This window comes from Quercus robur, chromosome 8, assembly GCF_932294415.1.
Source record: "Quercus robur chromosome 8, dhQueRobu3.1, whole genome shotgun sequence".
Taxonomy (NCBI): domain Eukaryota; kingdom Viridiplantae; phylum Streptophyta; class Magnoliopsida; order Fagales; family Fagaceae; genus Quercus; species Quercus robur.
This window is the reverse complement of record NC_065541.1, coordinates 50,319,933-50,464,111: the sequence shown is the minus strand read 5'-3', so window position 1 is coordinate 50,464,111 and position 144,179 is coordinate 50,319,933. Positions and strand designations below refer to the sequence as shown.

Sequence of the window (144,179 nt, the reverse complement as noted above, 5' to 3'; positions counted from 1 at the left end):
AGGAAGTAAAGGAAGAACAGTGGGTCAACAAGAAAGGAAATCGAGTGTGAAAATCTCAAGTTCCATTGCCAGCACATAGATCTCGAGTCTTTTAGGTTTGAGTTGTTATAGTGAACTCGAGTTTAAAAGACTCGAGATGTTAGTTTCCTAAATAGTTTAAAAACGTTGCTAACTAAAGAAATTGTTTGGAGATTGGTGTTAGTTTGCAATTTTTTTCGTAACGAGGCACTGCAAAAATTTACTAAGAAAAGATATTAGGTTGCACATTTATGCAACATTATTCTTCTTAGATCTTTAAACACAAATCCAACTTACACATTTAAACACTTCAATCATCTACATAAATCAAGCTACAACACACATCACAACATCCTGCACTCATCAACACGCACAACTCCCTCCACTAATCGAGTGAAAGATTTGTGGATTGAGAGATTCAACACATCAAAGAGACATATCTATTTAAAAATCCACTGTCAAGCCATTTGAAGGAGGTAGTGCATGAAGGTATAAAAAACTCCACGAATTTAATTAATAAAATAAACTATTATATGAGATGAACATTCCTATGTTTCCGAATTGCTTAATGGTTATTCCCTTATAGCGATAGATACTCATAAATAGGTTATAGTCTCTAGCATTTTTCAAAGGATAAAATTTAGCTACAAAAATTGGTTGCAGTCTAAGGCTACAACCTTATTCAATAAAATAAATATTACTACATATTTTAAAAATTTAATCGTTGAATTGTATATTTTTTACGCTTTTAATACACATGTCAAATTTTGTGTCAATCAAATATTATTTACTATATAATCTATAAGTATATATTTTATACATAATTTTAAACTAAAAAAACTTCCAATTTAAACAATTTATTGATGACATAATTATTGATCTTTAATTTTCTAGAATTTTGCAAGTATGAAGGATATAAGAAGAAGATATAATCTTATGGTAAATTTGTTAAAATTCACCTCTAATAAAAAGATATTGAGTAAGGTTGTAGCCAAAGGCTATAACTAATTTTATAACTAAACTTTATCCTTTAAGAAAATCTATTTTCAGACACTTTTTATGCATTAATCATAGTTTATCATCTCAACAATTTTTATAATGTTATTTTCATCAAAATTTTAATGGTGTCAGTTTAGTCTTTATTATTCTTTCTCACTCATAGAAATAATTGATGTATTTGGAAATATGTTCATGTGGTCCATAATAATAATAAAAAATTAAAGTTATTACCAAATGTTACTATAAGAAGTTTAAAAACTAGCATAAGAGTTAATATTTAACAGTGTAATAAATATTTTTTTAACTATTTTTTAATTCAAAAGTTGGCATAAATTAATTTTTATTGTAATTAAATGACATGTAAGCATTTCACTAGTCATACCATTAGTTTGAACCTTTTTTTTTTTTTTTTTTTTTTTTTTGTTTGGTTAAGAAAAAACATTAGTTTGAACTAGGAGTGTGAAAATGAATAAAATAATATTAGGATTGGGCAAGTGTCGGGTCAGGTCGGTTTAGAGCCCATCTGCAACCCAACTCGACAATTTAGTTCTGTAACCTGCACCTGTCAGAAAATTCAGATTCCGTTATTGGATTGGGTCCTTGGGTCTCAATTGGATCCGTGTGTTTTTTTCCCAAGTTGTTTTGGACTTTTTATTTCCTTTTGATTTTTGGGTTTTTTTTAAATATTTTTTTTTAATTCATACAAGATAAAAATTCTACTCTAAGTGTATATGTGTGTGAAACTTCCTCCTGGAGAATTGAACCTCGCCCTTGTCCCCCCCACATTCCACAAGCACTTATACTTGTGGAGTGACCATAGTGCTAAGGGTGCGCAGTGGTGGGTTCTTTTCTTTGATATTGACATTCATGATCTCTTTCCAATTTGAGAGCTTGACCAAATCTTAACACTTAAGACTCAATATATATATATATATATATATATATTATTACTTCTCAATTGTCAAGTTTCATTTAAATTCAAATTAAAGTTTCAAGAGAAAATCAGCATTAATGACCTAACTCATTTAGAAAACACAATCTGAATTTATTACCCCTCTTGATTTATTTTCTTCCAAAGAAAAGTTTACATTTAACTCATTTAGCCAAATTCATAATCTATCATGCACGTCCAAATTCAAAATAGGATATAAATTTGGAATTAAGCTTAAATTGAGGAAGAATAGTTATGGAAACTTCAATTTTTTAGACTAGATTTAATTTTCAAAAAGAAACTTTAATTTTCAAACTTTCAATACATTAGATTTAAGAGTAATGCTACAAACACAAACTATTTTACAACATTTTTACAAACTGCTGATGTGGCTTAGTAATTTTCAAATAATTATTAGTAAACATAAATGTGATATTAGTAGTGGACCCATATTAGAACTAATAAGAACTTGCCACATCAATAGTTTGTAAAAATGTTGTAAAATAGTTTGTAGTTATAATATTACTCCAGATTTAATTTGCTACGGTCATAATTTAAATGGAAAGTAATTCAGACCTTTTTTGTTTATTTATTTATAAAAAAAGTGATGATGTTTAGATGGAATATAAGGGGTTGTTTGGAATTTCAGTTTTCATTACTCATAACTCTGTTTCCATCACCCATAACTCAAAATTGGTGGGTCCCATGGCTGAGTAGTGTGTTTGGATGTGTTTCCAGTTTTTGTTTCCATCACTCAATTTTCTGATTTTTGAGTGATGAGTTATGGAAACTGAAAACACATTTTGAGTGTTTTCAAGTTATGGAAACAGAGTTATGTGGCCTTTTTGTAATTTTGCTCAACTGGATGGGACCTACCTTATGCCTTGTCTCATCAATCTGACTTCATGCACCCATGCTCTCCCCCCCTCTCTCTCTCATCTTTTTTTTTCCTCTTCAAACACACATGAATCAAACCCAATTTCTTTAAAGAATCCACTATTTATCAAAACCAAACCTGTAAGGTTGAATTTATTCAACCATCTAATTGGCTTTATTCCGTGCCAAATTTGCTTGTAATTCAGCATTTAGTAACCCTGTATTTAGGTGGGATTGTTGTAAGGGTAGTGAGTGAGATAGTGTGAAGATTGCTCAAGAGTGTGCAAGAAAACAGAGTGTCGCGGCTGGGACTCGCGGGTGGACTCGCGGCTTCAACCCGCCAGAAGATGCACACGTGCCAAGCATGCTGGAAGATGAACAGTCATGCTAGCTGGAGCACTACAGGACAAAACAGGACAACTGGCCATACGGTTAACTCGCGACTGGAACTCGCGACTTAGTCAAGCAGCGAGGTCAAGCCGCGAGCCACCCCTGTTTTGGAAAAACCTGACGTTTCGCATTCCTCTTCACTCCAGTATAAATACCCTTTTAACCCACGATTGAAAGAGAGCTTCCAGAGAGAATTTTGAGAGAGAAACTCTAAAAAAAAACCAGATTGTTTCACCCACAATCTCTACCTTAGAGTCTCATCAAAATCCCTCACTCTCTTCCTCTCCATTGTCAAAACCTTGAGAGGCATTATACCAAACCTGGTTCTCACCATTATCATCTCTGTGAGACAGTCGTTTAGAGTTCTGGGAAGCAGTTAGGAAGGAGCCAATCTTCATTGGTTGATGCTACGGTGTAGTAGCGGAATCCGGAAAGCTAGAAAAGAAAAAGGTTCGGCGCAACCTCGTTGGAGCAAGAAGCTTGGAGGGCTTAGGTGCACTGGGTAGATTAGGCTTGGAGGGTCTATTGCTGTCCTTGTATCCCAACTGTATTTTCTAGTGGATTGATTACCGCTTGGAGGGCGGCGGAGAGGTTTTTCGCCGAGGTCTTCGGTTTCCTCTTCGATAACACATCGGGTGTTATCTTTGTGTTTGCATCTTCCTTCCTCTCTATCTCTGCCTTTACATTATCTGCTGTGGTTTATTTTGTTATGGCTTAGATAGTTGTTTAACCAATTTCATATTATAGCATATGTTAAGTTTCCGCACACTTGTTGTTTGACATATTGCTTGTGTTGGTTAAGTTGGTTTTTGGGGGTCTAAACGTTCAAAAGTGTTTTTGTACACGTTTTTGAACTTTCAAAACCTATTCAAGAGCTAATTACAGTAATCTAAAGCAAAATCCAACTCGAAAACACAAATTTGGTCCCATTAACAGCTTAATTAAGCTCCAAATTTTGGAAAATTTGTAAAAAAAAAAAAAAAAGGAAAAAGATTGTTAATCCTAGAGAGAGATCAGAGCCTTCTCAGATATAAGAATCAGAAGAATGAAGATTCAAACATCGAAGTCACTGACTTCGATCTCAGATTAAACCAAACCAAAACCCAAAAAAGAAAGAAAGCAAATGGGATCTCGGCACGGCACAACAGTGGAATGAGGAATATTGCTGTCAGCCATGTCCAGCTTGGCATGGAAAGAAAAACGATGGAGAGTACATTGTCATCAGCCATGTCCATGATCATAGATCTGCGCTGCTGTGGCACGACAGAGGAGATCTTGCGGCGTTGGGTGATGATGCCCATGAGGTAGGTGATGCTAGGTGACAGTGGAGATTGGCGTCGTAGGTCTAGACCTTGATTTTTGTTGTTGGGTTCGTGGAGGGGCAGAGAAAGATGAGAGTTAGGGAAAAAAGGAAAAAAAGGAGAGAGAAAAGTCTTTTGACATTAGGTCAATGTGTGGGTCCCAGTTTTTTTTAGTTTTTTGGTTGAAAACATAACTGAGTAATGGGTACCAAACGTGTGGGGTTTAGGGAATTGGGGCATTTTAAGTCATGAGTGATGAGTGACAAAAATTGAGTGAGGAGTGATGAGTGATGGTTTTTTAAAAAACAAACAGCCCCTAAGTCATTATTTATTTTTAAGCTATGAACCTAAAGACACGCAAGTAATTTCTTAAGCGGTGAGACAAACTGGACACAATTTAACCCACTTGATTTCCATTTTAACTTAGCTTTCTTTTGGGGGTTGAGTTGTATAGATTATAGAGGACTCAGTTCTTGTTAGTTTTCATCCACTTATAAAGGCTTTCGGGTTTTTTTGGGTAAGTTGTTTGAAAAGTGCGTTTTTAAAAATGGAATTTTTAAAATGTACATTTGGAAAACACAATTTTGAAAGTCACAAAAAAATGTTTGGTAAAACTTGTGTATAGTATTAGTTTAAAAATGTGTTTTGGTGCAAGTTACCAAAAAGGACTTAAAGACTTAATTTTTATATTGATGTTATTCTATCATTTTTGAAGTAGCTCATGATGATGATGATGATCATAACAACAACAACAACAACAACAATAATAAAAAACTAGCCTTTCTTAAAAAAAGGTAATATTATTAAAAGTAAAAACTAAATAAAAATAACCCCCAATTACTTTCCCTTCCCCAATGCTAATATCAACCTCAAAGAGAGAGAGAGAGAGAGAGAGAGAGAGAGAGAGAGAGAGAGAGAGAGAGAGAGAGAGAGAGAGAGAGAGAGATTTCATTCACACGGACATGCAAGTTGTTCCTACGAGTAGTTCCTTCTTATTTCCATTTATGATAGTGATACGGCTGAGCGAGTTCTTGTTGTGACAATATTCTCGACCGCTACTGCAAATTCCACCTGAGAACTTGAGCAGTGATGTTGTTGGAAAGTCAGGGAGGTGATCCATTGCAGTGATGTTGTTGGCTGATGATTTTGTCATTAAGCAAATGCTTGAGGGTGTTTTAGGTATTCAAACCTTAAAAAGTATTCCAAATTTTAAGTAGCGTTTTTCAAAAAGTTGGTTGATATTTCAGTTTCAAAACATGATGTATGGCGTTTGAAAGAACGCAGTTTCTAGTAAAATCGTAGTACCAAACACACACATGGAGAGGGTGTGGATGCGTTGCTATTCGCGTCTGCGTTTTCTTGGGTGGGTCCCGTGCACTGTTCATGGAACCCATAAGTGCCTTTTTCAGCAAATATAACTTCTAACCTGAGTCCCACGGCTCTATTTACACATTTAAAAATTATTTTGCTATAGTATTTTCAGTTTTCAGCAATAAGCGGTATCCAAACAGACCCAGATTTGTGTTTTTGATAAAAATGCGCGTTAAGAGTTCTAGAACAGCCTATCCAAATGGGCATATTATTTACTTGGTTGACTCAGCCATTTTAAGTCCTTCAGTTCTAGACATCTATCCCAAGTTTCTATGTTTAAGAATTTAAAAAAAAAAAAAAAATTAAGACATCCAATCAATAGAACAAAGAAATGTAAAGATAGAGTGGTGTGTAAGGAAATCAAATTGGCAGTTGCATATTTCCTAATTCAAGTTTAATGCACTAAATTCTCTCTCCCCCCCCCCCCCCCCCAAAAAAAAGTTTATTGCACTAAAATCTAATATGTTAACTCAATTGGGTCATTAATGCCAATAAATTTCCTTTTAAAGTTTCATTCAAATTTGAATTAGATTAAAATTTTGAAAGTATAAAAGATGTTTGGGTTTTAAATGAGGAGATTTGGTCAAGGTTTTAAATTGAAAAAGGAAATAAGAGGGAAAATGCGAATTTCTTTTATATTTATAATCAGAAATAAAAATTTTCAAAAGATAATTTTTTTTTAGAGAGTTTCAACCTATGACATCTGCTCCTAATAATAGCTCTTTATCATCAAATCAAGACACCAATCAGTTTTTGGTGTAGACGGAGATTGAACCCCAGATCTTTTATACAATAGGAAAGAAGCCAAAGGTGAGAAACTCAAGAGAGGATTTATTTATTTATTTATTTTTATTTTAATTTTTTAGGAATGAACGGATTGGGTTAAACTTGAGACCAACCTAAAAATTTCTGAGCGCTAGACCCAAACCCGAACCGAACGTTTATTGACCTGCCTAAAACCCTTCGGGTCAGGTTGTTCCTTGCTCACCCCATTTATATATATATATATATATATACACACACACTAGTGTGTAGTCCCGTGCATATGCATGAATACAATTAAAAATATTCACAATTATACGATTTAAATTATGCATCTTTAGACTCTTCGATGTTTGCACCCAATAATTCATTTGTCACAAAAATTAAAAACTTCGATGGACATGTGGCAAAAAACTGGACTCCATTTGAAATCCAATTTAGAATCTAATTGGATTTAGACTCTTCGATTTTTACGCTCATAATTCACTTGGCACAAAATTAAAAATTAAATGATACACGTGGCGCAAAATTGAGAATTCAATTAAAATCTAATTGGATTCTCAATTTTGCACTACGTGTCCCACTTAATTTTTAATTTTGTACAAAATAAATTATTGAGTATAAAAAATAAAAATCAAAGAATCCAAATCCAATTAGATTCTAAGAGTGCGTTTGGATTCGGCTGAAAGTTCCCTGCGTTTGCGTTTTGTCTGTTTTTTTTTTTTTTTTTTTTTCACGCGTTTTGGAGCGTTTTGGGTGTTGCGGCTACTGTTCATGCACTGTTCAATGAACAGTAGCCGCAAACTTTGACTTTTCAAATTTTTTTGGACCAATCACAGCACATCGTGTACTATTCACGGACCCACAAATTTCACTTTTCAGCAACTTTTTCATTAAAAATGGGTCCCACGATACTATTCACACATTTAAAAATTATTTCGCTACAGTGTTTTTCAGTTTTCAGTTTCAGTTTTCAGTTTTCAGCTGTATCCAAACGGACCCTAAATTGGATTTCAATTGGAGTCCAATTTTCTGTCACATGTCCATCTAAGTTTTTAATTTGTGGCAAGTGAATTATTGGATGCAAAAACCCAAGAGTCTAAAACTAATTAAACTCTAAATCATATATATATATATATATATATATATATATATATATATATATAATGAGAAACCATTACATATTTTAGAAATGTATGATTTTAAAAAAAGTGTAAACTAATACCATGTATAATTTAAACATCTTCTAAAAAAAATGTATAATTTGAACCATATAATTGTGATTGTTTTTAATTGTACCTGTGCATATGCAGGGGATTACACACTAGTTTATTAAAGATAAAGGTGAACATAAATTGAAATAATTGAACTTGACTAAACGCAACCTAAATTGAAATTGAAATAGTTTATCCCGAACGCAATCTAAATTGAAATAATTGAACTTGACTAAAATGAAATCGTACCATATTTAAAAGTCTTAAAAGTGATTTTTGGCCAAAATTTTGGTAGCTTGGCTTTAAGGGTGTGTTTGTTTGGAGGTGAAATAAGGAGGATGGAAAACTTTGGAGAGAAAATAGGAAGGAAAATTTTTTTAGAATGTGTTTGGTTAGGTGGTGGAGCCCAGGTGTTTTCTCTCCTGGCCCATCAAAAAATTTTCTCTCCAAAATGGAGAGAAAACTGTGAGGAAGAAACTTATGAAATGAACTTCCAAAAATACCTATAAAATTCAACTTCAAGTCTCCAATGTGTTGGCTTTTTATTTTTTCCTTTCATTTTTTCTTCCTTTCTTACTGACGTGTTGACTTCTTTTTCCTTGATTATTTTTCTTTATTATTGACGTGATGGTTTTCATTTTTTGTTATTATTTTCTTCTTTTCTTTTGTCTGAACGTAGCTTCTTTTCTTTTCTTCTTTTATTTTCTTTGACTTTTTCTGGATGTGTAGCTTTCTTCTTCTTCTTCTTCTTCTTCTCTCTTTTTTTTTTTTTTTTTTTTTTCAAAAATTTTGTTATGCTTTTTTTTTAATACTTTAATTAGTGTCTATCTATACATAATTTTTTTTTTTTTTAAAAGTATAATGTGTTACCTTTTATTTTATTTAATAGGGACATGATGGTCAATTTTTACAAACTTTATTTTCAACAAAACAAAAAAGTTTTCCATTCATCTGCTTTTCCACCCTCCCAACCAAACATAAACGAGGGAAACTAAAATCTTTTCTATCCTCCCACTTTTCCATCATCCCAACCAAATGGATCCTAAGTCTTGGAAACGAGGGGGAGAAAGAATACACACTTTCATTGACGTGTTGGAGATCAGATATATTTCCTACAAATAATATTTTATGCAACTTTAGTGTAACATCATGCTCCTCATGTTAAGCGATCACATTTTGGATGCGAAAGTTGTTACAAAAGTTAGAATTACTTTTTTTTTTTGGTAATAATAAATGGGGGTTAGCTAAACTATGCTAACCCTCGGTCAGGGCGCTCAAGTTAAGACTTGCGGGCCACCCCTTATGGATGCCCATTAACGAAAGACTACTGGCAGCGAGACTTGAACCTAGGTGGGTTAGACGAAGTGTTTGAGCCTTATCAACTAAACCATCCCTTGTTGGCAAAGTTAGAACTACTTAATTCAAGCGGATCATATGCAAAGTTGTTGCAAAAGTTAGAAGTACTTAATTCATGACAATGATTATCGAACACACCAATTATTGCATGCTTATTGTGCATACATTAATTGTCGTGCTGAATTGAAATTATATTTTTTATTTCAGTTAAGAGAATATTATATCCACAACATTTTTACAACAAATCTTATTTGACAGCCTGACCAGTTGTTCTAGGTTGTTATTGGTAGGGTAGAAAAGTAATTTTAGTGGTAGGTTCAAATTAGAACCAATAACAACTAATCACCTATGATTTATTGTAAAAATATTGTGAAAATGTTATGGATGTAACATTGTGGAATCATTTTTTTATGAGATGTGAAATCATATTTTAAAAACACATTCCGATTGTTTATGGAGTGTGTAATAAAAAGTGTGCAAAATTTAGTTTTCTTTCTATATTCTAACAATTACATTGGTAACATTTTCACAACAAATTTTAAGTGTAAGGTTATAATTAGTTCTAATATGAACTCTTCATTTATCGTGAGAATGTCCAAAGTAATATTTCTATTATTATTATTTTTCCACATATGATGTGTGATTCACATGAGCAATAAAACAGGAGAAATTATTTCATGTGAGGGGGAGGAGTACGCGTTCATGGTACTCGAGAATACCTAATAATTTTCCATAAAACAGGAGGTCTTGGTATAACAATAATTGTCCCGACCAGTACTCGAATTAGTCACCATAGGTCCACAGCTTATCGTGGAAAATAAAATATAAGTTGGTAGCTAGTTGTTGTCTACTAGTACCTTGTCTACTGGTAGCACTATAATTCAGTCTCTATAAATCCACTAAGCAAAACTTCCAGTTTGTGAACACAAAAGAGGTTTCAACTTAAAACTTTCTGCAATGGCCTCTCCCATACAATCCCACCAAAGCATTCTTGATGGAAATTTAAAACAAGAAGAAGAAGAGAGCTTCCCCTATGCTATGCAGCTAGTGAACTCTTGTGCACTTTCCATGGCACTGCAATCAACCATTGAGCTAGGCGTTTTTGACATCCTAGCCAAAGCGGGTCCAGGAGCCAAGCTCTCTCCCTCACAGATTGTAGCTCAGATGCCCACCAAGAACCCTGAGGCAACCGTGATGCTGGACCGCATTCTCAGAATGCTCGCCAGTCATTCTGTGCTTGGTTGCTCTGTGGTTGCTGATGAATTTGGTTCTTACCAGAGACTCTACAGTCTTTCTCCTGTGTCTAAGCACTTTGTGCGTAATGAAGATGGTGTGTCATTGGGCCCATTAATGGCCCTGCATCAAGATAAGGTCTTCTTGGGTAGCTGGTACGTTGTCGTCTTTTTTTACTTTTTTATTTACCTTGCTATTATTGCTCAGTTTTTTTTTTTTTTTTTTTTTTTTTTTTTGAGAAGGCATTATTGCTCAGTTGATTATGATTATCAAAGTTATTGAAAAAATTGGACCCTCATGATTGAACTTTTGACGTTTTTATTTTTGGGGCCCATTAGGAATAGTGGAATACAACTACACAAGTACTTTATACCATGTTCCACCAACGTTGGAGCAATTACATTAGTAATGGCAAAAATGTGCAAAATACAAAAATGCTTAATTTTATACATTTTAATTTAAAAAACACCCATATCAATACTTATAAAAATGTGTAAATATACACAACTGCTTTGCAAATGAACAGTAACCGTGTATATATGCATGGTTACTGTTCATGTGCAAATGATTTTTTTTTTCTCTCTTTCTCTCTCCTCTATCAAACTACTTCTCTTCCTCTACATCTACAACAACCAGCAGTTTTCCCAACGTCTAGAACAACCCAGCACGGCAGCAAAAGAAGAAGAAGAAATTAACCACCCAACCACCAAACACCGCAACTTAGCACAAAAAATTAACCCAAAATCAATGGAAAAGCAATTAGAAAACGCAACTAAAAATCAAGCCAAACCCACTAGAAAACCCAACTCAAAATCAATCAAAAATCACTGGGAGACCCAACCCAAAAATAGTTCAAACCCACTAGAAAACCCAGCCCAAACCATACTTAACGGAAAACTCACATGAAAAACCCAACGGACCTGGATTTGCCGCCTGACCTGCTGCCACTACTGCTGCCCAATCTGCAGCCATCGGGTCTTCCATTGTTGCCACTAGATCTTCCATTGCTATCGTCGGTTGGGGGTGGGAGGTGAAGGGTCGTTGGTTGGGGGTGGGAGGCGAAGGGTCAGCGGTCGAGGAGAGAGGGAAGGGCGATGGAGAGAGAGAGGCCGAATTGGCAGAGGGTTGAGGAGGCGGCGGCGAGCTAGATCGGCGGTGATAGTGGGTTGGGTGAGGCGGTTGTGAGGGAGAGAGTGAGGGAAAGAGAGAATCGGGTGAGAGAGCTGAAAAAAAGAGTGGGATGTGAAAATAATAATAATAATAATAATAGATAGGTATTAATAAATAATATTATTTAAGTAGAATAGATTTGAAAAATAGAAAAACTGATGTAGGTATTTTGGAAATGTGGTAGTGTAAAATAGAAAAAGTAGGTTTTTAGTATAAAATAGATGGAAAAATTTGGCCGGACTTATGTGAATGCTCTTATATGTAGGGGGGGGCCATGCCCTCAAAAATCCCAACTTTTCACCTGAAAACAAAAGAGGTAATCTTGTAAATAAGAAAGTGTGTGATGGCATTTATAAGACAGACAACTCTTAAGAAACTTTCTTTTTGTCAAAGTCTTCCTTCCCACGTGCCACTTTATATTGCCTATGTGGTTCGACTTTAAGGGGTGAGTACATGTGTTCTCCTGCCCAAAACTCAAAACATGTGTTTGGTAAATTTTTTCAAAAGTGCGTTTTCCATCTTAAAGGATTTCCGCGTTTTGGTGCCGGCAGCTTTAAATTGCAGTTGCAAAACGCAACAAATGTGTTTTCTCAAAATAAAAATATTACCATTGGTGGGTTTCTCTTTTTCCTAAATTGCCCATAGTTTTTTCTGCTCCTCTATGCTACTATGCTATAGCATCTTGTCTTCTTCTTCTTCTTCTTCTTCTGTGCTGCTACTTCTTCTCTTCTCTATTTTTTTTTTTTTTGATTTACATCTTACATATCTAATCTCAAAAAAACTTTTTGAATTCAGTTGATAAATGGAAAATATGGAGCAGAGAGAGGGAGCGAGAGAGACCTATGTGTGTTTGGGGGGGGGGGGGGGGGGGGTTTTGTGTTGAGGAAAGTAAAAGAAAAGGAAAATAAATATGAAGATGAAACCTGTGTGTGGTTGTATGTGGAGGAAAGTAAAAGAAAAGGAAAAATAAGAAGATGAGGAAGAAGTGAATGAGTGGATGAGAAAAAAGAGAAAGAAAAAAAGAAGAAGAGTCTTTGGGTTTGGGTAAAGCAACGTTGGAAGAAAATATAGGAAGTAAGAATACAAATTATTTCAGAATTTCTTTTTCACAATTGTGATGTTGAAGAGTACGTGGTAGTGGAGAAAAAATTGTGGGTATATGTATAAGTGAAAAACAACTGCTCAAAGACGTGGGTATAGTCTGTCACGTGAAAGACGTGGTAAAGAAGTTGTGAAATAGTTTGTAATCCTAGAACAACTCATTTAAAAGATAAGTGTTAATAAAATTTTATTTTACAGAGATCAATTCTACCAAAATTATTGGGTTTCAACTTTTAAGATAATAATTTTGTATTTTTCGTGAAAAAGAGAAATGTTATTTCCATAACATTTTCACAACAAATTCTAAGTGACAGGTTGTTATTAATAAGTAAAAAAGTAATTTAAGTGATAGGTTCAAATTAGAACTAATAACAGTTTACCACATAAGATTTATTGTGAAAGTATTGTAAAAATGTTGTGGACGTAAAACTTCTTGAAAAGAGAATGCTAAAGCTAAATACTTTTATACAAAATCTTTTATTAAGAGAGTCGTTCATTATTAACATAAAGTAATTATTATTATTATTATTAAGAAGTTAATACTAAGTATGAAATAAACTTTCTTATATATACATTTTGTTATTTTTGGAAATTTATAACTCAAATTACCACTTTTGTAATTGCTAGTCAAATATTCAGTTTTTTGAAAAAAAAACTTCTTAACAACTTTTACCAAACACTCTGCTTTTCAAAAAAGCTCAATTTCATACCACACTTTTCGAAACCGCCACTTTTTCAAAAAGCACAGTATTAAAAAGTTGAACCAAACTCATCCATAGTTCTGCTATATATTGTACACTTTTTACAAATATGTACTACATTTACTATATTTTATATGTTTACAATGTAAGTTTACGTTGCAAGTACAATGCAAACCAATAAAAGTATTTTTTTTTTCTTTTTCCTTTCCCATTCTCAATCTCATACCATTCCTTCTCTTCTACAATGCATTCTATGTTACAAAATTCTTCTTCTTCTTTATCTTCTTTTGTGCTATTTAAGTATAATTTCTATTTATTTTATTATTTTCTTTTTTAGTTCAATTTCTACTGAGAGCTATGAAACTGATTTTTAATTTATTTACTATAGTTGTCTAATCTGGCTGAACTTAAATTCAATTTATTTTATGGTTCTTATAGTGATTTTAATATATTTAATTTCTATGAATATCATTTCTTGTAATTGTAAATGTAGTCTAGTTTTGTTATATATTGATATTTAATTTCTATGAATGTTGTGGACTTATGGTTTTTCATAAAAATAAGAAAAACGCAAGATAAAAAATGACATTTAGATGCTCAATCGGGTGTTTAGCTTGTTAATATATGAGTTATGACTAATACTTTAGATTTAAGATTTAAAAAAAAAAAATAGTGCATGTATGTATGTATATAATATGTCATGGTTTACGTTTTTCTTGAATCACAAATCAATAGGATAGTTTTACCTTGGCCCCCCAAACAAAAATTCCTGACTTCACCCCTAGCACCAATTACAACTTACATTGTGTTCCACGTTATGGAGTATAAGTTATTATTTTTGTTATCGTAGGTTCAATACCATGTTTTACACCTTTTTAATTTTTTTTTTCTTTAGTTAAATAATTAATGATCTAAAATAACATTAAAGGGGGCGTTTGGTTCGCTTGATGATGTTACATTATACCGTAATGTTATATTATTATAATGTTACATTAATGTAATCTCAATACAAGACATGGAAAACCACATAGTTCTCTTTGTGTTTGTTGAGGAATCCGACGTTGATAGAGTCCTCATGGGGGAGTCGTGGAGTTTTGACAAATATCTGATTTCTCTTCAAAAGATGGACAAGAACGTGCCGATTAAAGACCTTGCTTTTACCAAAACCCTCTTTTGGGTTCAGATTCATGATTTGCCACTAGGAGATATGAATCCAAGTGCTACTTGTGCAATTGGTAGCAATATCGGCGCAGTTCAAGAGGGTCTCAAGGAATGGGGTACTCAGGATGGAAGCAGTTTCATGCATATTAAGGTCTTGGTGGATACGTCGAAACCTCTATGTTGGGGGTAGTAAAATCTGCGGTGATGATGGTAACGTGGGTTGGATTAGATTCAAGTACGAATGACTGCCTAATCTTTGCTACTGGTGTGGACTCTTATCACACAGTGACAAGGATTGTGATTTATGGGTGCAAAGCAGAGGCACGCACACTGAATAAGATCAGCAATTTGGTGGTTGGTTGAGAGCACCTCCTATCACTGCAAAGATGTGAAGGAGCAACAGGTCGAGAGGAATGAAGAGGAACCAGTGGATATGTCCAAGGTGTAGGTCTGTGGAAATTCAGGGGTACCACGAGTTGATGAAGAGCAACCTTGGGTTGACAATGGTGACTTTGGCATCTCGGTTCAGGGTAGTAAGGATGTTAGGGAACCATTCTATACTAGCCCTGGGAATTTTGTGGGGTAAGATGTTTCTTCCAATGATCAATTCCAGGAAAAACTTAAGGAAATAGAAGCAAAATTGGCTAAGTTTGACTCCCCTAGGTTAGGTGTCCCTTCTTCGTTTCTCTCTAAAGAACAAAATATGTTTCCAGAGCGGGTGGATCCACATCAAGTGTAGGAAATTGAGGAAGAGAGTGAGGCTCCTAGAAGTATCACACGAGGATGGAAATTGTTGCTTAGGATTAGGGAAGCTAGTCAGGCAGAACCCTTTCTTGGTCAGCCAAAACGTAGAATGTAGGAGATTTTGGGGGATGATGATGATTTGGTTCCCTTGAAAAAACGTTATGCTAATGCTAAAAGCAATGAAACGGCATGATCAGCCCCGTCAAGAGCAATGAGTTGCCTAGCTTGGAATTGTCGTGGGCTTGGGAACCAGCGTGTAAGGATAAAGCTTGACGAGTTGATTCAAGCAAAAGTTCCCCTAATTGTGTTCTTGTCGGAGACTTGGTCAGATAAGGATCAGTTAGAAAAATTCAGTGCAACATTAAATATGCAGGCCTTTTTGTTGTTCCGAAGCATTTCAATGAGATTTTATTCACGGATGAGAAGAGAGGAGGTAGGGTTCGGCCCCATAATCTAATGCAAGCTTTCAGGGACACCTTGGATGTTTGTGGTTTAGGCTACACAAGTTCGGAATTCACTTGGTATGGTAATAGGCATGGGCACATCATTTGAGAAAGGTTGGATAGAGGGGTGGCGACTCATGATTGGTTGGAAAAATACCCAGCAGCTTCAATTCAGCACCTGCACTGTGTAGAATCGGATCATAGGCCTATTTTGTTGATTTTGGATCCAAATGGTGAATCTCTTCGACGGAAATGGAAGCCGTTCAGGTTTGAGGAGATGTGGTTGGCGGATAGAGGCTGCAGTGACACGGTTCTTAGGGCTTGGGAGTCTTGGCCTAGGGGTCATCCTGTGTTCAAGGTTTCTTCCAAACTTAAGAAGTGTAAGAAGATGCCGAGTGCTTGGAGCAAGGACCATTTTGGTAGTGTTAAGAAGTAGATTGCGCAAAAAAAAAAAAAAAAAAAAAAAAAAAAAAAGCTTCTTTGGAAAGCTTTGGAAGCTTCAGTCAAGGGTGGTGGTTCTCATGAGGAAGTGCTTCATTTGAGGCTTGAATTGATTGTATTATTGGACAAGGAGAATCGTATGTGGGCACAAAGATCCCGTATTCAATGGTTAACCAATGGGGATAGAAACACAGGTTATTTCCATGGAATTGCTACTTAAAGGAAACACAAGAACTTCATCAAGGGAATTCGTAATTCTTCTTGTGAGTGGGTAACGGATGAGAATGTTGTGTCTGATATTTTTGTTGATTTCTATTCCAAGTTGTTTACCTCTTTAAGGCCGCATGACATTGATAGAGTTTTGGAGGGGGTGCAATCGGTGGTGAACTCCTCCATGAATGCCGAGCTGACTAAGCCTTACACTAGGGAGGAAGTGGACATGGCTATCAAAAACATGGCCCCGATGACTGCCCTTGGCCCCGATGGGATGCCTCCTATCTTCTACCAGACTTTTTGGCCAGATATTGGTTTGGAGGTTTCAGATGCTGTCCTTTTGTGCCTCAATTCGGGTACTTTGTTAAATCAATTAATCACACTTTCATTACTCTCATCCCCAAGGTAAATAATCCTGAATCCGTGACAGAATTCCAACCTATTAGTCTTTGCAATGTCATATATAAAATTCTTAGCAAAGTAATAGCAAATAGGTTGAAGCCCATTCTTAATTCTATTATCTCTGAAGCCCAAAGTGCTTTCATTGTGGATCGATTGATTACAGATAATATTTTAATTGCATTTGAGTCGTTGCACCACATGAAGACCTAATGCTTAGGGAAGGAAGGGTATATGGCTTTAAAGCTCGACATGAGCAAAGCCTATGATAGGGTGGAGTGGCTTTTCTTGGAAAAAATTCTATTGAAGATGGGATTTCAGGAGTCTTGGGTGAGAATGATCATGGAATGCATCACCATGGTCTCGTACTCTATTCTGATTAATGGAGAGCTTCAGGGTCTCGAGGTCTTCGCCAAAGGGATTCTTTATCTCCTTTTGTCTTTCTTTTTTTGTGCCGAGGGGCATCATGCTTTACTATCCAAAGCAGCCAATGATGGGGAGATTCGAGGGTACTCTTTGTGTAGAGCTAGACCAAAAATTACTCACCTTTATTTTGCGGATGACTGTCTGCTATTTTGCAGGGCCAATTCTTTGGAGTGTGGCAAAATTCTTCAACTCCTTTCATGGTATGAAGTGGCTTCTAGGAAAAAAGTGAATACTGAGAAAACCATAACCTTTTTTAGTCGAAACACCTCGGAGGAGACAAAGGAGGCATTGAGAGTGATGTTGGGTGTTCCAGTCATCAAAGACTACGAGAAATATTTGGGGCATCCTTCGTTTGTAGGTTGTCAGAAAAAAGCTTACTTTAATAAAGTCAAGGAGCGCATTTGGGCTAAAATGCAAGGGTGGAAGGAAAAGTTGCTATCTCAAGTCGGAAAAGAGGTGACGATCAAAGTCGTGGTCCAATCGATCCCTACATATTCCATGAGTGTGTTTCGCTTACCTGTTGGACTTCTAAAAGATATTGAGGCAATGATCCGAAAATTTTGGTGGGGATGTGCTGAGAATTCTTGGAAAATTCATTGGGTATGATGGGAGAAGCTGTGTTCTTCCAAGTCATTAGGTGGTATGGGGTTCCGAGATCTTCGTCAATTTAATGATGCGTTGCTTGGGAAATAGGTGTGGCGTCTATTCCAAGAAAAGGAGGCTCTATTGTACAAGGTGTTTAGTGCTAAATACTTTCCTTTTGGTGACATTTTTGGGGCTGTTCTTAATCCGAGATGCTCCTTTGCTTGGAAGAGTATCATGCAGGTGAGGGAAGTGATCTCTAATGGTGCCAGGTGGAGGATCGGGGATGGAAAGGATATTTGGATTTGGCAGCATCGTTGGATTCCATCTTCAGGGGGTGGGAAGGTTTTGTCTCCTTGATTGGATCATTCTTTGGAAGTAGTTCAGGATTTTTTTATCCCAGGCACAAAAAATTGGGATTCCAAGCTTATTGATAGACATTTTCTTCAGTGGGAGGCAGATTGTATTAAAAGCATTCCTCTTAGTGCTTATATCCATTCTGACTTACTGATCTGGCCTCACACTTCCGATGGATGTTATTCGGTTCGATCGGCGTATCATCTTTTGGCAATGGCTCAGTCTCAAGACCTGCCTAGTTCTTCTAATGCTGATGTAAGCAAGAGGTTGTGGAAGGGAGTTTGGAGTATGGAGGTGCCTAACAAAGTGCGTCACTTCATTGGAGGGCTGTTGGTAAGTCTCTGCCCACAAAGAAGAACTTGTTAAAGAGGTGTGTCGTTTCAGATGGTCTTTGTGGTCTGTGCAAGGTCGGGGTGAAGGATAGCATTCATGCCTTATGGCTTTGTGATAGTGTGAAGCCGATTTGGATGTCAACACCTTCCTTTGCGTTTCTTTGTGCTCAGAAGCTGCCCACTTTTGAAGAATTGGCTTTCTACATGCTGCAGAATGCTCCTCCCAGTAAGGTTGCTCTCTTTTCCATGATAGCTTGGGCTATTTAGGAACAGCGGAATAGATTAAGGGTGCATCAGTCTGTATGGGATGTTGGGGATGTGGTGGATAGAGCTTCAACTCTCTTGCGGGAATTTCATGGCGTGCAGAAGCTGCATCCGAGGAGGAATGTGCCTAGGGAGGTTGTTAAATGGTCTCCGCCAACTGAGGGTTTGTATAAAGTTAATTTTGACGGGACTATCTTTGAAGACCAAGCTTTTGTAGGGTTAGGGGTGGTGATTAGGGACTATGCGGGTTTAATTATTGGTGCGCTTAGTAAGAGGATTAGGCTCCCAAGCTCGGTGGTGTTGGTGGAGGCTCTAGCTGCTCGTAGGGCTGTCTCATTTGCTAGGGAGATCTGTATTCTTCGGGTTGTGGTGGAGGGTGATTCTCTACAGGTTATCAAGGCCATCAACACTTCTAAATCCTCTAAGGCTCCCTATGGGCATATTATTGATGAGATTAAATTGTTGTCTCCTTCTATGTCTTGCTATAATTTTATTCATGTTATGCGCGGGGGTAATAAGTTAGCTCATACCCTCGAGGGATTCTAGCATTTTACCCTTATTTAAAAAAAAAATTAGTAATATGCCCCTGTTTTGAAACTATATAGGTAAATGCCCCTATTTCGATACTCGATTACTTTAAAATCGAGTTTCAATGAAATATGATTTGTACAAAATCGAGTATCAAAATCGAGTTATGCCCGATCAAACTAAAAAAAAAAAAAAAAATTGTATGGAACTGGAGTTCATGGAACTCGAGTTCCCATACCCTCGCGTCGAGCAGTTTTATTTGCATATAGTGATGTGTGGTTGTAAGACCTACCATGTGATTTGGATGATGTTTTTTAGTTTGATTTACCTTAATAAAATTTCCTTACCGGTTTCTCAAAAAAAGAAAAAAATGGTGGTGAGATTAAAATGATTTAATATATTTTGTAATCTTAGATTATGGTAATGTTAGAAAAAATAAAATGAATCAAACATTTTAATATCACACCACTGTAATGTGCATTGCATCAAGTATACATCACAGTGAACCAAACGCCAATAAATCTCATCATTTATGCGTTTCGGTAAGCAATGTAGATGTCATGACTCATGAAAACTTTGGCACTGGAAGCTCCTTTAGATGGGTCACTACTCTGTAGAAGAGCTAACTACTAGGCATGCCCGCTGTCTCTCTCAAACATATTCACTCATATATAATACTCCCATAGTCCCACATCATGCATTAAGGCTTTGTTAACAAGTGTCATGAAGGCACAAATACTTAAACTGTGCTTACTCTACTAAATAGTTAAAAAATAGCGCGCGCACACAAAAGCATCTTTTATCATAAAACATCTTTAAAATAAAATTTCAGCGTCTTTGTTCTTTTATACAACCTTTAAAAAAAAAAAAAAAAAAAAGAAGTCTAAAGAAAATTAAGGGCAAACAGAAAAAATAAGAGACTAAGGGTTTTCTCAATTAAGATTACTCTTTCATTTCTAATCTAATTTAGTATTTTGCTTTTATATGTGTATGTGCGCATATATATATTCTTGAAAATGTTGATGGGGAAGTACATCTAAAGTACCCATATGTTTTTATTATTATTATTATTATTTATATTTATAATCATTTGTTTTGAATTAGGCCAAATGGTTGATGAGGATTAAAAAATCAACAACCTATCAACTTTTTTTTTTTTTTTTTTTTTGAGAAGGAAACTGAATTTCATTAAAAGAAAAACTCAGCCATAATTGGCTAAAAGAACAGATACAATGGGTGGGGGAACTTCCTCCCTCCAAACAACTAAACCGCTAACATGTTTCGCATGTCTAGCAAGGCTGTGAGCAACAGAGTTCCCTTTTCGCTTAACATAAGAAAAATTACAATTAAGAAAAGAGTCTGCATGAAATTTTATTTCCTCAATAAGGTTACCAAAAGTAGCAAAGGACTGCTCTGCGTCTTGAAGGGCACGGTTAATGATCTCCGAATCACCTTCTAGAGTAATGGAGCTAAGATTCAGCTCCTTTGCAAGGAGAATGGCCAGTCGAGCTGCTGCTGCTTCCACTTTTGCCACTGTCGAGGAAGGGTAACCCTTTCAACATTGGATGCCACCACTCGGCTTGCACTGTTCTTGATAACAACACCTAGTCCGGCCTCACTAGTTTCATGAAAAACTGCTCCATTGTAGTTTACTTTCAATGTGGTACCAGAGGGAGGGGTCCACCGAGTATTTGAGTGAGGAGTAGTCTGTGGTGGGGCTAATTTCACTGGCTGGGCTCAGTAATAGTCCTACAATTGCTGTTGAACTCGAGCTAAGGTCTACCTGAGTGGAAGAACAGCCTTACCAACTCTAACTTGATTCCGTCTATGCCACAAGAACCACACCACCATGGAAAACACTTCTAGGTCCAACGTGAAGTATGAGTTGCTGGAAATTTAAGAAAGTCCTTGTGTTCCTGAAACTCCAAACTCGATCAGACATCCACACCTCATCAAGGCAAGAACACTACCACAGAGCATGTAAAACATTCTCGGGTTGCATTTTGCACTGATCACAAGTCCCCTCTGTCAATACCTTCCTTTGAACTAAGTTGGTCTTGACTGGTATAGCATTCTTTACTGCCTTCCACAAGAAATTCCGGACCTTACTTGGGATTGACATGCTCCAAATAAATTTCCAAAGCTTCTTTGGAGGGATAGGAGTATAAGATCCACCATCCAACAAATCTTGGTCTTGGGAAAGGAAGTAATAGCTTGACTTTACTGTGTATAGATTGAGTATGAGGCCAAATCACCTTATCTTTGGCCGAGGCACTTCCAAGTGGGATGCTGCTGATCAGCTACGCCTCCTCTGGTCTAAATAAAGCCTTCAGCAAATCCACATCCCAGCTTCGTGTATGTGAATTGATCAAAGTGCTGACTTTGATTTCTGGGAAATCAATTCCCATGGGATTATTAACTTTTGGGTCAGAGGTGGATGGAAGCCAGGTAGTACCACAAATGCCAATATCCTCTCCATTACCCACTCGCCACCTTGCTCCATTCTTCAGCACTTCTCTTCCATGCAAAATACTTTGCTAAGCATAAGACCCCTTGGCAGAGTCCGAGGCTTCCAAGATTGAGCAATGCGGAAAAAAATTTGCTTAAAAAACTCGGTAAAATAGTGACCAGTCATTATGCAACAGCCGCCAAGCTTGTTTCGCCAAGAGTGCATCATTAAACAAAGCTAAATCTTTAAAGCCCATACCTCCTTCCCCCTTTGGTTTACACATGGTACTCCACTTCACCCAATGTATCTTTCTTCGATCACCCCTTTGTCCCCACCAGAATTTTCTGATAAGACTTTCAAGCTCATTGCAAATCCCTACCGGTAATTTAAAACAACTCATCGTATAGGTAGGAATGGCTTGAACGACAGCTTTAATGAGAATTCCCCCCCCAGCTTGTGAAAGCAATTTCTCCTGCCACCCTTGTAATTTCCTCCATACTCTTTCCTTTATATAGTCGAAACTTGCTCTCTTCCTTCAACCAATTAGAGATGGCAGCCCTAAATATTTCTCATAACTTCTAATTTCAAGAACATCAAGAGCCTCCTTAATATGTTGCTTCCTCTTTGAAGTGGTAGACTTGCTAAAGAAGATTGTGGTTTTAGTCTTATTTATATGTTGCCCCGAGCATTTGCTGTAAGTATCCAAGATCTCCAAAACTTTCTCACATTCCTGAGGAGTGGATCTACAAAACAACAAGCTATCATCTGCAAAGAACAAATGGGTTAGTTTGGGGTCGTTTTTGCAAAGGGAATAACCAGTTAAATCTCCTTGTCTTGTTGCTTGGGAGATAAGACCATGCAACCCTTCGGTACACAACAAAAATAAGAAAGGAGATAGAGGATCTCCTTGTTTGATTCCTCGGGAGGGTTTGATCAGGCCTTAGGTTCCCCATTCACCAAAATAGAGTAAGATACCGATGTTACTCCTACCATCATCAATTGTATCCACCTTTCTGTAAAACCCATTCTTCACACGATAGCCTCTAGAAAGGACCACTCCACTCAGTCATAAGCTTTGCTCATATCTAACTTTTCTGCCATATAGCCTTCTTTACCGGATTTATGATCCTGCATGCTATGAAGACTTTCAAAAGCAACTAAAATATTATCTGAAATAAGGCGACTCTTTGTAAAAGCACTCTGATGTTCAGTGATAAGTGTAGGTAAAATTTTCTTCAACCTATTAGCCAATACTTTAGAGAAAATTTTATATAATACGTTGCATAGGCTAATAGGCCGAAATTCTGATACCAACTCCGGATTTTGAACTTTAGGGATTAGGGAGATAAAAGTATGATTCAAGTGGGGTGGGAAGGTGGCTGTGTTGAGTAGATGTAGGACAAAGTCAGTTACCTCATTGCCAATCAAAGGCCAAAATTTCTGAAAAAAGACTGGAGGCATTCCATCCGAGCCAGGCGCCTTCAGAGGAGCCATCTGCTTTACTGCCGCATGAACTTCCCATGCTTTAAACTCCGCTGACAACTTTTCATTCATTTGGGCACTGACCAAAGTGTGAATAGAGAGCAACGCTTCTTGGGGATCAATAGGTGCTGCCGAAGTATACAGCTCAGTATAGTATTTAACAAGGATATCAGCCACCTCTTCGTTGGAAGAACTCCATTGTCCATCCGGCCTCCTCAATCTGTGAATATAGTTTTTATGGTATCGTTTTGTGGCTCTAGAGTGAAAATAGCGTGAGTTTCGATCCCCTTGAGCGGCCCAATGCGTTTTAGACCGCTGTAGCCACATCCTATTCTCCTTGTCCATCAACGTGTCTATCTCTAGCTTCAGTTGTCTAACACATTCATTACGTCCAGATTGCATGGCTTCTATCTCAGCTTTGGCTAGCATATTACGTTTCAGCTGCAACTCCTTTTTCACACTCCCAAAGTGCTCACGGCTCCACTTCAGTAATTCTACTCCACACTTTTCTATTCTGGCCATAACCCGAAAATTTGAGTGATCAAAATTCTGAGACAGCCACACTGATTCTACCGTTTCAGCACAGCCCTTATCGGAGAGCCACACCTATCAACTTATTTATAGGGTGATTTTACTTGTATTTACCCTTCCTATTTCTAGTACAACTACAAGATTAACATTTTCAATCATGAATATAATATCATTAAAACTAGGTTTTGCAACAAAAATAAATATAATTTTTTAAAACTATTGACTTTGTAAATTGAATAAAAAACTTTCTACTAGCTAGTATATATAGTGCATAATCAATTATAGATTATTTTTAGGATTTAGAACACTAAATTTCATTTTTATAAATGATTGATTTAAAATGTATAAAGAAACAAATTATGTGTGCCTTTAATTTTGTTAACATTTAATGGATACTAATTTTTCATAGCATATCTAGTATGTTTTCATTGAATTCTATTTTTTTTTTTTTTTTTTAGTTTATGCTTTGCTCATACCCCCACCTCCCCTAAAGCTAGAATCTTGGCCCTGTCCTTGCTACTCTCTTTTCCTTTCAAGTTTCTATTTAATTATCAAAAAAAAGAAAAAGAAAAAAAAAAGGACAACTTTGGCACTGCCTGGAAGTGAAATTTGTTATGAAACGCTATTAATGCATGAGTGGAAATCCTATGTAAAGAAATTTTTATTTAAAGAAAAAAACTGAAGAATTAATATAATATAATTAGACCTAAATTTATTAAGCTAATACTCCAACAAACTAATTCACATGCTACTAAAGTTTTTAATAAATGATATGTGGTATCTAACCTGAACTTGTTCATAGGCCCCAATTGAAAGACGCTATTCTTGAGGGAGGAATTCCATTCAACAGGGTCTATGGCATGAATGCCTTTGAGTATCCCTCCGTGGACCCCAGGTTCAATCAAGTTTTTAACACAGCGATGCTCAACCACACTACTATTGTTATTAAACAAACCCTTGAGTCTTACAAAGGTTTTGAGCAACTCAGACAACTGATTGATGTTGGTGGTGGGCTAGGAGTTACTCTTAACTTAATCACTTCCAGATACCCCCACATCAAAGGCATTAATTTTGACTTGCCTCATGTTATACAACATGCTCCACCTTATCCTGGTATTATTTTAATTCATAGTCTCCTTTTTCATAATGGCATTTTCTTATTTCACTAGCTTAAAATGTGATCAACATGTGGTTTTTGTGGAATAATAATGTGTATATGATAATTTTAAAAGCCTAGATAGCCTATGGTGTATAAATAGTTAAATACACAATATATGTAGATAAAGAGAGGTGTTAACTTATGTTGCAGGTGTGGAACATTTAGGAGGAAATATGTTTGAAAGCATTCCTAAAGGGGACAACATTTTTATGAAGGTTAGTTCCATATTTAATTTGTAGGCATCCTATTTCGATTGACCTATTGCCATGATATAAATCCAAACTTGTAATTCTTTTATTCCCATTGGATTGTCTCAAACTCTCAATTAGACCTTATCAAAAAGTGGAAAAAAAAAAAATTAATAGTTCCTAAGGCCTCATGAGATTCACGAGGTCCTAACTTTGAAACCTCTCTAGCAAGCCTTTCAAAGGATTTCTCCCTGTAATTATGTAGTGTGTGTGGGAAGAGGGACTATACACACTTGGTAAAACAATCAAGTGCTCAAAAAACTTTGTACACCCTCGACAATAGTAAATAAATAAATAAATTAGATCTCTTCCAATTGATATGGAAATGGAGTCAAATTACAAGAACTCGATAGCCACATCAATTGGGATAGGGATTAAGTTATGACATATAATCTCACTTTATTAGCATTATGGACAATTTTATTTATATATAAAAAAAAAAAAGTATGGACAATTTCTTTGATTTTGATTTTTTTTTACAGTAATGCACTTTAGTATTAAATGTTTCGTGCAAAAAATAAAGAATCATGCTAACAGATGCCTTTAGAGCAATGACTAACAATTCATTTTATGAATGCTTTGACACTATTTTTATGAGAAGTGGAAAAAACTGTCAAAATATTAATATATTTTTTTTCTTTTATAGGAAATAGAAAAAATTGTCAAAACATTAACTACTTGCCTTTTTTTTTTTTCTATAAAAATTTTCTTTAAATGGATTATTAATAATTCCCCTAAGAGCATCTGTTAGCATTTTTCAAAAAAATAATAAGAATTCAAAAAAAAAAAAATGATGCCATAATTGGTTAATTTTGTAGTGGATACTTCATGATTGGAATGATGAACATTGCTTGAAACTGTTGAAAAACTGCTACAACGCTATTCCACATGATGGAAAGGTAATAGTCATGGAAGCAGTTCTTCCAATTACACCAGATATTAGCAGTTCTACAAAGTTCACCTCTCAAATAGATGTGCTTATGATGACTCAAAACCCAGGAGGGAAGGAAAGGACTCGACAAGAATTTACTGCCTTGGCAACCAAAGCTGGATTTAGCGGCATCAAATATGAATGTTTTGTCTGTAATTTTTGGGTTATGGAGTTCTTTAAGTAAGATTTGCTTGTAATATTTAGGAATGCATCCTTCATTTCTCTGAACCTTAAAATAAAGATGCTCACAACAGAAAAATTTGATCCAAAATTTCTAAGTTCAAGTTGTTAGTTGTTCATGTTCAGTCGTAAAATGAAATCCTAGCATCTAGAAATGCCTAAATTTTGCACCTGCTGAAGGCATGAAAAATCAATGTTGTACTTCTGGAAACATATTTCTGTGATACAATCTACAAAAATCGTGGGACCAAAACTAACATTATCAGACCCCAAAGCCAATTTGTGAAGAGCTCAAACAGCTAGTGAGTGAGCAGCTCTTTTAGCACTTCTACTGACCCATCTAAAGGAGCAACCAGTGCCAAAGTTGTCATGACAGCTACATTCCTTACTCAAAGACGTAAATTATGAGACTTTGTTTTTATTTAGATCTTAAATTATTTAACCAAAATTATATTGTTTGACGTAATTTATAAATTTACTAATAAAAAGCAAATAGATGTGTTTAAACAATCCCATGCCAGAACATTAGGTACATGCATTTGTTGCCAAACTATGACAAGCTCACTAAACACATAGGCATTGTATCTTTCAAACATGAGACCAAAAGCTGAACATGAAATCTCATTTAACTCTAGGCTTGGGTCGTTTCTTCATATATCACTGGTAACTGATGCTGAAGTCTGCCATGAACCAAAGAGGATTTTATGGATGACGAGGGGAAGTGGAACAGGGAGTGAGAGAGTGGTGGGTTTGGGTTTAGCCACAAATTTTGGACTTTGTTATTGTGCTTTTGATTTTTTTTTTTTTTAGCCACGATTCGAAGCCCTAGACTTCGTTAAGTGTAATTGGTTTTTCCATATTTTCATAGCTAAATCATGTCATTAGGGTATGTTTGGTAACTGTTTTTTCCTCTTATTTTTTGTTTCCAATTTTTTTTTTTTCCATTTTTGAGATATAAAACATATTTGGCAACCCAAAATGGATAGAAAACAAAAACTTTTCTCAAAATTCAATTTGCGAAGGAAATTGAAAATAAGTAAAAAGACTAGCTTTTCTCAACTCCCTTCGGAAATTTGAGATTTGAAAACCCTTTTTTTTTTTTTTTTTTTTGAGTTACCAAACAAGTTTTTTCATCTAGAAAATACCAAATAGTTTTTGAAAATAGAAAATTAGAAGAAAAAAAAAAAAGTTACCAAACATACGATTTGTCTTTATACCAAAAAACTTTACCTTTTCAACTTAAAATTATGAGCCAATATGAGGTGATTTCTTTTAGTAAAATTTTTTTGAGGTGATTGATTTATAAAACATCATTCGGCACAGTAATGAATAATGCATGGTCTACAATTTCAGATATTAGTGGTGGGACATGCGAGAGCGTGGCAGATTCTATATCCCCCCCACCCAATAGAAAAAAAAAAAAAAAACAATATCCCTTACTTTGTTGTTTGTTTCTATATCCCATACCTTTTAATAGTGCCTTTGGATGTACGCTAGGGAAATGGAGATGGCCATTATTTCTAAGAGCATTCGCATCTGGAATGCTAAATGCCATATGTCGCCTTTATTTAGCATTTGTCCCTCAAAAACCTATCACATCTAGAATTGTAAAAGTGAGGAATGGTATAATTTTATCCAATACTGCTACAGTGCCATTCTACTAGTAGAATGGCACTGTAGCAACTTGTATCCAATTTTTATTATATTTTATTTGCCTTCTCGATCCCTCTGTGAAGCGCTCTCTCTACGAAGGTAAGATTGCAAAAGCCTCATTTTTCACTCTCTTTCTTTGAACAATCATGAATGCTTGCTTCCTTTTTGATTCATTTTCCTCTGAAAAAAGTTTTCTGAATTTCCTGCGATTTCGATATGATCTCTTCTTCCATGATTTGAAATTTTTTCCTGTGAATTTTTTCCATCCGGTTTTGTTTTGGATTTTCGCTTCATTTCTAGGGTTCAATTTGAAAGTTTTTTTTTTTTTTTTTTTTTTTTTTTTTTTGATCTGAAGGTTTTGTTGTGAAATTCATTTGGATTTGTTGTATTTTAGTTCTGCATCTTTGAAAACGGAATCGATTTCGCTAATGGTGCTTGATTTGGTGATCGATGGCAACGACGTGGGGTGGCCTCGATGGTAGTGGTGTGGGTTTGGGTCGGTGGGCCTCGATGTTGTCACACCGATGGTGGCAACAGTTATTTATAATCTACTCAGAAACATGAATGGTGGGTTTCGGGTGATATGGGATCGGTGGGTTTGGGGTGATTTGTGATGGTGGGTTAATCTGATGAGTTTGTGTCTAATGGGTTTGTATTTGATGGTCGGTTTGTATTTGATGGGATTTTTCATGGTGGTGGTGTGGGGATTCTTGTGGCAGAGGTGGTGGTGATGGGTGGCTGAAAGAAAGAGACAATGAGAAAGAGATAAACACTGATGGAGAAGAAGGGTGGGAGAGAGATTGGATTAGTATTATTTTATTGTGTAGATATATTATTTTAATGAGTAGAATAGAAAAATAAAAGTTGGGATGCTGAATATATTGTAAAATGGTATTGTATAATTGATAAAGTGGTCTTTTGAGATGGTAAAATAGGATAGAGTAGAATTTCTTGATGCGAATGCTCTTATTTTGATATTTAGAGAGAATCAGTTTTTTCAACTACCACTATAGCATGCAACTAGGATGCAAGGATTTCAAACACCAAGGCAGTATCTTCGTGTTGGGAGCATTTATGGTTAGATGATTATCCTATATTTCTCCCATTGTTAGTCCATAGGACTAGGTTGACAAACTATAATATAAGAGTTTGGGTAAATTCCATTAACCTCCCCTGAGGTTTGAACAAATACCACTCAGGTCCAAGATATTTTAAAATTAACCAATTAGGTCCTTAAAAGACTATTTAATCCCTAATACCCCTAATTTCGTAACCCCTTCCGTTACTCATTTTTCTTACTCGGTCTCTTCTCTCTCTAGTCTCTTCTCTCTCGTTCCTTTCCTTCAGACCACTTTTCACTTATCTTTGTCTCTAACCTTAAATCTGCTCCAATTTTACCCATACCCAATCCCAGCCAAACCCACAACAATAAAAACCCAAATCTTACAACAAAACTCAAATCCAAAAAATTCAAAAAAATCCCAGCCAAACCCACAACAAAACCCAAATCTTACAACAAAACTCAAATCCAAAAAAAAAAAAAAAACTCATGACAAACCAACCACCACATCAGATTTGGGTAGTGCTTCTTCAAAAGACAATGAAGTAGATTTGGTTGTGAGGTCTGTGGCACTAGGGCCTCTATGTCTTCCTTGTCCAGCTTTAAGGATTTGAAAGAAATTGATGTTAATGATAAGGGTTTGGATTATGGGGTGGGGTTAGTTTTCTTGCCCCTACAGCATTGCAACAAGAGGAAGGTGTGGGACCCAGTTGTGGTTGATGAAGATTCTGCTGAATTTGGTGGGTTTAAAGGGATCAAGGCTTCCAATAAGGCCAAGGCTATGCTAGGTGAGTTTTGATAATCTTTGGTTTGAGAAAGTTTGGATTTATTTTTATATTTATTTATTTATTTATTTATTATTATTATTATTATTATTTTGGTTTGTGGGTTTAATTGGGTTTGCTTGGTTTTGTGTTTTCATGGTACAAATGTGGGTTTTTGAACTAGGTGGAGTCCAATATGGCTGTGACTATGTAGTGTGGCTTTTGTGCATCGGTGTGGGTATGAACTGCAGCGATGTGGGGTGAAAGAGAGAAATAGATGAGGCAAGAGAGAGAAGAGAGATCTTAGAGAGAATGTGTGGAACAAGAGAGAAGAGATAAGACTGAATGAGGGAAAGAAAAATAGTAACGGAGGGGGTTTAAGGTGTTAGGGGTGTTAGGGATTGAGTTGTCTTTTGGGGACCTAATTGGTTAATTTTAAAATATCTTGGACCTGAGTGGTATTTGTCCAAACCTCAAGGGAGGTTAATGGAATTTACCCTAAGAGTTTTAATGTGTTACAACCAATTTAGATAGAATTTCGACATGTCTAGAATCGTGGCAGAATTTAGTTTTCAAGCCTAGCCTGCAACCCAAACTTCTAGGGTTTTGTGCTATTAAAGCCTAGGTATATAAGAAACCTTATAGGACGTGATTACAAACTTTGGAGAGATGTGCCTTTGCATCTAGAATTTGTTTGTATAGAGTTCTTTCAAAGAATCAATCAAAGATCCAAGTTCATAATTCTGAAAATCTAGTGATCAAGATTGAGTTTCTACAGTTTAATTACAACAATGTTTCTAGATATCAAATCTTCAAGTGGGTATTTGAAATCATGAGCAGTATATTCATATTTAACAGAATTCACTAATAGAAGAGTTCATAGATTTGGAGTTGCGTGTGGTCATATTAATAAGTACTAAAGAAAGTAGCAAATTAAAATAATATTGTAGTAGTGACCAAAAAAAAAAAAAATGAGCCATTAATTTTTCAGATAAAGTAGTACATATTACGGGCATTTTAGACTATCAACCAAAGCGGACACCAAGACTCTCTAATTTATATAAATTTTAAACAGTGAAATAAAATTTAGAATTTTAAATATTGTTACTTTCATTATTTAACCCATTATTTGAAGATTTCCAAGGTATTATATAATTATAAACAAAGTGGATACAATTAAAAGAGCAATGGAATAATGTGATTTGAAAACAATGATGTTGCAATATGTCAAAAATTATATATATACATACTGATGGTGAACAAGTGTGATTAGAGAATATTCCTCCGATTTTGCTATCCAATGTCACATTAGCAATAGCACAATAATTGTCACCATAGATCCATAGGCACGGCGAATCATGAAAAACAAAAACAGAAAAATTGGTAGCATTAGTTTTCGTGGTTGGGACACACCAAGGATGAGCTAATCTGAAAGGAAAACAAAAAAGGCATTTTCTCGGTTAGAATGACTTACCAAGTCGCGGTTCGTCAGCAACAACAGGAACAAGGGGAGCATTCATTAGCTCAGAGTGATAGGAAATTCTGGAACCGTATATGGCAATTGTACATACCTCCCAAGGTTCGAAACTTTGCTTAGAGGGCATGCTCTAATATACTCCCTACCCGCGTAAACCTCTGTCAAAGAAAGGTGCTAGTGGACCCAGCTTATGGAATATGCCAGCAACATAAGGAAACGGTGGCCCATGCACTTTGGAGTTGTCCTATGGCTAGGAACGTGTGGGCACTAGTGGCAGGCAAACTACAAAAACGTAGCTCAGAGGCGGAGGACTTTTATTTACTGGTGCGAGAATTATTGGCTATGCTCTCGACCAAAGAACTAGAGGTTTGGGCTATGGTATCATGGTCCATTTGGAATGTAAGAAACAAGTGGCTCTTTGACAAAAAACAAACTCAACTTAGTGACATCTTGAGAGGAGTGATGAACCTATTGCAAGATTACTAGAGACACTGCTAGTGACTGGATCGAACAAAGTTTTCGTGGTTGGGAAAAATTATATATGTTAACGTACATAGTGTTGTGGGTTTTAGGCCTAACTAGATTACTTGTATAGCACACATTCTTGTACTACACTCTTGTTTGTACTACACACATATGCCTCCTATATAAAGGCACTCGTGTATATTCTATTATGGTGTGAAATACAATACAATCATTTAGTATTTCTAACATGGTATCAGAGTCATTGCTCTAACTTTCTTGTGTCTTGCAGTCTTGTCTTTGTTGGTATTTTCTGTTGCCTCGACTTCTTCGGTCAGTAAACCTTTTCCGTGCCCTCTTTTGACTACTCTACTGCCGTTAAAGGTGCCCAAGGTTGAATCTTCACCGCTAGAAGCTCGATCACCGCCACCAAGATCACTTCCTCCGTCGGATCTTCCATATAGGACCTCAAATTAGGACATAAGACATATCACCTTGTAGATTTTCAACCGATCTACACAACGCCACCGAAATCATCATCATTTGACCCTCTACGCACCGGTCAAAGATTCGGCAGTTTGTTCCACACATTTCACCTGCCTTCAGTATTGCTCTGATCATCTCACTGCTGCTGTTATCTAAATTGTCTTTCTTCGATCTACATCATCGGAAAAGAATCGGCCTCGTCGGACTGTCCATACGCTCTCACGTATTGTTGAAGATTTCTGACACGTTGTGTATGTGCCTCACGCGTTACACGCACTGCCATCCCTATTGTTGTTGACGTCACTTTGCCATATTAGCCCTAGCTGACGTCATCTTCCAGGTTGCTACTAACGTCATCGCCCAATTAGCTTGCTGACGTCATCCGTTGACCGTTGACTTTGACCAGGTTTGACCGTTGACTTTTTGGCAGAGTTGACTTTTTGCAGTTTAGGTGCTCCTTATCCAGTTTTTTGCATAGATTTCATTTTTGTAGTCCATTTTTGCATATTTTTCTTCTAAATGAAGAATAAAGATATGTCTTCTTCTTGTTGCAATAATCGTCGCCGACAATCCAGCAAACGTTTTGGCCACAATATTGAGACTTGCTATCATCGCAACAAATCAGCTGTTTTAGTTTCTGCTGCTACTATTGCTAACATTGAGAGTGTCCAACCAATGGCTCCCGTCTCTGCACAGTCTAAGTTTTTAGGCCGCATTTTCACCATGTCCACAGATGACCTTAAAAACATCATCGCCAATGTCATTCGTATGGTTGGTAATGCATCTTATTCCTCTTCTCTCTCAACTTTATCTGGTATGTCTCCTTCCTCTTGGCTTATGGATTCTGCTTGTTGCAATCACATGACACCTCACTCAGCCTTATTTTCTGAAATCAAACCTACACCACCTCCTCTTAATATTCGTATAGCAAATGGTTCCACAATGTCTAGTCATAATATAGGTTCTGTTTCGACCTCTAACCTCTCGGTTCCTAGGGTCTTTAATGTTCCTGACCTTTCTTACAATTTGTTTTCTATGGGACAATTAGCTGAGTTGGGTTATCGCATTATATTTGATTATTTTGGGTGTATTGTGCAGGATTTGAGGACGGGACAGGAGCTTGGGACTGGTCCTAGAGTTAGGCGTATGTTTCCCGTGGACAACCTTTGTCTTCCACTTGTTGCTCCTGTTTTTGTTGCTGCAGCTACTACAGTTTCTTCAATTCCTTCCCTTGCACTTTGGCATGCTTGACTTGGTCACGCATCTTCCTCTTGGGTACAACAATTGGCTTCTAGAGGTTTGCTAGGTGCAGTGTCTATAGAAAATTTTGATTGTGTTTCATGTCAGTTAGGAAAACAACTAGCTTTGCCTTTCAATACTAGTGAATCAATATCCATTGATATCTTTGACCTTATTCATTCTGATGTTTGTAGGCCTTTTTCTATCTTTAGTATTGGTGGGTCTCGATATTTTGTTATCTTTGTTGATGATTACTCTCACTATAGTTGGATTTTTAATATGAAACATCAATCATGAATTATTGCAAGTATATTCTAATTTTACAAAAATGGTTGAAACTCAGTTTTCCAAACACATCAAAATTTTTTGATTTGATAATGCTCTTGAATACACTCAATATGCTTTCCAAGCTGTTTTGCATTTCTATGACACTATTCATCAACTAACCTGTCCAGGTACCTCTTAGCAAAATGGTAGAGCCAAATGAAAACTTCGTCATATTCTTGACACTGTTCTTGCTCTCCTTTTCTCTACCAAAGTTCCTACTCCTTTTTAGGGCAAAGCTGCTCTTTATGCTATTAATCGCATTCCAAGTCCTATTATCCAAAATCAAAACTCCATATGAGCGCCTTTTTGGGTTAGCTTAAGACTATCACCACCTTCGTTCTTTCGGTTCTGCTTGTTTTGTTCTTCTTTAGCATTATGAGCATAACAGACTTAAGTCTCGGTCAAGGTTTTGTTATTTTCTTGGCTATGGTGAAACTTAAAAGGGGTATTGGTGTTATGATCCTGTCTCTCATTGTCTTTGTATCTCCCGCAATGTTGTCTTTTGGGAACGTTGCTCCTTTGTCGAGCTTTCTCACTTCCATGCCTCCCTATCTTTCTCCTCTGTCTTAGATCTTTTTCCAGATGAGGCACATGTTCCTTCTGTAGCTACTCCTGATCTTCTTGTAGTTGCTTCTGATTCTCATGTAGACTTCTCTGTCCAATCACCAGATATCCTTGATCCCTTTTCTAGTTCACCCTTTAATGAACAAGTGGAAGATGAATTGGTTGAAGACGAGTTACCCAACCCTGAGCTTGGATCCCCTGCTCCTGCTTCGCCTGAAGATCTTGTACAAGACATTCCACCTTATCACACAACTCGGGTAAGACCATTCCTGCACATTTACTTAACTATCATTGTTACACTACCCTTGCCTGCATGAGCCTCACACCTATTGTGAGGCTTCTACTGACCCTTTATGGCAGATTGTAATGAAAGAGGAACTTGTTGTATTATCTAAAAACCATACTTGGGATTTGGTGACTCTCCCCCCCAGGAAATCTATGGTTGGTTGTAAGTGGATCTACAAGATTAAGACTCACTCTGATGGGTCCATTGAGCGCTACAAAGCTTATCTTGTTGTAAAAGGTTTTACACAAGAGTATGAGATTGATTATGAAGAGATCTTTGCTCTGGTTGCTTGTATCTTATTTGTTCGTGCCCTCTTAGTTGTTGCTGCTACCAGTAAATGGGACATTTTTCAGATGGATGTCAAAAATGCATTCCTTAATAGGGATTTAAGTGAAGAAGTTTATATGCAACCTCCTCCTGGTCTTTCTGTTGAATCAAACAAGGTTTGTCACATTTGACGTGCACTTTATGGCCTTAAACAAGCTCCACAAGCTTGGTTTGTCAAATTCAGCTCTACCATCTCTTGCTTGGGTTACATGGCCAGTCATTATAATTCTGCCTTATTTCTTTGTTGCACTGACAAAGACACTATTTTACTTATCTTGTATGTGGATGATATAATCATAACTGGTGATGACCTCAGTGGCATTCAAGAACTCAAGGGATTTTCTTGGTCAGCAGTTCGAGATGAAAGATCTTGGATATCTTAGCTACTTCTTGGGTCTTGAAATCACTCATTCTATAAATAGACTTTATATTACTCAAGCCAAGTATGCCTCTAAACTCTTGTCTTAAGCTGGACTTACTGATATCAAGACTGTTGACACTCCAGTTGAGCTTAATGTGCATCTAACTCCCTCAGGAGGGAAACTATTGTCTAATCCCTCTCTTTACAGATGCTTGGTTGGTAGCCTAGTTTATCTCACTGTCACTCGTCCAGACATTTCCTATGCTGTGCACCAAGTGAGCCAATATCTGTTTGCTTCATGATCGACTCACTATGCTGCTGTTTTGTGCATTCTTCGATACCTAAAAGGCACTCTCTTCCATGGTCTTTTCTACTCTGCTCAGTCTTCTCTTATTTTTCGTGCATTTTCTGATGCTGATTGGGCTGGAGACCCCATTGATCGCATGTCCACAATTGGTTATTACTTTCTTCTTGGTTCTTCTCTGATTTCTTAGTGAAGTAAGAAACAAACTCATGTGGCCTGTTCTAGTACTGAAGCAGAATATCATGCCCTTGCTGATACCACATTTGAGCTCCTTTGACTATGATTGCTTCTCAAAGACTTAAGTGTGTCCATATCTTCTTCTACTCCTCTTTATTGTGACAGCCAAAGTACCATTCATATTGCTCATAATGATGTCTTCCACGAACGAACTAAACATATTGAGATCGATTGTCATTTATCTGTTATCATCGTGTCCATGGTGCTCTCAAGCTGATCTTAGTCTTCTCTAAAGATCAACTTGTAGATATCTTCACCAAGTCACATTCTAAGAGACACCTTTGTGATTTGGTTGACAACTTCAAGCTGGTTTCACATCCATCTTGAGTTTGAAGGGGGTTATTAACATATATAGTGTTGTGGGCTTTAGGCCTAACTAGATTACTTGTATAGCACATATTCTTGTACTACATTCTTGCTTGTACTACACACATATGCCTCCTATATAAAGGCACTTGTGTATGTTCTATTATGGTGTGAAATACAATACAATCATTCAGTATTTCTAACACTATATAAGTGGGAATAAGTTTCGGCAAGTACAGTGGAAGCACAACCACACAAGAACACAATAATTTATATGAAAAATCATTTCTCTTTGAAGGGAAAAATTACAGGACAAACTCTAAATAATTTCACTATATTAAATAAAGATTACAACATTTAGATATATAACTTGAGCAAAGAAAAACTCTATTTTTCTTTTCACTCATGGCTCTTTTCTTTACTGTTTATCTTTTACAATTTTCTCTTGTTGTATGTGTTTTTCTCCTCTTTTGCTTGCTCTCACTCACGCAGTTTTTCAAGACTGCACTATCCTCACACTTTGGGACTCTCTCTGCACCGAATGGTTGAATGACATTTATTTTTATTTCTTCATCTTTATCTTCTTTTCTTCCTTTCACACGCTTGTCATCAATTCACAATAAATGCAAGCCAACTTGCTTTGACTTTTGTACGTAATATTAGAGAAAAAGATAACTTCAATTCTTCCTTTTGGCAAGCTTCTTTAGGAAGCTCCTTTAAGCTGACTTCTTAGTAGCTTGTCCAACAAGCTCATTTAATGAGTTAAGGCAAAGTGTAGGCTGGACCCATGTGGTGCAATGCACCCAACATTTGTATCCCTAAATCATTCAATCTCTATAAATCCAATAAACAAAATTTCCAGTTTACGAACAAAAGAGGTTCAAATCAATTCAAAGTTTATTTAATGGCCTCTCCCAAAGAATCCCATTGAAGCATTCTTGATGGTGATGAAAAAACAGAAGAAGAAGAGAGTTTCTCCTATGCCATGCAGTTGGTGACATCCATTGTGCTGCCCATGGCCTTGCACTCGGCCATTGAGCTTGGGGTTTTTGATATCTTAGCCAAAGTAGGTCCTAGAGCCATGCTTTCTCCTTCACAGATTGTAGCTTAGATGCCCACCAAGATCCCGACGCAACAATATTGCATTCTCAAGTTGCTAGTCAGCGACTCTGTGCTTGGTTGCGCTATGGTTGCTGACGTTGGGAACTATGGTTCTTTCCAGAGGCTCTACAGTCTTACTCCTGTTTCTAAACACTTTGTGCCTAATGAAGATGGCGTTTCATCGGGCCCCTTCATGGCCTTGCTTCAAGACAAGGTCTTCCTTGGCTAGTTGGTGTGTCATGTCTTTTTTCCTGTTTTTATTCATGATCTGCTTCGTATACATTACCTTGCTCTGAATTGCTCAGTGTTAGGATCGTATTTTATGTAATTGATTAATCTTTTGACAAAATGCACTTTATTTATAATTGGGTAGATTTAAATTGGGTTTAATACATCAAGAATATGTTATTCAAGTATATCATGTGTTCGTATTAAAGACATGTAGATTGATCCAAGAAACAAGTGAAGAAAAGCTGTTTCATTAAGTCTCGATAGATACTACTATCAAGACTAAATGAGAAGCTCGACAAATGCCTCGATAGAAGCTCGATCTATCGAGAATTACGATTTTCAGATCTGAAATTTGGCCTAAGCTTATGTATTTGTTTAGGGTTTCTTTTCTCACAACCCTAGACATATATAAGGCTTATTTTAAGAGTCGTCACATACGAATACAGAAACCAAGAAGCTACTGCGTTTGTACATCATAGGATTTTGTAACCAAGTGCTTCTTGATCTTCATTGTTGATGAAGTGAAGAACTTTGCAACCAACAACATCCATTCAAGTTGCTAGAGTTAGTCACGTACTGGAATCTGTGTAAAAGGGTTAGTCATAGATTGAAGATTTTGCATTAAGCAAAAGAAGGCTACCAGAAGATTAAGTCCAATTAGGTATTAGAGTAAGGGTTCAATTGTGGGTTGATATTTTGGGATAGGCCAGGGTAGTGGTAAGATTACTTATACTTGTAACCGCTTAATTGTTAATTAGTGAATTCTTGGGAGTGGTGACCTTAAAATCACTCAGTGGGGGTTTTTGCCTTGTGAGAGGTTTTCCCTATTTGTCAACAAATCATTGTGTCTAATTTATTTTCCATTGCATTTAGTTTAATTGGTGATTTGTTAGTGCCTCCATGATTTGCATATAATTTGACCTAATTAATTTATTTAGGTAATTGAATTAATTAATTGGGGTCAAGCTATCTTAACCCAACACTCAGCAATGGATGGAGCAAGGTAATACAAAGTCTCGTTGTTTATATCTTTGAGGAAGCAATGTAGATGTCATGTTTCACGACAACTTTGGCACTCCTTGGAAGTGGGTTTGTTATGAAACCCTAGTCTAGTACTCCTACTCTAGTGGTCCATCACGTTTGGTATACAATTATATATACATGCTTGAGTGGATCCCACGTACAATTATTATTATTTAATTGAGAAATTAATATGACAAAATTAGAACCAAATATATTAAGCTAAAACTCCAACAAACTAATTCACATGCTGCTAAAATTTGTAATAAAGAAGATATGGTATCTAACCTAAATTTGTTGTAGGTCCCAATTGAAAGATACAATTCTTGAGGGAGGAATTCTGTTCAACGTCTATGGCATGCATATGTTTGAGTATCCTTCCTTGGACCCTAGGTTCAATCGGGTTTTTAACACAACAATGCTCAACCACACTATTATCGTTACGAGTTGAAGGTATGTATATGGTAAAACTTTCAATGCTCTCGTAAATGCTCCCCAAGCTGCCCACCATTCCTTGCTTTTTGAGAAGCGGAATGAAAGTTCCAACCGGCAGGGCTAGAATGTGAATGAGGAAGTCAATGAAATCCTTGCCAGCTTCAGCAAAAAGCACTCTATGGCTTTCTGTGTCTATAAGAAGTATCAAATTCACATTGGTTTCTTCCATGGACTCTGTCTAACCTTATTTTTAACGTAGATTTTTGGACAAACGATATGGCACCACTATGATGCAATGGACAGCTTATGTACATGTTGCTTGGCGGACCATACTTGGAACTTAAGAAATCCTGAATAGTCCTATTGGTGAACCACCGTTCAATGTCGGCCACGAAATGAGGACTTATGAAAAGTTCATTGTAATTATCTCCTAGCTTTTCTTTTTCCTTTTTTTACCTTTAAAACTTGGGTTCGTTTGCTAAAGCAATTATGTACTACATAAATTTCATATTCTGACACCTCAGTTCTTTCTTTTGTATCAGCACGTACCAATTTGAAACCTTTCTTTAGTAATTACTCAATTTTAGTGGGAAAAGCACCCCCCCCCCCCCCCCCCCCCCCCTTTTTTTTTTTTTCAAAAGGCAAATAAAGCAATGTTTCATATGAAAAGCAACTCAGGCAATTAGTTGATGTTGGCGATGGTCTAGGAGTTACTCTTAACTTTATCACTTCCAGATATCCCCACATCAAAGGCATTAATTTCGACTTGCCTCATGTTATACAACATGCCCCACTGTATTCCAGTATTATTTTAACTCAGTCTCCTTTTTTTTTTTTTTTTTTTTTTAAACAATATTGTTAAGGACTTTTTCGAATCTTATCAATTTAAAGTTGGATTAACCATAGTTTTAAAACCGGCATTGTCAATGAATCATTTTTGCTCTTGATTCCCATTTTTTTCCTGTTTTTAATTGGTTCCAGCTGATTTTAGGGTTTTAATCGGACTGGGTTGGTGACCTATTCCCAGTTGAACTGATTTGCCCAATCGATTCGATTTTTAAAACGATGGGATCAACATATGAATTTTATGGAATAATAATGCTAATCTCATAATTTTAAAAGCCTAGATAGGTTGTATAAATACACAAGTTATGTAGATAAAGAGGTGCGTTAACTTATGTTGCAAGCATGGAACATTTAGGAGGAGATAATTCGAAAGTATTCTTGAAGGGGACAACATTTTCATGAAGAACCCAATGGGGTTGGCTGAGTGGTTGGGTACTCAGTCCCAAAGTAGTTGTCTTCAATGGAGGTGAAAGAGCCTGAATTCAAGCCCCAGCAATTTGGAAAAACTTCCTGGGCCAAGGATTTACCTCTGCCCACTTGTCGCGGCAATGATTATTCCTTTGGTTGAAAACTTTGGGGATACACTAGTGAATGTTCAAAATGTGTATAAAACACTATGAACGTTTAGACCCCCAATTTCCAAATTATCAATTCAAGCTTATTATCAAACAATTAATTTGCGGAATATGAACATAAGCATATAACAAAATTGATAAACAATCTCAACCAAATAAAATCACATCTACAATAGAAATTAAATGACAAAAATTAAGGGAAGAGAGATGCAAACACAAGGACAACACAACAATGTGTTATTGAAGAGGAAACCGAAGCCCTTGGCGTAAAACCTCTTCGCTGCCCTCCAAGCGGTAAATAATCCACTAAAGAATGTAGTTGGGATACATGAACAGCAGAAGACCCTCCAAGCCTAATCTACATAGTGTACCTAAGCCCTCCAAGCTCCTACTCTAACGAGGTTACGCCGAACCTATTTCTTCTTTAGCTTACCAGATTCCGCTATAGCCCATAGTATCAACTAATATGAAATTGGTCCCTTCCTAACTGATTCACAAGCACTAAATGGCATTTTCACAGATGTGGGTATAGTGAGAAAATGTTTTGGTAATGTATCTTTCAAGGATGTAAGAATGGAAAGGTTGAGAGTAGAGGAATTTGAAGAGTCTCTATGTGAAGACTGGGGATGAGTCAATCTTTTTTTTCTCTAGGGTTTCTCTCTCAATATTCTCTCTGGAAGCTCTCCACAATTCGTGGGTATAAGGGGTATTTATACTTGTATGTGTTTGGAATGCGAAGAGTCAGTTTTTCCAAAACAGAGCTGACTGGTGGCTTGGCCTCGCGACTTGACTGAGTCGCGAGTTCCAGCCGCGAGGTAACTGAACGACTAGACTGGACTTTTTGTCCTGTAGTGCTACAACTAGCATGACGGTTTAGCTTCTCTGCATGCTTGGCACGTGTGCAACTTCTGGCGGTTTGCAAGCCACTAGCTATCCGCGAGATCTAGTCGCGAGTCCCTGATTCTTTGCACAATCTTGAGCATTTCTTCACACTCTCTTACACACTACCCTTATATGATTCCCACCTAAATACAGGGTTACTAATTGCTAAATACAAACAAATTTGGCACAGAATAAAGCCAACAAGATGGTTGATAAAATTCAACCTTACAACTAGGTCTAAGATATAAAAAAAAAAAAAAAAAAAAAAAAAATTTTCATGAAGGTAAATTTCAATTTTAATTTGTAGCCATTTTTTTTCTTGATTGACCAGTAACCATGATTTAAATCCAAATACATTGTGTAGCACATGAATCCCTTTAGATTGCTTCAAACTCTTGATTCAACCCCTTAAAAAACTCCAAGGAATTGGTTTTGTAGTTGCTAAGGAACTCATAAGATTCATGAGGTCTTAAATTTGAAGAATCTAACTAGCATCTTGGAGTTATCCCAAAGGATTCCTCCTTTTAATTATATATAGGTGTGTTAGAATGAAAACTAGACACTCAAATGAACAATCAAATGCTTAAAAAGTCCTGTACACCCTCAAAGATGAATTATCATGTTATGACGAAAGTCATATTCGATTCGTATTTGTATAGCAATTCTCATGTTATGACAAAATCATACAAAAATTCAAAGATGAATCCCTAATCACCCAAAAATAAAATGAAAAGAAAATTTTCCAATAAAAAAAAATTGCCAACACCAACACCCCAACAAACATGCCAACACCATTGATCGGAACTCATAAACCCAAAACCAACAATCGCGCCACAACTCATCCCGATCGGAACCCTAAACCAAAACCTAACAAACGCTATTCATTCCCACGGAGAAGAGGAGACCCATACCCACTTGTTCTCATCTCAATGGCGAATCAGGTCTGTCTCCGCTTTCTCTCTTTTTCTTCGATTCTGCCTTTTTTTTTTTTTAATTTTTTTTTAAATTCCAAGAGCCACTCCGATGCTGGTGCTGAGATCTTGAGTTGGAGAAGAAGAAGGAAGTAGAGAGTGGGGTCTTTAGTTTTTTAGAGCAAGAACTCGAGATTTACAAACTCGAGTTTTTAAGACACGATTTGCTAGCGAAATCAACTCTAATAAACTCGAGATGCCCACAACCAACTGGGACACACCAGCCATGATTAACCGCATTTGTAGCCTACTGGTGCACCATGGCGTGCTTGGTGTCTCTTTGGATGATGATATTTTTCACAGGCAATACTGTCTCACTTCAGTGACCAAGTACTTTGCGCGTGGTAACCAACAAGATGGGGTTTCCTTGGCACCCTTGATGGATTTGGTTCTTGACAAGGTTTACTTGGATGGTTGGTCAGTGACTCAGTCATCACTTTTTGAATTTTTTATTTCTTTTCTCTAATCATAAAGAAATCCCTTTATTTCTTTATTCGTTTTAATTAGTTCTGTTTTGCAATCTTCATGTCATGCTTTGTGATTTGTTTCCTTATGGGCCATAAAGAATGTTCCTTGGATAATTTGCTTAAATCCACAGCACTATTTGACATACATAACTCGTTGATTAGTCAATTTGTTATGTTACTTTTGCTCCCACTTGGGGCTGATCATTTTTGTTAAGTTTTTGGACTTTCAATTAACTTTTATGGTAATATTTGTATAGTAGAATGATAAACGACAATGACAAACTTGCATAAGGACAAAGTGTTGTTAATTCAATACTAAGATTTATTATTATTGTTGTTATTTATATATATATATTTTTTGATTTTTGGGGTGGTGGGTCGAACCCCATCATGGGAGACGGGAGTACTGGTAGGTGCCATCTGGCTACAAGACATTTGGGTACTTGGATTTATGGTCATTGTTGTTATTATAATCATTGTTACCTATTAGGAATTGTAGTTGTGGCTGATTTTTGGCATAGTAAAGTAGTTTAATAATGTGGTCTAACACTCATCTCAAAGGGATTACCTGTGTGCCTTATGCTAGTTGTTCCCAGACTTAATCAAAAATTTGCTAATGGTGGCTAACTTTGTTGTTGCATTGAATGAATGTTAGGTCTCAACTGAAGAATGCCATTCTTGAAGGCGGACTTCCATTTAACAGGGTCCATGGAATGCATGCCTATGAGTATGCTGGCAGGGACGGCAGGTTAAGTCAAGTTTTCAACACAGCAATGTTCAGCCGCACTGCCATAATTGTTAAGAAGATCCTTGAGTCGTTCAAAGGTTTTGAGAACCTCAAGCAGGTGGTTGATGTTGGTGGTGGCATTGGAGTGGCACTCAACTTAATCACTTCCAAATACCCCAATATAAAGGGCATTAATTTTGACTTGCCTCGCGTCATAAAACATGCCCCACCCTTTCCTGTTATGATGTCTCTTCGATCTATAATATTTGAAATAATATTGTGGAGTTTTTGTGTCATTTCTCCAAAGCTAACTTTCAATTTGACGAGCTCTCTTATTGGCATTTGAAATTGAAATGACCAATAAACTGGTTGGTGATATATTGCGTTTTATATTTCATCACTTGAGTTGATTTAAGTGCAGCTCCACCAAGTCTCTTCTGTTGTACTGTCTATTGTACTCTTTACAACCTTCATATTATCAATCTCTTTGTACTACATCGCTCCAGAACTGCATTCTAAATTGAGAGAGACAGAGAGAGTAACTCCTAATGTTTGCTTAATTTGGTGAAATTCTTGTTGGTATGGATGTGTTCAACTTCCCAACACTTTGACCTTCATTGTGAATCTCTTTAGATATCTTAACATATGGGGCCTAGTGTGGACTTGGGCCTTATCTAGATCACACACAAGCACTCCACTCCACTCCATCTCACGAGAAATTATAAGATCCACATGGTGGACAAGCTATGTGATCCCCTATTCCGCATAAAAACTTTCACTTGTTTAAAATTGTTAGTTAGAAAATTGTTTTAAACAAAAATTAATTACTGACTCAATAATTTTAAACAAGTGGAAGTTTCTTATAGGAATGGTGGACAAGTGACATGGTCCACCAGAGGACTCTATAATTTCTCCCACCCCACCCCATCTCGTCTTGCTTGTGTAAGTCCGGGTTAGTCTTACTTCAGGCTTTTATTTTTATCTCATTTCCATATATTTTGTGCTTTTAAGAGCTGTTTGTGACTGTTGATGGCAGTCTGGGAAGGAACTTATACAGCCTCTACAATTGTTGAAAAAGTTGTTTCTCATTATGACCAAGTACATACAAGTAGTGCTTTCACATAGAGAGGCTCTTAACAAATTTATATGCCAAATGCATAGGGTGTATGTATGCATGTAGATACGCATAACACTCGTATGTAAGTGTTAGTGTATAGCTTAGACTAGTTTAGCCCATTGGACTTAGCCCAGTATACTGTACTTGTAATTTACTCATTTTACTTGTTTTGCACACATATCTAGCCTATATAAGGCTCTCTATTGTACATTATTATACTTACATCAATATACAGACTATTTAGTCTTTCTCACACTTTATATTCTTAACATGGTATTAGAGCAATTCCTCTGACTTTCTAGTTCCTGTGGACATCTCTGGCATTCTTCCGCTGCCCTTGCCTTCATCCAGTAGCCACTGTTAGAAGCGAGTCACCGCCGTCACACCCACAATCCCAGCAACTCTCAGATCTCATTGTTCTGCTCATCCAACTGTCAAAGCAAAGGCATTGAGTGACAGAACAGACAATCCCGAGCAAAACCCAACCAAGAATGGCCAGAAACCACTTCACACGCGCCTCCACGCGCCGCCTGAAGTTTCTGCCTCACAAGCACGCGCTCCACGCGCAGTCACGCGCCGCCACACGCCGTCACTCTCACTCACGTGCCATACGCGCTAGACCAGACGTCCTCCACGTGCCCCACGTGCTCACACGTGCCCCACGCGCCAACTTCGTTTCACGGACTGCCACGTCAGCCCTAGTGTGACGTCACACTACCACGTCAGCACACGTCATCCGTTGACTTGACAGACCTGATCGTTGACCGTTGACTTTGATTTGATCGTTGACCGTTGACTAAGTCAAAATTTTTCAACAGGACTTGTCTTGCTCAGTTTTTCGCGTAGATTCTGATTTTGGGCTCCGTTTTTGCATTTGAGGTATCTAAATCTCACTTTTTGGTCATTTTCTTCATTATGGCTCAACAAAGTGAACGAGATATCATACGTCCTATCACCATCATGTTGGATGGCCCTACTAGTTATCATGCATGGTCTCAGAATATGACCGTCTTTCTCAAGGGTCGTAAACTGTGGAGATATGTGACTGGTTCAATTCCTAAGCTAGTACCAGATCCTAAGTCCAAAGCCACAGCTGCTGAAGAGTCTTCCAAGACTGCTGTTACAACAGATGATTATGAAGAACGTCTAGAGGAATGGGAGAGTATTCAGAGTAAGATCCTATCTTGGTTTATCAATACCTCTATTCCCTCCATTCATAATCTTCTTCCTCGTCTTGAAACTGCTGAGGCTGCTTGGAAATTTTTGGCCGATCGTTATAACTGCACTAATGATTCAAGCTTGGAGTTTCACATTGAATCAAAACTTTATCAAATGCACCAAGAGACAGGTCAGTCTATTTCTGATTTTTATTCTCAGACTTCTACTATGTGGGAACAACTCTATACTGCAAATCCTCCACTAGTGTGTTCTAAGGACATTGAGCTATTTGTCAAATATCGGGATCGCCGTAGATTTATGCACTTCATGATGGGTTTACGTGAGGATTTTGAGCTTACTAGGGCTTCTCTACTTAGCCAGTCTCCTACTCCTTCTCTTGATGCTGCAGTAAAGGAGCTCATTTCTAAGGAGAATCGTCGGCCTACTTATCACATGACATCATCTGATCATGTATTGGCTACACCCTCACCACAGCCTCCTATTGTTGCATTCACTGCTCCTCCGCGAATAAACTCCGGGCGTCCCACCTCTCAGTCTTCCAAAGGTACTCATTGCAAGTTTTGCCGTGCCAAAGGCTATGGCATCTCTGTTTGTCGTAAGCTACAGAAATTTGTGCAAGAGCAGAATAAAGCTTCTCTTCCTCAGGCAGCTGCTGTATGTCCTTCAGATCCATCGGTTCCTACAGGTCCATCTCTGGCTTCCTCACTTACTACGGCTGATATTGAGGCAATTTTTCAACAGGTTTTATCCCGCACTTCCACTGCCTTTTCTGTCACCTCAGGTAAACAACCTTGGTTTTTTGATACTGCATGTTGTAACCATATGACTCCTGATGAATCCCAATTTTCTGATAAGGCACCCTTAGAACATCCAATCACCATTTACACTGCTGATGGAACTCCTATGCCTGTTAGTCATAAAGGAACAATCTCTTCTCCTTGTTTATCCCTTAGTGACACTTTTCATATTCCAAAGTTATCCCTTAATTTGCTTTCTATTGGCCAACTTTGCGAATTAGGCGTAGATCTTCTATTTACTAATCATGGTGTGGATGTGCAGGATCCTCAGATGGGTCAAGTGCTTGGGACAGGCCGTAAGGTTGGTCGCATGTTTGAGGTTCATGACTTGAAGATTCCTTCACAAGTTGTTTCTGTAGCTGCTACCACTGCAACCTCCTCACCTGATCTATGGCATGCTCGTCTTGGTCATCCATCCTTATCTCGTCTTCAATTATTAGCTTCTCAAGGTCATTTAGGTTCAGTTTAGTTTCAAAATTTTGATTGTACTTCCTGTCATTTTGGCAAACAAACAAAATTGCCCTTTAATAAAAGTGACTCCTTTTCTTCTGCCCCTTTTGATCTTATATATTCTGATATTTGGGGTCCTGCACCTGTTTCCACTGAGGGGGGATCTAAATATTTTGTCATATTTGTGGATGATTTTTCTTGGTATACTTGGATTTATCTGCTTCACCACAGGTCTGAACTTGTGTCTATTTACCAAACATTTCATAAAATGATTGAAACACAGTTCAATTGCACCGTTAAAGTCTTTCGATCAGATAATGCTCAAGAATATAATGATAAATCTTTCCTATCCTTTTTAGACAGACATGGTACTCTCCCTCAGCGGTCTTGTCCTTACACCTCTCAACAAAATGGTCGTGCAGAACGAAAACATCGTCACATTCTTGATGTTGTTCGCACCTTTCTCATTTCTGCCTCTCTTCCTGAGCGCTTTTGGGGTGAGGCCACACTCACTGCTGTGCACACTATTAATCGTATTTCTTCACCAACTACACACAACAAATCACCATTTGAGCTTCTTTATGGTCAAACTCCTGACTACTCCTCTCTTCGGGTTTTTGGTTGTGCTTGCTTTGTCTCTCTTCTTCCTCATGAACGAACAAAGCTCCAACCTCGTACTCGTCTATGTTGTTTCCTTGGTTATGGTGTGTCTCAAAAAGGGTTTCGCTGCTATGATCCCAATTCTCATCGCCTTCGTGTCTCCCGTCATGTTGAGTTTTGGGAACATCGTCCTTTCACGAGTTTTCAGCAGTTTCCTACATTTTCTTCCTCAGAGTCTCCCATTTTTACTGATCTTTTCCTCCCTCTCTATCCTGAACTTGTGGAGGATTCTTCAACATCGACTGCCTCTCCAGACGACTCATCTCCGGTCCTGTCTCCGGCATATGACCCGCCTGTCTTGGATCCTGTGGCACCACCCTCTCCTGAGTCTCCTATTGGTCCTGAACTTCGTCGTTCCACTCGGGTAAGCATTCCTCCCCCTTATCTCACTGATTATCATTGCTCTTTTGCTCTTGCCACTCTCTATGAACCTTACACCTATCGTGAGGCTCATACTGACCCTCTTTGGCAGCAAGCTATGAATGAAGAACTAGATGCCCTTCATAAGAATCACACTTGGGATATGGTTGATTTGCCTCATGGTCAGTCTGTAGTAGGTTGTAGGTGGGTTTACAAGATCAAGACCAAGGCTGATGGATCTGTTGAACGATACAAGGCTCGCCTAGTTGCCAAGGGCTTTACTCAGGAGTATGGTATTGACTATGAGGAAACATTTGCTCTTGTTGCTCGTCTTACATCTGTTAGATGTCTCATTGCTGTGGCTGCTGTTCGCCGTTGGCCTCTTTAACAAATGGATGTGAAGAATGCTTTCCTCAATGGAGACCTCCATGAAGAAGTGTACATGCAACCACCCCCTGGCTATCCACACTCAAGCAATCAAGTTTGCCGCCTTCGCCGTGCTCTTTATGGCCTCAAGTAGGCTCCTCGATCTTGGTTTGAAAAGTTTAGCTCAGTTGTTGCTCAGCAGGGTTTCACTTCGAGTCCTCATGACACTGCTCTCTTTGTTCGAAGATCTTCTACTGGTATCACTCTTATTCTTCTTTATGTTGATGATATGATTATTACTGGAGATGATTCTGCAGGTATCCGTTCTCTTCAGAACTTCCTTAGTCAGCATTTTGAGATGAAAGATTTGGGCACTCTTAGCTATTTTCTTGGGCTTGAGGTTACCTCATCCTCTAATGGATACTATCTTTCCCAGGCTAAATATGCTTTTGATCTTTTCTCCAAAGCCGGTGTCACTGATAACAAGACTGTTTCCACTCCTTTGGAATACAATGCAAAGCTCACACCCTTGGACGGTGAACCTATATCCGATGCTACTCACTATCGTTAGTTGGTTGGCAGTTTGATCTATCTTACTATTACTCGTTCGGATATTTCACATGCCGTGGGTATGGTTAGTAAGTTCATGGATGCACCTCGTTCTGTCCACTATGCTGCTGTTCTTCGGATTCTCCGATATGTCAAAGGCATACTTTATCATGGTCTGCATTACTCCTCTCGATCTTCTCTCGAGCTTCATGTTTATTCAGATGCTGACTGGGTAGGTGATTCGACTGATCGATGCTTTATCACAGGTTTCTGTTTCTTGTTAGGTACTTCTCTGGTCTCGTGGCGCAGCAAGAAGCAGGATGTGGTTTCCCGTTCCAGTACTGAGGCTGAGTATCGTGCCCTTGTCGACACCACTTGTGAGCTTGTTTGGCTTTGCTGGCTCTTGGCTGACATGGATGCTCCACAGCCCACTTCCACTCCTCTTTATTGTGACAATCGTAGTGCTATCTACATTGCTCATAATGATGTCTTCCATGAACGCACTAAGCATATTGAGATTGACTGCCACATCACTCGCCAGCATCTTAAGAAAGGAAATCTCAGGTTATTCTCCATCTCCTCTGCTGACCAGCCTGCTGATATCTTTACCAAGACTTACCTGCCTGGTCGTCTTCGAGATCTTATATCCAAACTCCAGTTGGCTTCCTCCTTGCCACCTCGAGTTTGAGGGGGGATGTTAGTGTATAGCTTAGACTAGTTTAGCCCATTGGGCTTAGCCCAGTATACTGTACTTGTAATTTACTCATTTTACTTGTACTGCACACATATCTAGCCTATATAAGGCTCTCTATTGTACATTATTATACTTACATCAATATACAGATTATTTAGTCTTTCTCACACTTTATATTCTTAATAGTAAGAACAACAAAAAAATTTGTCCCCTCTCAAACACCATTCTATCATATAGTTAAATGCGAAGAAAACTAGTAATACACAATGATGGAGCTATATGAAATATAATAAGAGAATAAAAATTATCGACAGTGTTTCAAGAGAGAACTAATGAACCATAACTGTAAACAAGAGTAAAGATATTGTTTGCAATTGAAAAAATACATCTCATACAAGCATAAGGTGAGAAGGTAGCAATTGACCTTTGAAAAGAATTTCTGTGCATGACTTCTGATCTGCACAGCAGTCTTTGTTCCTATATGTTCTGCGCATCACCAAGTAAAACACAAAAAGGAGAAAAAAGCAACGGATCTCCAATTAAGAGAAAAGTACATAAAAATAGAATTTCATATCATTTCCTAACAGGAGACAGCATATATATTTATATATATATATATATATATATATATATATATATATATCTCCAAGGGATTCAGCTTAAGATATCTCTTAAAATCCAATCATCCTATATTTGTATAATAGATTGCACAAAGTTCAATTTGCGCCCCTACCTGAATAACCAATTAACTATATGAAAAGAAATTAACAGAGAAAACAAATATATATTAAAGGTACAAGAGAGTAACCTTCTATCCGCTGCCATGCTCGTCCATAAAGCTTCAAGGCTTCTAGAAACTTATTATGCTCGTCCTCCGTCCATCTCTCCCGTTGCTTAGTTATTGTATATGGTTTTCTTGCCTACCATTAACAGAAATTCATAGTTCACATATTTAGCTTCTTCAGTATGACATTTAACTTTCAACAAGCAAGCAATCAAAGCTCAAAATAACAAAATTTAAACCATAATCCCCCCTCTCTATTCATCTACTATTATCACCTTAATAACCAGTTCTTCCCCAGAGGAGTATGTGTCCATTACCGGACGCAGAGCAGCCTGCAGGGCTGCTTCAAATCCTCTCTACCGTGCAAAAATTGATGCGAAAACACGCCTTCTTTTCTTGTGAAGACGTCAAATACTATAAATTCTAAAGCCACCGTTGTCAAAAACAAAAGCTGATATGCCGATACTAAAAAAAAAAAAAAAACCAAAGGGGACAACAAATCGGTAGTGATCCGTCTCTGTATTTAACGGCACGTTTTTTTAGCACATTCCAAATTCACTAGCAACTTTTTCTTTCTTTTCTTTTGTACCATTATACTACAAAAAAATAAAAAATAAAAATTCAAATTCAAATCCATTCACAAATAAATTTTTTATTTTTTTTTTATTTTTTATTTTTTTTTATTTTTATAGAGAATCCACCGCAACAGAGAGAAACGCTTCTCCGAATGAACTAAAAGTAAATTTCCTTATTTAGTGATGATGCCGAAAATCGTCAGTAAGTCACACAGTCCTCACGTGCTCAAGACAATACTTGCACAACACAGAACAAGAAGACCTTAGGAGAGTATCGGTGTGGTACAGGTCAAAGACCCTCCAAAGGTTAAGTTAGAGAACTTCTCATAACTCTAGAGTGCCAGAACTAGGGGGAAATTATGCGTACCTTGGTTTGTGAGTGCTTTGGGGTTTTTATAGTAGTGTAGAACTGACTTTTTCTTTCTTAGGGAAGAGGAACTTTTCCTTATAAGGAAGATCATCATAAAAGCACGTATTTTACAAAATTCTTTCTATATAACAATTTTTTTTATTAGGGTTAATTGTGAGATGCAAGATATTTGCTTTTGAGGTTTCTTGAGGACTACTTAAATCATGTGGATGCCACGTGACTTTGCCCCCATCACTTTGTATCTATCCATTTTCTCATCTATCCTTCATGGAGGATCCGTCTTCTTATGTACACACACTTTGTCTTCATCCCTCATCTTGATCATGAGCTAAAAGCACCATCGCTTATGATTGATTCCATAGAATGAGACCGTCTACATCCATTTTACCCTCTTCAGTTGCCCCCTCATTCTATGGATTCGTCATACAATGTTAGGACGGGTTCGTGGAGTGATGGTCTACCTTTAACTTTGGGAGATGCGTTCTGATTGACAACCTAGCCTAGGGTCATAAATGTTGTAGGTACACGTGGCACATTTTTAATGGTTAATTGCTTGAACTGAAGTGTCCTTCGTCTTCTGTGCCGTTACCTTTGTATATACGTGCTCCTTTACCTTTCATTTTCACTTTCTGCAATGAATCTACAATAAGAGCACTACCGTCCTCTTTACCAAACCGACATACTATCTTTTTGGTGTTACCGTCTTCTTGGCATTACCGTTCACTTGGTGCTACGTCAGCTGTACCTTTTTCTGTTGCCTTCTTCGCTTTGCTCAATTGGTAAGTATTCTTTACCTTAGTTGAATTTCCTTTGTCATTTATTTAAATTTTACCAACTCGTCGTCTATGTAGACTGTCAGAGTCTTAGGGTTTGTCCATCATGTGTAGGTGAAAGATGTCTAGTGCGTTGAGTGAACAGTCTTGTGTCCACGAGGGAGCGGGCTGCGATGAGGTGTATCTGTTAGGTCAGGACAACCCCGGCACCTCTTCAGATGAAAGGGTCCCATTTGCCAACTCACCTTCCTCGGAAGATGATGATTTGGATGTAGAAGGATCAGAAAGTGATTCAAATGAAGGCATATGAAATGATGAGCCCCCCATCTAGTTTGTCATTGCGCCCTGATGAATTCAAGGAGTTCATTATGCTCCCGTTGTGGACGATAAATGATTTCTACTCGTCTGTCAAATAACAACACTTCAACACACTTAGGGAGAAGTACCAGATACCCATCAACATTTCGATGCATTTATGCCTCAAATGTGAAAAATGTTACTATAAGGGTGTAGAAGACATTTGTGTATATAAGCAGATGCTGAAAGTGGGACTTAGGTTCCTTCTAAGTGCTCTTCACCGTTGTCTTTTCCAATATCTTAGATTGGCCGTCACCCAAATCTCTCCGAATGCTTGGACAGTATTTCTGGGCACGAAGTGCTGTATGGGGTGATAATCGACAGGGCACGTAGGATGACGGTGGAAGAGTTTGTCCATTGTTACAATCCATCTGAAATTACTCAGTTAGGATGCATGTATAGTTTCTTTGCCAAGAAGCCCATTGCTTAGACTAGTATTCGACACCCCTGACTCCATTAGGAACTGGAAGAGTTGCTATTTTTTCATCCAAGGTGACGAATGGATGTGTCATCCTAGTGACCAAGAGTATATGCCTATGGACAAAACCTGGGGCATTATGCCCCTGTCCGGTATGTATCCGTCTGTATTAGGATTTTACCTGTTTTTGCTATATTTGATATTCTAACCATCTCCTATTGCACCTCGGGACCATCCAGAAGTCACACTTGAAGAGTGGAGCTTCTTGGAAAAGATTTTCACAACTACTAAGCTGTCCAAGAGATCGTGGACTAAGTTCATCACCTTGGACACTCTACATTGGTATTGTGACGGTCATAAACCAACTAAGGCAACCCATCGCTACGACAAACAAGTTCACAAGCGTAAGTTCGTCGCCCAATATCTTGATTTCTTTCTTTTCTTTTAAGTCTTCTAACCCTTTTATTCATCCACCTTATGGAAGAAAGCAGGAGAAGAGCTTATATCAAGCAACAAGTTGCTAAGAAAAAGTAGGAAGGGAGCTTACCTCCTAAGGCGACGGGCCAGGCCAATTCGTCTACCAAAAGGAAGCCATTCGAGAAGGTGGACCGTCCACCTAAGAAGCCCAAAGTGGTTGTGGAGCCAACCGTTGGTAAGACTGCTGCCATCGGCAAGCTGCCCCATAAGCCTGGATAGGGGAAGGGGAAGGGACTGATGACGAGTGCTGACCCTGTAACTGAGAAGCACCCCATCCTCCTTCGTGAGGACTCAGGGTATGCGCTTAAGTAGTTGTCATCCATCATCCAAGACGACGACTATGAAGACTTGGGCAATCATGCCACTAGGGCCATGAGGGAGACGAGCCTATTCAGTTTGGTTCAGGTATGTTTTTCCGTCCTCTTTACTTCGTTACTTCTCATTGTTGTCTTGTTTTAACATTAGTCTTTGACTCATGTAGGGGGTCGTCATGATGAAAGGTCTCATGGACCGATGTATGTCCCACGAGACGGTGATCACCCGTCAGAGGAAGAAGGTGGAGGCGAAGGACTCAAAGCTGAGGGAGTTGACGGCCTGGAAGGATGTCTAGATTACCGAGCTTGATTATACAAAGCAGCTTTTGAAGGAGTTGGAGGCATAAGTTGAGGCGTTGAAGAAGATTCTTAAGGATAAGGAGGCAGAGATCTCGGAGGTAAAGCGTCACCTTCGTCAGGCCAAGGAGGATGCGGTACGAGAGTACCGTGACTCCAACGCCCTCTTGAAGGAGCTTGGTGGCTTCTTTGCTGATGGTTTTGACGACTGCTTCCGTCAAGTCAAAGCTTCTTCTCTAACCTAGATCGTTCTCATGTTTTCATTGATGCCCAGGCTCAAACTCCTACCTAGCCCATCTACTTCGAAGGAGCCGACGAGCTCTTCGCCGATGAGACCAACCCCAACCCTCAAGGTGACGGTGATGGTGTTAATGTTAACAAAGAAAAATCTATGAAGGATGTTGCTCGTCACCTTGAAGGGGATCAAACCGTGGAGGAGAAGGCCAAAGATACCCTTGCCGTCCAGTCGTAGATTTTTTCTTTTTTACTTGTAAATTTCTAGCTTTTAACTTTTTTGAGAGAACTGTGCTTATTTTCGTCCATCAATCCAAACATTTGCCTTTTTATGGGCTTTTATTAATTATCTCTATTTATTCGTCGCTTATGCTTGTTCATTCATATATTGCTTTCTATTTCCAAATTCTTGCTAGTTTGACTATTTATTGGAGAATTTAATATACTCGTCCATCTATTTACTTGTGGACTTTACAATATTTATGCTATCCTCAGGGGTGGGTCAGTCTTATCATGACTTTTTGATAATCCCTTTGGACAAACCCGTCCATTTATAATTTTGACTCGTCCCTTGAGATGAACCCGTCCACTTAAAGTGAACCATATCCAGTTATGGACTTTATATTATCTTTGATTACCGCTTAGGATGAACCCATCCACTTATGGACTTTCAATTCATTCTTTGACGAACCCGTCCACTTTTGGATTAATTTTTAGCTCACCCTTTGGTGAATCCATCCACTTAGGGACTTGATATAATCTTGATCACCCCTTAAGATGGACCTGTCCACTTATGGACTAATTTCAGCTCACTCTTTGGTGAACCCGTTCACTTATGGACTAATTTTTAGTTCACTCTTTGGTAAACCCGTCCACTTATGGACTTTATATAATCTTGATCACCCCTTAGGATGAACTCGTCCACTTATGGACTAATTTCATCTCATTCTTTGGTGAACCCGTCCACTTGTGGACTAATTTTTAGTTCACTTTTTGGTGAACCTGTCCACTTATGGACTTGATATAATTTTGATCACCCCTTAGGATGAACCCATCCACTATAGACTAATTTCATCTCACTCTTTGGTGAACCCGTCCACTTATGGACTTGATATAATCTTAATCACCCCTTAGGATGAATCTGTCCATTGTGGACTTAATAATGATAATGTCGAAATGTAGATAGCATGCACAAGGTATTTCTGAATAATTCCTCTTATTATGTGATAAATATGCATAGAAATTGTTCTTTTAAAAAAGAAAAAGTAGGAAACTGCCGTTTGGGCTTAAAAGTACTGTAAATAATAAAAATTAACTAAAAGGAAGTAAACTGGAAATGATGAATGTTGTTTTTCGCGTCACTATCTATTGGTAGTACTTCTTTAGGTGCTTCGTGTTCCATGGGTGATGCAACATTTGCCCTTCAATGTCTCCAAGTGGTATGTTCCCTTCCTTTGCCATAATGCAATTCTGTACGGCCATTCCCAGTTAGGTCCTAGCTTTCCCTGGGAGGCATCCTTTGTGGTGCCTGTTACCTTTCTCAAGACAAGATCTTCAACGTGGAAGTCCCTGTGTCTGACTTTGGAGTTGTAGTGCTTGGCCATGAGGTTCTAGTATTGTGTTAACCTTTGCTCTGCCATTGTTCTGACTTTATCCACTAGATCAAGTTGTAGGCGCATTACTTCATCATTTTTTCTCTCATCATGATTCCCTACTCTGTAGCTTGTAAGTCCTACTTTAGTCGGGATGACCGCCTTGATTTCATGTGCTAGTTGAAATGGTGTCTCCCTTGTAGGCATCCTTGTCATCGTCTTGTATGCCCACAAACCCATAAAACACTTGGTAGTTCATCTGGCCATATACCTTTTGCCCCCTCAAGCCGAGTCTTGATAATTTTGAGCAAGGATCAGTTCGTGACCTTAACTTGTCCATTAGCCTAAGGGTGGGCAGGCGATGAGTAGTGGTTCTTAATTCCTAGCTGCGAGCAAATGTCTTTGAATGCATCGTTGTCAAACTGCTTCCCGTTGTCCGAGACCAACACTATAGGAATACCGTACTTGTAAATGATGTTCTTCCATACAAAGCTTCGGACATTCTTCTTCTTCATGGTGGCCAAGGCTTCAGCTTCGACCCACTTAGTGAAGTAGTCTATACCGACTACTAGGAACTTCAATTGTCTAACCGCTATTGGGAAGGGGCCCATGATATCTAACCCCCATTGAGTGGACAGCCATGGGGCCGTCATTGGGGTGAGCTCTTCTGTCGATTGCCTGATGAGGTTGCCAAATCTCTGACACTTGTTGCAAGCTTTGACGTACGCATAGGCATCCTTCTGTATGGTTGGCTAGTAGTATCCCACCTGGATTAGTTTGTGCACTAACAACCGTGATCCAAAATGGTTTCTGCGGACTCCTTCGTGGACTTCTCGCATGACATAGTTTACCTCCTTAGGGATGAGGCACCTCAGGTACGCTTGAGAGAAGTCCCTTTTATATAGAACGTCTTTAATCAAAATGAAACGAGCTGCTTGAACCTTCAACTTCCTTGTAACCTCCTTTCCATCAGGCAACACGCCGTCCTTTAGGTAGGAGATTATTGGTGTTGTCCAATAGTCCCTAGGACCTATTTCTTGTACACTGATGCCGTCTATTAATGGTGATATTTAAATGAAGGATAGTACCTAACTGGAGATGAGCATGTACTTTGCCAACACAACTTTAGCAAGATGGTTGACATTCTCATTTTCCTCCCTTGGTATCTAAACAAATTTTACTTGGAGGTCACCTACCCGATTCTTCACTTGCTCTAGGTATTTCTTCATCCGTTCGTTCTTGCAGTCATAGTCATCGTTAACTTGACTGGTCACTACCTGGGAATCGCAACACAGGACCATATTTACAGCCCCTGTCGCCTTGGCGAGATCCAACCATGCTATCAAAGTTTCGTACTCTGCCTCGTTATTAGTTGTAGGGAAATCAAGACGGACCATGCACTCGACCTTATCCCGTTTTGGGCTGTGGAGTACCACACTAGCTCGCTTGCTTGTTGGAAGATCTGTCTATGTGGATACTTCATTGTGGGCTCGATTTTGCCCCCTGGCCTTCTACGGGGGTGAACTCTGCGATGAAGTCAACGATTACTTGCCCTTTTATAGCTGTGCGTGGTCGATATTGTATGTCAAACTCGCTCAATTCAACCGCCCATAATGCCATTCGTCCAGCAGCTTCAGGGCCGCTCATTGCTCTTCGTAGGGGCTTGTCTGTTAGGATGACTACAATGTGTGCTTGGAAATACAGCTTGAGCTTTCGTGCCATAGTTACTAATGTGAAAGCGAGCTTTTCCATCGGGGGGTATTTATCTTTCGCTCCTCAAAGTGCTTGGCTTGTGAAGTACACAGGCTTCTGTTCCTCGTCCTCTTCCTTAATTAAAGTTGCGCTGACAGCGATCGTGGAGACGGCTAGGTATAGGAACAGTTCTTCCCCGAGTTTAGACAAGCTTAGCAATGGCAGGGAAGAAAGATATGACTTCAGGTCTTCAAATGCTTGTTGACACTTGGTCATCCATTCAAATGACTTCTTTAATGTGCAGAAGAAAGGTAGGCACTTACCCGTTGCTCTGAAGATGAACCTGTTTAATGCAACTACCTTGTTGTTCAGGCTCTGTACCTCCTTAATTGTCTTTGGCGGTGTTAACTCCATTATGGCCTGTATCTTTTCCGGGTTGACCTCAATAGCCCTTTGGGATACCGTGAATCCTAGGAATTTTTCTGTCGTCACCCTGAACGCAAACTTGCTTGGATTCAATTTCATTTTGTAAGATCGAAGGGTGTCGAAGGTCTCTTAGAGGTCGTTGAAGTGGTTGTCCTCTTGAATGCTTTTTACCAACATTTTGTCCACGTAAACTTGCACATTCCTTCCAATATGATGAACGAACATTCTGTTCATCAGCCTTTGATATGTAGCGTTCGTGTTCTTGAGTTTGAATAGCTTCACTTTGTAGCAAAAGAGACCCTAGCTGGTGACAAATGAAGTCTTCTCTTAATCGGGCTCATTCAGCTTGATTTGGTTGTATCCAGAGAAAGCGTCAATGAAACTTAGCAGCTAGTATCTTGCTGTTGAGTCCACCAAGATGTCAATCCACGGGAGAGGATAGCTGTCCTTGGGGCAGGCCTTGTTTAGGTCCGTGAAGTCCATGCACATCCTCCACTTTCCATTGGCTTACTTGACCATCACTACGTTGGCTAGCCAGTCGGGGTAGTACACCTCTCGGATGAAGTTTGCTTCTTGTAATTTGCGAACCTCTTTTGCTATGGCCTTGTCGTGCTCTTGAGCGAACACCCGCTTTTTCTGAAGGATGGGGGAGAAGGAGGGTGACACATTTAACCTATGGACTATGATGGATGGATCAATTCTGGGCATGTCTTTATGACTCTAGGCGAATACGTCTCGATTTTCCTCAAAAATGTCATCAATGCTTAACGGACTAGCAGGCTAGCCAGAGTGCCGATCTTGGTCATTCGTTTAGGCCTAGAGTCATCAAGGAGTACTTCTTCCAATCCTTCCACTGGTTCTACCATTGTCCACTGTTCTTCTATATACATAGTTTGCAAATGATCATCCATTTCCAGCATAGTAATGTAGCATTCACGCGTCGCTACTTGATCTCCTCATATCTCTCCTATTTCGCACTCTGTGGGGAACTTAATCATCAAATGGTAAGTTGAAGTTATAGACTTCCACGAATTCAAAGTGGGATGACCTAATATGGCATTATAAGCGGGCGAATAGTCAATAACCAGGAACATGTCATCCCTGATTATCTACTGTGGGTAATCTCTGACTGTTACGAACAAAGTGATTGCTCCCAAGGGGTGTACCCTTGTTCCTTCGAATCCAACAAGTAGTTCGTTAACTGGAATCAGCTGTTCCCTATCAATCCTCATCTGTTGGAATGCTGGGTAGTAGAGAATGTCGACGAAACTCCCATTATCCACAAGAACTTGGTGGGTGTTGTAGTATCCCACTCGAATGCTAACCATAAGTGCATCCTCATGAAGGTGGTGGAGATGCTTGGCACCTTCCTCTATAAACCTAATGACAGGGTTGTTGATTCGTGCCATCTTTGGGATGAATCCTGTCAATTGGACGTTTTGAACCATCTGTAAGTAGGTTTTACATGCCTTCTTGGACGAGCTAGATGCTGTGGTTCCTCCTACGATCATCCTTTTGTCTTTTGATAAGAGCTTTTATCTGCTGCTTTAAGTCATAGGAATTTGATGTGTCAAGACTGTAGTCACGGTGGAACCAATAGTATTTGTCTCTGGACCTCTTGCTAGGGTCTCCCTTCAGCTTGTTAGGGAATGCCAGGGCTCCTTCGTCCTTGATCTGCATTAGAACTTGATCAATCGGGGCGCTCAGTGGGGTGAAGCTTACAAATCTTTCGGTGGGAGGTTTGTAGCATCTGTCTTCCCTTCTATCTCTTGTCCTTGATATCTTTCACCCCCGGTCCTGTCATGATTCCTTTTGTCTTTCTCTCTTCTTGGGCTTCTCTTCGCGAGCCAGCAGTGCATCTTCCGCGTTTATGTACTTAGTAGCCCTATAGAGTACATCCAGCATAGTCTTTGGGTCGTCTTTGTATAAGGAAAACAGAAACTTACCCTTCCGTAGCCCATTGGCGAATGGAGCCACAAGTATCTTGTCATTAGCTTCATCGATTAAGAGGGCCTCTTTGTTAAAGCGGGTTATGTACGACCTCCCGTTGCTTAATGTTTATCAAGCATGCAGTGGACTTCTTGTACCAGTGCCCCCCTATAAAGTGTGAGGCAAACTGGGCGCTCAACTCCTTAAATGTACTAATGGAGTTGGGCGTCAACCTGCTGAACTAAATCCTTGTAGGGCCCTTTAACGTAGTAGGGAAGGCCTTGCACATGATCTTGTTCGCCACTCTTTGCAGGTGCATTAGGGTCTTAAAAGACTCTAGGTGATCCAAGGGATCCTTTGACTCGTTATAGGCCTCTACTTGGGGCATGTGGAATTTTGGTGGAAGGGGGAATGAGGTGACCATTACAGTAAAAGGCAAGTCTGTTCGATGGACTAGCTCGTCAAGGTCGCATGACACTTGTCCTCTGAGGGCATTCATCATAAAGTCCATCCATTCCTTCATCATTTGCATCTCTGCGATTATGCATGGTGGAGCAATATCCATGACAGATGGACGGCTTGTATCCTATCGCTCTTGTCTGTTTGGGGCAATACTACCTTCCGGCCCCTCTTGGTTCCTTCTCTTAGCCCTGGTACTTCCTAGTCCTCCTCTTGGGTGTTAAATGCTGCGTTCCTTTGGCGCAACTATTCCTCTAGGTCATGATTTTGCTTGGTGAGGCGTTCCACTGCTGCCGCGAGAGTTTGAACCTGTCTCTCTAAGGTAGTGGTGCGTGGTTCATCACCCTGATGGTTAGTGGTGATTGCCATCAAACGAGTAAGTACCAAGCAATTTTTTGTCTGGGAAGCGATAAGTATGGCTTACTTCCTATCACTCTTTCCTACAAACAGTGCCAATTGATGATGCTGAAAATTGTCAGTAAGTCACACAGTCCTCATGTGCTCAAAACAACACCTGCACAACACAAAACAAAAAGACTTTAGGAGAGTACCGGCGTGGTACTGGCCAAAAACTCTCCGAAGGTTAAGTTAGAGAGCTTCTCATAACTCTAGAGTGCCAAAGATAGGGGAAATTATGCCTACCTTGGTTTCTGAGTTCTTTGGAGTTTTTATAGTAGTGTAGAATCGACTTTTTCTTTCTTAAGGAAGAGGAGTTTTTCCTTATAAGGAAGAGCCTCATAAAAGCACGTATTTTATAGGATTTTTTCTATATAACAATTTTGTTGATTAGATGAAACTAAACCTATTCTTTCCAATTTGAGAAGTTTATTCCATGTAGCATGGGAATAGATGAAGCATGCGAATGTAGTGAAACAAGGACTGGTACTGAAAACAAAGTAATAATATATGCTTATTACATTAGTGCTAAGAGTTATCAATTAAGGAACAATAAACCAAAATGAAACCCATATTTACACAATGATAAATAGTATTGCCGTGATGACCTTTGGGTTATTCTTGTAGTAAACTATTAAATAATTATTGTGATTCCCTTTCACCTAATAGGACTAATTAATAAAATATTCATAATTAAGTTGGTCCGTTACCTTTGGGTATCCATTCCAATATCAACCATAAATATCCATCAACTATCCTATTCCAATTTATTAATCACTTGAAAGTGGTGCACCTTTGGGCCAACCTAACACTAGGGAATATGTGTTAAATTTCAGTTATTTTGACTTGTTATCCATACGTCTTTCCGATTGGGCTACTTTGTTGACTACCAATACATATCAAAATACAGACTCCAAATCAAAATTATGCCTTTGCATATATTAACATTAAAATAATGGTATACATTATAGCAATATAGATGTAAACATGTGCTATACATGTTTACATCGAAAAAAATAAGTCCCTTCTTTCATAAAATATATCAATGAAATACTTGATAGAACAGTAAGTTATAGTCTTGATAATATTAGTAGTTTATTACAACATTAAATAAACTAAATTCAGCAATTCAACATTCATTGCATTTAAAAGAGTGAACATAAGGCGGAAAAATTAATAAAGAACAATAACTGACAATCTCAAAGTATAAAAGAGTTTATACCATAACTATTCATGAATGTCAGATGATATTATATTCTCAATTTAAGATTTAAGTTTTTAACATTAAACAATAAAGTTGTTAATCTTTAAATAAACAATTAAATAGATTAGAACTAAATATCTTAGAAATTTGTAATGCCCCAATGTTATTAACTAATGGAAAAACAAATTTCATATTATCCAAACTTGAACATGATCATATAGAAGACGTTATTTGCTTTCACAAATCCAAAATCACAATAATTATAATGGAAACTATAATTGTTTATAAATCTTTTAATGTAAAAACATGATAATTCTAAAATACAAGCTCTGATACCGCATGTAAATGTTTTCTTTATGTTGTTAGATTCTGAACAACATAATAATATAAATTCTAGGATCTTGAATTATCATGATTTCACAACTACACAAATTAATTATATAACTTACCTGGATCCATTGCTAAACTTTTCTAAAGATCAAGTCTTAGTATAAAAGATACTTAATTCTTATATAATTGGTTTCTCTCTCTTGACTCTTTTTTCTCTTTAACTATTCAGTGTATGTGATGAGGTGGCTGAATGTCTATTTTATAGGTAGAGAGAGGACCAAATTCCTTGTACCCATAACCTCCACTTGCGCATCAAAGTTGGAATTACTTAGCAAACTTACTTCTCCATTAACCAATATTTTAAGGACATGTAACATCTTATTAAACAATAACATATATGAAGTTATCAAATTGATACGTTATCAAATGAGACAATTTTTTCTTACACACAAATCCCAATCAATGGCTAATTACACATCAACTTGATTGTTATTGTTGATGCAAAGTTCTTCAATCCATGCCTGTAGATTTGAAAGCTACTTAGTACATAACCCTACGATGCACAAGAAGTCGCAGCAACTCCACAAAAGCATGTATCTCAATATTTTTTTTGCTCTGGGTGTATAATGACAACTATAAAATATTGCTTTTATATAGTCTGGAAACCTAGATCACAAAACCCTAAAAAAGCCTTGTCATATGGGCTAAAAACATATCTAAAAAATCAAAATATGCATACCTCGATAGCTCAAGAGGTATCGAGGTAGGTATAGTGATTCATTAATGCTCGATAGATCGAAGATGTTGAGCTAGGTATTGAGACAAACTATTTCAACTTTTCTTGTATTGTTTCTCGAGTAATATTTATGTCTTCAATAATACCACTTGTTATACTTCTTCAATGTAGTTCATGATATTCTTGAAACCACTTAGAACCATTCAATTACAAGTAAAGTGCATCTTGTTATAGGATATTTTCTTGTACTTTTTCTTGAGTAATATTTATGTCTTCAATAATACCACTTGTTATACTTCTTCAAAGTATTTCATGATATTCTTGAAAGCACTTAGAACTATCCAATTACAAGTAAAGTGCATCTTGTTATAGGATATGCCAATTACATAAAAGTATGACTCTATCAAGCTTATGTTCATTTATGTACAACTTTAGGTTTCTTCATTAACTAAGCTTATAAATAGCACAATTACATGATCTCTTTTCACCACTCAAAAAAATAAGCTTCTTCCTAAGCTCCTTCCATAGCCACCCACTCTCCTACTTCCTTCCATTCATCAAATCAATAAAAATAAAATCCTTTTTATTTATGGGTAATAGGAGGAGGTTAACATTTGTGGAGCTTCTACCTTATAATTTTGTGCAAATTTGTAAGGTGTACAATGGTTGGCTGAGCTTATTATATCTTGGGGATGACATGCCAAATAACTTTTGTGCACCAATAACACTACCGATAGGACGCGAATTGCCTTAAGGGAGCGACTTAGTTTGCACCTCAATCTCTATCACCCAAATCTTTTTGGAACTTATTATATACCATTTTTGTGGTATAGCTTATCCTATTCTCCAACAATTTGAGAAGAATCAATTGTGGAGAATATTGATACTTTGTCCCACACATCTGCATCTAGCACTTAAAGTGGTGACCTCAACCTTCCCTTTCATTTTCATGGTGAAAATTACAAAAGGTAGGTGACAGGGATTGAGGCGTGGACCATGCCACTTTTTTGAGACAATTCGTACCCTCTTGGTAGTATTACCGGTGCAAAGACGTTATTTGGCACATTGTTCTCAAGATACAACAAACTCAGCCACCTGCTATAAGGTAGAAGCTTCATAAATGTTAACACTTCCTATATCCATATATAGCAGGCCCAGTGAATAGGGTGCCACTATGATTACTCTTAGGTGGAAGATGCCCACTTAGGCCACCCCCTACCCATTTTTGTTCATTAAAAAAAAAAAATATATATATATATATATATATATATATATATATATATATTTATCATGCGCAAACCCAATGAAAAACCCATCGGGGTTGTCATTGGTATGACCTCGGAGCTGCCACCGCTGTCGCCAGAGTTGCCAATATGACCTCACCGCATATATGTGGGGGGTTTGGGATGAGAGAGAGGCAAAGAGTTAGTGGAGGGGAGAAATGTGTGTGAGTAAAGAGAGGACCTATTGAAATTGAGATGAGAGATATTAATAAAAGAGAGATGTATTAATAAAATAAAAATAAAAAGGTTATTAAAAACATTATTTGCCATGCACACAATTCAACCACCACCATCAGTACAGAATGTTTAATAAGCATAGATAAAATGTAGTAATTCCCAACTTGGGTTTGTGAGGTTGAAGTGATATTGTGATAGCCAAATAGTAATGATATTTTCCTTTTAATTCTACACTTATAAAATGCAGTAATTTCTTAGAGTATTAGTATTTGGAGATATAAAAAAGTGGCCATTATACATCTTCAAAATCTACTTTATTTATTTTACCATTTCATTTTATAACTCACCCAACATCCCTATTTCTATTTTTACATACTGCTCATTAAAATAATATTAAACTATACCAACAAATAATATAAACAAATCAATTCTCTCTCTACTGATCAACAACGTCATAAAAAAAAAAAAACACAAAAATGTATGATACTTATGTTGAATTGGATCATATAGCGCACCACATTGCGCAATGTGTAATACTCAACTTTTATTTCAAAGTTCATAAAAAAAAAAAGAATTAAGAGAATAAATTAAGGTATATAGATCATTAAAATAATTTTAAACAAGTAGAAAGATTTCCTTTTACATTTATAGAAAATTTTGATAATAGAATTTTAATTAAACTGTTTTTTAAACCTTTTAAAATATTGGCAATAGATTTTCACTTAGAAAAAACTACATTAATAATTTTAATATACTATTGTTTAATGTATAAAATTAAATAAATCATTTTTTTAGAGAGTTTTAACTTATGGTGTCTGCTTATGATGATAACTCTTTATTATTAAATAAATACACTAGTTGGTTTTTGGTGTAGGTAGGAATTGAACCTCAGATATCTTATTCAACTATTATGAAACTTTACTAGTTGAGTTAACTGGAACCTACTATTAAATAAATCACATGATATATCATACAAGCACGACTATAGACCAAAAATTTTGTATATATGATATTATATTTGTGGGACTTGTTAACTACCTTAAGAACATATATAAAAGTTTTCAATAAAAAATATATATTAAATATTAATAAATGTTAATTATAAGTAATGATACACAAATTTTAAAGAATAAAATATACTTATTAATAATTCATTGGGTTATTCCAAATTTATTATGGTTGTGTGTGCAATTTGACTTTATTGTTTGAAAAATGTGTACAAATATTACTTAATAATAAAGTATCAAATGCATTTTAAGAGGTATCATCAAGAGTGAACACTATAGGTTAAAACTCTCTCAAAAAAAGAAAAGACAAGTGCACTTTAACAACTACAGTTAATGTATTCTTTAACAAAGGCCTATATTTATTGGGTCTTGACCGATTCTTTAATGGAATAGAATATGGAAGATAAAAAGTTCAATTATGAACAATAGCGCATGCTAATGAAAGTCAAAATAATATAAAGATGTCAAGAGTCTTATCAAGGTTTTCAATATTGTGATCCTACGTAGGATTGTAGGAGGTAGGTGGGATCGTAGATTGTAGAATCGGATCGCGGATCGTAAAATTCTACATTATTTGAGAAAAAAAAAATACACATTGATATGTTAAATAATTACATAAATTATTCATTAATTGATATAATTACCATACATTACTACATCCAATTGTAAGCATCATTTAAAGAGGCCAAAAATCTCAAAACATGACACTCTATTAGGATATTTTTTATTTGGGTCCAACTGACATTCTTTCTACATTAAAGTGGAAAAACTTGGTCTATTGGGATTTTATTTTTCATTTGGGTTCCACTGAGTCTTCTGTCAGAATTGTATGATCCTATCAATTCTAAATGATTGCAAAGATCCTTGAAAGATTCGGATCGTTTTAGGCAGGTGGGATCGTAGGATCCAGATTGAGATTTTGACAACCATGAGTCTTATACATCAATTGGTCGACACCTCTTAGTATTTTCAAGATATTTAGGATTTGAATCCCCCCCCCCCTCCCCTGTTATATATAAATACTAATATATATAAATATGTGATATCTAGACAAAGTTTAGTTACAAAATTGATTGTAACCTTAGGCTACCACCTTACTTAATATTTTTTTATTAGAGGTGAATTTTGACAAATCCTCAATTGGATTATATCTTCTTTTTATATCTTTCATGCTTGCAAAATTTTTAGAAAATTAAAGATCAATAGCTATATCATCAACAAATTGTTTAAATTGCAAGTTTTTGTAATTTAAAATTATGAATAAAATATAAGCTTATAAATCATATAATAAATAATATCCGATTAATACAAAATTTGATATGTGTATTAAGAGTGTAAAGAACTTGCAATTCAACAGTTAGATTTTCAAAATATGTAATAAGGTTTATTTTATTGAGTAAGGTTATAGCCTTAGGTTACAACTAATTTTGTAGCTAAACTTTGTCATTTTCTTCATATTTACAACCTATACAAAAAATCAATTGATGTGTTAGTCTAATAATAAATAATCATCATTTTTTTAGTAGAAAAAGAGTAATCACTGTGAAATGAACATTATAGGATAAAATTTTATTTTATTAAGAAAAAAAAAATTTCAACCATGCACCCTTGGTATGATGATCGCTCCACAAGTACTAAGTTCTTAAGGGGTGATGGGGACAAGGGTTGAGATTCAAGTTTTCAGAAGGAAGTTTCACACACATATTCACTTAGTATTTAGTTGAAAGTGGAGGAAGGAGAGAAAAATGGTTGGGCCCAAGTGTTTTCCACCCAAGCCACCAAAAATAAATCTACCTAAATCACGGGGAGAAAACAAAGCAGAAAATTGTGCTTTCTTGTTCACACTTCAAAAAGTATTTTTTGCCTTTTAGTTCACTCTCATAGTAAAAGTAACGCGTTACTCTTTAACATCAATTTTCTTTTCTTTTTTCTTTTTTTTTTTGTTATCTTAAGTCTTAACAACTACCAACTTACCAGAATTAATTTTAATAAAAAAAATTGCCAAAATCAACGCCTTTTTTTTTTCCTTATAAAGGTTCAGTATTAGACCCACCCAAAAATAAGCACCAACTCCGGGTATTACTATGTGGGATTTTAATAATAATTTGAATAAGAAAAAAAATGTTTTTTTTAAGGAAGAAACCACAGAAAATATTAATTAAAAGAAGCTGGTTAAATCAACCTGAAGTATAGAAAACCCAAGTGGTGGAACATCCTTCATCTACACAAAAAAGTTTGAAATATGCAAATCATATCCTATAAGACTATGAGCAATTTTATTACCTTCTCTCTTAACATGAGAGTAATGTAATTGATTAAAAAACCTAGAACAGAGATGAACATCTTCGATTGACAAACCATCTGAAGTCAGAATGACCTTCTCTTGTTGCAAAGCGGACATAAGAACCTAAGAGTCTCCTTCGAGCACGACATTCTCAAATCCTAACTCTGTTGCAAACTGGAGACCTCTATGGGCAGCTAATGCTTCGATCTCACCCAGGCTGTATGCATGATGTAGCTGTTGAGACTGGGATGCCAACACCAATCCTTCTCTGTTTTGAATAACAACACCAACACCAGACCTATTCTCCTTGGAAAACAGCACCATCAACATTTACTTTGACAAAACCATGTGGAGGAGGTTGCCAACACACCCGAGGAAGGATTAGTGGGATCTTCAGGGGAGGTTGCATCACAATAAACTAGTGAGACGGTCTTTTGAAGCCTAAGCTAGAAGGTGAGCCGGACCTAATTTTGCTGGTTTCAAATTGACCATATGGTCATTGCGAAAATTTCTTTGCTCTTGTTTTTCTGCAATATCTAGGCTACAAGATTTTTACAATCAATGAAATGCATACCTGACCGAAAACTCCATAGCTTCACATCTGACCAACTATATCGACCTCTCGGCATGACCACAAACCGTGAAGCACAGATTCTGGGCTATCTTGGTAGCGATCACAAATGGGAGAATCAATGATCATATGCGAAACCAAATTCATCTTTGTAGGAAAAGAATTCCGGCAAGCCCTCCATACCATATTCTTAACCTTATTCGAAATTTACAGTGACCAAATGCCCTTCCACAAACCATTTTCCTGATTGGCTTCAACACCCCTAACCCCTAATATTACTCATTAACATGTTTATATTATAACTTATAGTGTTTGAGTGATATAATATAAAAAAATTATGATGTTTTATGTAAGGGCATAAGAGTAAATTTTTACAAATCACATTTTCTATTCTCCCATTTTCTTCTTAACCAAACAAAAAGGTTTTCCATTCTTTCACTTTTCCACCCTTCCAACTAAACAAAAATAAAAGAAATTAAAATATTTTTTATCCTCTCACTTTTCCACCACCTCTCATTTTCTATTTTTTCACTTTTCCATCTCCCCAACCAAATGGACCCTTAGATTATTCTAAAATAAAGTTTTCATCTTGTAAAAAGAAAAATAGATTACTATTGCCAAAGTTTGAAAACCACATAAAGTTTCTCTGTAGCTAAGAAAGTCTTCCAAACTTCTCTTAGGCAGTAGAATAGCCGTACCTTCTACGAAGGTTGTTCTGTTCTCCACGATCTAACAGTGTTAGTTCGTTGGCTAGTTGGGTTTTTCTTCAAGGGAATTGGGAAACACATTGTCTTTCTTTAACTTTCTTATCACTGCCTGGAGAAATATTTGACATGGAAGAACTATCACAAAGTTGGACAAAATTATTGCTATTGGAGAGAGAGGGACCCGGTTGCTATTTGGAAGATGAATTCAGTTCCAAAGAACACATCATAGCAGCAAAGTTCCTTACGAAACGGGCTCTTAATATTGAGGCAATTGCAAAAACGTTTACCCCATTGTGGCGTTCAAGAAGTGGATTCAAGATCAAAAACCTGGGCGATCATGTGCTCCTTTTCATTTTTGAAAATGAATATGAAGTAGAGAAGGTAATTAACGCTGAGCCATGGAGTTTTGATAAGCACTTGGTGATTATGCAGAAATATGACAAGAGTATGGCAATGGAAGAACTGAAATTTGAGAAGACTCGTTTTTGGGTGCAAGTTCATGGACTCCCCTACAAATTTATGAATGTTAAGGCGGCTGAGAAAATCTGTGAGGTTGTTGGGAAAATTGTACACTCTACCGATCCAGCCGAAACGGAGGGGGGCAACTTTATGAGGATTCGTGTAGAGATGGATGTTTCTTTACCCCTTTGCCATGGTCGAGTAGTGTCTATGGAGAAAGGAAAAAAATCTTGGGTCACTTTCAAATACGAACGTTTACCAAATATTTGTTATTGGTGCGGCAAAATGGATCACTCGGATCGCGATTGTGAGATTTGGTTAGAGAGTGAAGGAAGTCTAGCAGAAACACAAAAGCAATTTGGACCTTCACTACGTGCACCACCATTTTTTCCGTCCAAACGAAGTGTGGTGGCGGTTCTAGGTTTTTACACCCAAAAACGCTCAACCACAAAGCCTTACATAACTGAAACCGGACCTGAAGGAGGAGAGACCAGTGAAGGATTACAGGCCGTGGAGGAGATCACGGTGGCGCAGAAGCTGGGTTCATCGGACAACACATTCAATGCTCATTCAGGGGGAGAAAACTGATACAATTAATGAGCCTATTTACTCAGGAAACGGTTACGTTGAAAATCAAATTCAAGAACCTAATATCTCTCCCCATAATCCGGACAGATTTAATGAAGAGAATTCAGGGAGCAATAATCACGGAAAGAGTGGTGCTAGCTGTCCATCATGTCCAACGGATTCAATTGGAATTATTCCAATTAATAGCCCAATTAATTGCTCCAAATATGCTGAATTACTGGAGGCGGCTCACCCTTACCCTAATGCTCATACGTCCATCCCTAATTCCATGTCACTTGAGAACCATGATGTTACTAGGGCAACAAAAAAAATTGGCACGTGGACAAGGCTGGACAGAGGCAAGATTACGCAGCTGGTTGTTCAGGCAGATCCCATAGGTTCATGTAAATGAAAATTCTCTACAATTGATGATCATTCTGAATTACCTTGCAACAAGAAACAGGTTTTGAAGGATGATGATGATTTCTCTTCTGAAATGGTGGAGGCTGTTGATCAGCCCCGCCAGGAGCCATGAATCTCTTAGTATGGAACTGTCGTGGGCTTGGGAACCTACGTACAGAGAAGGAGCTTGGAAACATTATCCGGGCAAAAGATCCCTCTGTCATGTTTTTAGCCGAAACATGGGCAGACGAAGCTAGGCTAGAACGAGTTCTTCGCAATATAAACTTTGATCAAAAGTGGGAGGTATGCAGTGGGAGGAGAGGTGGAGGATTGGTGCTATTCTGGAAAAATGATGTTCATGTAACTATTGAGGATTCACATAGGTATTTTATTGATGTAACCCTAGATAAATATAAGGAAACAGAATGGAGATTTACTGGTTTCTATGGAGAGCCTGAAACTCACCGAAGAATGGAGGCTTGGAATAAGTTGAGGGGCTTGAATAACAGACTAGAAATTCCATGGCTTTGTGCGGGGGATTTCAATGAAATTAGTAAACAAGAAGAAAAATTGGGGGGAGCAATGAGAAGTCACAACCAAATGCAACAATTCCGAGATGTTATTGACGAATGTGGTTTCATTGATTTGGGGTTTAAGGGATCAAAATTTACTTGGAGCAAACACTTTACTGATGGTCATTCAATTTGGGAACGGTTGGATAGAGGATTGGGGAATAGTGAGTTCCTCATAAGATTCTCGGGCTCAAGGGTGTCCCATCTAAGATGTATGTCATCAGATCATATTCCACTCCTTATTAATCTTTCGGGATTGGAAGCGCCACCCAGGAAAAAATTGTTTCGGTTTGAGGAAATGTGGTTATCTGACACAAGATGTGGAGAAATTGTGGAGGCGGTTTGGAGGAATGGGGAAGAAGGTGATATCATGAAAAAAATTGAAAAATGTAGTAAGGATTTAGAATGGTGGGAAAAAAATGTATTTGGTAATGTTAGGCGAGAATTGGAGGAAAAAAAGAAGATGCTTGCTAGGATTGAGGCCGAGACAATGAGGAGGGGAGATAATTCTAGACTTAGAGAGTTGAAGGTTGAAATTCATGTTCTCATGGACAAGGAAACACAGATGTGGAGCCAAAGATCAAGGGTGTTATGGTTGAAACATGGTGACAACAATTCCAAATTTTTCCACAACAAAGCAACTCAAAGATTCAGGAAGAATTCCATTCTTGGAATTGAAGATAAAAGGGGTAACTGGCAAGAGCAACCAGAAGCGATTGGAGACACCATTGTGGAGTATTTTGCAGAATTATTCACTTCAAGGAATTCGGTCATTGAAGAAGGTTATCTATCCTTTGTTCCTAGATTAGTCACAGATGAGATTAATGAACAGCTAATGGGGGAGTTCATGGAGGAGGAAATTCAGGAAGCACTAGACCAAATGGCGCCCCTAAAAGCTCCAGGTCCTGATGGGATGCCACCCCTATTCTATCAACACTTTTGGGGGATTATGAACAGAGAGGTGACCTCCACAATACTAGCTTAGCTGAATTCAGGTAAACTACCTTACCTAATAAATCATACTTTTGTCACTTTAATTCCAAAAGTGAAGAATCCTGTTTCAGTTTCTCAATATCGCCCTATCAGTTTATGTAATGTATTGTACAAAATATTCTCCAAAGTCCTTGCAAACAGATTAAAAAAATTCATGCCAGATCTTATAACTGAGCATCAATCTGCTTTTGCAAGGAATAGGCTTATTTCAGATAATGTTTTAGTAGCTTTTGAAACCTTGCATTGTATGAAAAATCATAATTCAGGACAAACAGGTTTTATGGCTCTAAAACTAGACATGAGCAAGGCGTATGACAGGGTGGAATGGAATTATCCCCAGAAATTGATGGAGAAAATGGGTTTCTACACAAGGTGGATCGGTTTGATCATGGAATGTGTTCGTACAGTCTCATACTCAATTTTGGTGAACGGTGATCCAAAGGGGTTAATCAATCAAACACGAGGCATCAGACAAGGGGACCCACTCTCTCCATTCCTTTTTTTATTATGCACGGAAGGACTACATGGCTTAATCAAAAAAGCTGCAAGAGCAAAGGACATTAACGGCTTCTCAATATGCAAAAGAGGCCCCAAACTAACCCACCTATTTTTTGTAGGGCAAATCGTCAAGAATGTGGAAATGTGCTCAAAATTTTGGCGGAATATGAAGAGGTGTTGGGGCAAAAAATAAATAAAGAAAAAACATCTCTTTTCTTCAGCAAGTCCACAAAAGAAGATGTTAAAGAGGAGATTAAGAATGTGTTGGCGGTGAATGAAATAAGGTCTTATGAGAGATATTTAGGGCTACCCTCATTGGTGGGACGGGGTAAAAAAGCAAGCTTTAATTATATCAAGGAGAGGGTATGGAGGAAATTACAAGGGTGGGAGGGGAAGCTCCTTTCTCAAGCCGGTAGAGAAGTCCTTATCAAAGCTATTGCTCAAGCCATTCCTACTTATGCCATGGGTTGTTTCAAATTACCCTTGAGCCTTTGTCATGAAATTGAAGCAATGGTAAAAAAATTCTTTTGGGGGCAACGAGGTGACAAAAGGAAAATACATTGGGTCAAATGGTCGGAGTTGACAAAATCAAAATTACAAGGAGGATTGGGATTTAGAGATCTTGCTCTCTACAATGACTCTCTCCTTGCCAAGCAAGCATGGCGGCTCTTACATGATGAAGGTACTCTCTTCTACAGAATTTTTAAGGCGAGATTTTTTCCCCGTTGTTCGTTCATGGAAGCAAAAGAATCGGCAACCGGTTCCTATGCTTGGAAAAGCATTTTGAAGGGGAGAGAGGTGATCCAAATGGGAGGTAGATTTCGGGTGGGTAATGGAAAAAATATCAAAATATGGCAGCACCATTGGCTGCCCATAAAGCACCCTCCTGTAGTTTCATCCCCAATCATAGAATCAATGGAAGATGCCACGGTGGACTGCCTCATTGACAGCAACACGGGTAAATGGGATGCTGAAATGCTTAAGGGTGTACTCATTCCAGCTGAAGCGGAACTTGTTCAAAGGATACCACTGCCTCGATGCCAAACTGAGGATACTTTGTATTGGCCATTCACTGCTGATGGGCAGTACAATAGCAAGTCTGGGTATAAATTCCTCAAGGATTTGGAGGAAAATGCAGAGGATGGCACTCACCCAGAGGCGGACAAGAAGTTATGGAAAAGCATTTGGTCCCTACACGTCCCAAACAAATACAAGAACTTGCTGTGGCGTGCTTGTAGAGAATCTCTTCCAACGAAGCAAAATCTGGTCCGGAGAACGATTTTACAAAATCCCAGCTGTGGCCATTGCTCCTTACAAGCAGAGAATACCTTGCATGCTTGCACGTGCTTGAATGAGGTGTGGGAAGGTGACAGGTGGAACTTCCGTTCAAGGGTTCATTTTGAAGATTTCAAAGGGTTGTGCAGCTGGATTTATGAAAATGGGAAGCCTTTGGACCTTTTCGCTATTCAGGTGTGGAGCATTTGGAACCAAAGGAACAAACTCAGGCTGAATCACACGTGCTGCCTTACCAAAGATTTAGAAAAAATGGTAGAGGAGAACTGGAATGAAATTAGAAGAAGCAACCTCAGGTCTAGCCGAATTAACTTAAGCTCAACGTCTCAGACTACGTGGACAGCACCTGCACCAGACAGCTATAAGATCAACTTTGATGGAGCACTTTCAAATGCAGACAACAAATTTGGGATTGGTGTTGTTGTACGGGACTGTCAGGGGGAGGTTATTGCTTCACTGGTACAACAGTTGGACCAGGCTTACTAGCCAATGGAAGTCGAGGCATTAGCAGCGTGTAGAGCTGTGGAATTTGGTAGCGAGTTAGGACTTCATAGAGCCACTGTTGAGGGTGATTCGGAAGTGGTTGTCAAGGCCCTCAGATGCAAAGAATATGGGTTAGCCCCTTACGCCCATTTAATAAAAGACGTGTCGTTATTCTCCGGCTCATATTCAGAATTGTCATACTCTCATGTAAAGAGAGATGGTAATAAAGTTGCTCATAGTTTAGTTAGGCTAGCTTTGTCAACACAAAATTGTACTGTGTGGATGGAGGATGTTCCATATCACACTTTACCTTTCGTTCAGGCTGATTTGGCCGCTCTTTAGTTTTTTTCAATAAAAGTCTTCCTTCTCAAAAAAAGAAAAAAAGAAAAGAAAAATAGATTGACTGTTTTTAAAGTTTGTTCTTTTAATATAATATTAAATAGCCTGTGCCTCGCAAAAGCCGGATTTATTTAATTGGGGGAACAAAATGTTGCACATAACTAGCAAGTCATTTATGTATCTTAAATTATTAATGCCCATGTTTTCAAGGTAATAATTACTCTTATTTTATCCCAAAAAAAATTACTCTTATCTTTCATTTATTTTCTTCTTCTTTTTTTCCTCTCTGAGAATCTTATTGGAACTTTTATTTTTATTTTTTATGGGAATCTTATTGGAACTTAGTTGGACTGGACCTACAAAGTACAAAAACATAGGGCCAACGCATTTTTATTTATGATAGAAGTTAACATTGGTTTAAAAATTATTTTTAAAAATGTTTTATGGAAAAAGAAAAAATAAATTGATTTTTTTGACAACAAATGTGACTCGCCACCACCGCTAACCACAAATGTGACTCGCCACCACCACTAACCACTTTTATATATCTTCAAGAAATATATTGAAAATGTGTTTAACATAATAACAAAATAAAACTAATAAACACACCAAACTCTTTATTATATAAGCAAATTAAGTACAATAAAAATACTTATATTGTCTTTGTTAAATACAAACACACCAAACTGGAAAATAAAACTAAAAAGTAAAATAAAACACACTTACATAAACACACTTATCAAAAAAAAAAAAAAAAAAAAAAAACACACTTACATATAAGCACATTATTTAAAAGGAAATAATGAAACTATTACATATAACGACGCTTATAGTCATTCATGTGTCCTTTCCAATATGCACTTCTTGGGTTTTGCTACGGATATCTTCTAAATGATTCTACGTGCCTTCTCTTGTATTGTGGGGATCTCAAATTGCGTCTTTGTCTTGCAGACCTGGATGACTCTCCTCTTTCAAATTTGCTAAAATTTCTTTTCCTTTTGTAATGAGGATTGGGAATACCTTTGACTTGTTTACCCTTTGATTTGTTGTCAATTTGTGCTTGAAACTGTGAATGAACTTTGTAATAACTAGTCGCTAACCCGTGCGATGCACGGGATAGTTAAACAAAATTTATACACATTCACTTTTATTAGTACAATCATTTGAAAATAATTATAACTAATACCCAAATGTAAGAGACACATTGACTTACTATTTAAAGTAGCCTTCTGAAGAATTTACACATATTGTGCAACTGAGCCTTAATTTCTCATCAACAATAAAAACATGGAAATTCAAAATATGGAAAGAAAATAAAAATTACAACAATTAATTCCATTATCTTTCATGCTATACTTTGTAATTGTACGGAATTAAGTCAACTCAATTTAAGTAGTTGTAATAAAATTGGCTTCTACTATTCTTTATTCTATAGAGATATGAACATATTGGATTTCTCAAACAATTACCGGTATTGCAATAAAATGATTTATTATTGAAAATAAGAAACAAAGAAATCTGTCTATAGCTTAAGAAACACAATATACTAAAATTAAAGAGATAAAATTTTCGGAGGACAAAATATTATAGATAATTTTAGAAACAGATTATACACTTAAAAGGGTTAGTAATTTATAGCACTTACCCCCCACTATTAGTATACACACACTAAGTGCGGTCGTCGTAACCCTTTGAAAGAACCTTCCCCAATTGGACCCTATCCAAAAAAAAAAAACACCCAATTAACAAAATTGATCCAAAAGGGTCTAAAAAGCACACAAAATCAATTCAAAAAACAAAAATATGAGACAAAGTAATTACTTTCCGCTGCCAATGAAATCGTCTTTTGTATTGCTATTCCAAACTACAACACTTATCTCTCTAAGGCTTTCAATTAACGAAAACACAAACTTCTCTTGGAATACCGGAGTATTATGACCATCTATACACACACACACACAAAACAAAATCAGCATAACTCATTATAACTCTATAGAAGTCTCAAAAATATAAAGAGAAATTAAATGGGTTGAATTTGATATTTACGTTTGGAGAGAGAGGGTTTGCAGAAACTGTGACTTTATATTTTTTAACTTGAGAGAGGGGTAAGGTTGCTAGGGTTTTGAGGTGTTATAATGTTTTTATTTTTATTTTTTATTTTTTAAATATTGTGCTGACGTGGAAAATTGTGGTGCCAGCAGAGGCTTCGATTTTATATATATATATATATATATATATAGATTATTGTTGCTGTAACTATTTTCAAAGTCAAGAGAATCCAATTTTTTATTCAAGTTTAAAGACTCAAGATAACCACGAATTGGACTCCGAGTGGGCCTTGATTTTGGGCTTGATTCAAGACTTGAATCACTCCAAGTCTTAATAGCTTTGCAAAGTGGGCTTGGTAGAGGAGTTGGAGGCCTTATAGTCTTCTTGGCTATTGCTCTAATACGTGGACATGTTTTGGGTTGAATAAAAGGTTCAATAGGATTAGGATTGAATTGCTTTATCTCTTGAACTTTGGGATAATCTTGATAGATATTTGAAGAGTCTTGTTTTACTTAGCAAGCTTGATAGATATTTGGAGAGTCTTTATTGTCGGCAAAGGGACTCTGAGATGTAGATTGAATGAAGACAAAATCCTTTGAAGATTTGTTGAGATCTGAAGCACGAGAATATAAAACAGTGTCTCCTTAGGTAGTTACTTTTTGAACCGGTGCTTGCTGAGTTTGATCTTCTTCACTTCTCTGGTCCCCTAACACAGATTCTTTAGCATCAACTTCTCCAAATATTTCAGTTTTCTCAACCAAATCTAAAATTTTAGATGGATCACTTTCAAATGGGGTTACTACAATATTGAAATAAAGTCGATTTGGATTCTCCGGATCAATCAAAAAATGGGTATTATCTTCTTTTTCAATTTCCAAATCGTTGATCTCAGTTTCCAGTTGATTCAATGTTTCTTCTTGTATCTTTTCTTGTTCAGTATAAGAATCCCAATATTTTTCTTGAAGAACAAAATCTTCATGTACGTGATGAATATCACCGGTGAACGGTAAACCACCAATTCTCACCCAAAACGGTGGTTCATCTGGATAGGCAATATTTTGATGATAATTATAATACGACACTGATGTCACTAAGCCTAATACCTGTCTATGAATTGTTTGAAAAATTAATTTCAACAATTCAATAGAGTAATTATAGGTTGTGGGTGAGGGTGGTGGTGTGTTTTTTCCCTCTGGAACCATTGGCCGGTGGTGGTGGAGTGTTTTTTCCCTCTGGAACCATTGGCTCTGATACCACTGTTAGGTCCTTATTATGTATGGTGATGTCGTTAGACTGAGAATCACCAACACAGACAGAACGTAACCATGAATGAGGAATCCTAGTATTTATAGACTCCTCATGTCCCTTGGAAAAAGATATGTCTATTTACCAAGGTATTCATCTTATCTAAAAGACACACAACTTCTGTAAATAACTAACTTGAATACTTAATTAATTCTCTGCTGTTGGTTGGAGAAGCAACACCATTCAACAAGTGGGCGTTATTATATAGATGAGGGTGCACCATATTATGGTGTGATCACCTATCATTATTATTTGCTAAAAAAATTGGGTTCCGTTTCCTTCGTTTTTTTATTTATTTGAATTCTGGTATGAGTATGTGATGATGATGGTTGTGGTTATGGTGGTGGTGATAGATTCTTGGTGGGTGTGGTCACTGTGGTGGCTACTATGTTATTTTTATTGGCTATGGGGTTTGATATGTGGGTGAAGAGAGAGAAGAGAGAGACACTGCTATGAAGTGAGAGTGGCAATGAGAAAGAGAGTGAAATGAATAAAAAATGAATATCGTTTAGTGTGATGTGAAAAATAAAAAATCGGATGTTGGATAAATTATAAAATGGTGTTTTAAAGTAGATAAAGTAACTTTTTGGTATTAAAATAGGGGTTTTTTTTTTGTTGCAAATCTAGCTGTTAATGCTCTAAGACAAAAAGGTGAAAAGCTAAAAACTAAGAGTCTATTAGGTTTGTATTCATTTTCTATTTTCATTTTTTGTACTCATTTTTGCACTCAAATCTTGTACTCATTTTTTTTGTTTCCAACTCATATTTTTGTTTGGCATTAATTTTCTACTCTTGTTTTCCCTAATTTTTTTTTTCTAACAATCCCCAACGGATACAAACACAGAGGAAGCCTTTGGCAGTTATCATACCCGCTAGAAACCATTTACCTCCTACAAACTAGTAATAATTAGAGTAGATATGCCTGAAAACATACAACACACAACCATGGATCTACCATTAGATTTCAACAAACTCACCCCCTAAACATCTTAGATTCACCATCAGATATGCCTTAAAACAAATAACCACCATAACCATTTCAACAAACCAATCCACAAAAAAACCACCACACTCAAAAGGAGTCCACTACTAGTGAGCATTGCCATGGATCACTCATCAATTGACCAACATCACCATTGAGACAGAGAGAAAGATATTTTGATAGGACAACTTACTATTAGTGGGACCCATGAAATTGGATTTTTTACAAAAATGACCCGATATTCACTTTCAAGAAAATGAAAACTCCCAAAAATTGTATGCTGTTTTTTGAATACTGAAAATGAAAACTGAGTACAAAAAAAACAACCAAACTAGTGTTTTTTTTGTGGTGGGTCCCACAAAAAGCTGAAAATAAATACCGAAAACACCACATTTTTTCTCAAACCAAGCACCCTTTAATATATTTCCCAAATAGACTCTAAATCTTGTGTATGACTTTTTCAACTTTTAATTTTGGTTACTTTAGTGGCAGAGCCACATTGAGATTAAAAAGGGGCCTTGGCCCCCTAAAATTTTTGCGAAAAAAAAAAGGAAATATATATATTTTTGGAGAGAGAGAGAGAGAGCTTTTGATAGGACAACTCACTATTAGTGGGACCCACAGAATTGGTTTTCTTTTTTTACGAAAATGCCATGATATTCATTTTCAAGAAAATGAAAACGCCCAAAAATTGTATGTAGCTTTTTTAATACTGAAAATGAAAACTAGGTACAAAAAACACAACCAAACCAGTGTTTTTTGTTGTGGGTCCCACAAAAATTGAAAATAAATACTGAAAACGCCATTTTTTTTTTAAACCAAACACCCTCTAATATTTTTACCAAATAGACTCTAAATCTTGTGTCTGACTTTTTCAACTTTTAATTTTGGTTACTTTTAGACCGAATTTTTGGAAAAAAAAAGAAAGAAATATATATATTTTTAGAATTATCCTAATTAATTTGAAACTTTTTCAAGAACCTTTATTATTTTGGTTACCCATACTCGATAATATGCATATATAGATTTAAGAAAGTCTAAAAATAAATATAACTTTCATTTAAATAGAATACAATCCAATTAGTGATAAATATATATGTCAAAAAAATGCAATAATTAGACATTTAGCATCTATAAAATGAACACAGAAGTATTTTAACAATTACCTCAACAAATAAAAGGGATTTTTTTTTTTTTTTTTTTTTTTTGCAAATATAGATTTAAGAAAGTCTAAAAATAAATATAACTTTTATTTAAATAGAATACAATCCAATTAGTGATAAATATGTGTCAAAAAATTGCAATAATTAGACATTTAGCATCTATAAAATGAACACAGAAGTATTTTAACTTACACCATAGTAGTATAAAATTGGAAGGTCAAAGGCTTTGTTGATCTACCACACCACCAAGTCCACCACACAATTGCAGAACATTTTGATCAATGCTCACACAGGTGACTTTCTCTCTCTCTGTCTTCGTTTGCCTTTCTTCTTCTTTTTTCTCTCCAGTTCTTCTCTCCTTTAGGCTACATTGCTGTAGTTCTGTGATTTACAATGTAAAAAATAACAAAACTTCCAAGTGAATGTGTAAATAATAATGACAGACTAGACTAGACAAGACAGACAAAGTTCCCCAAGCTTTCGTGTAGGCCCCTGTGTAGTTGTGCCCCTGACCCCCTCTGTTACCCACTTTCCCAATTACCAGGTAATGCACTTTTCTTTTCATTTTTTTTCTTTTAATTTTCCTTATAATATATTATTTGTTATTATAATTATATATATATATATATATATATATATATATATATATATATATATATATATATATATCATATGGCATTATAAATGTACTTGATTAAAATATACATATAACATTTAATTTATTGATGAAATAATATAACATGTATTTAGTTGTTTTTTATTGGAATCAATTTATGGGTCGAAATTTGATTGATTGTTTGTCTTTTATTTAGCAATCTTTAAATTATTAGTATTTTTTTAATCTCAATCATTTTATTTAATGGGTGATAATTTATTTTGATAAATCTAGGTTCATTAGTAAGTTTAGGACTATTGACACATTCTTGAAATGTATATTACTATTCTAGATTTCATACACACACAAAAAATTAGTTGTCTAGTTTTATGTATGACCCCCCCAAAGATAAATTCCTAGCTCCACCATTGGGTTACTTTATAAAGGAAAAGATTAAAATGGATATGTGACAAGGTTTAGGTGATAAAAAAAATAAAGTAAAACACTTAGTGTTTCCATTTTATGCTTTATCAAGTATTGTATGTCATACATTTATCCTTTTTTTTTTTTTTTTTTTTTTAAAGTAAAAAAATGGGTAACACATTTTGAGTGACAAAACATAAAGTAAAATAACAAAGTTTGGCTTTAAATAGGTTTGAAATTATCTTTCCAACTATTATGTGGTTATATGACTATTATCTATACATGTGTATTATTTAAACAAGTCACATGACTCATTACAAAGGTTATGTGACTAAAACTACATATATGTATGGTCTTTTCAATTGTCATATAGTGAGTTAAAAGAAGATAACTATAAATTGGTATGAAACCAATTTTTTTATAAAATAAAGTACTTAGAGTTGGACCGATAATTCTCGTATAACAATCTATCATGATGTTTATATCGAGAGTTCTCACTATTGTTTCTTTTTTCCATTTTACTCTGCTGTAATTATTGCCACTTCTACATTAATTATCCCTTCGTTTAAAACTCTAAACATTTACTGCCTGAAATTGTTGGAAAGATTGATTAATTTTTTATATTAAATCATTTGCAGGCTACCAAGACACAAAGCAATTATGGCATACACATACACTACTCCATGGCTCTTGGTAGTAGCTGAGCATCTAATACTAGTCTCTATAACCGAAAGCAAAGTTCCAGCCATCATAGTTTTTGGGGACTCAACCGTGGATGCAGGAAACAACAAGGCCTTATGGACGTGATTTTGCTGGTGGTCGCCCCACAGGACGGTTCTCTAATGGTCGCATTCCTTTAGACTTCATTTCTGAGGCTTTTGGGCTCAAACCAACAGTACCCGCTTACTTAGATCCTGCGTATAATATATCAGATTTTGCCACTGGAGTTTGCTTTGCTTCTGCTGGGACAGGCTATGACAATGCAACTTCTGATGTATTAGTAAGTATCAAACCAAACCATATCTATCAACCTATGCATAAAATAAATAAATAACCATGCGAAGAGCTTTTTAGCTCAATTGGCAACTCTTATAGTCTGTTTGGATTGAGAAGAAGTGAGGGGGAGTAGAGTAAAGTAGAGTCGAATTGGCCCAAAATTAGTCTATTTTCAGCTACTCCTATTCTATTCCTCTCCCTCCCCATCCAAACGGACCCTTGGAGTTTCTAAAGGAATCCCCTCTCCATTGTAACTATCAAGTTATCCACTTTGTGACATTCTCTGTTGGTCCCTCCTCTATTATTAATTAATGCTTTTTTTTTTTTTAATTCTACAAATTTAGGTTCTAACTAGTTGAGAATTATCTTCTCCAATTCATTAGGTTGCAATTTATATGGCAAACCATGTGTATTATTTAAATGAGTTACATAATTCATTTAAAATTTTTGCGACTAAAACTACATATTAATGGTTTCTTCAATCGTTATATAATGTGTTGAAAGAAGATAGCTCAAACTGATTTGGAGCTAAACTTTTTCCAATTTTTTGTTTTTTTGTTTTTATTACCTTATTGACAGTTTTTAGACCCCTTAAACACTTGATTAAACCTAGGTAATTAGCCAAGTTGTTACTTAGTCCAATTAAACAAGTCTAGGTTATCACAATTATAAAGATCAAATCATGCAAAGCAGCGGAAAATAAATAACACACGATATGATCACCCAGGAAACCAAACCGGTAAAAACCTGGGGAGGATTTGACCTAGCTATCCTCAAGGTAAACTTGAATCCACTATCTTGAAAAAATCAAAGTTCATACAAAAGGACTTACAAGCACCCCCGCTTGACTTTCTAGTGCTACCAACCAGTAGAACTTACTAACACGACCACGTGCAAGCTCCGAATCCACGGACTCCTTCTTTCTTGGATTCCCACCAGCTACAAGCACCCTCGCTTGTGTATTCTTTAAGCTTTAATGGCAACAACTGTTTTGATCATCAAGGTGTAGAGAATATCTCCTCCTTGAAAACCCTAAGTTTGTGTAAAGGAAAACTCATCTAGATCTCACAAGAGATTTACACAAACCGCAATATGAGCAACACTAAAACGTGGCTAGGGTTTGCCTTTTATACTTAGGACAAATAAGAAACCCTAAAAACGTTTTAAAACAACTAGGGCTGAGTTGGAAAATTCTGCAGAAAAGCGATCTGCCCGAGCTTCGATTGGTCGAGCCTAAGCTTCTATCGATCAAGCCAGGCTGAAAGCCATAGTGCTTTCTGCTTTACACTCGATTCCAACTTTACATTGACATACAACTTTGAGCTAGCTTTAAACACTTCTAAACACATTGTTTTGATCATGGTTTGCCAACAATACAAATTAGAGTTCTAAATACATAAAGTCCTAAACTTCAGAACCTAACACTTATAAAAGATTAATTGATTCATACTTTTCTTATGAGTAATTAATACATACTTTTTGTTATTCTAATTTGTCAATGCGTGTGCATGAGAAAGTTATACCAATTTTTAACTTGTGCTTCCTTAATTTGCAGAAAGTGATGCCAATGTGGAAAGAATTGGAGTACTACAAGGAGTACCAAAACAAGTTGAGAGCCTATGTTGGTAAAGACAAGGCAAATGAGATTTTGAGTGAGGCCTTATATTTGATGAGCCTAGGAACAAACGACTTCCTAGAGAACTATTACTTATCCCCTAAACGGCAATCTCAATTCACAGTCCAACAGTATGAGGATTTTCTCATTGGACTTGCTACAAATTTCATCAGAGAACTGTATAGTCTTGGAGTTCGGAAAATATCACTCTCTGGACTTCCTCCAATGGGGTGTTTGCCACTGGAGAGAACCATAAATATTTTGGGTCAAAACAAATGCGTGGAGAAATTTAACAATGTGGCACTAGAATTTAATGGGAAGTTAAATGGTTTGGTGACAAGGCTGAATAAGGAGCTTCTAGGGCTCAGATTACTGTCTGCAGATGTATACAAGATTCTCGATCAAATTATCAAGAAACCTTCTTTATATGGTAAGTTCATACTCCTTATACTTACTGTAATTTGGTTTTACTATTTTTTTTTTAGCTGAATTAATTTGGTATTACCTACTTATGATTGTGATTAACAATGATATTCCTCCCTTTTTTTTAATAAGTAGGTAACAAATTTCCTTTTAAGTATATTAAATTAAATGACTTTGGATTCTAAAAAAAATAAATACTTATATTTTCTCTAAATATAAAACGTAATATTTTTTTAATTAGTTATTTGACTTGTTTAAATAATTCACATAAAAAATCTTATAAATAATCACGTATGTAATAAGTTGAAAAAAATATTCTTCTTTATTGGTTTATTAGAGCTAATCTTTGTTCTATATCTAATATCTTTCCTATTATTTGGTTGAGGATGAGTGAAAGGGACACACAAATATTGCTTGTTAGATTTTTTTTAATAAAAAATTTAAAAATACGGTCCAAATCAACGATTATATTTCATTGGGTTAGGACTTAAAAGAGACCAAGGAAAACCCATATCCTAGCTCATGACTTATATCATGTTTTGATATTTATATTAAAAAAAAAAATTTGGAATGAGATTGGTAGATTATAAGGATTGGAATACAATGAAATGAAATATGATATTTTTTCTTAAAACAATTAAAAAAAGTATGATATATATATATATATATATATATATATTAAGAATTGAAAGAAAATAAATATATAGGTTAGGGAAATATAAATATAGCCATCCAATGAACTCTTCTCCCTCTCACATGAAAGAGGAGCTGCAGTTGAGGACTCTACACGGACCTAGTTCTTGTGAAAGTAGAGACTCACCATGTGGCGAGTTATGACACAAAATTATACCAAATCATGTATCTCTAGCATTACTCTCATGAATAATGCAGAATGGATTCGTGTGAGAGTAGAGTGGAGTCCATAACTTCTCTGTATTGACCATTGAGAGAGATTTGCAGCTTGACACTACAAGGGAGAATGGACCTTTACCATAGGTGATGGACATAAGTCCACATCTCTACCGTCATTGTTACTCTTTTCCTCCCCTGAAGTAGTTAGTCACTTATTACTAGTCATAAATAAAACCATATGTAACTAGAGATAAAAGAAGTTGTTTATTCTTTCTTTATGTGTTTCGATGATGAAGGAAGAGCGTGAATATTGACTATTGTCTGTAAAGAAAAAAAATAATTAAAAAAAATGATGTTTTAATGAAATATAGTATAAAATAGATAATTTGATGTGTAATATTTTGCACAAACTAATGCGAATGTTCTATGCCCCAAAATTAGAGCCGGCTCTACTTGCTATACTAATCCAATTTGAAGGAAAAAATTGGCCTTTGCCCTTTTTAAAAAAACAATCCAGCAGTTTGCCCCATTTCCCAAACTAATTAGGGAAATGCCCCTCTTTTGAAACTCGATTTTCTCAAAATTGATTTAAGCCCTATAATGGCGTTTTTAAGAAACCTATAGTGATGTTTTAAGGACCTATAGTGACATTTTGTAACTCGAACTCCTTGAACTCGAGTTATAGGTAAAAAAAAGAAAAAAAATGCATGTAACTCGACTTCATGGAGCTCGAGTTACAAAACACCACTATAGGTCCTTAAAACATCACTATAGGCTCCTTAAAACGCCACTATAGAGCTCTGGAATTTTTTTATTTTTTATTTTTTTATTTTTTATTACTCGATTTTGGGAAAATCGAGTTTCAAAAGATGGACATTTCCTTAATTAGTTTAGGAAAGGCGGCAAAATGCTGGATTTTTTTTTTTTTTTTTTTTTTTGGAAATGGGGCATTTGCCCATTTTCTCCCCAATTTGAAATAAACAATACATGTCAAGTTTTGTTTTTATTTTATTTTTCCTCTACTCGTAAGTTCTTCAGTTATAACAAATATGAAATTCGTTGTGGATTGGCAGGATTTGACATTGTACGAAAGGGATGCTGTTCTACAGGCAAATTCGAATTGAGTTACCTCTGCAATAAGCTCAGTCCGTTTACTTGTTCGGATGCGAATAAGTATGTCTTTTGGGATGCCTTCCACCCTACAGAGAAAACAAATCACATAATCGTCAATAGTTTTCTTGATAAGCTTCTAGCATACTTTCGTTGATTGCTTTCATCCAAAAATAACAATAAATAAATAAAAAATCTCTGATTTTTGTTGTGGTTGATTACCATAATATCTCAATTAAAATATTTATTTATTTATAATGATGGATTTCTTTATCTATTTGTTTGGTTTTAGATTTTGTCCTTATTCTGTAATATAACAACAATGGCTCTATTGTAATTCAATGATAGAGGTCCAAATCCAATGGCAACTGGAATCTTGACGTGATTTTATTTATTTATTTATTGATCTTGCTAGACCTGAATTTGTTTTTTTGTGTATTTATCCACTGAAATGTTTGAGCCTAAATTAATGAGGAAAGATTGAATCTGATGTCCAATTGCATTAGACCCATTATGATGGTAACACGTGTGCATTTTTTGTCACATCTCATCATTTTAGTAGATTCAATGCATTGGACCTAAGCTAAGTCTATTAATGACAGTGAGAGTATATATTAGAGTGGGAATAAAAATCTACAATTCTAATTTAAACCAAGCTATCAAGAAAAAAAATATGGTTATTTAGCAAAAAGTTGAAGCCAAGGGATTTTGTATTAAAAAAAAAAAAGTTCAAGCCAAGGAGGAAATATTTTTTTGGCAAGGGTGGAATAATATAATTATTTACACATGTTCTCAAAGTTTGGTTTAAATTACACATGTAATTTAAGCAATATATCACTAATCAATTTTACATTTTCTTTATAAAAAAAAAAAAAATTACATTTTCTTCTTACAGCCTCTACTCAATATTTTCAAGTGGAAATTATACTTTTCTACCCTAAACTATCACCCTAATTATACTTACCTTTTAAATTATTGAAACACGCATGATTGACCCCCCAGAGTTATAACTTTATTTCAATAACCTTCCTACTGTTTGTTTTATATGAATGATAAAGAATTATATGAATGATAAATTAAATGTACATCAAAGGTATCATTCACCATGTTAGCACTTACACAATAATAAAGTGGATTAGTCTGTTTATTAGACAAAAAAGAAAAAAAAAAAAAAAAAAAAAAAAGAATATAGTGTCGATACCTGATTTACATCCAACTCATTGCCATGATTTTTTTTTTTTTTTTTTTTTTTTTTTGTGCGCGCACTCTCCTAATCTTAGTTGAGCAATAAATTTGCAAACCATAGATATTGGCTTGGGGAATTTTTATGCTCAAGGAAGATATTAGCAAGCACATATATAATGCATAAAAATTTTCAAGTACGATGGGAAGAAATGGCTAGCTGGGTAGCGTCATTCTCTTATTATCATGTTGTGTGTTGTGGACTTCTGTGGGGATTGGCTCCATGTAAGTCTACCTATATATGTGTGATGCTTTTGCTTGGAAAAGAAAGCTTAAGAACTATACTTGATGTGAATGGTCTATTTTAGAGCTTACTCTAATTTCTTGAAGAGGGGTACTTCCTTCCATTCCTAGTTCTCTGCCTTTTGGACTACTTTGGGCAGCTTCCTTCTAGACAAGTCCAGCCCTAGCTAAGAGAGTTGGTTCCTCCGAAGCTTACCTAGAACTTCTTACTGTAGAAGACTTTCAATCTCTCTCTCCTCTATACTTCATCTCTTTCTATGAATGCCTTTAATTTTTTGAGGATTGTCAATGTCCTTAATGAGGTTCAAACTGGCCATTTATATATAGTGAAAATCGTTGTTTCATTCCTCTTAATTAAAATGTTACTCAATAATCTACAAATTTATGTTTGGTCATTTTTTCGTGTTTGCAATGAATTGTATGTGTAGTGAGCTGTTACTCTGCCCAACAATGTATTAAATTTTGGTGGCTACTGGCTAGAAGGTTAGTGATTCTGCTCCTCGACCGCACATATAGTGCATGTGCAGAAGCTATGTTGTTTGGCTATCATGCCTCTATCAGGAAACTAAACTTAAAATACACCCAAAATTAGGTCCTTTCTTGTTACTGTGCAGGGGTTCTAATACAAAGGCACACCACAACTCCACTCAAAAGTTATGGTAACTTTTAAGGGAGGGTGGGGCAAGTGGGATAGAAAAAATATTCTTTGATTCCAGGTTTTCGGAACATGGTTTGTTGTCTTTATTCATGGGATAATGCTAGGGTACATAGATTTATATTGTTGCTATCATTATTATACTTAATTTGTAATAAATGATGTTAGGATAGCAAGAGCTTTGTAGCTCATTGGTATTGCTAAATTATTAAGTGAATAAAAATATAAATCCGAATTCTCCCATCTCTACTTACTATTATTTTTTAAAATTATATTCAGACCATTCAAAGTGGTGATTTAATAGTTACACTTGATATGGGATAAAATCTAAAAGTATTTCTTTCTCCTATTATAAATTACTAAAGTTTTCTCGATAGGGAGTCATGATATGACTTAACCCAGATGAAAGCGCTTGTGACCCCCTTACTTATAGTCTCTCAATCATTCATCATTTAGCAAATAAAGGAGTGCATATGATGACATACAAGGTAGTTTCCACTTAGTAGTCTCCCCATACCCTTTTTATTCAACTAAAAGAAAATGTGATTTAGTCATTGATTATTTGTTTGAGTTTGTTTGTGGTGTAATGGGGATTGAAATTATATTTTTATATGTTCAGTTTTGGTTAGCAAGGTGTGGAATTTGATTGTGATTAGGGTCATTATCAATGTCTCCATGGTGTAACAGACACAACCCAAAATAACCATAAGATAAACATGTTACAAATGCCTACGTATGTGGATAGCAGAGAGAAACATACACACAATGAATGACATTCTATAGAAAATATGTCCCATCTTAACTCCAAAAATATATTTAATGGAAAAGCAACACTACATACATACACAAAAATTTTCACAATATTGTTCACAACAATTAAACTAAGTAATTTTTTTTAGTTTTTTCTAAGCCTATTATAGATGTCATTTTTTTACCTACTACTAATAATCTGCTGCAATTGTGAAAAATTTTATCATTTTTTTTTATGGTGTTTATAGGCTCTCACTTTTTTGGAAGTCACCAATTAAGCAATCTTGCATAAAGCTAATGATTGCGATTGATTAATTCAGTCTGATATCCCCCTTTATGCCCCTACACCTATTTCGACGTTTTCCCCTTTTTCTATTGCAGTTGCCTTTTATTTTTATTTTTTATTTTTGCTAGGTAATTATGGGGGATAGAACCCCTGAGCTCATAGATACATATGGTACCAGGTACCACCAGGCTACAAGACCCGGTGGTTATTACAGTCACCTTTAACTTCTTTTTTTTACTACCCATGAATGCCTAATTCATTGGGTTGGTGGATTGACTTCTTTTTGTGAAAAACAGTGATTCATCATTCATTCTTCCACTAGTTTAACTAACACTTTGAGCTGCAAGTTGGACAGAAAATTATCATGTGAATGTTCAAATAGTGTAAAAACACCCTTGAACGTTTAGACCCCCAATTTACAAATTAACCAATTCAAGCTTTATGTCAAACAACTAGTGTGCGGAAAATGAACAAAAGCTATAATATAGAATTGGAAAAATAATCTAAGCCAAATTAAAATCACAACCCACAGCAGATAATAAAAGGCAAATATAAAAGGGAAGGAAGATGCAAACACAAAGACAACACGCGATGTCGAAGAGGAAACCGAAGCCCTCGGCGTAAAACCTCTCCACCGCCCTCCAAGCGGTAAACAATCCACTAGGAAATGTAGTTGGGATACATGGACAGCAATAGACCCTCCAAGCCTAATCTACCTAGTGCACCTAAGCCCTCCAAGCTTCTTGCTCCAACGAGGTTGCGCCGAACCTTTTTCTTTTCTAGCTTCTCGGATTCCGCTACTAGACCATAGCATCAACCAATGTGGATTGGTTCCTTCCTAACTGCTTCCCAGAACACCAAACAACCCTCTCACAGTAATGAATATGGTGAGAACAAGGTTTTGGTAAAATGCCTCTCAAGGGTTTGACAATGGAGAGAAAGAGAGTTGAAGAATTTGAAGAGGCTCGAATGTATAGATTGTAGGTGAATCAATCTTGTTTTACTCTAGGGTTTCTCTCTCAAAATTCTCTCTGGAAGCTCTTTTTCATTTGTGGGTATAAGGGGTATTTATACTGAGGTGAGAGGAGAATGTGAAACGTCAGGTTTTTCAAAACAGGGGTGGCTCGCGGCTTGGCCTCGCGACTTGACTTAGTCGCGAGATCTAGTCGCGAGATAACCGTATGGCCAGTTGTCCTGTTTTGTCCTGTAGTGCTCCAGCTAGCATGACTGTTCACCTTCTGGCATGCTTGGCATGTGTGCTGCATCTAGCGGCTTGCAGCCGCGAGTCACCCGCGAGATAAAGCCGCGATTCTCTGTTTTCTTGCATACTCTTGAGCAATCAACACTCTATCTCACTCACTACCCTTGTTAGGTTCTAAAGTTTAGGATTTTATGTATTTAGAACTCTAATGTGTTTTGTTGGCAAACCATGATCAAAATAATGTGTTTAGAAGTGTTTAAAGCTAGCTCAAAGTTGTGTGTCAATATAAAGTTGGAATCGAGTTAAAGCAGGAAGCACTGTGGCTTTCGGCCTGGCTCGATCGATCGAAGCTTAGGCTCGACCGATCAAAGCTCGGGCAAAATGCTTTTCTGCAGATTCATCCAACTCAGCCCTATTTGTTTTAAAACGTTTTTTGGGTTTCTTATTTGTCCTAAGTATAAAAGGCAAACCCTAGCCACGTTTTAGTGTTGCTCATATTTGCGGTTTGTGTAAATCTCTTGTGAGATCTAGAGGAGCTTTCCTTTACACAAACTTAGGGTTTTCAAGGAGGAAATATTTTCTACACCTTGATGATCAATTCAGTTGCTGCCATTAAAGTTTAATGAATACACAAGCGGGTGTGCTTGTAGCTGGTGGGAATCCAAGAAAGAAGGAGTTCGTGGATTCGGAGCTTGCACGTGGTCGTTTCAGTAAGTTCTACTGGTTGGTAGCAATAAGAAGTCGAGCGTGGGGGCTTGTAAGTCTTATTGTATGAACTTCGATTCTTTCAAGATAGTGGATTCAAGTTTACCTTGAGGATAGATAGGTCAAATCCTCCCCAGGTTTTTACCGGTTTGGTTTCCTGGGTGATCATATCTTGTGTTATTTATTTTCCGCTGCTTTGCATGATTTGATCTTTTATATTGTGATAACCTAGACTTGTTTAATTGGACTAAGTAATAACTTGGCTAATTACCTAGGTTTAATCAATTGTTTTAGGGGTCTAAAATCTATCAACCCTTACAACAAAACCCGCCTAAATACAGGGTTACTAAATGCTGAAATACAAGCAAATTTGGCACGGAATAAAGCCAATAAGATGGTTGATTAAATTCAACCTTACATCATGTAAGCATCAAGTGTGAGACATTTTCTTTAACCATACCATATATTAGTCCAGACTTGTAAATTCAAGCTCGGCCTTATTATCATAGACATCGGGCTATAATTTGAAGTATTGGGGCCAAAGTTAGATTCTTCTTGGTATTTTTGATTCTCAATAAGGGAAAATAAATCTCTTGGTATTTTTAGTTGAGACATCTAGAGCTCAAATTCTCCCTCCTAAAAATATCAATTGAATTATAAAATAAAATAAAAAAACAAAGAAAGTTAAGGATTTTTGTTTTTTGGTCTTTTTTTTTTCCCTAATAGTTACAACTTATAACTGCTATTAGGAATAAAGCTTTAATATTATTAGCTATTTATTATTTTGATTGTTTCACATATTAGATTGAATAGTGTTTTAAAATTTCAAATTTATAAAGTATGAATAGAAAATAGTAAGTTTTTTCTCCTAAAAACTCCAAATTTTAAAATTGTTTTCAATTTTAATAACCCTTTAAAACTTCTCTACTCCTTTAGGTAAAAATGCACAAATAGCTATTAGAATATGTGGTGTGAATGGAAAGAGGTCAACAAAAAGTTAAAGGTTTCAGTTTTGTAGTATATATAGATAATAATAATAATAATATCTTTATCTCTCAAAACGAAAAAATAAAATAAAAACTAAAGTATATTTTTGGCCCTTAAAGTTTGGACTTGTTTTCATTTTAACCTTTTAGGTTTTAAATTTTTTATTTTGGACTTTCATGTTTGATTTTGTTTTCATCCAATTCTTCATGCGTTTGATTCAGTTTTCTATTTGGCCCTACATAAAAATAAAATATTTGAAACATAAAAAGCCAAATAGAAAACATAATCAAACGTAAAGGGCCGCAATGGAAATTTTGCAACAAAAAGGACCCCTATGAAAATGAATTAAACATAAAGGGTAAAAACAAAAACAAACCAAAATTAATAAGTGTACTTTAATCTTTAAAAAAAAAGCAATTTTATGTTAGGAAAAGAAATAAATATTTCTAATCTTATCTATTTTTAAAAACATAATGATAATAGTAATCAAACAAGAAAATATGTTGTAGGTTTCAGTTAGTTTAATTTGTAAAATCTCTGATGGTTGAATAAAAGATCTAGGGTTCAATCCTCACCTATACCAAAAATCGATTTGTATCTTGATCTGATAATATCTATAAAAAAATATAAAATTAAAAAAAAAAAAAAAAAAAAAAAAAAAAAAAAGGAAGATGCTACATCAACCATATACATCACATCAATATAAAGTTCTGAAAGGAAAAAAAAATATGTCATCTCAATTGGTTGAAAGGTCCAAAGATTAAAGTAAAGGCTGAGTACTATCAATGGATATTTCTTGACAAAAAATCTATATTTAAGGTATTATTTAATCAATTTCAAGAAAGAAGAAGAGTAGCGTTAAACCTTTCACAACTGACCGGTTCTCAAACAAACGAAGCACCATTCTTGGTTTGGCAGGGATAAGGAGAAAAAGGAAGAGTAAAGTCAATGGATGTTGAAGCAATTGTCTCTATAGTGATACGGTTCAGGCCTGATATTCAGGTTTTGGTGCATCCTTACTTGGTGCCAATGATGGCAAGTCTTTCGTTGGTCGGTTGTTGTATTGAAGAACGGATTCTAGGTGGGTTTAAGCTGAAAGCTTTGTGTATTGGTGTTGGAGGAGGGGCTTTGCTTGGTTTTTTAAGAGCCCAATTGGGTTTTGAGGTTGTTGGCATCGAGGCTGACAAGGAGGTTTTGCGGGTTGCAAGGAGTTATTTTGGTTTGTTAGGTAATGAGTCTATTTGGGTAATTGTTGGCGATGCAATAGATGTTATAGAGAAATTTATATATCATTCAAATGGTGTTCATGAGGGAGAGAATGGTAGTTACTTGAATGATGGCAGTGATGAAAATATCAAATTTGATGCCATTAAGGTTGATTTGGATTCTAGTGATGCTACAAATGGTACAAGTGCTCCACCATTGGAATTTATTAGAAAGCAAGTTCTTTTGGCTGCAAAGTCGGTCCTATGTGATTTTGGCATTCACGCTATAAATGTCATTTCTCCAAATAGATCATTCTACGAGAAATTGATATATGAATTTTGTGAAGTTTTTCATGAGCTGTATGAAATAGATGTAGGAAATGGAGAGAATTTTGTTGTAGTTGCCACAATGTGATCACCTACGACTACGGTGTCTTCCGTTAGTGATAGTGAGAATTCTTTTCTCACCAGACAAAGAATGGCTATTTCAGGAGCATACATGGATTCCATAAGGAAGATTTGAGACCAAAAGATTTATGGGAGTTGGAGGAATATCATTTTCCAAGATCATATTCAAAGCCAAAGCATGCTCTAAAGAATGGTTTGGGGATATCAGCTATTTTTTATGAGTTGGCCTGAAAGGTACTCAAATCCCTAGAAGGGACCTTGCCCCATAAGCTGGGTCCAAATGTTTTTTTGAATGTTAAGAATTCTGGTTTGATTGAATGAATATATTGTAGTTGAACCAGAATGGCACCTCTTGTTTGGGGTAGATTGATATATACTTCTCTTCAACATAAGCTGGAGTTACTAGTGTTTGCTGTGCCTTTAGGAGGAAGAAAATTATGGTCACTTTGCACACTGAGGTTGATAATTTGAAGGATATGAAGGAACAGTGATTTTCTAGAGTTTTTTTCGGGTAACAAAGTTTCCTCACATCTCATTTTAAATTTCTAATGAATGTAGGCCATATTACATCTTTGTTTAGTGTAGTGTGCAATAAGATATAGTTAGTCATGTCTTTGTGCTTCCAGTTAGAGATAAATTGGAAGCTCAAAAGGTATTATGTTTATATTTGAAAGGAGAGAGAGGAGGGTCAGTCTGGCATAACTTTCTATTTATGGTGTATGGAGCAATGATGCATTTAAACTTTGAGTTAAAATTACCTTAATATTGTTCTGTGATTCAAAACCTTTGTACACATTGCTCTTAATCTTTAACTAGAGTTTAATTTCTTTGATTTGTAGTCACTAGTCATCACTCTGTAATTTGATGCATCCACACCTGATGTAGATTATTATTAGTGTTAGGTTCTAAGAAATTAGGAACTAATGTATTAGAACTTCAATTTGTATTATGTTGGCAAACCATGATCAAAACATAGAGTCTAGGTTTAGGCTTGCTCAAAGTATGTTTATTTGTGAAATTGGAATTGAGTGATTGCAGAATTTATTGGACTAAATCTGCAAGGCTTGATCGATCGAAAATTAGACTCGATCGATCGAACCACGTGCAGATTTATTTTTCTGTAGAGTTCCAGTTCAGTCCAAACTCTACTTAAACGTATTAGGGTTCAAGTAAAACTCTCCTATATATAAGGGAAACCCTAGAACGTTTTTTGAAGTTGTTTTTAGAGAGATTAGAGTGCCTCTTTTTATTTTTAGGGTTTTGTACCCAAAGGCTCTCTAAAGGTTGCTCATATTGCGGTTTGTGTAAATCTCTTGTGAGATCTAGAGGAGCTTTCCTTTACACAAACTTAGGGTTTTCAAGGAGGAGATATTCTCTACACCTTGATGATCAAAACAGTTGCTGCCATAAAAGCTTAAAGAATACACAAGCAGGGGTGCTTGTAGCTGGTGGGGATCCAAGAAAGAATGAGTCCGTGGATTCGGAGCTTGCACGTGGTCGTGTCAGTAAGTTCTACTGGTTGGTAGCATTAGGAAGTCGAGCGGGGGTGCTTGTAAGTCCTTTTGTATGAACTTCGATTCTTTCAAGATAGTGGATTCAAGTTTACCTTGAGGATAGCTAGGTCAAATCCTCCCCAGGTTTTTACCGGTTTGGTTTCCTGGGTGATCATATCGTGTGTTATTTATTTTCCGCTGCTTTGCATGATTTGATCTTTATTATTGTGATAACCTAGACTTGTTTAATTGGACTAAGTAACAACTTGGCTAATTACCTAGGTTTAATCAATTGTTTAAGGGGTCTAAAAACTGTCAATTAGTATATCCGTGTGTAGTCTCTCACTCAACAGCCTGATTTTACAATTGGGGTGAAGAGTTTGCACTTGAACAAAGGTGTGCCCTTTATCTATTGCATTTACCTTTGCTCAAAGAGTAAGAGTTAGTAGTGCCTTATGGATCATCTTGCCTAAAATATTTTTAGTGGGTTGTAGCTCAATTGGGTTCAAGACCCACCGAGTGCCTATGTAGCTTACAAATTAAAAGACAATCTTCATTTCTATCATGATATCATCATTCTTATAACTGCATTTATCTATCTATATATATATATATATATATATATAAAGAGCATTAGCATTGGGGTGTAAAACCCCCCAATTTGTCAATTTAGAACCACACACCCAAAACCAACTTTATTTAAGTGTGTATTGCTAAAATATTTGGACACTTTGCTATAGTAAATTGTTAATTTTACAACTTACTATAACTTGGTGTTAAACTTAAAAATTATTATTTTATTCACTTTCTCTCTTTTCTGAATCCATCTTCTCTCTCACCTGTGTCCATCTCAACTCTTTGACTCTCTTTCTTCTCTCTTCTCTCTTTGACACCCCATTCTCTCTCTTTTAGTTTATCCAGTTTTTCCTCTCTTTGATTCACTCTCTCTATCGCTTCCTTCTTTGAGTCACTCCCTTTCTTTATTCATTCCCTTTGTATCTCATTCCTCTCACTTACGTTGTGGGTTGTGGGTTTTGTGGATCATGCAGTGGTGGGTTTTGGTCTATGGTATGGCGGATTATGGTGGTGGGTTGGTTTGGTGTGGTGGTGAGTTGTGATAGTGGGGTCAAATTTGTTAGGTCCTTATTATGTATGGTGATGTCGTTAGACTGGGCATCACCAACACAGACAAAGAGAATAAAATTATGTAATGTAACAATGAATGAGGAGTCCCAGTATTTATAAACTCCTCATGTCTCTTGGAAAAAGATATGTCTATTTTCCAAGAGATGCATCTTATCTAAAAGACACACCACTTCTATAAATAACTAACTTTAACGCTTAATTGATTCTCTGCTGTTGGTTGGTGAAGCAACACCATTCACCAAGTGGGTGTTATTATATAAGTGAGGGTGCACCATATTATGGTGTGATCACCTATCACTATTATATGCTAACATCTCCCACTTGATCACACCATAATAAATGGTGTTAGCTACAATCAACATATACTGTAATGTCACCGTGGCATTGCCCTATGTTGATTCTCATCTCTGTCTTTCATAGATCGATGTCAATGTCTGACTTTGGCAAAAATTGTGTACACATCTTGCCATGTACCACTAACTGCACCCTTCATTATATATCACTCCTGTAGTATACTCCGGATATCTTATCATTCACTATTATTTCAAATAAATGGCATTGAACATGTGGAACACTTGTTACCACATGCAATCGGGATTCTTAGTCCACACCCGCGCCACCAGTCGATGTCCTTCAGCCACATATGTTAAACATGTGTTGACCTGCACTAAATCGTTTGATACTTCCTCTAAGCCAGTATCGTGAAGGTTTTCTCATACGACTTTAGCGACCTTTTTTTATTATACAAGCTGTATTATGTATGATGCACATTAGTGGACTTTACATTCATACACTAATTTCTTATACAATACTATTATGTTTGATATTGACCAATTATGTCCCTAAAGTAGAAGCTGCATAGCCATGTTCTCCAGGCGTCCCCAGTCCATCCATCTATGCAAATACGTGTAGTATATCATCTTGGTTTTTGGATTCACAAGTCTCATATTTCCTACATGTACTTTAAATTTATCTAAATTCAATCCTTTGGTCATAGGATCAACCACCATCACGCTTGAGGGGATAAATCGAACTCGTATTTCACCCCTTTCCACTATATCTTGAATATAGTGATTATTTGTTTCGATGTGTTTGCTTTTAGAGCTATTTGCTCCACTTTTTATCAATGAGATAGTAGATTTATTGTCACAAAACACATCAATTAGTCCACTTGGTATACTTAATTTTAAACTATTGACAAATCGCTTAATCTAGACTGCTTCACTTACCGCTGTGCTGCATGATATGTATTCTGCCTCCATGGTATGTTTTGCAACACAACCTTGTTTCTTACATAACCAAGAGACAGCTATTCCACCAAATAGGAATACATGACTACTAGAAGATTTTCTATCATCTACATCTCCTACAAAATTAGCATCTGTATATCCTATTATTTCTAGATCAATAATTCCAAAACATAATTTCATACCTTTGGTGCCTTGGAGATATCTAAAAATTCTTTTGATTGCCTGCCAATGTGCCATTCCAAGATTAGATTGATATCTACTTACCAATCCTATTGCATGACAAATGTCTAGCCCTGTACCTGTCATTGCATACCTTAAATTGCCCATAGGTTGGGCATATGGGACTTTTTCCATAAATTCTTGGTCTTTTTTATTCTTAGAGCACATATTCTTACTTAATATAGTTCCTTTACTTACAGATGTATTCAAAACTTTTGATTCTGCCATTTTAAATTTCTTAAGTACTTTCTCCAAATAGTTCTTTTGATCCAGATATAAGAATTTTGTATTTCGATCTCTAGTTATTTTAATTCCTAATACATATGTAGCAGGACCCATATCTGTCATTTCAAATCTTTATGATAGGAAAGATTTTGTCTTTGAAATCATGTTTGGGTTATTTCCAGCTAATAATATATCATCAACATATAATGATAATATTGTTAACTCATCGTAGCATTTCCATATGTAAACACAATGATCTAGTGGACTTATCTCAAAACCAATCTCTAATATTGCTTGGTGGAACTTTAAATACCATTGTCTAGAAGATTGTTTGAGTCCATACAGGTATCTTTTTAATTTATAAACTTTATCTTCATGTCCTTTTATTTCAGAACCCTCTGGTTGTAACATGAATATATCTTCTTTTAATTCACCATTAAGAAAAGTTGTCTTGACATCCAATTGACGCAACTCTAAATCCATTCTTGTTACAACATACATAATTATTCTATTTGAAGTAAATTTAGCTACTAGTGAATAAGTATCAACAAAATCTACACTAGATTGTTGATTAAAACCTTTAGCCACCAATCTTGCTTTATATTTATCTAAACTACCGTCAGCCTTAAATTTCTTTCTTAAAACCCATTTACAGCCAATGGCCTTTCTTCCATCTGGTAAAGATGTTAATTCTTAGACATCATTTTTCTTGATGGATTCTAATTCATCTATCATAGCATCTTGCCATTGTTTTGAATCATTGTGTGCCATTGCTTGTCCGTAATTAGTTGGGTCCTCACTTAAATTTTCCTCTATATTATATAAATGATAGTCTTTGAGAATAGTTGGCAGCCGTCTAATCCTTTTACTCCCACTGTTCTTAGGATCAAAGGTTTGTTGATCCGGTACCAATTTATCTAAAATTATTTTGCTCCCACTTTCAGCAACATCCTTATAATGATCTTGTGTTTTATTATCAAGATCTTCTTGTAACCTTATTTCTTCAAGTGGTGTAATTTGATTAGTGCTTTCAAGGAAAATAGCATCTCTACTTTCTATTAATCTCTTTTCTTGATTATAAAATCTAAAACCACTACCGTTTTGAACATATCCAATAAATTTGCACTCCCACGTCTTCCTTTTTAATTTATCTCTTAATGGATTTGGTATTAGTACATGGGCTTTGCATCCCCAAACTCTTAAGTTTGATAAATCTAGTTTGTGACCAGTCCAATATTCATAAGATGTAAGATCTTTGGATTTTATATTAACTTTGTTTAATAAATAATTGGTAGTTGTCAAACCTTCCCCCTAAAAAATCTGCGGGAGTTGTGAATATGCCATCATTGATCTTGACATTTCCATTAGAGTTCTATTGCGTCTTTCAGCAATACCATTTTGTAGAGGTTTATAAGGCATAGTATAAATATGCCTAATTCCTTCCCCTTTACAGAACTCATCAAAGGCTTCATATTCACCACCTCTATCATTATTTATACTTTTAATTGGCCGTCCTAATTGTTTTTCTACTTCAGTTTTATAATTTTTAAATATTTTGAGTGCTTCATATTTGTGTTTGAGTAGATATACATATCCATATCGAGAATAATCATCAATAAAGGTGATGAAGTATTCTATTTCTTTGTGTGTTTTGGTTCTCAAAGGTCCACAAATATCTGAGTGGATTAGTTCTAATAACTCTGAAGATTGCCAATGTTTGGTGAAAGGTTTTGCTATCATCTTTCCTTTGATACATGATTCACAGACATCAAAAATTTCAATGTTTAAATTAGGTAATATACCAATTTTACTCATTCTTTCTATTTTATTTTTACTTATATGTCGTAATCAAAGATGCCATAAATAAGAAGAATCTGACACAATAGAATAATAGCAAACTGAATCTTTATTAAAAATATTATTGTCAAGTACATACATATTATCAATTCTCACTCCCTTGAGTTTTATATTACCCTTACAAATTGTCACACGACTAGACTTCAACCTAATTTCATAACCTTTTTTATCTGGTATAGAAACAGAAATGAGATTCCTACGAACATCTGGTACATACAATACATTACTTAAAATTACAACAATACCATTAATAGATAATCTACAATTTCCTTCACCTAATACATCACTATAAGTATTATTTCCCATATAGACTTTTTGTTCTTCTAACTTCTTTTCCTTCAGATCAATGAACAATTCTTTACTTCTTGCTATATAGTTGCGGCTGTGTCGATCCACCAATTGTCTGATAATGGCTTAATTATCATTGCTTCAAAAATGGTCATTATTATTTGCTTTGTTCCATTTTTTTTGTTATTATTATTATTATTATAATTAGGATAATTTTTCCTAATACGACCAAATCTTCCACAATGATAACAAGCATTTTTTGGTCTTCCTTTGTTTCTTTGCTTATTTGGCCATCGTTTTTGTAATTTTCTTTTCTTATATGGAAATGATGTATTTTTCCATTGTCACTTAGGGGGTTTAGATTTAGGAATTGTTTGAGTCATCAACAAATTATGATTTTTATTTTCAGACTTTCTTCTTTTCATTCTTTCTTCGTCAAGTACTAACAAAACAGGTAATGATATCATAGTGACTTCTTTACCACTATGTGTGAGTGTAGTAACTATATAATCCCAAGATGGTGGAAGGCTATTAAAATGGTTGTTACTAGCATTTTGTCCGACACAAGATTATCTGCATCGGCTAATTCTTTGGCTAAAAGTTCCATGGTCCATATTTAGCTTCTAATGCTTCCAACAATTCCTTTGTTGTTTCTTTATCTTCAAATAAAGGTATTATATTGTCTTTCATATAGTGTAGCATAGAAGCTTTAGCAAGTGAGTCATCCACTTCCCAATTATCTTTAACTTTAATTCCCTCATTGTCATTTTTATCTATTGGTATGGGTTTTGTTGTTGACAATGTATATAAAGTCCTCTCATGTGTCAACAAATATTTTATATGATGTTTCCATGATTGGAAATTAATGCCATTGAGAATTTCAATACGATTAGAATCAGATGAGGTTTACCACCGCGCACCCTAGGTACGGTGGTCACTCCACAAGTATAAGCGCTTGTGGGATGTGGGGTGTGGGGCACAAGGGCCAGGGTTCCAGTTTCCAAGAGACAGTTTCACACACATATACACTTAAATTAGGATAGTTTATAATTTCTATCTTGTATTAACAAAAAATAAATAAATAAATAAAATGAGGTTTTTATTGTCATTGTAAAGTAAATATACCACCCAAGAAATATATTGAAAATGTATTTAACGTAATAACAAAATAAAACTAATAAACACACCAAACTTTTTATTATATAAGCAAATTAAGTGCAATAAAAATTCTTATATTTTCTTTGTTAAATACAAACACACCAAACTGGAAAATAAAACTAAAAAGTAAAATAAAATAGACTTACATATAAGCACATTATTTAAAAGGAAATAATGAAACTGTTGGGAAATTTAGACCCCGGTTGATAGAATTTACAAGTTTTAAACCCAAGTTATTAATTAGATTTATTATGAATAAAACTTGTTAAAACAAACAAACATCAATATCATGTCATAATCATGTAGCGGAAAAATAAATAAGACAAGATATGATGACTCAGGAAAACCAATGAAACAAACTAGTTTTTACAGTAAAAAACCTGGGGGGAAACCTTCCCGAAAAGCAATCCACTATAGTAAAGTGAAGTTTCAGATCTAGTACAAAACCTTTGTCCCTAGACTCTACAATCCTCATAGATGAACTTACAGCAGAAACCTTCTACCGCTTCAGAACCTCTGAACTCTTCAATATATGAATGCCACCCTTTGATGCACGAATCCCAGTACGTGACTAATCAATTGCGCGGATCCTAGTATGTGACTTAATCACCAACTAGAAGAAGATTTTTAGCTGCAAAGCTCTTCACTTCATCAACAATGATGATCAAGTAGCACTTGGTTACAAAACCCTAAGGCGCAAAGACACAGTAGCTTCTTTCAGAGAGAATAAGGCATCGGTCACCTTTTGCATATGTTCTCCTAGTAGTCTCTTATGTGATAGCCTCTAAAATAAGCCTTATATAGGTCTAGGGTTGTGAGAAAAGAAACCCTACACATATATGTCATCATGGGCCGAAAATCAGATCTGAAAATTTGAATTCTCGTAACTTCTATCGATTGAGAGGTGTCAAGGTGGTGTTGAGCTTTAAACCTCGACAGATACAGCTATCGAGGAGCTATTGAGGAGACAGGAGATTTCTCGATTGATCCACCTAGCTATCAAGAGGTGTCGAGATTGCAATAACAATCAATTGAAGAGCTCGACATATAGCCTAGCTGTCGAGAGGTGTCGAGCGGCTATCGAGCTTTAAAAGTCAGCACTTCTTCCCTTGTTTCTTGGACAGATTTGCATGGCTTCAATACTAGACTTGAACTCTTGTTCCTTGAAGTATTAAATACATCCTAGATCTACCCAATTACAAGTAAAGTGCGTTTTGTCAAAGGATTAGCCAATTACATAAAATATTGATATATATTCCTAACAAGTGAATTACATATGTCATAACAGAAACTATTACATATAACGACGCTTATTCATGTGTCCTTTCCAATATGCTCTTCTTGGGTTTTGCCATGGATATCCTCTAAATGATTGTACGTGCCTTCTCTTGTATTGTGGGAATCTCAAATTGCGTCTTTGTCTTATAGGCCTAGATGAGTCTCCTCTTTCAAATTTGCTAAAATTTCTTTTCCTTTTGTAATGAGGATTTGGAATACCTTTGACTTGTTTACCCTTTGACTTTTTGTCAATTTGTGCTTAAAACTATGAATGAACTTCTTTGTAATAATTATTGTTGCTGTAACTATTTTCAAAGTCAAGAGAATCCAATTTTTTATTCAAGTTTAGAGACTCAGGAGAACCACGAATTGGACTCAGAGTGGGCCTTCGTTGTGGGCTTGATTCAAGACTTGAATCACTCCAAGTCTTAATAGATTTGCGAAGTGGGCTTGGTAGAGGAGTTGGAGGCCTTATAGTCTTCCTGGCTATTGCTCTAAACGTGGACATGTTTTGGGTTGAATAAAAGGTTCAATAGGATTAGGATTCAATTGCTTTATCTCTTGAACTTTGGGATAATCTTGGGGATTGAATTGCTTTATCTCTTGAACTCTTGAACTTTTGGGATAATCTTGGGGATTGAATTGCTTTATCTCTTGAACTTTGGGATCGAATTACTTTAATACGCGTCTTCCTGGCTTTTTTATTTTTTTGGTTGCAAATCTAGCTGTTAATGCTTTAAGACAAAAGGTGAAAAGCTAAAAACTAAGAGTTTGTTTGGTTTGTGTTAGGTTTGTATTCATTTTTTATTTTCATTTTTTGTACTTGTGGGGACATTAGAAGGCTTTTGTCCGCTTTGGGGAGCCAGTCCCTCACGGTTTTGTCCTCGTCTCCGAGTGTGGTTGGGGGATTTTTGCCATGAAGTGATTGACACCTAGGCTCACCTTTGTCCCACATCGGTTAGAGAACCCTCCCACTCAAGGTTTATAAGCTTCTGGAGCAACCAAGAGTGTACCACTACTACACATGTGTAGTAGTGGTACACTCTTGGTTGCTCCAGAAGCTTATAAACCTTGAGTGGGAGGGTTCTCTAACCGATGTGGGACAAAGGTGAGCCTAGGTGTCAATCACTTCATGGCAAAAATCCCCCAACCACACTCGGAGACGAGGACAAAACCGTGAGGGACTGGTTCCCCAAAGCGGACAAAAGCCTTCTAATGTCCCCACAGTACTCATTTTTGCACTCAAATCTTGTACTCATTTTTTTTGTTTCCAACACATATTTTTGTTTGGCATTAATTTTCTACTATTGTTTTCCCTAATTTTTTTTTTTTTTTAACAACCCCCAACGGATACAAACATAGAGGAAGCCTTTGGTAGTTATCATACCCGCTAGAAACCATTTACCTCCTACAAACTAGTAATAATCAGAGTAGATATGCCTAAAAACATACAATACACAACCATGGATCTACCATTAGATTTCAGCAAACTCACCCCCTAAACACCTTAGATTCACCATCAGATATGCCTTAAAACAAATAACCATCATAACCAGTTCAACAAACCAATCCACAAAAAAACCACCACGCCCAAAAGGAGTCCACTACCAGTGAGCATTGCCATGGATCACTCTCATCGATTGACCTCCACCACCATTGAGAGAGAGAGATTTTGATTGGATAACTTACTATTAGTGGGACCCATGAAATTGGTTTTTTTCTTTTACGAAAATGACATGATATTCACTTTCAAATTGAAAATGCCCAAAAATTGTATGCTGTTTTTTGAATACTGAAAATGAAAACTGAGTACAAAAAACACAACCAAACTAGTGTTTTTTGTGGTGGGTCCCACAAAAAGCTGAAAATAAATAATGAAAACACCACATTTTTTTCTCAAACCAACCACCCTCTAATATTTTTACCAAATAGACTCTAAATCTTGTGTATGACTTTTTCAACTTTTAATTTTGGATACTTTAGTGGCAAAGCCACATTGAGATTGAAGGAGGCCTTGGCCCCATAAAATTTTCGGGAAAAAAAAAAGAAAAAAAAAAGGAAATATATATTTTTGGAGAGAGAGAGCTTTTGATAGGACAACTCACTGTTAGTGGGACCCACAGAATTGGTTTTTTTATGAAAATGCCATGATATTCATTTTCAAGAAAATGAAAACGCCCAAAAATTGTATGTAAGTTTTTTAATACTAAAAATCAAAACTAGGTACAAAAAAACAACCAAACCAGAGTTTTTTGTGGTGGGTCCCACAAAGATTGAAAATAAATACTGAAAACACCTTCTTCTTTTTTTCAAACCAAACACCCTCTAATATTTTTACCAAATAGACTCTAAATCTTGTGTCTGACTTTTTCAACTTTTAATTTTGGTTGCTTTTAGACTAAATTTTTGGAAAAAGAAAAAAAAGAAAAAGAAATATATATATATATATATATATATATATATTTTTTTTTTGGAATTATCCTAATTAATTTGAAACTTTTTGAAGAACCCTTATTTTTTTGGTTACCCATACTTGATAATATGCATATATAGATTTAAGAAAGTCTAAAAATAAATATAACTTTTATTTAAATAGAATACAATCCAATTAGTGATAAATATATGTGTCAAAAAATTGCAATCATTAGACATTTAGCATCTATAAAATGAACACAGAAGTATTTTAACTTACACCATAGTAGTATAAAATTGGAAGGTCATAGGCTTTGTTGATCTGCCACACCACCAAGTCCACCACACAATTGCAGAACATTTTGATCAGTGCTCACACAGGTGACTCTCTCTCTCTCTCTCTCTCTCTCTCTCTCTCTCTCTCTCTCTCTCTCTCTCTCTCTCTCTCTCTCTCTCTCTCTCTCTCTCTCTTCGTTTGCCTTTCTTCTTCTTTTTTCTCTCTAGTTCTTCTCTCCCTTAGGCTACATTATTGTAGTTTTGTGATTTACAATGTAAAAACTAACAAAACTTCCATGTGAATGTGTAAATAATAATGACAGACTAGACTAGACAAGATAGACAAAGTTCCCTAAGCTTCCATGTAGGCCCCTATGTAGCTGTGCCCCTGACCCCCTCTGTTACCCGCTTTCCAAATTACCAGGTTATGCACTTTTCTTTTCATTTGTAATATATTATTTGTAATTACAATTTTATATATATATATATATATATATATATATATATATATATCATATGGCATTATTAATGTTTTTGATTAAAATATACTACTATATAACATTTAATTTATTGATGAAATAATATAACATGTATTTAGTTGTTTTTTATTAGAATTTTTTTATGGGTTGAAATTTGAATGATTGTTTGTCTTTTATTTAGCAATCTTTAAATTATTAGTATTATTTTAATATATTTTTTTAATCTCAATCATTTTATTTAATGGGTGATAATTTATTTTGATAAATCTAGGTTCATTAGTAAGTTTAGGACTATTGACACATTCTTGAAATGTATATTGATTACTGAAATCTATATTGATTATTAAATTGTATTATACATTACTATTCTAGATTTCATACACACAAAAAATTAGTTGTCTAGTTTTATGTATGACCCCCCCCCCCCCCCCCCCAAAGATAAATTCCTAGCTCCACCATTGGGTTACTTTATAAAGGAAAAGATTAAAATGGATATGTGACAAGGTGTAGGTGATAAAAAAAAATAAAGTAAAACACTTAGTGTTTCCATTTTATGCTTTATCAAGTATTGTATGTCATACATTTATCCTTTTTTTTTTTTTTTTAAGTAAAAAAATGGGTAACACATTTTGAGTGACAAAACATAAAGTAAAATAACAAAGTTTGGCTTTAAATAGGTTCAAAATTATCTTTCCAACTTTTATGTGGTTATATGACTATTATCTATACATGTGTATTATTTAAACAAGTCATATGACTCATTACAAAGGTTATGTGACTAAAACTACATATATGTATGGTCTTTTCAATTGTCACATAGTAAGTTAAAAGAAGATAGCTATAAATTGGTATGAAACCAATTTTTTTTTAAAAATAAAGTACTTAGAATGGGACCGATAATTCTTGTATAACAATCTATCATAATGTTTATCGCGAGAGTTCTTACTATTGTTTCTTTTTTCCATTTTACTCTGCTGTAATTATTGCCACTTCTACATTAATTATCCATTTGTTTAAAACTCTAAACATTTACTGCCTGAAATTGTTGGAAAGATTGATTAATTTTTTATATTAAATCATTTGCAGGCTACCAAGACACAAAGCAATTATGGCATACACATACACTACTCCATGGCTCTTGGTAGTAGCTGAGCTTCTAATACTAGTCTCTATAACCGAAAGCAAAGTTCCAGCCATCATAGTTTTTGGGGACTCAACCGTGGATGCAGGAAACAACAACGTGTATCCAACCATTGTCAAGAGCAATTTCAGGCCTTATGGACGTGATTTTGCTGGTGGTCGCCCCACAGGACGGTTCTCTAATGGTCGCATTCCTTCAGACTTCATTTCTGAGGCTTTTGGGCTCAAACCAACAGTACCCGCTTACTTAGATCCTGCGTATAATATATCAGATTTTGCCACTGGAGTTTGCTTTGCTTCTGCTGGGACAGGCTATGACAATGCAACTTCGGATGTATTAGTAAGTATCAAACCAAACCATATCTATCAACCTATGCATAAAATAAATAAATAACCATGCGAAGAGCTTTTTAGCTCAATTGGCAACTCTTATAGTCTGTTTGGATTGAGAAGAAATGAGGGGGAGTAGAGTAAAGTAAAGTCGAATTGGCCCAAAATTAGTCTATTTTTAGCTACTCCTATTCTATTCCTCTCCCCCCCCCCCCCTCCCCCAATCCAAACGGACCCTTAGAGTTTCTAAAGGAATCCCCTCTCCATTGTAACTATCAAGTTATCCACTTTGTGACATTATCTGTTGGTCCCTCCTCTATTATTAATTAATACTTTTTTTTTTTTTTTAATTCTACAAATTTAGGTTCTAACTGGTTGAGAATTATCTTCTCAAATTCATTAGGTTGCAATTTATATGACAAACCATGTGTATTATTTAAATGAGTCACATAATTCATTTAAAATTTTTGCGACTAAAACTACATATTAATGGTTTCTTCAATCGTTATATAATCTGTTGAAAGAAGATAAAAGCTCAAACTAATTTGGAGCTAAACCTTTTCCATTTTTTTTGTTTTTTGTTTTTTTTGCCTTATAAAAGATTAATTGATTCATACTTTTCTTATGAGTAATTAATACATACTTTTTGTTATTCTAATTTCTCAATGCGTGTGCATGAGAAAGTTATACCAATGTTTAACTTGTGCTTCCTTAATTTGCAGAAAGTGATACCAATGTGGAAAGAATTGGAGTACTACAAGGAGTACCAAAACAAGTTGAGAGCCTATGTTGGTAAAGACAAGGCAAATGAGATTTTGAGTGAGGCCTTATATTTGATGAGCCTAGGAACAAACGACTTCCTAGAGAACTATTACTTATCCCCTAAACGACAATCTCAATTCACAGTCCAACAGTATGAGGATTTTCTCATTAGACTTGCTGCAAATTTCATCAGAGAACTGTATAGTCTTGGAGTTCGGAAAATATCACTCTCTGGACTTCCTCCAATGGGGTGTTTGCCACTGGAGAGAACCATAAATATTTTGGGTCAAAACGAATGCGTGGAGAAATTTAACAATGTGGCGCTGGAATTTAATGGGAAGTTAAATGGTTTGGTGACAAGGTTGAATATGGAGCTTCCAGGACTCAGATTACTATCTGTAGATGCATACAAGATTCTCGATCAAATCATCAAGAAACCTTCTTTATATGGTAAGTTCATACTCCTTGTACTTACTGTAATTTGGTTTTACTTTTTTTTTTTTTAGCTGAATTAATTTGGTATTACCTGCTTATGATTGTGATTAACAATGATATTCCTCCCTTTTTTTTTAATAAGTAGGTAATAAATTTCCTTTTAAGTATATTAAATTAAATGACTTTGGATTCTCAAAAAAAAAAAATTATATTTTCTCTAAATATAAAACGTAATATTTTTTTAATTAGTTATTTGACTTGTTTAAATAATTCACATAAACAATCTTACAAATAATCACGTATGTAATAAGTTGAAAAAAATATTCTTCTTTATTGGTTTATTAGAGCTAATCTTTGTTCTGTATCTAATATCTTTCCTATTATTTGGTTGAGGATGAGTGAAGGGGACACACAAATATTGCTTGTCAGATTTTTTTTGATAAAAAATTTAAAAATACGGTCCAAATCAACGATTATATTTCATTGGGTTAGGACTTAAAAGAGACCAAGGAAAACCCATATCCTTGCTCATGACTTATATCATGTTTTGATATTTATATTAAAAAAAAAATGGAATCAGATTGGTAGATTATAAGGACTGGAATACAATGAAATGAATTATGATATTTTTTCTTAAAAAAATTAAAAAAATTATGATATATATATATATATATATATATATTTTTTTTTTTTTTTTAAGAATTGAAAGAAAATAAATATATAGGTTTGGGAAATATAAATATATCCATCCAATGAACTCTTCTCCCTCTCACATGAAAGAGGAGCTGCAGTTGAGGACTCTACACGAACCTAGTTCGTGTGAAAGTAGAGACTCGCCACGTGGCGAGTTATGACACAAAATTATACCAAATCTTGTATCTCTAGCATTACTCTTGTGAATAATGCAAAATGGATTCGTTTGAGAGTAGAGTGGAGTCCATAACTTCTCTGTATTAACCATTGAGAGAGATTTACAACTTGACACTACAGGGGAGAATGGACCTTTACCATAGGTGATGGACATAAGTCCACATCTCTACCGTCATTGTTACTCTTTTCCTCCCCTGAATTAGTTAGTCACTTATTACTAGTCATAAATAAAACCATATGTAACTAGACATAAAAGAAGTTGTTTATTCTTTCTTTATGTGTTTCGCTGATGAAGGAAGAGCGTGAATATTGACTATTGTCTGTAAAGAAAAAAAATAATAAAAAAATTGATATTTTAATGAAATATAATATAAAATAGATAATTTGATGTGTAATATTTTGCACGAACTAATGCGAATGTTTTGTGCCCCAAAATTAGAGCCGGCTCTACTTGCTATACTAATCCAATTTGAAGGAAAAAATTGGCCTTTGCTCTTTTTAAAAAAACAATCCAACATTTTGCCCCCTTTCCCAAACTAATTAGAGAAACGCCCCTCTTTTGAAACTCGATTCTCTCAAAATCAATTTAAGCCCTATAGTGGCGTTTTTAAGAAACCTATAGTGATGTTTTAAGGACCTATAGTGGCATTTTGTAACTCGAACTCCTTGAACTTGAGTTATAGGTAAAAAAAAGAAAAAAAAAAAATTACATGTAACTCGACTTCATGGAGCTCGAATTACAAAACACCACTATAGGTCCTTAAAACATCACTATAGGCTCCTTAAAACACTACTAGTGAGCTCTAAAATTTTTTTTTTTTTTTTAAACTCGATTTTGGGAAAATCGAGTTTCAAAAGATGGATATTTCCTTAATTAGTTTAGGAAAGGCGGCAAAATGCTCGATTTTTTTTTTTTTTTTTTTTTTTTTTTGAAATGGGGCATTTGCCCATTTCCTCCCCAATTTGAAATAAACAATACATGTCAGGTTTTGTTTTTATTTTATTTTTCCTCTACTCGTAAGTTCTTCAGTTAAAACAAATATGAAATTCGTTGTGGATTGGCAGGATTTGACGTTGTACGAAAGGGATGCTGTTCTACAGGCAAATTTGAATTGAGTGACCTCTGCAATAAGCTCAGTCCGTTTACTTGTTTGGATGCGAATAAGTATGTCTTTTGCGATGCCTTCCACCCTACAGAGAAAACAAATCACATAATCGTCAATAGTTTTCTTGATAAGCTTCTAGCATATTTTCGTTGATTGCTTTCATCCAAAAATAACAATAAATAAATAAAAAATCTCTGATTTTTGTTGTGGTTGATTACCATAATATCTCAATTAAAATATTTATTTATTTATTATAATGATGGATTTCTTTATCTATTTGTTTGGTTTTAGATTTTGTCCTTATTCTGTAATATAACAACAATGGCTCTATTGTAATTTAACGATAGAGGTCCAAATCCAATGGCAATTGGAATCTCGACGTGATTTTATTATTATTATTTTTTATTGATCTAGCTAGACCTGAATTTGTTTTTTTGTGTATTTATCCACTGAAATGTTTGAGCCTGAATTAATGAGGAAAGATTGAATCTGATGTCCAATTGCATTTGACCCGTTACGATGGTAACACGTGTGCATTTTTTGTCACATCTCATCATTTTAGTAGATTCAATGCATTGGACCTACGCTAAGTCTATTAGTGAGAGTGAGAGTACATATTAGAGTGGGAAAAAAAAATCTATTGTTCTAATTCAAACCAAGCTATCACGAAAAAAAAAATATGGTTATTAAGCAAAAAGTTGAAGCCAAGGGATTCTATATTAAAAAAAAAAAAAGTTCAAGCCAAGGAGGAAATATTTTTTTGGCAAGAGTGGAATAATATAATTATTTACTTATGTTCTCAAAGTTTGGTTTAAATTAAACATGTAATTTAAGCAATATATCACTAATCAATTTTACATTTTCTTTATAAAAAAAAAAATTACATTTTCTTCTTACAGCCTCTACTCAATATTTTCAAGTGTAAATTATACTTTTCTATCCTAAAGTATCACCCTCATTATACTAACCTTTTAAATTATTGAAACGCACATGATTGACACCCCAAAGTTATAACTTTATTTCAATACCCTTCCTACTGTTTGTTTTATATGAATGATAAATTAAATGTACATCAAAGGCATCATTTGCCATGTTAGCACTTACACAATAATAAAGTGGATTAGTCTGTTTATTAGACCAAAAAAAAAATATATATAGTGTCGATACCTGATTTACATCCAACTCATTGACACGATTTTTTTTTTTTTTTTTTTTTTTTTTTTTTTTTTTTTTTGTGCGCGCGCTCTCCTAATCTAAGTTGAGCAATAAATTTGCAAACCATAGATATTGGCTCGGGGATTCTTTTATGCTCAAGGAAGATATTAGCAGGCACATATATAATACATAAAAATTTTCAAGTACGATGGGAAGAACTGGCTAGCTAGGTAGCGTCATTCTCTTATTATCATGTTGTGTGTTGTGGACTTTTGCGGGGATTGGCTCCATGTAAGTCTACCTATATATGTGTGATGCTTTTGCTTGGAAAAGAAAGCTTAAGAACTATACTTGATGTGAATGGTCTATTTTAGAGCTTACTCTAATTTCTTGAAGAGGGGTACTTCCTTCCATTCCTAGTTCTCTGCCTTTTGGACTACTTTGGGCAGCTTCCTTCTAGACAAGTCCAGCCCTAGCTAAAGAGAGTTGGTTCCTCCGAAGCTTACCAAGAACTTCTTACTGTAGAAGACCTTCTATCTCTCTCTCCTCTATACGTCATCTCTTTCTATGAATGCCTTTAATTTTTTGAGTATTGTCAATGTCCTTAATGAGGTTCAAATTGGCCATTTATATATAGTGAAAATCGTTGTTTCATTCCTCTTAATAAAAATGTTACTCAATTCTCTACAAATTTATGTTTGGTCATTTTTCTGTGTTTGCAATGAATTGTATGTGCAGTGAGCTATTACTCTGCCTGACAATGTATTAAATTTTGGTGGCTACTGGCTAGAAGGTTAGTGATTCTTCTCCTCGATCGTGCATATAGTGCATGTACGGAAGCTATGTTGTTTGGCTATCATGCCTCTATCAGGAAACTAAACTTAAAATACACACAAAATTAGTATTGAATTTGAAAAGCATACAAAACTTATCACACATGATAATGTATGTGTGTGATTGGGTTTACACCTTTTTAGATTCAAGCTATATATCTTGAATCAATTTTCACGTTTTGTTGGATATAATTCTTTTCTCCACTATAATTTTCAAGAATGGTCTAGTAATTTTTTGATGTTGCAAGTGATACCATAATGAGAAAGCTCCATAGGTTTCTATAGAGACTATATGAAACATGGCATCAAAATTTGTTTAGATATAAGGCGAAAACCACATTTTCGTCCCTACATTTTTACACAATTCCACTTTGGTCCCTAACTTTTTTTTCCAACGCTTTTAGTCCGTATCCTAGAAAACGCATCTCGTTTTTGTCCCTGCCATTACATCAGAGACAGAAATTGCACAGGTGGCAAATGGAAACTGACGTGGCCATTAAAATAATAATAAAAAATGCCACGTCAACATCTAAATTAAAAAAAAAAATTTAATTTATTAATTTTAATTAAATAAAAAAAATTAAAAACAGAATTAAAAACTAAAAATCACATGAATTGAGATTTAAGTGTGTCTTGAACAAGAACAATAAGAACACAAACCCAGATTTAAGAACACAAAATTAAAATCCAAAAATCACAAATAACTCTAAGAACACAAAATCAATATTCCAAGCTCAAAACAATCTTTCCCGAATTATTAACAGGGATCTAAGCATATAAAAACCATTGTTATTAATTTCGTTTCGTTCCTGTCGGAATTTTTCGTGCCGGCGTGCAATCCGGAACATTAGTACCATCCATTCCACCTCGGGTCAAATTTCAGTCTGTTTCGGGATGTTTCGGCCATTCTAGTCAATTCCGACCAGTTTTGGGCGAAATGGAAATTTCGGCTGGTACCAGTTTTCCCTTTAAAAAAAAAAAAAAAAAAAAATCTATTCTACAACTACATCACTCTATATCTCAAATCAGATGTTCACAGATCCATTCACGGCTTCTATTTTGACAGGATCTAAATGTTTAAGTTCAATAGAAAATAATCACAACCCAAAAAGAAATTAAGAAGAGAGAAGGAAAATAACAAGTTAACAACAATGGCAGTGTCTTCAGCAACCTTCATTTGCATACTTGATCTATGCTTTTCCCTTTTATTTTTTTGCTTTATTTTCTTTCTTCACTGCATTGTTTCACTTGCTTGTCTTCACGTTTCATCAAACCTTCAAATTGCTTGTCTTCACATCAAACCTTCAAAGTGCTTTAGAGTCTGAGACTTCATGTTACTTTTGAACAATGACTATGGTTTGGTAAAGTTCTGAATGGTTCCTACTTCCAAGATATGATTATCTTTTAGTGGATTCGAAAATTATTATTTTATTTGGTTTTTGAATGGTTTGGGGTTATTAATACTGCTGCCTACTAGAGTACATTGAACAGAGAGTCTACTTTGTGTAGGCATAGAGCTTTCCAGTCTCTTTATCAGTTATCACATTGTGAGTTATAATAAATTAATAATAACTATGAAATGCTGTGGAAATTAGCATAATTCATGCAAAAAAAATTATAAAAGTGGAATATATATATATTAAATCCAAAACATCCTGAAACGATACACCGAAATTGGTCGGTACCGAAATATTCCGTTCCACTGAACAAACCGAAATGGGTTCCAAAACAGAATTAATAACATTGTTAAAAACAACACATGAACCCCCAAACAACACATCCACCCATGATCGGCCTCACCTCCACCCATGACTAGCCTCACTTCCACCGTGGTCAGCTCTACACATCGATTCTCAGGTTTGAACTTCCTGGATTTTTTTCGTTATTTTCCACCTCCACCGACTTTACCTCCATCGTCTCTACCTCCACCTTCAATAGCTCACTCATTGGCTTTACTTTTTTGCTATGTGGGGTTACTAATTTTATAGTTTTAGTGCTACATGGGCTTATGACTTACTAGTCTCGATTTTAAGGCTGGGTTTGTGGATTTTTGTTGGGTGACTGGGACATGGTGGTGGCTGGGATTGTGGGTTGCGATGGGTGGTTGGCCGGCTGTTTTTTTCTTTTTTCCCTCTTCAACACGTGGATTTGTGTGGTCGTTGGAGTGGAGGTGGGTGGTTTTGTTTCAATCTGTTGGTGGTGTGGGGGGTTAGTGGAATGGTGGCTGGGATTGTGGGTTGCGATGGGTGGTTGGCCGGCTGTTTTTTCTTTTTTCCCTCTCTCCACACATGGATTTGTGTGGTTGGTGGAGTGGAGGTGGGTGGTTTTGTTCCGATCTGTTGGTGGTGTGGAGGGTCAGTGGAATGGTGGTGGGTTGGGTTTTGCCAATTTGTTGGTGGTTGCTTGGATTTGCTAGGATGTGAGATTTGGAGACTCAAATTTCATTTTACTGGGTTTGAATTTAATTTTTTAGGTTTTAGATTTGCTGGGTTTATGTTCTTGTTCAAATATATAATGTGTTCATGTTTAATTTATCAATTTTATATGGGTTTGTCAAGAATTTTGGCATGAATTCTAATTCTGGGTTTCAGCTCTAAGGTTTTAATTTTCTGGGTTTTAAATTTTGTTTTCATGTTTAATTTCTTGTTCATGTTTAATTTGATGTGGGCTTATAGTTTAATTTTGTGTTCTTATTTTCTGGATTTTTTATTTTTGGATTTTAATTTTGTGTTCTTAGATCTGGGTTTGTGTTCTTGTTGTTCTTGTTCAAGACACACTTAGATCTCAATTCATGTGATTTTTAGTTTTCAATTTAGTTTTTAATTTTTTTATTTAGTTAAAATTAATAAATTAATTTTTTTTAATTTAGATGCTGACGTGGCATTTTTTTTAATTTCAAATAACATTTTTTATTATTATTTTAATAGCCACGTCAGCTTCCGTTTGCCACCTGTGCAATTTCCATTTCTGATGTAACAGCAGGGACAAAAACGAGACGCGTTTTCCAGGATAGGGCGAAAAGCGGTGGAAAAAAAAGTTAGGGACCAAAGTGAGAATCGCGTGAAAATGTAAGGATGAAAATGTGGTTTTCACCTAGATATAATTATAATAAGTTTGGTTAATGGGTGCTCTTAAGTCATTTGTTAATTGATAATCTTAAGAAAGTTTTGATACCATTTTTATGAAAAATTAAAAAAAAAATTGTAAAAAATTATTAACTTTTTTCTTTTTCCATAAAAAATTTCTAAAAATATATAATAAACCAATGTCCTTAAGCATCCATCAACTTTTTCCAATTATATTTGGCAACGGATCATTTCAATATTAGAACACGTGATTACTAAAATGTATGAGTTATAAGATAATTTTTGACAAATTAATTCAAAATGTGTACTACAAATTGCATAGGACATTGACAAGTATCAAGAAAAGCATAGAGAACTATAATGAATTTATTGCAAACCAATGAATTATTATTATTTTAAAACTCTTGTTAACAAGACCCATATATTATACTATATAATAAATTTGTGTCTTGGAAGCCATAATTTTGTTTTTCCTTACAATTGGTTGTTTTCTCTTTGCTGCACTCTACTTGTAGCAAGTGGTTATAAAATAGTTTGGTTGGAGAGTAGGAAGAATTTTTATGTGTGTCTAGTGTCTTTGTAGACCCTTTGTGGCTCTCCTTTAATTTCGTGTTTGTAAAAACTCTATCTGTTTGTTTTAGTAATGAATCTCCTTTTATGCCCAAAACAAAATAAAAATAAAAAACTAGGAAATTTATTATTAATATTATGCGAATCAATACTAGATAGTGGATAACTAAAACCACCACACATTCAATGAGCTCAATGCAATGTTGCAAAATTTTGGTGGGGACAAGTTGGGAATGATAGGAAGATTCATTGGAAAAGCTGGGGTAAATTATCTTAGCCTAAGAAAGAGGGCATGATGGGTTTTTGGGATTTGAGATATTTCAACATAGCTATGTTAGCAAAGCAAGGTTGGAGAATGTTGCATGACTAGGATTCACTTATTTTCCAGTGTTTCAAAGCTATATATTTTCCACAGTGCCACTTTCTAGATCCTGTTGAGTCACCTAATAACTCTTATATATGAAAAAAGTATTATGGCAGCAATGCCTATCCTGAAGAGTGGATGTTGTTGGAGAGTAGGAAATGGGTTATCCATTAGAGTACATGCAGATAAATGGATTCCAAATCACCCAACAAATAAATTTCTCTATCTGATGCATGAGGGTGATGAGGAGTGGCGGGTTTCTGACCTCATAGATCCAGATTTAAATTGGTGGAGGCATGATCTCATCATGGCAACCTTTCATAGGAAATATGCTGAGGCCATTTGCAGAATATATACCACTAAGTTATAGGTCTGTGTCTACCTCAGTTGTATGGCTTAATAATAAGAATGGTATGTATTCTGTTCAATCTGGGTACCATGTGGCAAGGAAGGTGTTGAGAGAAGAGAATTGGGTTGAAAGCTCTAAGGATCCAATTGGCCAACAGGTATGGAGAAATCTTTGGAAACTTCAAGTTCCTAATAAAATCAAGGTTTTTGGATGGAGAGCATACCAAAAAATACTATAAAAAGAGCACATCTATTGTTAATTCTTTATCCACAGATGACATAGAAGGTAGTTTCCAATAGTAGTCTCCTTGTACCCTTTTTATTTAGCTAAAAGAAATTGTGATTTAGTCATTGATTATTTTTTTGAGTTTGTTTGTGGGGTAATGGGGATTGAAATTATGATTTTATATGTTCAATTTTGGTTAGCAAGGTGTGGAATTTGTTTATGATTAGGGTCATTGTCAATGCCTCCTTGGTGTAACGGTACAACCATAAGATAAACATGTTACAAATGCCTATGTATGTGGATAGCGGAGAGAAACATACACACAATGAATGCTATTCTATAGAAAATATGTCCCATCTTAACTCAAAAAATATATTTGATGGAACAACAACATTATATACAAATACAAAAAAATTTCACAATAGTTGAGTTAGGAAAATTTTACTAGTTCTTATCTGATCCAACTATTGACATTTGACACCACTTTTTTTAGCTCATCAATGCAGCTGATAAAACTGTTACCCACCATTTAATGTGGAGGCAACATGCTACCCCAAATTGGAAACTTTCCCTATTATTACTGATCCTCTTTCTTCAGACCATTCTTCCCACCTAGAACGCCTCAGAGTCCTCTGTCTCATCCCTTACTCTCCTCGGGCCCGTGATATCCCCACATCAACACTGCAACTCTTCAACTTCATCCTCGGTCCTCAAGCACCCACAATAACAATAATAATAATAATAAATACTAAATTTATTACCAAAAGTTACTATATGAAGTTTAAAAACTGGCATAAGAGTTAATATTTAATAGTGTAATAAATAATTTTTTAACTATTTTTTATTTAAAAGTTGGCATAAATTAGTTTTTATTGTAATTAAATGACATGCAAGTGCATATGTGTGTTTTTTTCCCAAGTTGTTTTGGACTTTTTATTTCCTTATGATTTTTGGGTTTTTTTTTTTTTTTTGGATAAAAGATAAATTCTACTCTAACCTAATCTAAGTGTATATGTGTGTGAAACTCCCTCCTAGAGATTTGAACCCCGGCCCTTGTCCCCTCACACCCCAAAAGCACTTATACTTGTGAAGTGATCATCGCGCTAAGGGTGCGTGGTGCTGGATTCTTTTCTTTGATATCGACATTCATGATCTCTTTCCAATTTAAGAGCTTGACCAAATTTTAACATTTAAGGGTTCGTTTGGAATCCACTTATTTGGCTTAAACTGAAAACTTTTTATTGAAAGTATTGTAGATAAATGTAAAAGTTAGCTGAAATCCTAATAATCACTCTTTATCATCAGACCAAGACACCAATTACTTTTTGGTGTAGGCGGGGAATTAAACCTCAGATCTCTTATACAACCATCAAAGATTTTATCAGTTGAATTAATTAGAACCCACTTTTTAAGCTATGAACCTAAGCGGCGAGACAAACTAACACAATTTAACCCACTTGATTTCCATTTTAACTTAGCTTTCTTTTGGGGTTGAGTTGTATAGATTATAGAAGACTCAGTTCTTGTTAGTTTTCATCCACCTATAAAGGCTTTCATTCTCTACTCAACACTATTTACTAGGTTGCCTCGGCCATTTTAAGTCCTTCAGTTCTAGACATCTATCCCAAGTTTCTATGTTTAACAATTTCAAAAAAAATTAAGACATCCAATCAACAGAACAAAGAAATGCAAAGATAGAGTGGTGTGTAAGGAAATCAAATTGGCAATTGCATATTTCCTAATTCAAGTTTAATGCACTAAATTTCCTCAAAAAAAAAAAAAAAGTTTATTGCACTAAAATCTGATATGTTAACTCAATTAGATCATTAATGCCAATAAATTTCCTTTTAAAGTTTAATTCAAATTTGAATTAGATTAAAATTTTGAAAGTATAAAAGATGTTTGGGTCTTAAATGAGGAGATTTGGTCAAGGTTTTAAATTGAAAAAGGAAATAAGAGGGATAATGCGAATTTCTTTTATATTTATAATCGGAAACAAAAAATTTCAAAAGACGATTTTTTGGTTTAAGAACACTACATTAGGATATATAACTGGAAAGAAACCAAAGGTGAAAAACTCAAGAGAGGATTTTTTTTTTTTTTTTTTTTTTTTTTAATTTTAGGAACGGACGGATCAGGTTAAACTTGAGACCAACTTGAAAATTCCTGAGCACTAGACTCAAACCCAAACCAAACATTTACTAACTCACCTAAAACCCTTTAGGTCAAGTTGTTCCTTGCTCACCCCATTTATATATATATATATATATATATATATATACTAGTGTGTAGCCCCGTGCATATGTATGGGTACAATTAAAAATAATCACAATTATACAGTTCAAATTATACATGGTATTAGCTTATATTTTTTTTAAACCATACATTTCTAAAATATGTAATAGTTTCTCGTTATATAAATTGATTTTACATTCTTTGGTTTTTGCACTCAATAATTCACTTGTCAAAAAAATTAAAATCTTAGATGGACACGTGGCGAAAAATTGGACTCCAATTGAAATCCAATTTAGAATTTAATTAGATTTAGACTCTTTGATTTTTACACTCATAATTCACTTGGCACAAAATTAAAAATTAAATGGTACACGTGGCACAAAATTGAGAATTCAATTAAAATCTAATTAGATTCTCAATTTTGCGCCACATGTCCTACTTAATTTTTAATTTTGTACCAAGTAAATTATTGAGTGTAAAAAATAAAAATTGAATAATCTAAATCCAATTAGATTCTAAATTGGATTTCGATTGGAGTTCAATTTTTTGCAACGTGTCCATCTAAATTTTTAATTTGTGACAAGCAAATTATTGGGTGCAAAAACCGAAGAGTCCAAAACTAATTAAACTCTAAATCATATATATATATATATATATATATATATATATATATATATATATATAATGAGAAACCATTACATATTTTAGAAATATATAGTTTAAAAAAAGTGTAAGTCAATACTATGTATAATTTAAATATCTTCTAAAAAAATGTATAATTTGAACCATATAATTGTGATTGTTTTTAATTATACCTGTACATATGCACGGGGCTACACACTAGTTTATTAATGATAAGGGTGAACATAAATTGAAATAATTTTTTCTTAGAGAGTTTCAACTTATGACGTTCGCTCCTAATGATAGATTTTTATCATCAAACCAAGACATCAATCAATTTTTGGTATAGGCAGGGATTGAACCTCAGATCTCTTATACAACTATCAGAGACTTTACAAGTTAAACTAATTAGAACCCATAAATAATTGAACTTAACTAAAGTCAACCTAAATTGAAATTGAAATTGAAATAGTTTATCCCAAACGCAATCTAAATTGAAATAATTGAACTTGACTAGAATGAAATCGTTCCATATTTAAAAGTATTAAAAGTGATTTTTGGCCAAAAGTTTGGCAGCTTGGCTTTAAATCGTGGAAAACGAGGGGGAGAAAGAATGCACACAGCACACTTTCATTGACGTGTTGGAGTTCAGATGTATTTCCTGCAAATAATATTTTATGCAACTTTAGTGTAACATCATGCTCCTCATGTTAAGCGATCACATTTTGGATGTGAAAGTTGTTACAAAAGTTAGAATTACTTTTTTGTTTTTGTTTTTGGGTAATAAAAAATGAGAGTTAGCTAAGTTACGCCAATTCCGGGGTAAGGCGCTCAGGTTAAGACTCGCAGGCCAACCCTTATGGATGCCCGGCCACCAACAAAAGATTTCCAGCAGCAAAACTCGAACCTAAGTAAGTTAGACAAAGCGCTCGAGCCTTACCAACTGAACCATCCCCTGTTGACAAAGTTAGAATTACTTAATTCAAGCAAATCATATGCAGAGTTGTTGCAAAAGTTAGAAGTACTTAATTCATGACAATGATTATCGAGCACTGCAAGCAAAAGTTAGAAGTACTTAATTCATGACAATTATTATTGAGCACACCAACTATTGCATGCTTATTGTACATACATTAATTGTTGTGCCGAACTGAAATTATATTTTTATTTCAATTAAGAGAAATAATATATCCACAACAAATCTTATGTGGCAGGTTGTTACATGTTGTTATTAGTAGAGTAGAAAAGTAATTTTAGTGATAAGTTCAAATTAGAACCAATAACAACTAACCATTTATGATTTGTTGTAAAAATATTGTGAAAATATTGTGGACATATCATTGTGATTTTTTTTTTTTTTTTATGGGATGTGAAATCATATTTTACAAACACATTCCGATTGTTTATGGAGTGTGTAATAAGAAGTGTGCAAAATTTAGTTTTCTTTCTATATGGTAACAATTATATTCGCAACATTTTCACAACAAATTTTAAGTGTCAAGCTATAATTAGTCCTCATATGAACTCTTCATTTACTGTGAGAAAGTCCAAAGTAATATTTCTATTATTATTATTATTTTTCCACATATGATGTACGTGATTCACATGAGCAATAAAACAGCAGGTCTTGGTATAACAATAATTGTCCAGACCATTACTCGAATTTGTCAACATAGGTACACAGCTTGTCGTGGAAAATAAAATAAAAGTTGATAGCTAGCTGTTGTCCACTAGTACCACAATAATATCAGTCTATAAATCCACCAAACAAAACTTCCAGTTTGTGAACACAAAAGAGGTTCAATTCAACTTAAAACTTTCTGCAATGGCCTCTCCCATACAATCCCACCAAGGCATTCTTGATGGTAATTTAAAACAAGAAGAAGAAGAAGAGAGCTTCCCCTATGCCATGCAGCTAGTGAACTCTTGTGCACTGCCCATGGCACTGCAATCAACCATTGAGCTAGGCGTTTTTGACATCCTAGCCAAAGCGGGTCCAAGAGCCAAGCTCTCTCCCTCACAGATTGTAGCTCAGATGCCCACCAAGAACCCTGAGGCAACCGTGATGCTGGACCGCATTCTCAGAATGCTCGCCAGTCACTCTGTGCTTGGTTGCTCTGTGGTTGCTGATGAGTTTGGTTCTTACCAGAGACTCTACAGTCTTTCTCCTGTATCTAAACACTATGTGCGTAATGAAGATGGAGTGTCATTGGGCCCATTAATGGCCCTGCTTCAGGACAAGGTCTTCTTGGATAGTTGGTACGTTGTTGTTTTTTTTACTTTCTTATTTATCTTGCTCATTATTGCTCAGTTGATTATGATTATCAAAGTTCATGAAAAAATTGGACCTTCATGATTGAACTTTTGACGTTTTTATTTTTGGGGTCCATTAGGAATAGTGGAATACAACTACACAAGTACTTTACACTGTTCCAATGTTATGAATACTGTTCCTGTGTTTTTGTCCATTAAAACGGAATATTTCAGTTTTGAAGTTTTGGTATTGGGTTGTTTTGGTATATTGTTTCAGATTTTTTTTTTTGTACTTTTTTTAATTTATAATTTTTATACATATATTTCCTTATATATTATTGTTCAAAATCTATATAATTTATTGAGAGTTTTAAAACTATAAGTCCATATTTCAGTTAATTTATCAATTTCAAGTCTAAATATCTATCCAATAATTATAATAATACTATTCTAAATATTTATCAATTTCATACGTTTCCCCATCCAAAAAAAAAAAAAAAAAATTATAATAATACTATTTAAACAATTTTACTATTAAAATATTCTTAAAAAAAATTACTATTAAAAAATCAATATAAAAGCTCAAATTAAATATTAAAATAGTTTTATTATTCATATATTACATGTGGGCCCATAGAAATAAAGCTTTTGTCAAATTTCTTTGTCATTTCCAACAGTCTAGGGGTGTGCATGGGTCGGGTTGGGTCGGGTTGAAGGGATTTTTTGACCCAACCCACCATGGTGGGTCAAAAAAAACTCAACCCAACCCAACCCATCACATCAGTCCAACCCAACCCAACCCAACCCACATGGGTTGGGTTGGGTCGGGTTGAACCCATGGGTTTGAAATTTTTTTTTATTATTATTAAATTGAGTTGAAAAAAAATATATTAAAATATTAAAAAAAACGTAAAGATTAGTATCAATACAACTCCTTAAAGGCAAACAACACTAATGACTAAACAACAATAGTAATTTATTAGGATTTGTGTGAACTAATTGGTTTTTATATAAGATAGGAAGAACTGGCTATTTAAAAAAATTTATTAATTATATAATATATTATATATATATTGTGGGGTCCAATAGTTTATGGGTCCGGCCCACACGCTTATGGGAAGCCCACCGGTCCTAAACTGAAGGAGGCCAGGGCCCAAGCTCGAAACTAGGAAACATAAAAAGTGGCCCGAAGACACAGCCGAGGACGGTTTCGTCCTCGGCAGGTCCAAAACCTCAGGGATAGGAATGGAACACGAGTAAGCTAGAAAGATCAGAAAATATCCTGGGGAAGTTGTCTTTAATACCCTTCCCTGACATGACACTGCCCCTAACAGAGCCGGGATCTTAGGCTTTATGGATCATCTCCAGCAATTTTGGGATTAGACTGATGGGACAGATATCTGTCCTGGAAAGATCGACCCTACACGTGGACGAAGGACAATGAACGTAGGCTAGTATAAAAGAGAATGTTATGTGACCAAAAGGAGGGGGCTCTCCCATCTAGCTTCGGGAGAAAGACTTGATGAAAGAGAATGTCTGGATAATATACACCGGACACCACATAAAAACCCACCGACGGGTAACCGGGGACAGCACCATCGCTCCTCGGACATGATCCGAGGAGCCAAATCCTCCTGGATACAAGATTGAAGGGCCTGAATATCCAGCCCAAAGCTCGTTCTCATATTGGTTCACCTATAGTCCGGCCCGAAGTGTCGCCCTGTGATCCAACGCTGGCCTTTCAAGCCCACTCTCTACAAATATTATTGTGAGGGACTTTCCGTGTGCGAGCCCAACATCGTTTTTGGGCCGTTAAAGATTTTGTGTCCCTACAATTGGCGCCGTCTGTGGGAAAGACTTACGCGTTGGCACGGGTGGCGCAGGAGTCAGCTCTCTAGCAAGCGGAGATTCACGAGTTTTTCTCATCTCCAGCGACATGCAGTCGTTGCTCCGCCATAAGCTTCTACTAGGGGCTACGCCTTACACTGCTAACGGCGCGGACAGCTCTAGGGGCTTCCGGCCTCAAGCCGACTCTCCCCTCCCTGGCCTAGGGGCTGACCTTCGAAAAATAAATCAGTCTAGAGAAAAGACTACTTTAAAAGATATCTTACAAGTAATGGACAGAACCAAGGCCTTGCATGGTCCTCGGACCCAAGCCTATGGGGAAACCAAGTACAAAAAAGAAATCTTACAAGTAATGGACAGAACCAAGGCCTTGCATGGTCCTCGGACTCAAGCCTATGGGGAAACCAAGTACAAAAAAGAGATCTTACAAGTAATGGACAGAACCAAGGCCTTGCATGGTCCTCGGACTCAAGCCTATGGGGAAACCAAGTACAAAAAAGAGATCTTACAAGTAATGGACAGAACCAAGGCCTTGCATGGTCCTCGGACCCAAGCCTATGGGGAAACCAAGTACAAAAAAAGAGATCTTACAAGTAATGGACAGAACCAAGGCCTTGCATGGTCCTCGGACCCAAGCCTATGGGGAAACCAAGTACAAAAAAGAGATCTTACAAGTAATGGACAGAACCAAGGCCTTGCATGGTCCTCGGACCCAAGCCTATGGGGAAACCAAGTACAAAAAAGAGATCTTACAAGTAATGGACAGAACCAAGGCCTTGCATGGTCCTCGGACCCAAGCCTATGGGGAAACCAAGTACAAAAAAGAGATCTTACAAGTAATGGACAGAACCAAGGCCTTGCATGGTCCTCGGACCCAAGCCTATGGGGAAACCAAGTACAAAAAAGAAATCTTACAAGTAATGGACAGAACCAAGGCCTTGCATGGTCCCCGGACCCAAGCCTATGGGGAAACCAAGTACAAAAAAGAAATCTTACAAGTAATGGACAGAACCGAGGCATTGCATAGTCTTCGGACTCAAGCCTATGGGGAAACCAAATACGCAAATGAAAAACCAGATACACAAAAGCACGATCGGAGTACCCTACTTCCCGTTCGATAGATCGGATGGATTGTGAGGAGGTCATCATTCTTGGGCGACATTTGCGCGTTTATCACAAGAGTAGTCAACTGCTACCCCGGTCAGTTTACTAAGTTTGATTTATTACAAATTATCGATATATTGCCTGATAGTATTGGATAAGTTGGAGTGAGTTAGATTACGTTTCAGGCTATTTAGCTCTAAATATTCTCAAAGCAACACATACATAGAGCACATTCGTTCACAAAGTTGTATTGCCCAGTAGATCAACGCTTAAAACATGTAAATCAATTTCCATTTTTATTACAACGAAGAAATAGTACAGTGTACAATGAAAAGCTGGAATCAGCATACGTCAAAGCTTACTACATAAGCAAGAAAAAGAAAAATACAAGAAAGCTGGAGAAAGCCGATGAGGTATGTCGGAGGAAAGGTTGGCTACAGCTCCGAGACCTTATTCTTCCCCCGCGCTCCTACATGCCCATAACTCAGGCAGCCAAAGAAACCCAACTTGAGCCTGGCACCGTTGAAGGAAAGGTGCAGGGAGTGGGAAACTGAGGGGCTTTCTCTAAATATTCGCCTGCTGCTAAGCAGAGGCGCTGATGGCGGAGAATCTTTCTTCTGACATACCAGAGTGCCGGCATGAACAGAGCCTGCTTCGGATTTTGACTAAAAGAGGAAGAGACGCCGTTCCCCCTCGATGGAGATGGAGTACTCTCCTGAACTTGTGCTTCCCGTGCCCCTGCCTTACTGTTATAAGCCTCATGAGGACACGGCGCTTCTGCGGCGGAGAAAGTTCTTTCTTCCCAACCCTCGTTTTCAACATGTTATGCCAAGAAAGGAGAGCTCCGGATATGGGAAGCGTGATGTGAGAAAAAAATAAAAGGATGGGTGTATATATAAAGCAACCCTCTCTCCCTCCTATTTATTTGAAAAGACAAGATAATGGCAGTCAACTCACGCGGCGTCCCAAGGAGCACTACAGACAAAGTAGTCTTGGCTCAACTTCCAACATCAACTGCAGCCAAGAGACTCAAGGAGCATCGTAAAGGCGCGCCTCGATCCTTGGGGCGTCAGAGAAGTACTGCGTGGCTAGAGTTTGCAGAAATATCTCTTAATCCGCGGATTCATTGAATTCGCGGCCCAAGCCCGCTTTGCGTGAAGGCCCAGGGACACCCTGTTTGCCACCTCGGGAAATGCTCAATGAAAGGGAAAATCTGAACTCAAAGTCTTGGACAGAACCTAAGGCTTGCATGGTCCTCGGACTCAAGCTAAAAGGGAAAACCAAGTACTGATGCAGACATTGGTCTTGGACAGAACCTAAGGCTTGCATGGTCCTCAGACTCAAGCTAAAAGGGAAAACCAAGTACTGATGCAGACATTGGTCTTGGACAGAACCTAAGGCTTGCATGGTCCTCGGACTCAAGTTAAAAGGGAAAACCAAGTACCGATAAAGACACAAGTATCGAACTCAAGCCTAAGGGAAAAATCAAGTACATAAGATAAAACGCATAAGTCCTAAACAAAACTCAGGTTTTGCAAAGTCCTCGGACTCAGGCTTCTTGGGAAATCAACTGCCCGAATGAAGAAATTTCTCGGCTTAAACACTGGAAAAGGTTAAGGCTCGCGTATCATGGAGATGGCAGAATAACCTAATGATCGTCAACCTAAGGAGGCCATTCATCCGGTGGGTAACATGTCCTCGGATAACTACTTCTTACACCTTATCGAGCATTTAACACCCATCACGGCTAACTTTAAGATAAGTCTCATTCCTCACTGGTCGGATTGTTATGTTGCATAATAATTTTGTTAAAGTTATCGTGGCATCTTTTTATCAACGATTACTTTGGCCTTAGTTATTATTGATTCAAATGCTATACTATTATGCCGAGCAGCGCTTTCACATTTGTTAGAATATATAAACAAGACATACGAAATAGAGTAACACTAACTTTTATTAATATGAAAAATTGTTACAACGTACAAGGAAGGGCTTAAACAAGCCTATACAAAAAATGAACTGCTAAAACAATAACAACATCCGTAATACAAATAAGTAAACCATCAGGTGTCTTCTGAACTCGCCTTCAAAGTCTCTCTGAAATCTATGCCTCAGTGCTGCTCATATCAGGAGAAGAGCCTTATACAAAAATAATGAAGGAGAAGGAAGACGAATTGGAACACATGGAAGCACTTCAGCAAACTCTTGTCACTGAAGAATGCAAGGGAAAAAGAAGATGAAGGACATGAGCGGGAAGGAGGAGAAGAAGAGGGAAGCAATGAAAAGAAAGTAAAAGGAGCAAAAGAGGGAGAAGGGGAGCCATATTAGGTATGCTCATGAGAGAGCAGATGGAGATGACAAGGGAGGTTTTCGACTCAGTCACACCAGAGATGGGGTGTGACGAGTCCCTGCTTCGGATTTTGGCTAAAAGAATGGGGAGGCAAATCTTAAGCCTCCGCCATCCTTGCCCCGACCGAGCCATCTCGAGTTTTGTTAGGACATGGCGTTTCTGGGAAAGGAAGGATTTGTTCATGGTGGATTACTATGAGAGAGGTATTATTGAATAGGGAATAACCGGATGGAGGAAGTGGACTCTGGGAAGAACGTGAGGGATTCGGATATGAAGAAGTCACCCTCTGTCTTCTCTCTTTATATAGGGGACGAAGAAGAGGGAATGTAACGCATTCAGATCCCCAGGGAAATCCAGAGTATAACGCGCCGCTTCGTTCTCCTACACCATCAGTAACCGTTGTATCTGGGAGGTCTCGTAAATGGGAGGATATTAAAGACACGCTGCAGATAACCACGCGGCATAACGGCAACGTACGCAAATCCAGGAAAAATGGCTCGTAGACCGGTACGTTCCTTGGGGAGGGGAAGAGTCGCCAGTGTTGATCAAGATCCGAAGAAAGTGAACGGCAATAAGGGCTTGACATCATCAAAATCCACCTGTCCTATCATGACGTTGGACAGCAGGATTTTGAGGGGCTAATGTGGGGTCCAATAGTTTATGGGTCCGGCCCACACGCTTATGGGAAGCCCACCGGTCCTAAACTGAAGGAGGCCAGGGCCCAAGCTCGAAACTAGGAAACATAAAAAGTGGCCCGAAGACACAGCCGATGACGGTTTCGTCCTCGGCAGGTCCAAAACCTCAGGGATAGGAATGGAACACGAGTAAGCTAGAAAGATCAGAAAATATCCTGGGGAAGTTGTCTTTAATACCCTTCCCTGACATGACACTGCCCCTAACAGAGCCGGGATCTTAGGCTTTATGGATCATCTCCAGCAATTTTGGGATTAGACTGATGGGACAGATATCTGTCCTGGAAAGATCGACCCTACACGTGGACGAAGGACAATGAACGTAGGCTAGTATAAAAGAGAATGTTATGTGACCAAAAGGAGGGGGCTCTCCTATCTAGCTTCGGGAGAAAGACTTGATGAAAGAGAATGTCTGGATAATATACGCCGGACACCACATAAAAACCCACCGACGGGTAACCGGGGACAGCACCATCGCTCCTCCGACATGATCCGAGGAGCCAAATCCTCCTGGATACAAGATTGAAGGGCCTGAATATCCAGCCCAAAGCTCGTTCTCATATTGGTTCACCTATAGTCCGGCCCGAAGTGTCGCCCTGTGATCCAACGCTGGCCTTTCAAGCCCACTCTCTACAAATATTATTGTGAGGGACTTTCCGTGTGCGAGCCCAACATCGTTTTTGGGCCGTTAAAGATTTTGTGTCCCTACATATATATATATATATATATATATATATATATATATATATTAAATTAATATTAGTAGGAGGAACTAAGGAAATGCTGCTCTACAACTGTTTTTTTTTTTTAATTATTAAATATATAATATATATTTAAATATATATATATATATATACACACGCACATAAGTGCCCTACAATTGATTTTTAAAAAAAATTATTAAATATAAAAATATATTTTAAATATATATTAAATATGGGTGGGTCGGGTTGGGTTTGGCGGGTTTGTAATTTTATGACCCAAACCCAACCCAACCCGCCATAAAATTTTTTTTTTGTAACCCAACCCAACCCACCAAGCCTTAAAAACCGACCCAACCCGGCGGGTCGGGTTAGGTTGGGTCGGGTTTGGTGGGTCGGTGGGTTTTTTGCACACCCCTATCCAACACCCAGTCACGTGCTGGATTCACAAAACAAAAAGAAAACATAAAACAAGGCAAGGAAAAATATGTTCCACCAACGTGCCACTTTATAGTGCCTCTTTTTCTTTTCTTTTTTTGATAGGATTATAGTGCCTACTTTATAGTGCCTTTTTGGTTCGACTTTAAGGGGGTGAAAACGTGTTTTCTCAAAATAAAAATATTATTGTTGGTGAGTTTCTCTTTTTCTAAATTGCCCATAGTTTTTTCTGCTCCTTTATGCTGCTGTGCTATCTTGTCTTCTTCTTCTTCTTCTTCTTCTTCTTCTTCTTCTTCTTTTTTTTTTTTTTTTTTGTAATTTATTTACATATTACATATCTAATCTCAAAAAAACTTTTTGAATTCAGTAGAGCTTTTGATAAATGAAACATATGGAGTAGAGAGAGGGAGCAAGAGAGACTTGTGTGTGTGTTGTGGGGGGGGGGGGGGGGGGGGGGTGGCTTTGTGTGGAGGAAAGAAAAAGAAAAGGAAAATAAATATGAGGATGAAACCTGTGTGTGGCTGTATGCGGAGGAAAGTAAAAGAAAAGGAAAATAAGAAGATGAGAAGGAAAATAAGAAGATGAGGAAGAAATGAACGAGTGGATAAGAAAAAAGAGAAAGAAAAAAAAAGTTTTTGGATTTGGGTAAAGCAATGTTGGAAGAAAATATAGGAAGTAAGAACACAGATTATTTCGCAATTTTTTTTTTTTTTTTTTTTTTACAATTGTGATGTTGTAGAGTATGTGGTCGTGGAGAAAAAATTATAAGTATATGTATAAGTGAAATACAATCGCTCATAGTCTACCATGTCAAAAACGTGATAAAGAAGTGTTAATAAAATTTTATTTTACAGAGATTAATTCTACCAAAATTGTTGGGTTTCAACTTTTAAGATAATAATTTTGTATTCTTCGTGAAAAAGAGAAATGTTATTTCCATAATATTTTCACAACAAATTCTAAGTGATAAGTTGTTATTAGTTATTAATAATAAGCAAAAAAATAATTTAAGTGATAGGTTCAAATTATAACTAATAACAGCTTACCACATAAGATTTATTATGAAAGTATTGCAAAAATATTGTGGACGTAACGTTTCTTGAAAAGAGAAATTAATGCTAAAGCCAAATATTTTTATACAAAATCTTTTATTAAGAGAGTCGTTCATTATTAACATAAAGTTATTATTATTATTATTATTATTATTATTATTTATTATTATTATTATTATTATTAAGAAGTTAATACTAAGTATGAAATAAATTTCCTTATATATACATTTTGTCATTTTTGGTAATTTATAACTCAAATCGCTACTTTTGTAATTGCTAGCTAAATATTCAGATTTTTGAAAAAACATTTTTTAACAGTTTTTACCAAATACTCTGCTTTTCAAAATAACCCAGTTTCATACCACACTTTTTAAAACTACCACTTTTCAAAAAGCTTATTAAAAAGATAAACCAAACTCACCTATAGTTTTGCTATATATTGTACACTTTTTACAAATATGTACTACATTTACTATATTTTATATGTTTACAATGTAAGTTTACATTGCAAGTATAATGCAAACCAATAAAAGTATTTTTCTTTTTCTTTTTTCCTTTCCCATTCCCAATCTCATACCATTCATTCTCTTCTACAATGCATTCTATGTTACAAAATTCTTCTTCTTCTTTATCTTCTTTTGTGCTATTTAAGTATAATTTCTATTTATTTTATTATTTTCTTTTTTAGTTCAATTTCTATTGAGAGCTATGAAACTGATTTTTAATTTATTTACTATAGTTGTCTAATCTGGCTGAACTTAATTAAATTCAATTTATTTTATGGTTCTTATAGTGATTTTATTATATTTAATTTCAATAAATATCATTTCTTGCAATTGTAAATATAGTCTAGTTTTGTTATATATTGATATTTAATTTCTATTAATGTTATGGACTTATGGTTTTTAATAAAAATAAGAAAAACGCAAGATGAAAAATGACATTTAGATGCTCAATTAGGTGTTTAGCTTGTTAATATATGAGTTGTGACTTATACTTTTGGATTTTAGGTTTTTTATTTTTTATTTTTTTTATAAACTAGTGCATGTAGACATGTATGTATGAATATAGTATGTCGTGGTTTGCATTTTTCTAGAATCACAAATCAATAGGATAGTTTTACCTCGGCCCTCCAAACAAAAATTCCTAGCTTTGTCCCTACCACCAATTACAACTTACATTGTGTTCCACAATATGGAGTTATTATTTTTGTTATGGTAGGTTCAATGCCATGTTTTACACCTTTTCTTTTTTAATTTTTTCTTCGGTTAAATAATTAATGATCTAAAATAACATTAAAGGGGCCGTTTGGTTCGTTTGAATGTTACATTATACCATAATGTTACATTATTGTAATATTACATTAATGTAATCTCAATACAAAAATACAATATTGCATTGTTTAAGAATGTGGTGAGATTCTCTTCAAAAAAAAAAAGAATGTGGTGAGATTAAGATAATGTAATATATTTTGTAATCTTAAATTTTATTAATGTTATAAAAAATAAAATGAACCAAACATTTTAATGTTACATCACTGTAATGAGCATTGCATCAAGTATAAATCTCAGTGAACCAAATGCCAATAAATCTGTTTCTCAAAAAAAAAAAAAAAATGCCAATAAATCTCTTCATTTATGCGTTTCGGTAAGCAATGTAGATGTCATGACTCATGAAAACTTCGGCCCTGGAAGCTCCTTTAATTTAGATGGGTCACTACTCTGTAGAAGAGCTCACAACTAAGCATGCCCGCTGTCTCTCTCAAACATATTCACTCGTATATAATACTCCCATTGTCCCACATCATGCATTAAGGCTTTGTTAACAAGTGTCATGAAGGCACAAATACTTACTGTGCTTACTCCACTAAAAGCATCTTTTGTCATAAAAAACAGCGCGCGCACCCAAAAGCATCTTTTGTCATAAAGCATCTTTAAAATAAAATTCCAGTATTTTTGTTCTTTTATAGTTATACTACCTTTTTTTTTTTTTTTTTTAAAAGTCTAAAGAAAATTAAGGGCAACCAGAAAAAATAAGAGACTTAAGGGTTTTCTCAAGTAAGATTACTCTTTCATTTCTATTCTAATTTAGTATTTTGCTCTAATTTGTGTATGTGCGCATATATATATATATATATATATATATATATATATATATATATTCTCAAGTAAGATTACTCTTTCATTTCTATTCTAATTTAGTATTTTGCTCTAATTTGTGTATGTGCGCATATATATATATATATATATATATATATATATTCTTGAAAATGTTGATGGGGAAGTACATCTAAAGCACCCATATGTTTTTTTTTTTTTTTTTAATTATTATTATTTATATTTATAATCATTTGTTTTGAATTAGGCCAAATGGTTGATGAGGATTAAAAAATCAACAACCTATCAACTTATTTATAGGGTGAATTTACTTGTATTTACCTTTCTTGTTTCTAGTACAACTACAAGATGAACATTTTCAATCATGAATATCGTTAAAAGTAGGTTTTGCAACAAAAATAAATATAATTTTTTAAAACTATTGACTTTGTAAATTGAATAAAAAACTTTCTACTAGTATATATAGTGCATAATCAAATATATATTATTTTTAGGATTTAGAACACTAAATTCTATTTTTATAAATGATTGATTTAAAATGTATAAAGAAACAAATTATGTGTGCCTTTAATTTTGTTAACATTGAATGGATACTAATTTTTTATAGCATATCTAGTATGTTTTCATTGAATTCTTTACTCTTTTTTTTCTTTTTTCTTTTTTTAGTTTATGCTTTGCTAATACTCACGCCCCCCCCCCCCCCCCTAAAGCTAGAACTTGGCCCTGTCCTTGCTACTCTCTTTTCCTTTCAAGTATCTATTTAATTATCAAAAAAAAAAAAAAAAAAAAAAAAAGGACAACTTTGGCACTGCCTGGAAGTGAAATTTGTTATGAAACGCTATTAATGCATGAGTGGATATCCTATGTAAAGGAATTTTTATTTAAAGAAAAAAACTGAAGAATTAATATAATATAATTAGACCTAAATTTATTAAGCTAATACTCCAACAAACTAATTCACATGCTACTAAAATTTTTAATAAATGATATGTGGTATCTAACCTGAACTTGTTCACAGGCCCCAATTGAAAGACGCTATTCTTGAGGGAGGAATTCCATTCAACAGGGTCTATGGCATGAATGCCTTTGAGTATCCCTCCGTGGACCCCAGGTTCAATCAAGTTCTTAACACAGCGATGCTCAACCACACTACTATTGTTATTAAACAAACCCTTGAGTCTTACAAAGGTTTTGAGCAACTCAGACAACTGATTGATGTTGGTGGTGGGCTAGGAGTTACTCTTAACTTAATCACTTCCAGATACCCCCACATCAAAGGCATTAATTTTGACTTGCCTCATGTTATACAACATGCTCCACCTTATCCTGGTATTATTTTAATTCATAGTCTCCTTTTTCATAATGGCATTTTCTTATTTCACTAGCTTAAAATGTGATCAACATGTGGTTTTTGTGGAATAATAATGTGTATATGATAATTTTAAAAGCCTAGATAGCCTATGGTGTATAAATAGTTAAATACACAATATATGTCGATAAAGAGAGGTGTTAACTTATGTTGCAGGTGTGGAACATTTAGGAGGAAATATGTTTGAAAGCATTCCTAAAGGGGACAACATTTTTATGAAGGTTAGTTCCATATTTAATTTGTAGGCGTCCTATTTTGATTGACCTATTGCCATGATTTAAATCCAAACTTGTAATGCTTATATTCCCATTGGATTGTCTCAAACTCTCAATTAGACCTTATCAAAAAGGGAAAAATTCTTAATAGTTCCTAAGGTATCATGAGATTCACAAGGTCCTAGTTTTGAAACCTCTCTAGCAAGCCTTTCAAAGGATTTCTCCCTATAATTATGTAGAGTGCATGGGAAGAGGGACTATACACAATTGGTGAAACAATCAAGTGCTCAAAAAACTTTGTACACCCTCAACAATAGTAAATAAATTAGATTTCTTCCAATTGATACAGAAATGGAGTCAAATTACAAGAACTCAATTGCCACATCAAACGGGATAGGGATTAAGTTATGAGTTATGACATATAATCTCACTTTATTACCATTATGGACAATTTTATATATAAAAAATAAGTATATGGACAATTTCTTTGATTTTTTAACAGTAATACCCTTCAGTATTAAGTATTCATTTGGATAGTGCTGAAAAGCATTTGGACAATTTCTTCTTTTTTTTTGAGAAGAGCATTTTACGTTTTCAGATGTGGGATTATGCTTTTCCAGTAGGTCTCGTGCACTGTTCACGAGACTGCAAGTACTTTATTTAAAAAATAAATTTAAAAAAAAACTTTAAAACTAGGTCCCACAGTACTATTCACACATTTAAATTATTTTGCTACAATGTTTTCAATTTTCAATTTTTAGCAAAATAAGCGATATCTAAACAGACCCTAAATGTTTTGTGCAAAAAATGAATATGAATTAAAAAAAAAAAAAAAAAATTGATGCCATAATTGGTTAATTTTGTAGTGGATACTTCATGATTGGAATGATGAACATTGCTTGAAACTGTTGAAAAACTGCTACAACGCTATTCCACATGATGGAAAGGTAATAGTCATGGATGCAGTTCTTCCAATTACACCAGATATTAGCAGTTCTACAAAGTGCACCTCTCAAATGGATGTGCTTATGATGACTCAAAGCCCAGGAGGGAAGGAAAGGACTCGACAAGAATTTACTGCCTTGGCAACCAAAGCTGGATTTAGCGGCATCAAATATGAATGTTTTGTCTGTAATTTTTGGGTCATGGAGTTCTTTAAGTAAGATTTGCTTGTAATATTATCCTTCATTTCTCTGAACCTTAAAATAAAGATGCTCACATCAAAAAAATTTGATCCAAAATTTCTAAGTTCAAGTTGTTAGTTTTTCATGTTCAGCCGTAAAATGAAATCCTAGCATCTAGAAATGCCTAAATTTTGCACCTGCTGAAGGCATGAAAAATCAAAGTTGTACTTCTGGAAGCATATTTCTGTGATACAATCTACAAAAATCAGGGGGCCAAAAGGCCCAAAACTGACTTTAACAGACCCAAAAACCAATTTTTGAAGAGATCAAACAGCTAGTGAGTGAGCAGCTCTGTTAGCACTCCTACTGACCCGTCTAAAGGAGCAACCAGTGCCAAAGTTGTCATGACATCTACATTCCTTACTCAAAGACGTAAATGATGAGACTTAGGGTCTATTTAGATAGAACTTATTTTGCTGAAACTGAAAACTGAAAACACTGTAGCAAAATAATTTTTAAATGTGTGAATAGTGCTGTAGGACCCATTTTTAATGAAAAAGTTGATAAAAAGTGGAGTTTGTAGGACCTGTGAACAGTGTACAAATGCACTGTTCACAGAAGAACGGGTCAACCATTGCGGCTGAAAAGAAAAAAAAAAAAAAAAAAAACTGAGTTTTGGTAATAGAGGATCTTATATTATCACTTCAACATCTCTCTATAATGTAAACAAAGGCCGTCTGATGCAAGATGTTGGATTGCCATAAATTACCTTTCACTGTACAAATTTGCGCTAAATCTAACACAAATTAAGACAATAAATCCACTAACAACTCCACCTCTTACTTTTGCCACAGGGAGACAGAAACTTATAAAAATAAATAATAAATTGAAAAGTGTAGGTCCGACTGGAGTGCTAATAATGGTATCAACACAATAAAGCAGGCCCTACACTGACATAACCGAGAAAAGCCAAGAACTGAGATAAGTTACCTTCCCATCATCTGTAACACTGGCTCCAAACGTGTATTTAGGGTTTTCAGGATCTCTCCAACATAAAATATCTTCCGACTGATCCGTTCCCAAGAAATGATAGTATAGCTCATGATTAAGGTTAGAATTGGTCTCCGTTCCAGCATCTACATTTTCTCCCTCTCTACATCATAACACTACTACCATTATAGATTCAATATAAACAATCTATGAAATCTTAGAAATGATGTAATAAATCCAATTTCTCCTGCCCAAACATACACAATTATTTTTAGCAAACTTTTTCTTTCTAAAAATTGGTAAATGCAAATTTTAAAACCCACAATCATCAATCAGGATTCCAATTTTGACATTTCGCGAAAAATGTAAGAGCATGATGATGACTTACTTGGGAGCAGGATATCGGCTGTAGAAAAACCCTTTGCTATCATGAGTCCAAACAATGGAAGAAAACTTAACCTGAAATTACAATATATGAAATCCCTTCCATTAGCCTTGTCTCGGATTTTATCAAAAAGTAAATTGTTTTACCAATTTGGATGAATAAAACATGTACTAAGATTAAATTACCAAAACTCAGCCTTTTATTAATGTTGGCGTTTCTTTATCTGCCCAGGAAACGTACCGGTCTACGAGACATTCCTTTGAATTCATTCACAACGCGTTCCTGCCGTTTGGTTATCCAAAACGCGTCTTTAATGACTTCCATTTACGAGATTGTTTAAATTCAACGGTTTGTTGACGATGTGGGGAAGTGGAACGGGTACATTCTCGTTTACAGATTTTCTTGGTAATCTGGACGGATTAAATACCTTCCGTTCTACCCTTCATATAAGAAGGAAAGCAAGAGGTTATTTCTCCTGTTCAGAAACCCCTTTAACCCCTCTGAAATCTGAAACCCCTAGCCTTCTCTAGAGTTTACTTTACCCATTAGTTATACTTTAACTTGTAACTCGTTCAAAATAGGAGTAAGTAATGAAGGAACCATACCCTTCTCAGAAATACCATGTTCTTATGAAGCTAAAAATGGCTCGGTCAGGGCAAGGATGGCGGAGACTAAAATCCTTTTTACCCTCCTTTCAGCCAAAATCCGAAGCAGGGGCTCGTCACCTCAAACTTTCGGCGTGACTGAGCTGGGGTCACCCATTATCAGTACCAGCCGCTCTCTCATGAGTATAGCTAACATGGCACCAGCGTGTTAGGAGTCAGTACTGACGCAGGGACTAAGTGCCCCTGCTTCTTCCTCTCTTCGTTCACTGGTGCCTCCTTTTGCCTCTCTTTCTTCTTCTTTCCACCACCAGATCCATCCTGGTGCTTTTCCTTCTTCCTCTTCTTCTCCTCCTTCTTTCTTTTCATCTCCTCCCTTTTCTTCTCCTCCTTCTCTCTCTTCATCTCCTCCCTCTTCTTCTGAAGAAGGTCCTCCTCTCAATATGGGCGCTACTAGGGCAGAATTTAGAAGGACTTTGGAGACGGGTTTAAAAAGACATCGGACTGTTTATTTGTCATATTGTTGTTGTTGTTCATTTTTTTTTTTTTTTAATCGTTTTTGTAGCTTGTTTTCTATGTAGGCTTGTTTAAGCCCTTCATTGTACACTGTAATACATCTTCATATTAATAAAAGACGTCTTTGCTTTATTTCATATATCCTATCTCTTCTTTTTTGAAATGGTTGTGCCGTGAATAGATGTACTATCCTGGGACTTCTTTTTTGTTTTGACACTATAAATGATGCTTAGGGCCAAAATCCTAGTTAGTAAAAGGATCTTGCTCTGTGCTTATTGGAATTGTCTAGCATGATAGTGCCGACTTGAACAAATGGTACTTAGGGCAGAAACCTTTATTGAGACAATAATGTTTATAACGAACTTAATAAAATTGTCCGGCACAGTAATGCCGACCTGGAAAAGAAATACTTAGGGCCAAAATCTCTTACCAAGATAAAAGATACTATTATGAACTTACGAAAGACGTTCGGCACAATAATGCCAACTTGAACGAATGACACTTAGGGTCAAAACCCTTGCTAAGGAAAACATATTTTTATAAACTTAATAGAGTTGTTCGGCACTATAATGCCGACCTGAGAAAACAATACTTACCCCAAAAATGGCCGAGATGACAGCTGAATGCTCGGTGCGGTGTAGGAGGTAATCATCTGAAGACATATAACCCAAAAATGAACAACCCCTACAGGTTGCTAAGTAATAAGGTGTTTCACCATCTTCCTAATAACTTTCATAGCGTTAACCTCTTCTAGTTTTTGATCCGAGGATTGAGCAACCTAGAATTTTTATTAAGTAGCCGACCTTTCCATAGGTTTGAGTCTGAGGACCATGCAATACCTTGGTTCTATCCAAAACTTGATTTCTATAAGTAGTTGGTTTCTCCATAGGTTTGAGTCCGAGGACCATACAATACCTTGGTTCTGTCCAAAACTCAGTTTTCTCATCTAAGTAGTTGGTTTCTCCATAGGCTTGAGTCCGAGGACCATACAATACCCTGGTTCTGTCCAAAACTCAGTTTTCTCATCTAAATAGTTGGTTTCCCCATAGGTTTGAGTCCGAGGACCATACAATACCTTGGTTCTGTCCAAAACTCAGTTTTCTCATCTAAGTAGTTGGTTTCCCCATAGGTTTAAGTCTAAGGACCATGCAATACCTTGGTTCTGTCCAAAACTCAGTTTTCTCATCTAAGTAGTTGGTTTCCCTATAGGTTTGAGTCCGAGGACCATGCAATACCTTGGTTCTGTCCAAAACTCAGTTTTCTCATCTAAAGAGTTGGTTTCCCCATAGGTTTGAGTCCGAGGACCATGCAATACCTTGGTTCTGTCCAAAACTCAGTTTTCTCATCTAAGTAGTTGGTTTCCCCATAGGCTTGAGTCCGAGGACCATACAATACCCTGGTTCTGTCCAAAACTCAGTTTTCTCATCCAAGTAGTTGGTTTCCTCATAGGTTTGAGTCCGAGGACCATACAATACCCTGGTTCTGTCCAAAACTTAGTTTTCTCATCTAAGTAGTTGGTTTCCCCATAGGTTTGAGTCCAAGGACCATACAATACCTTGATTCTGTCCAAAACTCAGTTTTCTCATCTAAGTAGTTGGTTTCCCCATAGGTTTGAGTTCGAGGACCATACAATACCTTGGTTCTGTCCAAAACTCAGTTTTCTCATCTAAGTAGTTGGTTTCCCCATAGGTTTGAGTCCGAGGACCATACAATACCCTAGTTCTGTCCAAAACTCAGTTTTTGGCATGGGGCCTTGGTTTTAGGGGGATTGGCTCCTCGGCCAAGCCCCTAGAACCATCCATGCGATTGACGCTACAAAGCGTAGCCCCTAGTCAAGAGCCATAGCCCCTAGTGGAACTTTACGCTAGAACACTATACCCGGCTATGAGAAATGGCAAGGGAACTGTCTCGACCTATCGCCTATGCCAAGACACAAGCCTTCCCCACAGACGGCGCCAATTGTAAGGACACGACTCGTAACGACCCATAACAGTGTTGGGTTCGCACGTAAAGAGGCCCAAACAATATCATTTGTAGAGCGTGGGTTTGAAAGGCTAGGCCTTAGTCACCAGGCGGCGAGTCTTTTCGTGGTGTTCATACATGGCTAAGTCATTTTCGCCCTAGGAGTCTTTCTCCTGGAGGCGGGCTGGGAGGCTCTGGTTTTTGGCCATTTTTCCCAGCCCCCTGTCTAGATTGTTCCCTTTTCCTTTTATATTAGCCTATGTTTTTTATCCTTCGTCCACGTGTAGGATCGACATTCCAAGACTGATACTTGTCCCATCAGCCCATACCCAGAGTGGTTGGGGGTGGTTGTAAAAGCTGGAGAGTATGGCTCTGTCAGGTGCAGAGTATTGAATGGCAGTAAAGGCAGCTTTCCCTGGTCGTTATACTTTCCAGCATACCCTTTTCTATTGGTGCAGATATTTTAGATTTTTTCCCAAGTTGTTTCTGTACCATTTTTGCCCTTTCTTCTTATGAGATCTCGGACATGCCGAGGACTAAATCGTCCTCGGCTGTGTCCCAAGGCTATTTTGTACTTGTATTAACGATCCTGGGCTATAACCCTTCTCGGCTCGGGCCTTGGGCCCCAATGAATAAATGGGATTGGCCCACGAATTATTGGGCCCCACATCTGTAAAGAAAAAAAAAAAAAATAATTTGATATTTTAATGAAATATAGTATAAAATAGATAATTTGATGTGTAATATTTTGCACGAACTAATGCGAATGTTCTGTGCCCCAAAATTAGAGCCGGCTCTACTTGCTATACTAATCCAATTTGAAGGAAAAAATTGGCGTTTGCCCTTTTTAAAAAAACAATCCAGCATTTTGCCCCCTTTTCCAAACTGATTAAGGAGATGCCCCTCTTTTGAAACTCGATTTTCTCAAAATCAAGTTAAGCTCTATAATGGCGTTTTTAAGGAACCTATAGTGATGTTTTAAGGACCTATAGTAGCATTTTGTAACTCAAACTCCTTGAACTTGAGTTATCGGTAAAAAAAAAAAAAAAAAAAAAAAAAAAAAAAAAAAATGCATGTAACTCGATTTCATGGAACTCGAGTTACAAAACGCCACTATAGGTCCTTAAAACATCACTATAGGCTCTTTAAAACGCCACATAGGGCTCTAGAATTTTTTTTTTATAACTTGATTTTGAGAAAATCGATATTCAAAAGAGGGGCATTTCCCTAATTAGTTTGGGAAAGGGGGCAAAATGCTAGATTTTTTTTTTTTTTTTGAAAGGGGGACATTTGCCCATTTTCTCCCCAATTTGAAATAAACAATACATGTCAGGTTTTGTTTATTTTATTTTTCCTCTACTCGTAAGTTCTTCAGTTATAACAAATATGAAATTCGTTGTGGATTGGCAGGATTTGACGTTGTACGAAAGGGATGCTGTTCTACAGGCAAATTCGAATTGAGTTACCTCTGCAATAAGCTCAGTCCGTTTACTTGTTCGAATGCGAATAAGTATGTCTTTTGGGATGCCTTCCACCCTACAGAGAAAACAAATCACATAATCGTCAATAGTTTTCTTGATAAGCTTCTAGCATATTTTCATTGATTGCTTTCTTCCAAAAATAACAATAAATAAATAAAAAATCTCTGATTTTTGTTGTGGTTGATTACCATAATTTCTCAATTAAAATATTTATTTATTTATAATGATGGATTTCTTTATCTATTTGTTTGGTTTTAGATTTTGTCCTTATTCTGTAATATAACAACAATGGCTCTATTGTAATTCAACGATAGAGGTCCAAATCCAATGGCAACTGGAATCTCGACGTGATGTTATTTATTTATTTATTGATCTTGCTAGACCTGAATTTGTTTTTTTGTGTATTTATCCACTGAAATGTTTGAGCCTAAATTAATGAGGAAAGATTGAATCTGATGTCCAATTGCATTAGACACGTTACGATGGTAACACGTGTGCATTTTTTGTCACATCTCATCATTTTAGCAGATTCAATACATTGGACCTAAGCTAAGTCTATTAATGAGAGTGAGAGTATATATTAGAGTGGGAAAAAAAAATCTACAATTCTAATTCAAACCAAGCTATCAAGAAAAAAATATGGTTATTTAGAAAAAGTTGAAGCCAAGGAGGAAATATTTTTTTGGCAAGAGTGGAATAATATAATTATTTACATATGTTCTCAAAGTTTGGTTTAAATTACACATGTAATTTAAGCAATATATCACTAATCAATTTTACATTTTCTTTATCAAAAAAAAAAAAAAAAACATTCTCTTCTTACAGCCTCTACTCAATATTTTCAAGTGAAAATTATACTTTTCTTCCCTAAACTATCACCCTGATTATACTTACCTTTTAAATTATAGAAACGCGCATGATTGACCCCAGAGTTATAACTTTATTTCAATACCCTTCATACTATTTGTTTTATACGAATGATAAAAGAATTTATATGAATGATAAATTAAATGTACATCAAAGGCATCATTCGCCATGTTAGCACTTACACAATAATAAAGTGGATTAGTATGTTTATTTGACCAAAAAAAAAAGAATATAGTGTCGATACCTGATTTACATCCAACTCACTGCCATGATTTTTTTTTTTTTTTTTTTTTTTTTTTTTGCGCGCGCTCTCCTAATCTAAGTTGAGCAATAAATTTGCAAACCATAGATATTGGCTCGGGGAATCTTTTATGCTCAAGGAAGATATTAGCAGGCACATATATTATGCATAAAAATTTTCAAGTACAATGGGAAGAACTGGCTAGCTGGGTAGCGTCATTCTCTTATTATCATGTTTTGTGTTGTGGACTTTTGCGGGGATTGGCTCCATTTAAGTCTACCTATATATGTGTGATGCTTTTGCTTGGAAAAGAAAGCTTAAGAACTATACTTGATGTGAATGGTCTATTTTAGAGCTTACTCTAATTTCTTGAAGAGGGGTACTTCCTTCCATTCCTAGTTCTCTGCCTTTTGGACTACTTTGGGCAGCTTCCTTCTAGACAAGTCCAGCCCTAGCTAAGAGAGTTGGTTCCTCTGAAGCAGGGGCGGCTTGATGCATTTGGGGGCCTAAGGCGAAAATTGATCATCTTATTTAGATGCAAAATTACTACTAATTAACATGAACTACATAGAATATTTTTTTTTTTTTTTTTGAATTTTTAAGACAAAAAAAAATTTGACAAAATTTTTCATACTTGTTGATGTGGTAGATTGATAGTGGTAAGTAAAACAGTGGTGGTAGTGGTAGATTTAAATGAAAACTAGTAAAAGTTTGCTAATTAAACTCTTATTATTATTCTTTTTTTTTAGAAGTGCAACATTCACAATATTTTTTACAACAAATCCTAGATTTTAAACTGTTTTTTGTTTTTTATTTGAAAATATCACTATAATTATTTTTTTGCCATCAACAATAGGCTGTAATAACTTGCTACTTAGCATTAGTTGTACAAGTGTTGTGAAAAATATTGTGAACGACGTTGCATTTTTCTCTATTTTTTTATTTTTTTTCATCTAATAAAAAAATTTATTTTATTTATTGATTATAAATAATCCTATTGGTTAAAATTTAGGGGCCTATTTTTTACTTGGGGCCTTAGGCGGTTGCATTTTTTGCTCCACCATAGAGCCGGCCCTGCTCTGAAGCTTACCTAGAACTTCTTACTGTAGAAGACTTTCTATCTCTCTCTCCTCTATACTTCATCTCTTTCTATGAATGCCTTTAATTTTTTGAGGATTGTCAATGTCCTTAATGAGGTTCAAACTGGCCATTTATATATAGTGAAAATTGTTGTTTCATTCCTCTTAATAAAAATGTTACTCAATTCTCTACGAATTTATGTTTGGTCATTTTTCCGTGTTTGCAATGAATTGTATGTGTAGTGAGCTATTACTCTGCCTGACAATGTATTAAATTTTGGTGGCTACTGGCTAGAAGGTTAGTGATTCTGCTCCTCGACCGTGCATATAGTGCATGTGCGGAAGCTATGTTGTTTGGCTATCATGCCTCTATCAGGAAACTAAACTTAAAATACACACAAAATTAGTATTGAACTTGAAAAGCATACACAACTTATCACACATGATAATGTATGTGTGTGATTGGGTTTACACCTTTTTAGACTTATCACACATGATAATGTATGTGTGTGATTGGGTTTACACCTTTTTAGATTCAAGCTATATATCTTGAATCAATTTTCACGTTTTGTTGGATATAATTCTTTTCTCCACTATAATTTTCAAGAATGGTCTAGTGATTTTTTGATGTTGCAAGTGATACCATAATGAGAAAGCTCCATAGGTTTCTATAGAGACTATATGAAACATGGCATCAAAATTTGTTTAGATATAAGGCGAAAACCACATTTTCGTCCCTACATTTTCACACAATTCCACTTTGGTCCCTAACTTTTTTTTCCACCACTTTTAGTCCCTATCCTAGAAAACGCATTTCGTTTTTGTCCCTACCATTACATCAAAGACAGAAATTGCACAGGTGGCAAAT

The 144,179-nt window shown here is 35.9% G+C and overlaps 5 protein-coding genes and 2 pseudogenes across 5 annotated transcripts; 6 read left to right on the top strand and 1 right to left on the bottom strand.

The window, feature by feature from the left end:
- Positions 1 to 10,102: 10,102 nt before the first annotated feature.
- LOC126696869 (caffeic acid 3-O-methyltransferase-like) lies at positions 10,103 to 26,412 on the top strand. Its single transcript, XM_050393597.1, has 4 exons — positions 10,103 to 10,606; positions 24,578 to 24,888; positions 25,085 to 25,149; positions 26,001 to 26,412. Exons 1-4 carry the CDS (start codon positions 10,176 to 10,178, stop codon positions 26,295 to 26,297), a joined length of 1,104 nt encoding a protein of 367 aa, XP_050249554.1. The 5' UTR covers positions 10,103 to 10,175; the 3' UTR covers positions 26,298 to 26,412.
- A 10,508-nt stretch (positions 26,413 to 36,920) lies between these two features.
- On the top strand, positions 36,921 to 43,747 carry LOC126696438 (anthranilate N-methyltransferase-like; annotated as a pseudogene).
- A 1,114-nt stretch (positions 43,748 to 44,861) lies between these two features.
- On the bottom strand, positions 44,862 to 50,763 carry LOC126696436 (protein LATE ELONGATED HYPOCOTYL-like). Its single transcript, XM_050393182.1, has 4 exons — positions 50,633 to 50,763; positions 50,382 to 50,493; positions 49,912 to 50,059; positions 44,862 to 44,949 (listed from the first exon to the last, which is right to left on the bottom strand). The coding sequence occupies exons 1-4, from the start codon at positions 50,669 to 50,671 to the stop codon at positions 44,862 to 44,864; spliced, it is 387 nt and encodes a 128-aa protein (XP_050249139.1). The 5' UTR covers positions 50,672 to 50,763.
- A 30,978-nt stretch (positions 50,764 to 81,741) lies between these two features.
- Positions 81,742 to 86,241, top strand: LOC126696435 (GDSL esterase/lipase At4g26790-like; annotated as a pseudogene).
- Positions 86,242 to 93,101: 6,860 nt separating this feature from the next.
- LOC126696434 (uncharacterized) lies at positions 93,102 to 93,773 on the top strand. The gene has a single exon (XM_050393180.1). It carries the CDS (start codon positions 93,102 to 93,104, stop codon positions 93,771 to 93,773), a length of 672 nt encoding a protein of 223 aa, XP_050249137.1.
- Positions 93,774 to 106,939: 13,166 nt separating this feature from the next.
- LOC126696868 (GDSL esterase/lipase At2g42990-like) lies at positions 106,940 to 141,247 on the top strand. Its single transcript, XM_050393595.1, has 3 exons — positions 106,940 to 107,327; positions 108,040 to 108,529; positions 141,054 to 141,247. The coding sequence occupies exons 1-3, from the start codon at positions 106,956 to 106,958 to the stop codon at positions 141,245 to 141,247; spliced, it is 1,056 nt and encodes a 351-aa protein (XP_050249552.1). The 5' UTR covers positions 106,940 to 106,955.
- LOC126696866 (caffeic acid 3-O-methyltransferase-like) lies at positions 121,689 to 135,312 on the top strand. The gene is made up of 4 exons (XM_050393593.1): positions 121,689 to 122,187; positions 133,499 to 133,809; positions 134,006 to 134,070; positions 134,931 to 135,312. The coding sequence occupies exons 1-4, from the start codon at positions 121,754 to 121,756 to the stop codon at positions 135,225 to 135,227; spliced, it is 1,107 nt and encodes a 368-aa protein (XP_050249550.1). The 5' UTR covers positions 121,689 to 121,753; the 3' UTR covers positions 135,228 to 135,312.
- Positions 141,248 to 144,179: the final 2,932 nt, after the last annotated feature.

What these genes read in the sequence shown, in the direction of transcription:
- LOC126696866 (XM_050393593.1), top strand. Translation starts at nt 121,754, where the DNA reads ATGGCCTCTCCCATACAATCCCACCAAGGCATTCTTGATGGTAATTTA. An exon ending in ACATGCTCCACCTTATCCTG is followed by an intron (nt 133,810 to 134,005) that starts GTATTATTTTAA and finishes CTTATGTTGCAG; the next exon opens with GTGTGGAACATTTAGGAGGA. An exon ending in GGGACAACATTTTTATGAAG is followed by an intron (nt 134,071 to 134,930) that starts GTTAGTTCCATA and finishes TTAATTTTGTAG; the next exon opens with TGGATACTTCATGATTGGAA.
- LOC126696434 (XM_050393180.1), top strand. Translation starts at nt 93,102, where the DNA reads ATGGATGTTGAAGCAATTGTCTCTATAGTGATACGGTTCAGGCCTGAT.
- LOC126696868 (XM_050393595.1), top strand. Translation starts at nt 106,956, where the DNA reads ATGGCATACACATACACTACTCCATGGCTCTTGGTAGTAGCTGAGCTT. An exon ending in ATGCAACTTCGGATGTATTA is followed by an intron (nt 107,328 to 108,039) that starts GTAAGTATCAAA and finishes CTTAATTTGCAG; the next exon opens with AAAGTGATACCAATGTGGAA. An exon ending in CAAGAAACCTTCTTTATATG is followed by an intron (nt 108,530 to 141,053) that starts GTAAGTTCATAC and finishes GTGGATTGGCAG; the next exon opens with GATTTGACGTTGTACGAAAG.
- LOC126696869 (XM_050393597.1), top strand. Translation starts at nt 10,176, where the DNA reads ATGGCCTCTCCCATACAATCCCACCAAAGCATTCTTGATGGAAATTTA. An exon ending in AAGGTCTTCTTGGGTAGCTG is followed by an intron (nt 10,607 to 24,577) that starts GTACGTTGTCGT and finishes ACTTGTTCATAG; the next exon opens with GCCCCAATTGAAAGACGCTA. An exon ending in GGGACAACATTTTTATGAAG is followed by an intron (nt 25,150 to 26,000) that starts GTTAGTTCCATA and finishes TTAATTTTGTAG; the next exon opens with TGGATACTTCATGATTGGAA.
- LOC126696436 (XM_050393182.1), bottom strand. Translation starts at nt 50,671, where the DNA reads ATGGACACATACTCCTCTGGGGAAGAACTGGTTATTAAG. An exon ending in AGCATGGCAGCGGATAGAAG is followed by an intron (nt 50,060 to 50,381) that starts GTTACTCTCTTG and finishes GGTGATGCGCAG; the next exon opens with AACATATAGGAACAAAGACT. An exon ending in TACTCTTGTTTACAGTTATG is followed by an intron (nt 44,950 to 49,911) that starts GTTCATTAGTTC and finishes TTGCTTTGACAG; the next exon opens with TTGGATGAGCAGAACAATGA.